Source organism: Lagenorhynchus albirostris, chromosome 12 (assembly GCF_949774975.1).
Source record: "Lagenorhynchus albirostris chromosome 12, mLagAlb1.1, whole genome shotgun sequence".
Classification (NCBI taxonomy): Eukaryota; Metazoa; Chordata; class Mammalia; order Artiodactyla; family Delphinidae; genus Lagenorhynchus; species Lagenorhynchus albirostris.
In genome coordinates this window covers 38,104,083-38,248,261 of record NC_083106.1, presented here as the reverse complement: position 1 = coordinate 38,248,261, position 144,179 = coordinate 38,104,083, and the positions used below count along the sequence as shown (strand labels likewise).

At 38.0% G+C, this 144,179-nt stretch overlaps 1 protein-coding gene and 1 long non-coding RNA gene across 2 annotated transcripts; one reads left to right on the top strand and one right to left on the bottom strand.

Moving 5' to 3' along the window:
* Nucleotides 1-79,949: 79,949 nt before the first annotated feature.
* Nucleotides 79,950-143,805, top strand: CLVS2 (clavesin 2). The gene is made up of 5 exons (XM_060168155.1): nucleotides 79,950-80,338; nucleotides 91,996-92,170; nucleotides 130,539-130,649; nucleotides 136,506-136,726; nucleotides 143,718-143,805. Exons 1-5 carry the CDS (start codon nucleotides 79,950-79,952, stop codon nucleotides 143,803-143,805), a joined length of 984 nt encoding a protein of 327 aa, XP_060024138.1.
* On the bottom strand, nucleotides 91,674-101,315 carry LOC132530768 (uncharacterized). Its single transcript, XR_009543886.1, has 5 exons — nucleotides 101,178-101,315; nucleotides 97,076-97,158; nucleotides 95,952-96,044; nucleotides 95,424-95,528; nucleotides 91,674-91,729 (listed from the first exon to the last, which is right to left on the bottom strand). It is a non-coding gene; the product is annotated as an uncharacterized LOC132530768 (long non-coding RNA).
* Nucleotides 143,806-144,179: the final 374 nt, after the last annotated feature.

Genomic DNA, 144,179 nt, shown 5'->3' with positions numbered 1-144,179 from the left:
AAGTCAGAAAGAGAAAAATATCGTATATTAATGCATATATGTGGAATCTAGAAAAATAGTACAGATCATCAGTTTGCAAGGCAGAAATAGAGACACAGATGTAGAGAACAAACGTATGGACACCAACGGGGGAAAGTGGGGTGGTGGTGGTGGTGGGATGAATTGGGAGATTGGGATTGACATATATACACTAATATGTGTAAAATAGATAACTAATAAGAACCTGCTGTATAAAAAAATAAAATTCAAAAGAAAATAAAACCTTAAAAAAAGAATATAAATATATATCTCTGAATCATTTTGCTGTACACTTGAAACAAACACAACCTTTTAAATCAACTATACTTCAATTAAAAAAAAAACCCTTGGCTAGATTAAAACATAAAAAGAAATTCTGAAATCCAGTATTCTAATTAGCAAAGAGTAACAGCTTCCTGATTAGAACTTGCATTGACCACTCTCAGGCCTTTCATTCTCGATAGTAAGTGAGTTGAACACCCAGCACATGAACTTTTAAGTATAACAATGGACTGGCCAGGGAGCTGAAGCTTACACTCACTTGCACATACATAAAACAGTTATCTCTGACGGGGTATTTTTAAGTAAGTCACAGACAGTGAAACACTGAGTTTTAGTCATTATGTTCTTAGACCTCAAGTTGGATGTGTATTGCTGTTTACCTCATAGGCTAATGTAAGTAAATGCCAGACACAATAAATGAGGGGATCTGCTTGACTTGAGCTGATATCTTATTTTGTCTCTACTGTTTGGTACTCTGAGATGCTAAAACATCAGAATCACGGCAAAACCCATATTTTCCCACATGCAGTAGTATTTGGGTTCATCTTACCTCCATTCTTACATAAAATTTTATCTATGGAGCTCCCCTGGTGACGCAGTGGTTGAGAGTCCGCCTGCCGATGCAGGGGACACGGGGTCGTGCCCCGGTCCGGGAAGATCCCACATGCCGCGGAGTGACTGGGCCCGTGAGCCATGGCCGCTGAGCCTGCGCGTCCGGAGCCTGTGCTCCGCAACGGGAGAGGCCACAACAGCGAGAGACCCGTGTACCGCAAAAAAAAAAAAAAAAAAAAAAAGGATGTACCTACGAACCTTCAAATTGCGAATTTTCAAAGATGTGAATGTGCATTCATATGTCCAATCACGTAAGTTAGTTCACGTGTCTGGCATACATTGTCACGTGCGTGCATCCTCTACAAGTGGTTGTGCTTTTGTGTACTTTACTGTATAGCACTGTATAGAGTACAGTAGTACAGTATCTTTATTTCAAGCCCGAGATGTCCAGAAGCAAGAGTAAAAACAGTGGTGATGTAGCTGGTACTACTGTACTTTTCAAGGTACTGTACTGTAAGATTTAAAATGTTTTCTTTATTTTTTGTTTTTTTTTCTGTGTATTCTTTGTGTGAAAAGTATTATAAATCTATTATAGTACAGTACTATATAGCCAGTTGTGTTAGTTGGGTACCTAGGCTAACTTTGTTGGACTTACAAACAAACTAGGCTTACAAACGTGCTCTCAGAATGGAACTTGTTCTTATGTAGGGGACTTACGGGGGACTTCCCTGGCAGTGTGATGCGGCCAAAAAAAAAAAAGATGTTACTTGTTACTGTGGAAGTCTCTTTAGAAGAGGAGAGTGATGATATGACAAAGATGTAAATACAGCCACAAGCAATATGTGAGCCGCTTGGTAAGTGTTGGATGCATGAAAGTATGCATAGGTAGGGATAGGCAGACAAATGTGTAGGTAACGTAGATAGATAAGTAGATGACGTATCCCGTAAGCAGAAGTAGTGCAGATCTCAGGACCAGAGTAAGTGAGAGCTGGTGCATTTCTTCTGGTTCAACTCATTTCTAAGCTCACCAGTACCATGACTGTAAATAATTTATAGAGTATTAACTAAGAGTCTCTGCTCAGGAAGAACAGACTTACTATATTTAGACTGTTTTAGATGTCATTTGTTGATCTTTGGTCGGTGTTACGATTTTTCAAAGTGTTTCTTGCAAAAAACATTTGCACTTTCAAGAAATGACTCTCTTCTCAATGTTTACATTAGAAAGTAAATGACATGCAAAGTGTATGCAATTCACAAAATGTCCACTTATGAATAATTAATGGAGTTCACTGGAAGCTTAAGATGCAACAGACATCATCAGCTCTGGGTGTCACCACACAACACTGCATTCCCTTCTTATTCTTTTCTCCCCCTCTTCTTATTTATTTGTTTATCCTATATCTTGACACTTTCCCCTCATTCCTGATGTTGAACTTGTGGCTTTTTCCAAGTGTGAACTTCAGATGGTATTCCATCGGTCAAGCTCCCTCTGGAGTGCGCACAATGCCTGACAGGGTGGGGATTAATGTTGGAAGCCTCTCCCTCCAGCAGCCTCAGTGTCTCCTTTTCTTTCACGCTTTAGGGATGTTTTGTCAGCCTTTGAATGCTGCCTCTTTGGCTGCCTTTGTGGAGACAGCTTGTGCTCAGAGGTGATTTACTTGTAAGCTGATTGCCGCTCCATGTGTGAAGAAAGCATGACCAGTTCTCAGTCAGCCCGTCAGGGCGCCCCCAGCTCGTTACATCAGCATCGTATGATGGGGAACTGGGCAGCGCCAAGCAGTCTCCTTGTTGCCTCTTTTCTTTTTCTTTCTTTCAAGGAAAGAGAAGAAAGCCTGGGAAAAGAGAAATAGATGCCTGTTTTTCCTTGAGAATCACTGAATGCTCTTCACTGTAACACCAAGGAAAAAAGATTTTAATTGATGTTCTATAACAGGAGGGGGGAAGCAAAGGGACACAGAAGACGGAGGGAAAAAAATTACAGTTTAATGAGACTTGGGTCCAGTATATCAGCTTTATCTGTTTGGGCACTTTATTGAACCTTCCCCTATAACTCCCTCCCCATTTTTCTAGTGGTTATATTAATGTTTATCTAGAAACTTGTATGTGCATTAGCAGAGCAGAGACAAAGAAAATAACACTTCTGTTTGTTTTGGTTTTGATCAAATTAAGTAGATTGTTTCTTCCTGTTTCGTACTGTTCTGGATTGTATTACATTGCTTACAGCGGACTGTATGCTTTAAATAAAAAGTGAGCTAGTCCCCATTCCCTCACCTGTGTCATTTCTCATCAATGTCAAGTACTGGTCAGGGGAGGCATGGCACATGAAAGTCCTGTGACGCACTGGTTACCGATCCTGTCATCCGAGGACTGTAACATTCATGGTAGTTCCTCCTTCCCAGATACGTGCAGCAAGAATATGCCTTATGTCCTGCTGAGTTGTAGTCAATGTTGATGACTCATGTCCACAGTTGGTTTTGTGGCAATCAACAACGTTTTCAACCTGAGTTTGAACATTTGACCAAGAAGGTTTTTTAAAAAACAAGAGCTTGGTTCTGCTGAGGTTTACTAACATCCCCATAATATGTGAACCAAACTCCCGAAAAGTGCTTCTTGCTCCTTATCTACGATAAAATCACAGAATTCTCTCTACGATCACATGGAACTAACAATGGTATCCCTGCTGATAACACTCTTCATAAATTAAAGAAGGAAGCATTTGTGTTAAAAATAGTGAAGTATGCTGTCTTATACTTCTGGGAATAGAGATTACTGTTTCCGAGAAAACTTGTTCCAGTTATGCAGCAGAGGCACCAAACACGGACCTTTTAATAAAGGTCACTTTTAATAAAGTTCATTTCTGTCACTTTTAATAAAGTTCATTTATAATATTACTTTATGTCTGTCTCCTTTCCCTTGGCAAAGGAAACTCCTAATTTTATCTTTAGCAGCTGAAACTTTAATGAGAATGTTTTCATGTATTATTTAATAAATTTTGTCAATTTGATTACGTAAATCAAATAACATCCTCATTGCAAAAAATTAGAAAATGTAGAAAACATAAAGGAGAAAACCATTTCATCATTCCATGACTTAAAGGAAACCTCTCCTAATGTTTGCTATACTCGTTGGCTGACATGATTTGTGAAGGGGACCCGGGAAGACATCTGACCACCCAAGTTGATCTTGGCATTTTTCCTTTGTTGCACTTGTCACAGCTGAAATGATCTTGTCCTTTGTGTAATTTTTAGTTTTTGGCTATCTCCCCCTCAATAATATAGATGAACTCCATGAAGACAGGTGCTTTTTCTGTTTTGTTCACGGTTGTATCCCCACCACCAAGAATGATGCCTGACATTCGAGGCACTCACTTATTATTTGTTAAATAATGCCTTCATGAATGAACACGAATATTGTCTTATTCCCTTGAATAGTCCTTGCTTAGTTGAATTTATCCTGTCTAAGCAATTTGGAATCTTGATATTTAAATTAACGTTATATACATAGTATCTCCCCAAGCTTTTATGAGGGAATCTTCTTGTAATGCTGCAAAATTGGATGCTGAGTGTTGAACACCAAGACTTTGAGTGAGTAGGACAGGATTTCTTTGTATTCATTCTTAGATGGTTGTTCTGTTACTGAAACCAAGCACAGAAGACTTTCAACCAGTTGCTAAACAGGGAAGGGAGGGGATGCAGAGACAAGGGAGAAGCCGCCAAGAAACAATAGTGCAGCCTCGGGGCAGGGTCCTGGGTCCACCTCAAGGGATACACATAATAATATCTTTAAGGTCTTCTGCAGAATTAAAAGCCCCGCCAAATGGAAGATGTTCCAGAGAGAAGGTAACAGTTTGATAACCTCGAAGCTCATCAGGAAACCATCTGAGGCCAGATTAAAGGAGTGCAGGCCCTACATACACCCTGATCCTTATCAGAACCCTGCCCTTGAACCATCCTATAAAACTCCTCATCAAATCTCCCCGGGTTGAGGCACACAGTTTTTGAGGCATGACCCTGCTGTGTCTGCCTTTGCCTGGCAAAGCAATAAAGCTATTCTTTTCTATTTCACCAAAAACTCTGTCTCTGAAATTCGATTCGGCACTGGTGCATGGAGGCCGAGTTTTCAGCATCATTACAGCATTCCTTGTGTCACTCTTCAAGCTACTTTTCTTCAGTCTCCAGCACAGAGAATGGTATAGGTGGATGGCTATGCCTTCCTTCTGCAACTCCTGGCCTCACTGACCTTTTGAACCTGCCAAATTCCTGTGCAGGGTCTTTGCACAAGCGATTCCCTTGCCTAGGAGACTCTTCTGTGCTTTTCAGAGGACGGTCAGCAATTTTGGCTCTGCATTTGGCTGTCAGTGACTTTCCTGTGGTGCTACAGGAGTCTACCTACACTGATCACTGTCTGATATTTGAATTATTCATGCATATGTATCTGTTACCTCTGTTGTCCCACCTCCTACTAGAATGTTTCCATGAGGGCATGAAACTTGTTTTGTTCACTATGGTACCTGGTAAAGAGAATAAATACAGTAGACAACAGTTTATCTAAAAAATATTTACTAAATTTACATGCTCTACCATGCTATGGGCTAAATACTAGGAATCTGAAGCTGACTATGAGACCATCCTTGTCCTTGGGGCTTATAATCTAGAAGAATTTATGGAACCCCCGCCATATGAACAGGCCTATGCACATTGCCAGGAACACAACCCTGAATGAAGAGAGATTTGCTGGGGTGAGTTTGGGGAGTGGTACCGGTCTAGGTGGTGAAGATAGAAAATAAAAACCACTAGATAATTACAAGCCATTAGATAATTACATTTTTCATAAATGCTACATAGGAAAGTAGAGAACATAGCCAGGATTTAGCTTGGATTGTTTGATTCTTTCCAGATAACCTTATTAACAATTCTGTCAGAAAATTACACAGAAAATCAGATGTGTTTATTTAGCACTCTTGTGGCATGGATTTTTTTTTTTTCTCCTCATTTCTTTAGCAGCCCAGTATATTTCCAACCAAAGCCACCCACGTAAGTCAATGGAGTTAGGCCAAAGAAATCAAGCTCTATGTTGATTTTGCTTTAACATAGTAACCGGCACTAAGAAGTCCAACCTGTGTGTCTCTTTATGTCCTCTTATTTTTTGGATGAGAAAATAAACTTCTGTGAAGCATAAATGTAGATTAGACATTCTGAAATAAGTCAAATGCCAGGACTAAGAGAACAATTACGCTAAAATAGAATTTAATGCATTTAATCCCATAAAAGGGATGGCTTTCATTAAAGCCACTTAAATACCAGATCATGAAAAAATGATTTCTCCTGCCTGTGGTAGTGGGCTCCATATTCAATGGTAACATGCAATTCAGGGAGTTTTTTGTTCTGAGGTGCTATGCTAACTCAGTGACCGAACTCATCTCCACAAATCCTTTGATGACACTTTAAGTTCTTCAAACCAAGAAAATGGTGAGTGAATTTTATTAGGGGCCAGTAAAACTTAAAAATAAATTAGTTTAAAATATAATTCTTCTCTTGTATAAATACTTTATTGACTAGCAGCCGTATGTAACTCTTTACTGCCCTCCCCTGATCAGTTTTAGAAATGTTGATTCTTTCAAAGAAAATTAAACTCTTCCACCATTAAGAAAATAAATTTAGTCATTTCCTCTAATGGATAAGTTTAAATGGCCTCTTTTCCAGGAGACAATATCTTCCAGTCTCAAATTTCTCTACATTAGCATATTCCCAAAAGTAATAACCAGAAAAGAAACCATAGCTTTTAATTGACACTATCTCAAAGCCCTGGGATCTCCAGAGTGGTGCTAACTTCTTTCATTTCAGTATTACTCCCTCTCATTCAAAAACTAGAGGTGGGAATAAAGAAATCGAGTCGAGCTCACTCTTTGATATAGTTTTTCTATTGAACTTGTGGGTAATTACTGAATCCCAGTAGCTTGAATACAACTTTACGCAAAATGCATTGCACTATATTCTAGCCTGAATGTGAAATTTAAAAAGGTGAGGTGGACACATGGGGGCTTGTTTGATTTCGAATGGTGAACCGCTAGGGCCAGAAGTGAATCAGAGTTAAACAAATCTAGTGAATTGAATTAAAGTATGAGGAAACTGAGGCCCAGAGAGTGAAGTGATTCTCAAAGTCACACATAAAAAAAACAGAGGTTTATTCAACTACCCCTGATTTCCTCTTCTATGCAACCTCCACCACAGGATCGGGTTTGGAAAAACCTCTCCTCATCTCCCACGTGTGAACCTAGGTTTTAGTGTCTCTTCAGAGTCCATCATTAAAACCTTAATGCTCTTGTGCTGCCCTCTGGTGACAAAGGATATGTACTACAGCTGCCGGGCTTGGTCAAGCACACCCCTCTTTACTCATTAATTCAACAAATATTTATGGAGGTCTACTAAATGCCTGCCATTTCTCTAGACACTGGACTTCCAGCAGTAAAAATGAACGACAATATTCCCGCCTTCGTGGAACTTATGTTCTAGTGGAGACACGACAGTGAACACATTATATAAAACAGGAGGACTATAGAGATCAAGTTATCAGGGAAGGGGGTAGCTCTGTGTGGGCAGGAAGTTGCAATTTTAAATAGTGTGTTCAGGGAAGGCCGCAGTGAATAGATGACATTTTAGAAAAGACTTGAAGGAAGTGAGAGAGAATAAACCACGTCAGTATATGGTGGAGGGCCAGAGAGGCGCAAAGATGGAGACAGGAAGGCGCTATGGGGCCTGTCGGCTGTAACAAGAGCTTGGCTTTTCTCTGGGGAGATGGGAGCTACTGGAGCTTGGTGAGTAGAGGTGTGACGGGAAGTGTCATATGTTTTTGCAGGATTACTATGACTGCTGCGTTGTGAATACACTGCTGTGGTAGCAGAGAAGCCAATTAGAAGGCTGAGGCAAAATGATGGAGCTAAGCACCTAAGAGATAGCCACGGAGGTGAGATTCTGAACATGTTCTGAAGTTAAAGCTACGAGCACGTGCTGATGCTTTGATGTAGGGTGTGCGCAAAAAAGACAAGTCGATGTTGACCACAAAATTTTTGACCTTAGGATGGAAGGATGGAGCTGTCATTAAACGAGATAAGGAAAGACTAAGCAAGAAGCAGATGTTGAGGAAAAATTCAAGAGTTCAGTTTGGGTATCTCAATTTTTATATTTACCTACATACTTATCACTTGCGGTGTACTTCATTCCCTTATGTGGAGTGAAATGAACATTTGTCTGGTATAATTTTCCTTCTATCAGAGAACTTCCTCTAATATTTCTTTTCATGCACATCTGTTGGTGATTAATCTCCTCCACTTTTTTTTTTTTTTTTGGCATGAAACAGTATTTCATTTTTGTTTTTTGTTTTTGCAGTACGTGGGCCTCTCACTGTTGTGGCCTCTCCTGCTGCGGAGCACAGGCTCCGGACACGCAGGCTCAGCGGCCATGGCTCACGGGCCTAGCCGCTCCGCGGCATGTGCGATCTTCCCAGACCGGGGCACGAACCTGCGTCCCCTGCATCAGCAGGCGGACTCTCAACCACTGCGCCACCAGGGAAGCTCTAGTTTTGAACTTTAAGTTCATAAGAAGTGGGGCTATATTTTATTAGTACGAATAAAGTACTATATCCACACAGTTGCTTAATAAATATATGCAATTTTATTTCTTTTCCCCCTTTTCTCATATTATGCTTATCAGGGTCGATGGTTCATGGAAGAAACTACCAAGGGATAAGGAGCGTTTATAAGTCAGTTTATTTTTCCCACCCTCTGCTTCGAAACAAGTGGAATTGGTAGTAGGGAAATCTGAATAACTTGTCACCTAACTTTTAAAAAGTATGAAACTCAGGCTCTGATTAATTCATCATTCAACTTCTAAAAAACGCAAAAATTGATTTACTATTTGAATAAACAGTAAGGAAAACAACTACCCAATCTATAAATTGCTCAGCTGGAATGAAGTGTTACTAGACACATTGTAAATATGAAATGGACTAGTACAGGTTCTATCCATTTATTATAGATTTTATGCCTCAAATATATTCATAATGGATTACATTGCTGAAGTTCATTCCTCACATGTTTATATATTTAATATTTCTCCCTCAGAAGATTTGAACATGGCTAAAGGCAAAGTTATATTTCTCCTTGATAATAATGTAATATTAAAGTGTTACACATAAAGGAAGTTTACTCTGAATTTATGGCTGAAACTACCCTGTATTGCAAGTTACAATAATGATTCTCTTACTCACCTGACATAGTGACTTCTTTCAGCCGCATCATTCTTCTGTCTTGGGACCTTGTGCTAAAAAGTCATCTTTTCAAACTTGGCTCTTTCAGATCCTGATAATTCAAGATGATGTACTTTCAGAAAAACAGATACCCTGAAGAATACCTTAAGAAAACCAAATGTCTCTAATCACTATCTTTGATTTAACGCCAAATGGGTAATAACATGACTAAAATAAAATGACAGAGTTATTTCCATTTAAAAGTGCATTAGCAAAGCTGTTCTATGGCATTAGAAGGTAGAACAGTTACACCAATTACATCTGAGAGGAAGTTAGTCCCTTGAAAAGGGCATGAGGAGTCTCTTGAGGCGCTGGGAATATTCTGTTTCTCAGTCTCAGTGCTTGTTTCATGAATGTGTTTATTTTGTGAAAATTCATCAAACTATAGGCTTATGAACTGGGTCCTTGATGTATGTTAAACTTTAACAAAAATATTTATTAAATAGGAAAAAAGACAATAGACAAGGGTGACAGAAAATCAATTCTGCTTTTTATTATAGATGAAATTTTCATGTGTAAAAATCCTATGTACAGCTTAGTTAGCTTTTTTAAAAAAATTAATTTATTATTTATTTATTTTTGGCTGTGTTGGGTCTTCGTTTCTGTGCGAGGGCTTTCTCCAGTTGCGGCAAGCGGGGGCCACTCTACATCGCAGTGGGCGGGCCTCTCCCGTTGCGGAGCACAGGCTCCAGACGCGCAGGCTCAGTAGTTGTGGCTCACGGGCTTAGTTGCTCCACGGCATGTGGGATCTTCCCAGACCAGGGCTCTAACCCGTGTCCCCTGCATTGGCAGGCAGATTCCCAACCACTGTGCCACCAGGGAAGCCCGCCTAGTTAGCTTTTAATTCAGAAAATATGCTTAAAATTTTGTGTGTGTGTTGCTCAACCAACATGATTTTTTGTGCCTGGGCATCCCCTTCTTCTATCCATTGCCTCTGAGATTAGAATATTCCCTCTTGTTGCTGACATGACTTTACTGAGACATGCCCAGTTAGGGCAGCTGCCCATGAAAACACAGGAAGGGATTTTTTTCCTCTTTATTAAATTTATTATAATTTGAAGTTTCTCAGGGATAACACTGGAAAGAAAGCTGCTGATGGTGTCTATCCCTCCAGCTTACTTCTGTTACTTGAAATAACACATTAGGAACAGAACACTACATACACATGTATCTATTATATATCTTCATTCCATAATATATATTCCATAATAAGGCATATAGGCCTGGGAAGGATAAGAGTATTATCTATTAGCATTTCTGTGTAAGCGTTTATCAGATCCTGTCCTATGATCGGATAGCCAGCTGATCACAGCTCACTGCAGGAGTTACATAATTGGTTGTTTGGGCTGGAGATAGGAAAGTCCAATATGGGAAGGGTCACTGAGTATTTTGGTAAGGAGCCTGCGTCATATTTTAACTGAACACCACAAAACTTGATACTGGTTGTCTGTAAGCACACTTTGGCAATCCCTTCAGGAGGGAGATCCTGCAGATGTGGGGAAGGGAGATGGGTGGAGGGGTGAGGTTGGGCTCTGGGGTTGGCTCTCGAAGGTGCTTTGTCAGCACTGATGTATGAGTAGCATCAACTGCTCCTTTCCAACATGCACAATTGGCCATTCCAGATGCCCTGCCCTGCTGGACAGACAAATGATGAAACGATTCAGCCCATAAAGTTAATAAAACCATCCGATAATAAATTACATCTACTGCTCTAGATTGGATTTCTACAAATGAGTGTATCTGTTTGCTTTGAAGGCACTTATGCTTGAATTCATGTCATTACGCTTATAATGCTAAAATAAACATTTCCACAATTTTCAATATAAAAATCAAGTAGCCAAGGCATACATATGAAAACATTATATTAGCATAATGTTTCTTTATTTGGCAAGACTGAAATTTCTAAGCGTCATAACTACAGTTCACATCAGGTCCGTCTACTTCCTCCATTATCTCCATTCTAAAAATTCTTGAGTGAAACAAACACCTGCAGAAGATTTTTATTAGCTTTCCTCAGAAAGTAATTTATTTCTGAATAATCTCGCAGAGAATAGTGTCTCTGATATAAACGCATAGATAACATTTTTTAATTTCTAGAAGCTAAAAATAATTTTTTTAAAACCCAGGGGGTCAATAAATCTTTCAGTCTGTTGCTGAATTGAACAGAGATTGCACTGGTTATCTCTTCGTGAAGAGTGCTTCTTGTTTATAATTCACTGATGAACTTTGCAAACGAAAAATAAAGCCCAGAGTATCCTAATTTAACCTGTGGAAGCAAAGAATAGCCCATCTGCTGGGCTAAGGGGAGAATGATGTGATGGTGAAGATGGACCAGTTCCTTGGAACTGGTTAAAAGTCTTGGTTTTTAACCTCTTTTCAAAGACCAGGAGTTTCTATAGATAAAAAGAAGAAGAATGCTTTGGTTATATCAGGAAAAAGAAAAAAACATTAGGAATCAGAATATCTGAATCCAGACCCTGCCATTTTCTAGTTCTATGACTAAGCTCATAACCAATCTGAGCACTAGTTTTTCCATCTTTAAAATTACCATAAAGCTGCTCTGCTGACATGAGCCGTGTAAATGCAGTTTAAAAAAAATTTTTAGAAACTATGATTGTGATGGATACAGAAATACCAAGCACCTACTACGCTTTGTGCCCTTGGACAACCCTAGGACTCACGCTGGGTGTTTGAGCAATTTGCTGTATGACTCAGCTTCCTTCATTTGAGAATGGATGGACTCGATAAACTGTTTTTACGGAGGCATGTACAGCAAGGCTGGGCTTATTTCAGAAGTTTCAACAAGGGGAGGGAATGAGGCATTCTTCAGCCCTAACATCTGGCTCTGCATCTTGTTTGCTAATTTGTCTTGATTAGAAAGCAGAGGATGTCTGCCACTCAGTGCCCCATGAGGAGGGAAAAGTATGACTACATGTTATTTGCGTTGGTCACTTGGGGCACAAATGAGGAAATCAAATCTCTTATCAGGGAGGAAAAACAGAAAAAGAACTTGATTGTGGGTGGTGGTGGGTTAGGAGTGGGACTTCTTCTTTTTTTTTTTTTTTGCGGTACGCGGGCCTCTCACTGTTGTGGCCTCTCCCGTTGTGGAGCACAGGCTCTGGACGCGCAGGCCCAGTGGCCATGGCTCACGGACCCAGCCGATCCGCGGCGTGTGGGATCCTCCTGGACCGGGGCACGAACCCATGTCCCCTGCATCGGCAGGTGGATTGCCAACAACTGCACCACCAGGGAAGCCCTGTTTGCTAGTATTTTGTTGAGGATTTTTGCATCTATGTTCATCAGTGATATTGGCCTGTAGTTTTCTTTCTTTGTGACACCTTTGTCTGTTTGGTATCAGGGTGATGGTGGCCTTGTAGAATGAATTTGGGAGTGTTCTTCCCTCTGCTATATTTTGGAAGAATCTGAGAAGGATAGGGGTTAGCTCTTCTCTAAATGTTTGATAGAATTCGCCTGTGAAGTCATCTGGTGGTGGACTTTTGTTTGTTGGAAGATTTTTAATCACAGTTTCAATTTCAGTGCTTGTGATTTGTCTGTTTATATTTTTCTATTTCTTCCTGGTTCAGTCTCCGAAGGTTGTGGTTTTCTAAGAATGTATGCATTTCTTCCAGGTCATCTATTTTATTGGCATATAGTTGCTTGTAGTAATCTCATGATCCTTTGTATTTCTGCAGGGTCAGTTGTTACTTCTCGTTTTTCTAATTCTATTGATTTGAGTCTTCTTCCTTTTTTCTTGATGAGTCTGGCTAATGGTTTATCAATTTTGTTTATCTTCTCAAAGAACGAGCTTTTAGTTTTATTGACCTTTGCTATCGTTTCCTTCATTTCTTTTTCATTTATTTCTGTTCTGATCTTTATGATTTCTTTCCTTCTGCTAACTTTGGGTTTTTTTGTTCTTCTTTCTCTAATTGCTTTAGGTGTCAGGTTAGGTTGTTTATTTGAGATTTTTCTTGTTTCTTGAGGTAGGATTTTATTGCTATAAACTTCCTTCTTAGAACTACTTTTGCTTCATCCCATAAGTTTTGGGTCATTGTATTTTCATTGCCATTTGTTTCTAGGTATTTTTTGATTTCCTCTTTGATTTCTTCAGTGATCTCTTGGTTTAGTAGTGTATTGTTTAGCCTCCACTTGTTTGTATTTTTTACAGATTTTTTTCCTGTAATTGATATCTAGTCTCATAGCATTGTGCTCAGAAAAGATACTTGATATGATTTCAATTGTCTTAAATTTACCAAGGCTTGATTTGTGACCCAAGATATGATCTATCATGGAGAATGTTCCATGAGCACTTGAGAAGAAAGTGTATTCTGTTGTTTTTGGATGGATTGACCTATAAATATCAATTAACTCCATCTTGTTTAATGTATCATTTAAAGCTTGTGTTTCCTTATTTATTTTCTTTTTGGATGATCTGTCCATTGGTGAAAGTGGGATGTTAAAATTCCCTACTATGATTGTGTTACTGTCGATTTCCCCTTTTATGGCTGTTAGCATTTGCCTTATGTATTGATGTGCTCCTATGTTGGGTGCATAAATATTTACAATAGTTATATCTTCTTCTTGGATTGATCCCTTGATCATTATATATTGTCCTTCTTTGTCTCTTGTAGTAGTCTTTGTTTTAAAGTCTATTTTGTCTGATATGAGAATTGCTACTCCAGCTTTCTTTTGTTTTCCATTTGCATGGAATATCTTTTCCATCCCCTCACTTTCAGTCTGTATGTGTCCCTAGGTCTGAAGTGGGTCTCTTGTAGACAGCATATACATAGGTCTTGTTTATGTATCCATTCAGCCGATCTATGTCTTTTGGTTGGAGCATTTAATCCATTTGCATTTAAGGTAATTGTCGATATATATGTTCCCATGACCATTTTCTTAATTGTTTTGGGTTTGTTATTGTAGGTCTTTTCCTTCTCTTCTGTTTCCTGCATAGAGAAGATCCTTTAGCATTTGTTGTAAAGCTGGTTTGGTGGTGCTGAATTCTCTTAACTTTTGCTTCTCTGTAAAGGTTTTAATTTCTCCATCGAATCTGAATGAGGTCCTTGCTGGGTAGAGTAATCTTGTTGTAGTTTTTTCCTTTCATCACTTTAAATATGTCCTGACACTCCCTTCTGGCTTGCAGAGTTTCTGCTGAAAGATCAGCTGTTAACCTTATGGGGATCCCCTTGTGTGTTATTTGTTGTTTTTCCCTTGCTGCTTTTAATATTTTTTCTTTGTATTTAATTTTTGATAGTTTGATTAATATGTGTCTTGGCATGTTTCTCCTTGAATTTATCCTGTATGGGACTCTCTGTGCTTCCTGGACTTGACTGATTATTTCCTTTCCCATATTAGGGAAATTTTCAACTATAATCTCTTCAAATATTTTCTCAGTCCCTTTCTTTATCTCTTCTTCTTCTGGGACCCCTATAATTCAAATATTGGTGTGTTTAATGTTGTCCCAGAGGTCTCTGAGGCTGTCCTCAGTTCTTTGCATTCTTTTTTCTTTATTGTGCTCTACGGTAATTATTTCCACTATTTTATCTTCTAGGTCACTTATCCGTTCTTCTGCCTCAGTTTTTCTGCTATTGATTCCTTCTAGAGAATTTTTGGTTTTGTTTATTGTATTGTTCATCATTGTATGTTTGCTCTTTAGTTCTTCTAGGTCCTTGTTAAACAGTTCTTGTATTTTCTCCATTCTATTTCCAAGATTTTGGATCATCTTTTCTGTTATTACCTGAATTCTTTTTCAGGTAGATGGCCCTTTTCCTCTTCATTCATTTTGTCCAGTGGGTTTTTACCCACCAGTAATGGGTAAATGGGTAGATGCTCCTTCATCTGCTGGGTATTTCTCTGTCTTCTCATTTTGCTTTACTTACTGTGTTTGGAGTCTCCTTTTCGCAAGCTGCAGGTTTGTAGTTCCCGTTGTTTTTGGTGTCTGTCCCCAGTGGGTAAGGTTGGTTCAGTGGGTTGTGTAGGCCTCCTGATGGCAGGGACTGGTGCCTGTGTTCTGTTGGATGAAGCGGGATCTTTTCTTTCTGGTGTGTAGGACCGTGTCCGGAGGTGTGTTCTGGGGTGTCTGTGAACTTATTAGGATTTTAGGCAACCTCTCTGCTAATGGGTGGGGTTGTGTTCCTGTCTTGCTAGTTGTTTGGCGTGGGGTGTCCAGCACTGGAGCTTGCTGATCATTGAGTGGGTCTAGCATTGAGATGGAGATCTCTGGGAGAGCTCTTGCCATTTGATATCTGGCTTCTGTTCTTCACCCAGACAGGAGGGGGTTAAAGGAGCGGCTGATTAGGGGGCTCTGGCTCACTCAGGCTGGGGGGTGGGAGGGGTATAGATGTGGGGTGAGACTGTGGCAGCAGAGGGCAGTGTGACTTTCCACCAACCTGAGACGCACCGTGTGAGCCTGAGGCGCGCCGTGTGTTCTCCCAGAGAAGTTGTCCCTGGATCACGGGACCCTGGCAGTGGCGGGCTGCACAGGCTCCTGGGAGGGAAGGTGTGGATAGTGCCCTGTGCTTGCACACAGGCTTCTTGCTGGCTGCAGTAGCAGCCTTAGCGTCTCATGCCAGTCTCTGGGGTCCGCGCTGATAGCCGCGGCTTGCGCCCGTCTCTGGAGCTCGTTTAGGCAGTGCTCTGACTCCCCTCTCCTCGCGCACCCCAAAACAATGGTCTCTTGCCTCTTAGGCAGGTCCAGAGTTTTTCCCGGACTCCTTCCCAGAGAGCTGTGGTGCACTAGCACCCTTCAGGTTTTGTTCATGCAGCCAACCCTTGTCCTGTCCCTCGGGTCTGACCTCTGAAGCCCGAGCCTCAGCTCCCAGCCACGCCCGCCCCGGCGGGTGAGCAGACAAGCCTCTCGGGCTGGTGAGTGCTGGTCGGCACTGATCCTCTGTGCGGGAATCTCTCCACTTTGCCCTCCGCACCCCTGTTGCTGCGCTCTCCTTCATGGCTCCGAAGTTCCCCCGCCCCCGCCAACCCCCATCTCTGCCAGAGAAGGGGCTTCCTATTGTGTAGAAACTTTTCCTCTTTCACAGCTCCCTCCCAGAGGTGCAGGTCTCATCCCTATTCTTTTGTATCTGTTTTTTCTTTTTTTCTTTTGCCCTACCCAGGTACGTGGGGAGTTTCTTGCCTTTTGGGAGGTCTAAGGTCTTCTGCCAGTGTTCAGTAGGTGTTCTGTAGGAGTTGTTCCACATGTAGATGTATTTTTGATGTATTTGTGGGGAGGAAGGTGATCTCCACATCTTACTCCTCCACCATCTTGAAGGTCCCTCCCCCCCAGTCTACCTAGTTTTAATTCCCCACTGTTCTCATGCATTTGTCAAACTTGCTGAAGTACTTTCTGTTGCCAAACATGTCCTGTGTTCTTCCATTCAGGCCTAGTCTACCAGTTAATATCTCTTTGCTGGACATGCTTCTCGTCTTTCCCTGACCACAGCAGGTCAGGTGTAAAGTCCTGTCAATACAGTGATTTTAGGGAGAGGAAGGGACCCAGGGATGACCGAATATCTCTTTCCAGGGTGAAGTGAGAGACAGGAAGAAATCTTACTGCAGAGAAGAAATCAGGCAGCCCTGGCACAACGAAGGCCACAACAGTGTCCAATTTTGAGAGTTTGAACCTGACACCAATGCTTCATCTTGCCCTATATTCCACGAGTCCCTCATATCTATCCTACTTTCCATCTAAAAGAGGACAACTCATAGTTTCCTCTCCTCTTTCTCCTTCTTATTTAATTTTATTTTGAAATTATCATATAAAAATGAACTTTGTGGATATACAGTTCTATGAATTTAATACATGCATAGATGCATATAATCACACTACAATCAGAACACAAAGAAGCTCCATCAGCCCTAAAATGCCCTCATGCTATTCCTATAAAGTCACATCCTTATCTCATCCATAGCCTCTAGCAATCTGATATATTCTTCATCATTATAGTTTTATCATTTCAAGAATAGCACATAAAAGGAATCATATGCATGCTACCTTTGTGTCTGACTTTTTTCACTCAGCAAAATGCCTTTGAGATTCATCTAAGTTGTTCAATTTTTATTCTTTTTATCGCTGGGTCGTGTTCTATGGTATGATGTACCATGTTTTGTTTATCTATTCACCTACTGAAAGACATTTAGCCTATTTTTAGTTTTGGGAGATTATTAATAGAACTGCTATAAACATTCCTATACAGGTTTGTGTAAGAACATAAATTTTCATTTCTCTAAGGAAAATACTAATGTCTTTAGTCAGGTCAGGCTGCTATAACAAAACACTGTAGACTGGGTGGCTTAGAAACAATAGAAATTTATGTCTCACAGTCTAAAGGCTAGAAGTCCGAGATCAGTGTTGCAGCATGGCTGGGCTCTGGTGATGACCCTCTGCAGACTGCAGACTTCTCACTGTATCCTCCCATGGCAGAAAGAGAGCTAGGGAGTGGTCAGGGGTCTTTTTCATAAGGACACTAATTCCATTCATGAGGGCTCTACCTTCATGACCTAATTATATCCCAAAGACACCATTTCTAATACCATCACACTGGGGGGTTAGGATTTCAACATAAAAATTTGGGGGGAACACATCCAATCCATAACAACCCATAAAATGAATTGCTGGGTCATATGGTAAGCGTGTCATAAGAAACTGACAAACTATTTTCCAGAGTGGCTGTATAATTTTGCATTCCCACCAACAATGTATCAGTGTTCCTCTTGCTCTGCATCCTCACCAGCAGTTGGCATTGTCAGTGTTTTTAAGTTTAGCCATTCTGAGAAGTGTTTAGTGGTATCTCAATGTGGCTTCAATTTGCTTTCCCTAATGGCTAATAATGTTGAACATCTTTTTATATGCTTATTTGCTATCTGTATATTCTATTGGGTAAAGTGTTCAATTCTTTTGTCCATTTTCTAATTGAATTGTTTCTAGTCTATTGTTGAGTTTAGAGAGTTTTTATATTTTCTGGATATAAGACCTTTGCTAAATATTTGATTTGCAAATATTATCTGAAGTTTGTCTTTTTCATTTTCTTGACAGTGTCTTTAACAGAATAAAGTTGTTTTTTTTTTAAATGAACTCCAACTTATCAAGGTTTTTCTTTTTTAAAATTTCTTTTATTTATTTATTTATTTTTGGCTGTGCTGGGTCTTCTTTTCTGTGCGTGGGCTTTCTCTAGTTGGCAGCGAGCGGGGGCCACTCTTCATCGCGGTGCGCGGGGCTCTCACTGTTGCGGCCTCTCTTGTTGCGGAGCACAAGCTCTAGACGCACAGGCTCAGTAGTTGTGGCTCACGGGCCTAGTTGCTCCGCGGCATGTGGGATCTTCCCAGACCAGGGCTCGAACCCGTGTCCCCTGCATTGGCAGGTGGACTCTCAACCACTGCACCACCAGGGAAGCCCCTATCAAGGTTTTTCTTTCATGGATCTTTTTTTGGTGTCATGTCTAAGAATTCTTTGCCTAGCTCTAGGTTATGGAGATTTTCTGTTTTCCTCTAAGAATACTGTATTTTTATGTATTTACATTTAGATATGATACATTTTGAATTAATTTTTGTGTAAGACGTGAAGTTTAGGTAAAAATTTTTTCTTGCATATGGATATCCAATAACAACAATCGTTATTTGTTGAAAAGAGTATCCTTCTATCATGGAATTGCTTTTGAACGTTTTTCAAAAATGTATTGGCCACATGGGTCAATTTCTGGCTTCTCTGTTCTGGTCCACTGTCTCTCTGCTATTTTGCACTATTTTGATTACTGTACTTTTATAGTATATCTTAAAATCTGGTAGAGTGATTCCTCCAAATTCACTCCTCTTTTTCAAAGTTATTTTATCAGTTCTAGTTCCTTTGTCCATATAAGTTTTAGAATTATCTCGTCTATATACACAAAAATCCTGCTGGAATTTTTATTGGAATGCATTAAATCTGCAGAAAAATTTGGGGAGAATTGCCATGTTTGCCATGTTGAATCTTCAGATCCTTGAGCATGGCATGTCCTTCCATTTATTTAGATATTTGATTTATTTCATTAGCATATTGTACTTTTCAGTATATAGCTTTGGAAGATTTGTTAGATTTATACCTATTTCATTTTGTGGGGAGGTACTGTAAATGATATTGTTTCTAAATTCAATTTCAAACATACTTCGATAGTACATAGAAATGTCATTGGTATCTGTGTGTTTACTGTGTATCCTGTGTTCATGTTAAAGCCACTTGTTAGTTTTACGAATGTGTTTGCAGACCTGTTTCATTTTTCCCCAGATGAGCCTGTTGGAAATCTTAACCTTTCTCCAAGGCCTGTCTTCTTTTTCTTGTACAAAATATTCTATTGTGGTTGATTTACAGTATTATACTAGTTTCAGGTGTACAACATAGTGGTTCAATATTTTTATAGAGTATACTCCATTTAAAGTTATCATAAAATATTGGTTATATTCCCTGTGCTGTACAATATATCCTTGTACATTATTTATTTTATACATAGTAGTTTGTGCCTATTAATCTCCTACCCCATCTCGCCCTTTTCCCCTCTCCAAGACCTTTATTAAACACAATTCCTTTCTGAAATCTTTCCAGTTTCCCTTACCAGATGTGATTTATCCATCTCTTAAATACACAAACCTTTTTGTCACAATATGTTAATTGTCTATTTCCCCCTATGTTAGGATGAATTGACTACTTCTTTTGTTCCTCCAGTATAATATGGGGATTATTATGGTGTTAAATACTTTCAATAATGATTCTATTTCTTCTCATTCTGGGATATTGGACAAATTTCCTAATCTTTCTGACCTTCTGACTTTTTTATTTGTAAAATGGGAGTAATAATAACAATTTCATAGGTTTATTTTGAAGATAATGTGTTAGGAGCTCAATAAATATCAGTTTCTTTTCACCCTTTCCCTGGAGTTATACAGTTGACTTTTGAACAACACAGGTCCTCTTACACATGGATTTTTTCAATAAATAATTTTATCTTCATTTTAGAGATCTTTAAGTTAAGTAAGTGTGGGGAAAAGTTTTTATTCGATTAGAGATTATAATATGTGGAATCAACAGAACTGGGATTTAGGTCCTGATTCTAACCAAACTGTTTCAACTTCCTGCCCTTGGCTGAGTCATTTATCAACTCCTTTGTTTTCAAGGCAGAGATAGAATTTCGAAGATTTTCAACCGCACTATTGTCGGTGACCCTAACCCTGTTGGCGTTCAAGTGTCAACTGTACATTCTTGAGAACCTATTGTAACGTACTTGCTTGAGTTCTCTGCCATGTCCAGGATGGAGTAGGCCTTCTGTGGATGTATGTTTCATTGTATTAACAGAACTTGGCACAGGGCAGGGCACACCATCTGTGCTTAGTAAACTCTTGTTTTACAACTTTTCATTGTTTTTATGACAAATCTCAATATTAAATATTAGTGAAGGAAATTAGCAAACCTGCAGCATTAACTTAAGCAAGGCATGTGGAGAAAATAAATTACCCCAGGTTCTCTTAGCAGCTATTTCATAAACTAAAGGGAGGTCACCATGTACCAGATGGGAGATTAAGAGTAGAGGAGGCAAGAGAAACAGAAAGGAACAATCAAAAGAGCAAACTTAACAGTAATTGAATAATAGATGGGGTATGAGAAGGATAATCATCTTGAAAGAGATTACTTTGGGATTTCTGGTGGAAAAGGCAAGCAGGGACACATCATAGCTGTTGGATCAAGAGGAGATAAAGAATAGAATTTCACCACCACCACCAGTCACTATGGAGTTCCCTGGTGGGGCTACAATTTTTTGATTGCTATCCCAGTGCCACTAGGCTACCTCCCAGGTAGAATCTAGGCATGGCTATTTGTGCACTACAAGATAAACAAAAATAATTTTAACATTCAGAAACTTGCTTTCAGTCCCTTGATACTCACTTCTGGCTGCTATCACAAAAATACCATAGACTGGTTGGCTTAAGCAACAAACATTTATTTCTCACAGTTCTGGAGGCTGGACGTCCAAGACCACCAAGCAGATCTGGTGTCTGGTGAGAGCCCACTTCCTGGCTTGTACACAGCTGCTTTCTCACTGTGTGCTCACATGGTCATGACAGAGATGTCTTTCTCCTGTCTCTCCTTGTAAGGGCACTAATCCCATTCATGAGGGCTCCTCTCTCATGACCTAATTACTTCCTAAAGGTCCCACCTCTAAATACCATCACATTGGTGATTAGGTTTCAACATACAAATTTGGGGGGTGGACTCAAACATTTAGTCCATTGCACTGGGACAAGCACAAACTTTTGCAAAAACTGTTAATAATCTAAATCTTTATTAGATGGGTCAGTCTGGGAACCAAGGAAAAGGAGGAAGAAGTTTGGGGATCATAGCACTAGAGACTAGGTTTCATCCATTAATGTATATAGGAAGCTTGTCTAAGAGAAGATGGCATTCCCGAGGGAGCCCAGCAGGGTGCACTATGAGGCCAGGGGAAGGGAACACACTGGAGAACTGCAACCTCACATTTGCTAAGTGAAAGGTACACAATATTAAATTTATCATGACAATCATTGCAGAATTATCTGGATGAGGGCAGGGGAATATTGGGATAGAAAAAGGTGAGAGATAGCAAGCAGGTCAAACATCATAGATTCAAGGATTTCTGGAATATTATTAAATGATACAATTTAAACATTTAGTCTTTGTACCTAGATTGAAAAATACCCTGCAAAGATTCACAGACTTTGTCCCTAAAACAAGCTACAGTAATTTTATTCTTTACCATATGAGCCTGGTGTATACTAGGCAAGATGTTGTCCAGAGCTCTTAGAAATATTTTTGCTTTTGCTTTGTTTCATCACATACACGAAAGCATGTGAGGATAGTATGTCAAAAGTGACACCATCGATCTTTCTTCCTGGGATTCATTACAACCCAAAAGGGGCTATAGTAATGTTGTCTTTGGCAATGAATATGTGTAGTAATTTTCTAAATGCAATGCAGCAGCCTCAAGAGTTACTAATAGATAGACCAGTGTATTAACTGGACCTCCTTCCCTGCTTCTCTGACTACTGAATATCACGACTGAGAAATATATAGCCTCCTCTTGGCTTGGGGTGGATGCTCTCAGGGGACCATTAATCCTGCTTTACCTGTGGCTCCTGAAGATGTGGCTAGTTTAAACGTCTCCGTGAACAGCTTAATCTGCTCTACACTGGAAAAGCAAGGCTGTATAAGGAAGAGTGTTTTCTGCTTACACTAAAAATCTAAACATTAAACATGCTAAAAGCATCTAGGCCAGGAATATATGATACACAGCTCTAGGATTTTTTTTTTGTTTTTTGCGGTACGCGGGCCTCTCACTGTTGTGGCCTCTCCCGTTGCGGAGCACAGGCTCTGGACGCATAGGCTCAGCGGCCATGGCTCACGGGCCCAGCCGCTCCGCAGCATGTGGGATCCTCCCAGACCGGGGCACGAACCTGTGTCCCCTGCATCGGCAGGCGGACTCTCAACCACTGCGCCACCAGGGAAGCCCCAGCTCTAGGTTTTGATGTAGTTATATGTTCATTATGTCTAAAGCGGTTTCCAATTCTGAAGATAGAGTTAAAGGCAAATATACAAAAGAATACAATGGAAAGAGCTGAGGGCTTTAACAATCTCAGTTTGGGGGCTGAGAGATTACAGTCCATACATTGAATTATATCTATAAATTATTTAGCTAGGTCAGTGCTTGAGAGGACAAAGTGAGGTCAACCTGAGCTTAGTGTCTTCTTTTCACAGCTTTGGTGCACCAAGAAATGGCAAGAAACATCAGAAGGAACTGTGATCCCAACACCACTTACTGAATACTCCATTCTTTCCTCACTGAGGAGAAATGTGATCTTCATCACATACTGACTGATTACATATCCAAGTCTGTGTGTACATTTGAATTTGTACCATTGATTTATCTGCCTAGTCCTCTGCCAGCACCACATTGTTTTAACTATCCTCTGTTATTTAGCTCAACTCGTTTTTTTTGTTTTAAGTTTTTAAAAATATTTATTTATTTGTTAATTTATTCAGGCTGCACTAGGTCTCAGTTGTGGCATGTGGACTCAGCTGTGGCGTGTGAACTCAGTTGCAGCATGCAAACTCTTAGTTGCGGCACGCTGCGAGATCTAGCTCCCGGACCCGGATCCCCTGCATTGGGAGCACAGAGTCTTACCCACTGGACCACCAGGGAAGTCCTTCATTTATTTTTTTAAGTAATAAACATTTATATAGTACCACGTGCCCAATGTTATTTTTAGTGATTTATAACTATTAAATTATTTCATCTACAAGTAATCCTATGAAGTGATTTCCGTTATTGAATCCATCTTACAGATCAGCAAACTGGAGTACCAAGAGGCATGACATAAGTTCTAGCTCCCTCAATCCATATTCAGTGGGAATGCTAGTGGCCCCCCTTCCCCCCACGATTTCTGGAATTCCAAAAGACTTAATTTCTCATGGTAATTTTTTGTTTCAATTTTATGTGTCTTGCAAACTCTAAATTTTAATAGCGTTTCCTTTCACAGAGCTGTTTTCTGCTCTCTGCCTTGTGCCTAGTAAGCTAAGAAAAACAACCATCGTTTTTTCCATCTTGATGTCCCTAAAACACTCCTATATTTCCACAAGACTTTTTATGTAATAGTCAATTTTACAGAATGTTTTGCAAAATAGACAGTTATTATTACATCTCAGCATTGACATGTCCTTCAGTTCATTATCAAGGCTATGTCATTGTCTATCTAGTTTTCAGTCTTTCTCTTACTTTCATATATATATATATATTTAATAGAGAGAATTCTTTTGCTTTTCTCTTTCCTCTTCTCCTTCTCTGTCCCCACCATACCGACACACATTTACCTCTGTTCTGTACAGAGACAGAACACCTTTTGTTCTGTTTTCTACCCTCGATGAAGTCATAAACACAGAAGATTAACTCTTACGTGCAAACTCTCCTATTAAGGCGGTTGCTGAAATAATAAAATGGGCATGTCCTCTGGATTGAAATGATGCCAACTCAGTTAGGGACCGACAGAGCTATAGTGAATTGTAGCTTTAAATGATAATTGACCCCCTTTTCCTCCTCATCATTGAAATATTGAGTGTTAATTTATGTTTGTTAAAGAAAAACTCATAGACTGTTACAACTGGAAGAGGATTTTGATGTCGTATAGCCTGAGTGCTCTTTTATAGACCAGTAGTTCCCAACTTGGTTGCACGTTGGAATCACCTGGGAACCTTAAAAATTACTGATGGCTGGGTGCACCCTCAGATATTCCGGTTAAATTAGTCTGGGTATTGTTTGGATATCTGAATTTTTTTTTAAGTTCCCGTAAGATTCTAATGTGCAGCCAAGTTGAGAATCACTGTTATAGATCCAGAAAAAGAAACCTGCCAAAGGCCATATGATTAGTTAGGGGCAGAGCTGGATTTAAATTCAGCTTGACATTTAAGTCCAAGTTCTATTGTTTGCTGTGGTACCTTGGATGAGTTTCTTAATGCTTCTCTGAGCCACTGTACACAACACTTGTACTCTGTCCAGGTTCAAAGTTGGGAGGTAATGGGGACTGACATGGTGGAGACCAGGGAGATATGTGCATGTCCATGGAAATTCTATTGCCTTTTTAGGGGTCACTCCTGGCATCTTTAAAATAAATTTACTAATAAGTAAGATTATTTACTCTCAATCAATATGATGAAAACAAGGGTGCGCGAAGGGAAGAGAAAAACATTAAGAAAGGGATGACAGAGAACAGTTGTTTTCAATATATTGAAAAGCTCTTTGTATTATTTTTCTCTGGCTGTGTAATGAATTATGAAACTCAGTGGCTTAAAACAGCACCCGTTTATTAGCTCAGAGTTCTCTAGGTCAGAAGTCTGCCTGTCATGGCTGGATTCCCTCCTCAGGGTATCTCAAGATTGAAACCAAGATGTCAGCTAGATAGAGTTTTCATCTGAAGGCTCTGGGGAAAAATCTTCCAACTTTATTCTTAACCATTGGCAAAATTCAGTTCCTTTTAGCTCTAAGACTGAGATCTCCATCTCCATGCTGGCTATTAGCCAGGGACTGCTCTGAGCTCTGATATGCCACCTGCATTCTTTGCTACATGACCCCCTCCGTCTTCAAGCTAGTGGTGGTATGCTGGTCAAATCATTCTTGTGCTTTAATCTTCGGCTTCTTCCTCTGCCACGTGGCAAAGAAAATGCTCTGCTTTCAAAAGGCTCACATGATTAGATCAGGCCCATCTAACACTCTCCTTATTTTAAGGTTGACTGACTTGGGATCTTAATTACATGTACAAAATCCCTTCACAGCAGCACCTAGATTAATGTTTGATTGAATAACTGGGAGAAGATGTGTGTACACCAGGGGCTGGGAATCTTGGGGCCATCTTAAACTTTTGTCTACCACATCCTATTCAAGTTTCATATTTGGTTGGAAAGCTTTTCATTCCATATTCCATCATCAATTCTAAGAGCAGCGTGGCAGTATTTTTAAAAGGCTGTATGATATGCTGAATAAAGAGCAAATCTGCTTAATACAATAATTAAGCATCCAATCAACTTAATTCCTAAAATATAAAAAGTAATCAACCTCCATCCCCCACAAATATTAAAGTAAGAAATCGGTTTCTCTTCACCAAAATTTTTCTCATGGATAATGGTAGGAAGTATATTCTGGGACAGAGGAAACTACAAAAAAGCCATAAAGGGTGAAACTGAATGCTGCTTTCCAGAAACTTGAAGTAAAGATTTTAAGCTATGGAGAGACTAGAGCAGATTTATAATTTAGGAATATCACCCTGAGGCCAGAGGATTGGCTGGTCTGGGGGAAGGTTTGGAGGCTGGTTTCCAAATGGGAAGTGATGAGGGCTGCTGCAGAGGGGAGGGGGAGAATGTTAAGGAAGAGAAATGGGCAGGATTTACAGACAGATCAGAAACGTGAGGCATAGAGGGCAAGATGTGTCCCGTTTGTGTCAGGTTTTACTTGGCTGAATCCAGAAGGGGCTGTAAAGGGCAATCTGAAGCCTTGGTTGCTGTGTTTTGCGGTTGGGGAAATGCAGGGGAAGTCAGAAGGGGGAAATGCATTAGAGCAACTGCTTTGAGGAAGAACACTTACTTTTCCACAATTCAGGAGAGGGCCCTTAACTGCCCGGATTTGTGGCAGTAGAAAGAGAGCTTGCTTTTGGCTTCAGGCTTGGTCGGAAGGCTACATTTATTTTCAGTCACCAACATCTTTCTCTCTTCTGCCTTTCATCTGTGCACCTCAGCCACCTCCTATCTTGTGCCAAGAGGAATAATACCTAATAAAAAATGATTACTTACACTTAGAACATTAATGAGTACCAAGCACTTATCCATAGGCATTGATTTGTTTGATCCTCATCACAGCATCGTGAGGTTGCAGGGCAGATGTCCTGCCCATTTGATAGATAAAGAAATAAAATTTGAGATTAAATGATTTGGCCCCATATTTGCTAAGTGGCAGAGTCCTGTCCGGCGCTCAAGTCTTCTGATCAGTAATATGGCATCCTTTGCACTAGGTCATTTTTCAGTGTACTAGTGGATGAGTACCTTTAAAGAGCATTGCATTTTATTTAAGGATCTAGAACAGCGGTTCTTTTAGTATTTCACAAATGCTGTCTTGACCCAGTTTTGATGTCATGACTAAAAACTCTCAATTCTCCTTGGCAGGCAGTTTGCTAAGCCCCTACTCCAGCTACTGAACTTGTCTCATCAGTCTCCAACACCACTGGGTTACAATACACACATACCCAGCTAGAGAGAGCCCCAGATACCTAACTTCCAGGGACGACCCCTTCTTCCTTGAGCCCAAGGAATTATTCAAATATATCCAATCTCCAGGAAGCCCATGAAACCTAGCTAAACCCACCCCACTTGCCAAACATACACCTCCTTCTACAATTCCAGTTTACACTGTAACCCTGTCCCTGGTACAACACACTATGTGGCCCTGCGTGGCAGCCTTCTGTTATTTGGAGAAGTAAGTGAAAAGGAGTTTTGCTTTTCATCTATCTGTGTGTCCAGCCATTCAAAGAATCTGTAATCACTCCTAATATCTAAACTCACAGTTAGATCATACCTAACAGTTCTCACCTTTGGCTGCCCACTGGAAACCCAGAGAGCTTTACAAACTACTGATGCCTGGGTCCCAACTCAGAGATTCCAATTTAATTATAGTGACGACTAGGAAATTAAACGTTCCCCAGATGATTCTTCATGAAACCAAGGTAGAGACTCTGCTATTGATCTAAACATTGTGGGTGTGAAGAAGTGCAGGAGTCAACAAACCTCTAGAAAGTCTGGTATTTATAAAACCCCTTAGATTTTACCAAGTATTCTCGATTTGGTTCCAACCACATGTAAAATCTAGTAATGAAAAACTCTGAGCATAGAAATATTGGAAGAGTACTAAAGAATCATTTGGTCACAGCTCTGTAATCAGAAGTTGTCTGCGTCAACAACAGTTATAGCTGATATTTACTGTTTATTGTCAGGTACTTTAAGGGCTATATCTAGTTTATCTCATTCTATCCTCAGAGTAAAGCCATGAGGGAGTTATTATTATTACCCACATTTTACAAATAAGAAAACTGAGGCACAATTAAAATGCAGAGTCAGCATTCAAGACTGGAGTATTGATCTGTTTGATTTCAAAGCCGATGCTCTTAGCTACTGAATTGTACCTATTGATAACTTTGAAACATATAATATACCAGAAGCCAGCTAAGAAGTTCATCTTGTCATTAACAGCTATCAAGAAACGCCACATACAGACCTATGTACACTTGCACTTAGGCACGCACACGCACATAAACAGAACCAGTAATAGGTAGATCCTATTTACTAGATATATTACTATTGCAAGTTAACTTATATCTCTTGAAAGCTGAGTTTACCATAGTTAACCTATAGCATCAGAGTTATAAAGGGGTTTAGTGTTATGGGGTAGAAATGGACTAGGAATTAGGAAACTTGAGTCAGTTGCCTCTCCCAATCTGCCTCCATAGCACAGACCAGCCCCAGGACGCTGGGCTACCACTTCTCCCGTTGAATCTGGTGTTCACAGTTGTGCAATATGGCATTTGCACTGAATAATTTCTAAGATCTTTTCTAGTTTAAAAGACAATAATTTATTTTTGATTACTTGAAACAATTGTGTATCTAATTCCTTTTCTCTAGTATTTATTTATTTAACTTTTTGGTCTTCAATTAGTTATTTTATTTTTGAAATCCAATTTTATATCAAATAGTTCAATAATAGTAAAATAATGGTAATGATAATTATGATGATAATAGCTAACATTTATGAAACACTAAATTCTAGGTATATTTATGAATTATATATATTAAATCATTTTTATTTTTGGAATCCAATTTTATACCAAATGGTTCAATAATAGTAAAATAATGGTGATGATAATTATGAGAATAGCTAATACTCATGAAATACTAAATTCTAGGTATATTTATGAATTATATACATTAAATCATTTAATCCTCATAAGTGTCCAAAGAAATAGAAGCTATTATTACCCCCATTTTAGAGATGATGATCCTGAGGCACAGGAGAGGTAAGTAGGTGGCACAGCCAGTATGTGGAAGAAGACTGAGGTAGTCTGACTCCGGAATTTGTTATTTAAACTACTACGCTCTATCTTTCAATTTTTTTTAGGTGCTGTGAATGGAGGGTTTACATACTAATTAGTGGAGTTTATTTAATGACACATTAAAAAACTGTGGAGCCCCGTAATAATAAAGCTGCTACATTTCATGGCCTTTAATAAAATTCTAGGTTTTTACCACCTTCCTCACCATATACACACACACCATATCCTGAAGCCTATTCTTTATTTTATTTACAGCCCTTGAGACAGATAATCTCTGGGATATTCCTTTATGAGAAAAATATACATGTCATATTTAGAACAAACAAGAGCATCTGTTTTTATGTTCAGGACATTACATCTCCTCACTTTTCTCTGCCTCCTGGGGATTTAATTAAAATAATAAAATGGAGAGAGCTACCATAGTTTGTCACATAATGATGATAGCAAAAAAAGAACAGCACAAAACTAATCTCTTCTTTCTACAATGTTGCCTTATGTGCACATTCATCCAGAAACTAATCATTCCAGTCATATCAATAAAGGGCAGTGAGCTCACTGCAAATCTGTGCGATTGGTTGATTGTAAACAGTGTTTCAAGTGTCAGCTAAAAAGATCTAGAAAATACACAGCGCCATAGGAAGTTGCCTTTGCAGTGGCCGTCGGTTACCATGGTTTCTGGGTCTGAAGGTAGAGCTGCTGTAGCCTTAGAGGCTTCTGAGTCCAAACCCTTATTCCCAGGGCAAAAAAAACTGAATTGGAGCAATAATCCAGATCATTATCACAATGAGAAGCGAAAGGGCCTCCCCCACTCCCCTAGGAATTATCTGTCTGAATGATAATTGAAAATCATTTCCCACCCCCTTGTCTGGGTGATAACGCTACTTGCTCCTCATGGCACGTGTGGATTAGCAGGAGGTGGGCAGGGCTATGCTTTTAGGTGAAAGTGAACTCTTGCAGAAATGTTTGAGAATTTTGTTTTTTGAATAGCACCTATAGAACTGTACATATTATTTATTGTATATTACTTATATATTATGATGTTATATATTACATAATATATGTATGTTTTTTAGATACTAAGACAGCAGAAGCATATTAGAACAAAAATGAAATATTGTAGGTAGTCTCCAACTCAGCAATGTGTTTCCCAAAGTCTATGTATAAATTAATTGTTTAGGAAACCCTAGGGTATTTTTCTACAGAAAATAACAGTCTGGCTAATTTCTTATCTCACTTTCCCTCTATGAAAATATATTTAGTGTTGCATGTAGTTAAAGTATACCTTGATTTCTCTGGTTTGTGGAGTCAGGAGTCTTTTGTTGTTATAAAAAGGCGCTGGGGCGTCCCTGGTGGCGCAGTGGTTGAGAGTCCGCCTGCCGATGCAGGGGACACGGGGTCGTGCCCCGGTCCGGGAAGATCCCACATGCCGCGGTGCGGCTGGGCCCGTGAGCCATGGCCGCTGAGCCTGCGCGTCCGGAGCCTGTGCTCCGCAACGGGAGAGGCCACAACAGTGAGAGGCCCGCGTACCGCAAAAAAAAAAAAAAAAAAAAAAAAAAAAAGGCGCAGCAGAAGACACCGGAAATATCAGGGATGGGTCTGTGGGCAATTCCAAGTTTCCTCCTACCTCCTTTTGCCCTTCGTCACTCAGCTGAGTCCCTGGGCTCCTCTGCTAAGCACTATGAGATGCCCCTAAGAAGTGTTACCATGGGTTGGGAAATGGATCCCATTCAAATTACTTTCAATTACGTGAGCTATTAGGGGGATTTCTTTGAATTATAAACAATATCAAGAGCCTTGAGATGTCCCGCCACATATTTAGAGCACATGCACATTTACCTTTCGCTTGGATTAAACTGATTATGGATGCAAATTTGCACAACTGTATTGTATTTGATTATAAGTTATTGAAAGTCAGACCTAAGTAATAATGTGTGTATTTGAATCATTATCCTAACTTTAAAAAATTATCAAGGAAATAAAAAAAATTATAAAAAAATTTAAAACATACAGATGAAAGCAGTCAAATGATACAAACTTCTAGTTATGATAAACAAGCACTAGGGATGCAATGTAGAACATGATAAATCTAGTGAACACTGCTGTGTGTTATACATGAAAGCTGTGACCAGAGTAAATTCTACGGGTTCTTGTCACAAGGAAAAGTGTTTTTCTATTTCTTTAATTTTGTATCTATACGAGATGATGGATGTTCACTAAATTTACTGTGAAATTCATTCCATGATGTATGTAAGTTAAATCTTCGTGCTGTACACCTTAAACTTATACAGTGCTGTATGTCAGTAAAGCTGAAGAAAAAAAAAACCCATATAGAACTCCAAGAATAGAATCATTCCCGAAATTGTAGATGCCCTTTAGTTTTTTTCAGAGAACACAGGGTTACCAGCTGAAAGAGAGCTCTCTGCCTTCCTCAAGGGGGATCAGGGGAGACCACCCTGTTCTCCAAAGACCTAAGTCCAACTTTGTTCTGTTGTTAAAGTAGCCTTTTCCAATGGAGTTAAGCTTCTAGACACTCTGAACTCTCTGTAATACCTCCTGCAAAGATCTAATCCTACACCTCATACCAGGCCCAGATGGAGCATGTGTACACTCTGAGCAAGTGAGTAATTCACTCAATAAAGCACTTCTCTGAGTATTGTACATGGCTTAGAAAGTTCCCTAACCTTAACTTTCTGAAGTTAAATTCAGGCGTATTTGCTAGACTAGCATTCCAAGTAAAATGAATGATAGTAGAACTAGATCTATTATGATGATGTGGTACAATCTCAAGAATTAACCTTAACACAAGCTAACGATGTGACTTTCTGGGTGGCAAGCATTAATGGTGGCAGTACTGACAGAAGCCTCACCATCACAGAAATTGTTGCTAACCTCATTGCCTCCTCAGCCCATCTGTTCTTTTGGCTCCTGCACCCTCCAATTCCCTAGTTGCATTTGGCTCTTTGTACTAAGGTTTCAACTTGCCGTGTCTCACATTTTCTTAGGGGTAAACTTGCTAATGTCCAACTGTCACACTTATATTACTCAGGCCTCTGGTAATACATGTAACTGTCTCAAGATAATTGGCAATTCAGAAATCTTAGGTAGCACACATTAGACATATATTCATCAGCTGTGTCACTAATGCAACTCTAATTTCATAAGCATCCTCATAGAAAATCTCACATTGATTAGAAATGACAGTAGATTTTTCCTGTGTTTTTATCCTTTTATTTCCATATGGAACATATACTTTTATTTTTATATTTATATTTACTTTTACACAAAGTCAGAGCCACTACCAACCTAAAAGAGGTATTGTGAATATAAAATAAGTATCAACTACAGGCAAAAACACATTTTAGTACATGTACCATATGACTTGGTATAATAGAATTTAGAGATGAAGAAATCCCAAAGGATTTTTCGACCCAACCATTTATTTCATTATAGAATTTCCTCTGCTTAGAACACTATTCCTGATGGATGACCACTTTCCCATTGAATGAATAATTCTAATGAATTATTCTCTTGTAAGGCAGTTCTTTCTACCTCTAAAGAGCACTGTTTGAAAGTCTTTCCTAACATAAACTTAGATCTACTTCATCGTAATTTCTAGTGACTAGTTCCTGCAAATTCTTCCCCATGAGCTACTCCTAATAATTTGAATTTCTTGATCACATAATCACCCTTCAAGTATTTAAGGATAATTCACATTCCTAGATAAAGCAAAGGAATTATCATGAAATGAAACAAGGAGGTATCTTATTAATTGGTGGAAAGAAACAAAGGCATGAATTGACAGAACCAAAAGAAAAGAAGGGAATGAGACTCAGAGCAAGAATAAAGGCAGGCAGAAGTTACCCTAATGCACTGGAACCAAAGAATACGTGAGAGTCCTTAAATTCAGAGAAGGACACTTGACCTTCAGGAAGAGAAGCAGTATGAAGCTCTGCAGACCTAATTGGGAGTCTAAAGGAAAGCAAAATCATTCTTGGTGGTGGTGGTGACCAGGGAAGAATGACCATATACAGGGTGAGATGCTTTGTCAATGAAAGGTAGATTTGTCCAACAGGAAGAGGTGTGCCGTGATGGTTATGGCTCCCAACAGGTAGAGGCAACTCTATGATTACCTAATGAGACCATCGGGAAGTGTTTCTTCTTCTTAAAACTTGTATATGGGATAAAAAAATGTCCTCATGTGTAAAATAAAGATATACTTTGATTAGGACTATGTTGTCTTATATTGATACTCATAGTTGCCAAATGTATATATTATATACATAATAATATGAAACATATGTATTATAAAATATTATATATAAATATAATATAAAATATTATATATATATCTGACTGACAGAAGATTGAATAGAATTTTCCCCTTTGCCTGGAACCTGTGGGCATGCATATTTTGGTGATGTACACGCTGAGTTATGACCAAGCTAGGCAGGGAATGAGACAGATCACACCACTCTATGTGTGACTTTTTTTCTCCCTCTAGCTTCTTCTCAAGAACACTTTCTCTGTTTCCTTGAATCTGGCAGCCAGCATCTTTATACCACTTATATCTGGAAGTAAGCTGAGAGCTGTAGGAGACCGAGGACTTTTTCGAATATAAAGGGGGTCAGAGGCCCCTGGAGGACCTGCGATTACTTAATTTAGGCTATACTTAGTAATAAGTGGTCTAGATGTCTGTGGTAGTGAATAATGGTCCCTCAGAGATGTCCACATTCCTAATTCCTGAAACCTGTAAATGTCACCTTACGTGGCAAAAGGGACTTTGCAAATATGATTAAGTTAAGAATCTTGAGATGGGGAAATTATTCTGGATTATCCTAGTGGGCCCGAAATGTAATCACAAGGGTCCTTGTAAGAGGAATGTCAAATATTAGTCAGTAGTAGGAAATGTGATGGAAGAAGCAAGAGATCCCAGTGGTGTGGACAGGAGACAGGGATGCAGGCAGCCTCTAGAAGTTAGAAGAGGCAAGGAACAGATTCTCCCCTGGAGCTTCTAGAAGAAAAACACCCTTCCAACACCTTGACTTTGACCCTGTTAAGACTTATTTTAGATTTCTGACCTCCAGAATTCTAATAGAATAAATTTGTTTTCTTTTAAGTCACTGAATTTATGATAATTTGTTACAGCAGTGATAGGAAACTAACAATATTTTGTATGTTTTCTATTAATTTAACTTCTTTCTATAACTCTAGTAAAGAACATTTGTTTCTATATCAGATATTCCCAGGGAGCTGAAAGAGGAAGGCTGATTGAGGGAGTATACATTCAACTATGCCATAGTACATGAAACTGAATTGTATCAGTCAAGGTCTGTTAGTTGTAAGGTTCAGAAAACAACTCTGACAGATTTAAGCAGAAAATGAATTTACTTAGAGGATATTGGGAACATTACTGAGTGTAGGATTTGGAAAATAGGAACGAGGGAGCAAGGCATCAGCTAGGCCCAGGCTGAGAGTATGCCCCGAATGAGTGCTGTGGAGACGCAGCTGCTAGTGCCACTGACTCTGACCATCAAAGCTCACGGCAGTTCATCAAGGCACCAGACCCCAAGCACTACCCTGCCTGGCTGTCCCTGAGGTCTCTGGACACCTAATGGTTTTGCTGCCAGTTGCAAAAACATATATGCCAAGAAAATGTAGTTTGCGTGGCCCCTGCATCTTTGAATCACTGACCCTTGTTCATAGTCTAAGTTGGGTACATCTGATTGATCAATTCTGGATCATATTTGGAACACCCAAGCTGCAAAGGAAGCTGGGAAATTAGCATCTGGTGGGTTTAGCTCCATCAGGGAGAGTTTGCTCTTTTTCTCATGAGTGGTAAGGTGTGAATTCCCAAAATGCAGGGAAGAGTTTCAGATGATGGGTGGCTTAAAAAAGTACAGATGCTCATGACCTTAGTGTTAAGGGAGGCTGGTATAAAATGCACTGATACATGAGCAGGAAAATGAACATAACAATGTAGTAAAATATACATAATAAACATGGCATTTTGAAACTTGGGAAGACTGAGCTTAAAATTTAAAAAAACCCTCACAAATGGAAAAGTATCACTTTTCAAAGAACTAATAGTAATAGTTAATATTTATTAAGTGCTTGTTATATACCAAGTGCTCTTTTAATATTTAACCTATGTTAACTCTATTAAGTCTTGTAGGAAAGCATTTGCCTCATTTGTAGGTAAATAAATGAAGGCATCAGATGGTTAAATAACACACCCAAGGTCACACATCTAGAAGAAGCAGATCCAGGCTATAAACCCAGCAGTCTGATCCAGAGATGTAATCATTAGACTTTATTGACTCCTGAGAAAAAGACCTGCTTCTTTAAAAGAAACAAATAAGCAACAAACCTTTACTGGCTTTTTAATTTAAAAAGTTAGGCACACTTACTGTTGGAAGAGCAATCACTACAGAAGTTTATTTGGAATGGAAAGTGGTAGCGTTCTTCCCCTTTTCCCCATAGATCGCACACCGCTCAGATGGACATTTATTCATGTAGTGCAAGTTCCCATGGTCTCCATGGGATACCATGTGTTAGGCTGGCGCTTTTATTATATAAAATCCTGTGAAACTGAGCCTTGTTAACTTCAGGAGACTATATGAATGAGGATAAAAGGGTGGAGACACTTTAGTATTTCTAACGTGGGAAGGTTCTGTTGGGCTTTTATCCACTTTTTTCCTGAGCCCCATCTTACACACCTGGGTTTTGGATAGTCTTTACATAATATTTGAGCTCAGGTAATGAGCCAGTGACAATGATACAGTGAAATTAACTTACACTCGCACAGTTTTTGTTTATAGGGGTGGGGGGCTTCAAGGTGGTCTACTGAATTTGGTAACTCTAGCCTACGAATTAAATTACAATTGAAGACTCTCAGAATAAGACTACAAATCTTACCCCCAAATCTTAGGGTAAAGGAATGGGGTTGATGAGCTCTCAGTCCACACTACCATGTTGGAACCATTAATCCTCCTCCTTCATGTAAGTCTCCTACTTCTTTGAAGATTTTGTAATAAGCTGTGCTTTTTTTCTTTTTTTACGTCTTTATTGGAGTATAATTGCTTTACAATGGTGTGTTAGTTTCTGCTTTATAACAAAGTGAATCAGTTATACATATACATATGTTCCCATATGCATTTTGTATTATCTGTAGCTGTTGTCAACTTTCTTTTTCTTTCAACCTCTGCTTTCATCCCCTTCCAGGATCCAGGGTGAGGTCAACATCTCTGGATGAAGAGCCGACATCTGGGCTGCCCCATCTTTCAGGTGCCTCACCTGTACTGACATCTACAGCTTCTCAGTAACCCATTTCCATTGCCATATTGTGGACCAGATCAGCACTCAGAACTGGTCCAATCTATCACCCCTCCGCCTACCTCACTCAGTGTATCAGTCAGCGTTCTTTATTGCAAACAAAATAAACTAATCTGGATTTTTTATGAAAAACAGAAGTTAGCTCAAGGAAGCCAGAGAACCATGTCTAAATAAATGCCAGAAAGTAGGAAAGGGGTTTGACCCTATTAGGGACTGTTGTAGTGAAAATACCCCTGCTGCCAATATTCAGTACCATTGGTGTTGCTGGTACCAGTGATGACACTGGTGTCACTGGATGCTCAAAACTCTCCACCAGTTGTCCTGAAGAGCCAGGCATCTTTTTTTTTTTTTTTTTTTTTTTTTACGGAAAGGGTTAGGGTTCCCTAACCCTTTCCTTTTACGGAAGGGTTAGGGTTAGCTCCTCGCTCCATCTTTCAGGGCCATGAGGTCTCTCTCAGTGGTTTTCTCAAGCAGGTCAGCTTCGTCCTTGCCCCCAGTGGATTGCCTTTTTCTGCTTCTCAGTGCATGTGGACAGCTGACGTTGGATTTACATTCTACATAGACAGTGTTCTCAATACAACACTAGAAATATTTCTCAGAGATCTCATGGTTTCCAAGGAAGTACTGCCCAAGTCCTAGTATCATCCATTCATCCTAGTTAAGAACTGTTTTCAGGTCTGAAATCAGTGTTTTACTTGTATTTTACTCTGGATTTAGAAATCTTTTTCACTTGGCCCCTCTTTTTCTTCCTGCTCTAAAGTTATCATACCGTATCCTGGCTGATGAATGCATTCAGGTGTTTTTGTGACCTTGAGCAAGCTATCTTATTTCCTTTCCAATTTCTTCCAGTGTTCTGCTCTTCATTTCTCTAAAACATCCTCTTCTTTACCCATCACGTATTTTTCACTATAATTTTTAAACAACTCTCAAATTGTCTTTTTTTTAAAAATCCTCCTATAATCTTCTTAACAAAATGTATAAACTCTTAACCCAGGAACCATAGTTTTAAAAATGAAACCATCATCTATATAGTCAATAAACATCTTTAAATGCATACCATGTATTGTATGATATGTATGGCTCTGAGTATGTAGAATGCATAAAATTTACTTCTAGTCCTCCATCTTCTGGCATCATGACTTTTGGCTCAAACGTTAGTAATATTATCACTCTTATTTCAAAAATGAAACATTGAGACTTGGAGAGCTTAAGTAATATTTGCCCAAGGTCTCATGGTTATAAATGTAGAGGCAGTATTCAAACTCATGTCTGAATCCTCAGAATCTGTGTCAAATTCTTGTGGAAATCTTCAGTGGTGGCAAATCTCCACCCCTTTTGTTTGGTGGAGAATTGCGTTCAATGGAGGCTTCCAAAAGTAATAAAAAAGTTATTTTACTAGATTGATATGTATGATAATCACAATATGAAAGTAAAGTTATATATATATTTATATTGGTCTCAGAACTTGAATAAAGGTCATTGTAAAACAAGTTCACAAAATATTTAGACTACTGACAGCCTCCCTGGAATGAGTATATGTTAGACTCTGAAGGATAACGTTCAATTATATGTACATGTTCTTAGGTTTCAAAAAAGAAATCCTATTAATTTACCACTAGTCCTAGAAGGCTTTTATTTATTTTATTTACTTTTTTTTTTTTTTTGGTCACCAGCCTGTCGGGTTCCCTGACCAGGAATTGAACTTGCACCACCTGCAGTGGAAGCGCCGAGTCTTAACCACTGGACCGCGATGGAAGTACCCTGGAAGGCTTTTAAAGGAGAAATAACTTACTTCAACATCCACCATTTACCACCATAGGCCAGTTACTTTGTCATATTAATTTCTGTTACTTAGGCAACCCACGGGGAATAAGAGAACAAAGACTATTCAAATACTAAGCAAAAGGTATTCTGAAACATAGCAGGCTCTACCATAAAGTTGACTTAAATGTATTTATGTAGCTGGGCTAGTAAAAAGATGAAGATCTATAGCATCTCAAAATATGTATTTCTTATATTTTGATTTAGGCTATGAGTCAACCTTCTTTGGATTATAGTGTTTTTAATTGAAAGAAAATGTGCTCTTTCTTTTCATAGCACATGAAATCTACTTATCCTTATTGTTTGCTCATCATGTTATTCTTAAGGCAGTTTTCTGTTCTTTCATATCTTTCTGGATATCACTTCAAATAAAATAAATAAGCATCTCTTCATTCTTGTTCAAAAACAAAGACAAATACCATCTGTTCCTTGAACTGTTCCAGGTACAGTGACCACCTAGTGCTCTCCATCTGTCAGATGTTCATTTATCCACCTCAGCTGTGCTGCCAATAGATTCTATGCTTTAACACAGTGAAAATAGTTTTTTACATCTCATTTTATGTTTGGTACAATGTGGAATTTTGATTTAAAATAAAATATGAAACTATAAAACAGTGAATACTGTTTTCTAAGTTGACTTGGAAGGACATTTCAAGGAAGGATTTTCAAAAATGGTTGCAGCAGCATTGGAGTATGTGTTTAGCCTTTCAAGTGAATAGTTTGGATGTTAGCACTCATTTGGATGTATACCGTTCAGTAAGTTAAATTTTTAAAAGTAAGTCTTTCTATTTTATCGTTATAACTCATACAAGTAAATACTACAAGAGCAACTATATTAAATAAACTTAAATAAAGTAGGCATCTAAGTAGCAAAATATTAGCATTGTCCACCCCCACTTTTAAGAAGCTTTTATTGTAACAAAAAATTGTAATTTTAGCAACATTCATATTAAAACTTTTTGCCTAAAAATTTAAATTAAATGAAGATAAAGGGGGAGAACCCCCCAAATCATAGGGCATTTGACCACAATTACTAGGCTTTTAACTATATATTAAAGTAATTCTATCTATTTGTCTTTAGAGTTGAAGAAGTTAGCTAGGAATGTTAAAAAAAATTACAAAATACACATTCATAGAAGGAGTTCCACAAAAATGGCAGAATAAGAACTCCTGGCCCTCATTACCCAACAGAAGCGCCAATTTAAAAATAATATATGGATCAAAATAACTTTATGAGAAGTCTAGAATCTAGTTTAAAAATTGTTATAATTCAGGGCTTCCCTGGTGGTGCAGTGGTTGAGAGTCCTCCTGCCGATGCGGGGGATACGGGTTCGAGCCCCGGTCCGGGAAGATCCCACATGCCGCGGAGCGGCTGGGCCCGTGAGCCATGGCCGCTGAGCCTGCACGTCCGGAGCCTGTGCTCCGCAACGGGAGAGGCCACAACAGTGAGAGGCCCGCGTACGGCAAAAAAAAAAAAAAAAAAAAAAAATGTTATACTTCAGATGAGCATAAAACCAAGAACAGCCACACTGAAATGAATAAGAACAGCAATCTCACTTTACCTCCATCAGCCCCTCCCCAAGACAGCACCTGTGAGGAAAGAGAGAATGGAATAAGTCTTTTGGTGCACTGCCCTATGGGCCAGTTTCCTGTCTCACCTCACATGAAGGACTGTTGGAATTGACATAGTTCAGAGGCCTAGATTCAGTTAAGAACAAAGCAAAAAGAGCAGGTGACTTATTGTGGCTGACATGGCTCTATGAGATGGAGGTGAGGCACAGAACCTGAGGCTTCTTCCCCAGGAGAGAGGGAGAGTCATGGAGCATGTCTCCACCATCCCAATCTTTCACTTCATTGTCTGAGGGGCTCGCTTCTGTCTTGCCTCACCAAGAGCACTGACAGACCCTGCATAGTTTGGTGGAGACAGCTAAGAACAAAGGGAAAGGGACAGGAGACTGGTGACTGGGAGGATTGTGCCACTGGGTCCCTTAGGACATCTTCTACCTAAGGCTACTCTTTTAAGACAGGAGACATAGCTGATATGCCTAATACATAGAAATAAATACAGAGAGTTAGGCATAATATGGACACAAAGGAATACTTTCCAAATGAAAGAACAAGACAAAACCTCAGAAAAAGAAATAAACAGACCAACCATTAGTAATGAAATTAAATTAGTATTAAAAAACCTCCCAATAAACAAATGTCCAGGACCAGACAGCTTTACAAGTGAATTCCACCAAAAATTTAAAGAAGAGTTAATACTTATCCTTCTCAAACTATTCCAAAAAAATCAAAAAGAAAGGAATGCTTCCAACTCATTCTACAAGGCCAACATAACCCTGATAACAATACCAAACAAAGAACTACAAAAAAAGAAAATTACAGGCCAATATCCCTGATAAACAAGAGATTTAAAAATCTTCAACAAAATATTAGCCAACTAAATTCAGCAATAACATTAAAAGGATCATACACTATGATCAAATGGGATTTATTCCAGGAATGCAAGGGTGGTTTAATATCTGCAAATAAAAGTGATACACCACATTAACAAAACAAAAGATGAAAATCATATAATTATTTCAACAGATGCAGAAAAAATTTGACAAAATTCAACATCCATTTATGATAAAAACTGTCAACAAAGTGGATACAGATGAAGCATAGCTCAACTTAATGTAGGCCATATATGACAAACCCACAGCTAACGTCACACTCAACTGTGAAAACTTGTTCCCAAGATCAGGAACAACAAAGAGTACCCACTATCACCACTTCAACTCAACATAATATTGGAAGTCCTAGCCACAGTAATCAGACAAGAAAAAGAGATAAAACCATCCAAATAGGAAAGGAAGAAGCAAAACTGTCACTGTTTGCAGATGACATGACTATATATATAAAACCCTAAAGACCCCACCAAAAAACTATTAGAACTGATAAATGAATTCAGTAACATTGCAGGATACACCATCAATGTACAAACATCTGTTCTATTTTTGTACACTAATAACAAACTATCAGAAAGAGAAACTAAAACAAAAAAAAATCCCATTTACAATTGCATCAAAAAGAATAAAATACTTAGGAATAAATTTAACCAAGGTGGTGAAAGACCTGTACTCTGAAAACTATAAGACACTGATGAAAGAAACTGAAGATGACACAAATATATGGAAAATTATACCATGTTCATGGATTGGAAGAATGAATATTGTTAAAATGTCCATACTTCCCCAAGCAATCTACCAATTTGATGCGGTTCCTATCAAAATACCAATGATATTTTTCACAGAACTAGAGCAAATAATCATAAATTTTGTATGGAAACACAAAAGACCCCAAATAGTCAAAATAATCTTGAGAAAGAAGGTGGAAGTACTACACTCTCTGATTACAAACTATGCTACAAAGCTATACTAATCAAAATAGTATGGTTCTGGCACAAAAACAGGCACATATATCAATGGCAAAGGATAGAGAGCCCAGAAATGAACCTTCATAAATATGGTCAAGTAATTTATGACATAAAAGCCAAGAATATACAGTGGGAGAAAAGAGAGTCTTTTCAATAACCGTTGGGAAAAGTGGACAGCTACACGTAAAAGAATCAAACTGGACCACTTTCTTATACCGTATACAAAAATAAACTCAAAAAGGATAAAGACTCAAATTTAAGGCCTGAAACTGTAAAACTCCTGGAAGAAAACCTAAAGAGTATTATCTTTGATATCTGTCTTAACAATAATGTTTTTGATTTGTCTCCTCAGGCACTGGCAGCAAAAGCAAAAATAAACAAATGGTACTACACCAAACTAAAAAGCTTTTGCAGAGTGAGGGAAACAAGCAACAAAATGAAAAGACAATCTATTGAATGGGAGAAGATATTTGCAAATGATGTATCTGATAAGGGGTTAATATCCAAAATATATAAAGAACTGACACAGCTCAATCTAAAAAATAAACAATCTGATTAAAATATGAGCAGAGGACCCGTAAATTGGTGAAGCCACTATGGAAAACAGTATGGAGGTTCCTCAAAAAATTGAAAATTGAACTACCATATGATCTAGCAATACTACTTCTGGGTATTTACTTGGCAAAAATGAAAACACTAATCTAAAAAGATACATATACCCTTATGTTCATTGTAGTATTATTTACAATAGTCAAGATATAGAAGCAACCTAAGTGTCCATTGATAGATGAATGGATAAAAATATATAGACTGGAAAGAAAAAACAAAGAAACAAACAAATGAAACAGAAACAGATTCATAGATACAGAGAACAACCTGGTGGTCACCAGAGGGGAGGGTGGCAGAGGGTTAGGCAAAATAGATGAAGAGGTTAAGAGGTACAAACTTCAAGTTCTAAATAAATGACTCACAAGGATGTAATGTACATCATAGGGAGTATAGTCAGTAATATTTTAATAACTTTGTATGGTGACAGATGATTGATAGACTTATCACGGTGATCAATTCATAATGAATTTAAATCACTAGGTTTACTCCTGAAACTAATATAATATTGTATGTAAAGTATACTTCAATAAAAAAATAAAAAGGAAATAAAAAACAGGGAAAATGACTGAAAACAGTGAAGTAAGTCAGAGAAAGACAAATATCATATGATATTGCTTATATGTGGAATCTAAAACAATGGTATAAATGAACTTACAAAACAGAGTCACAGATAAAGAAAACAATCCTATGCTTACCAAGGGGGAAGGGGCAGAGGGATAAATTAGGAAACTGGGATTGACATATACACACTACTATATATAAAATAGATAACTAATAAAGACCTACTGTATAGCACAGGGAACTCTGCTCAATTCTCTGTGATGATCTATATGGGAAAAGAATCTAAAAAAGAGTGGAGATATATCTATATCTATATCTATATCTATATATCTGATTCACTCTGCTGTACACCTGAAACTAACACAACATTGTAAATCAACTATACTCCAATAAAAATTTTAAAAAAGACTCAAAACTGTAAAAAGGGCAAAGGTTATTATATAATAATAAAGGAGTCAATTTACCAGGAAGATATAACAATTATAAGTACATATGCATCCAACATCAAAGTACCCAAATATATGAAGCACATTGTCAGAACTGAAGGGAGAAATAGACAGTAACACAATAATAGAAGATTTCAATACCAAACTTTCAATAATGGATAGAACATCTAGACAGAAAATCAGTAAGGAAACAGAACTCGGACAACTTGCAATTAACTATTCTGTATAGATTTTGCTGGAAATTTTAAAGCTTGAAATTACTTCATTTATATTTCTCCTTTGTTTACTGTCATATTCCATACTTCTCTCCATGAAATCTACTTTAGTCTTATACAATAAAAGTTGTTTCTCACTATTGTTGGTGAAAGTAAATAGTATTATTAAGAACAGCAAGTCAGAGTACACATAGTTCATCAAGGAATTTTCTTCCACTAGTCATGTACTCTATTCAGAGTCAAATCAAAGAATTCATATCAAACACTTCAATGTTAGGCCACAGGTTATCCAATTTGATAGGAGACTCTATTGATCTCATAACAGCAGGAGTTGCAATATAAGAGACATTAGGAGTAAGCAGGCATTAATGTTATACTGAAAAATATCTTAAGTCTGCCTATAATACAGAATTAAAAAGAAATTCCATTATATTTCTTTTAGGCCTAGGATGAAATTAAAACCCCAGGGAATATCAATTTGGTTTCAGTATCCTTCAAGAATTACTTTTTTAATTAAAAAATATATATTTCCTTCAGGTCTTATCTTTAAACACTAAGTGAATCCTTGTTACTTCTCCCAGAAATATTAAATTCAAATAAAACCATTATCTTTTTATTATGAAATCTACAAAACAAATTCTCTATGGATAGGTAAGGGACAATGGTATACCTATAAACAAATGTCTTTTTCTTTAAATTTCCTGTTTTCTGTAATGTTTAAAGTCAAAATCAACAGTAGGTCAACGTTTCAGTAGATGAGTCTGTTTCAGACTTCTGTCCTTAAGCCCTTGGAAAATGTTTTAAAGACATAAAACATTATAAGGGCATTGCCTGCAGGATGATGATTCATCCAAGTATTACATTCATTTGTCTAAGACATGATGTTGCTGCACCATCTTCCTCAATTTATGATCTTCAATCTCAGCATGGGAGGACTAGGAAGACAAGTGTAAGAGGTTAAAAAAAGGGATTGAGGGGCTTCCCTGGTGGCGCAGTGGTTGAGAGTCCACCTGCCGATGCAGGGGACACGGGTTCGTGCCCCGGTCCGGGAAGATCCCACATGCCACGGAGCGGCTGAGCCCGTGAGCCATGGCCGCTGAGCCTGCGTGTCCGGAGCCTGTGCTCCGCAATGGGAGAGGCCACAACAGTGAGAGGCCCGCGTACAAAAATGGATTGAGGATATTAAATGTCATCACAAAGAAAACATAAGATATTATAAATATAGTCTGAAACAGTATATATAGAAAGTTCCTATTGGACTATTAATAATGCTTTCCAAGAGGCAACTTAACCACTTTTAAATCTTTTAACTATTTCTTCTCTGGTTGTCTTTATATCTCTAAATAATATCCTCACATTGACATGTTTTATGTTATCAATTTTATGCCTCATATTTTGATTTCATGTTATGCTGGCTTATTTACACTATCTCATCCCCTTCTTCATTTATTCATTTAAGAAATAGTCACTGTGTGGATACTGTGAGCCAGGTTGTGGGGATACAACAATTAATGAGACAGATAAGGTCCCTGCTCTCAAAGAGCATGTGGTCTTGTGAGGAGAGAGATCAGCATGTAAATGAATTAATGAGAACGTTCAAATGTTAATGGAGTGAAATGACAATAAAGCATCGTAATGTTAGGAAAAAACGTGCTTGGAACCACGGTACCGCTTTACATGGACTGTCAGGGAATGCTCTCTGGGGAACAGATCTTGAGTTGGGACCTGGGTAGAGGGATACCCCTTATGGAAATGGGCAGTACATTCCAGATAGTAAGTAAAGCAAAAACAAAGGCCCTAAGGTGGGAATTTTCTATCGCGATTATAGTTACCTACTACATAAATTTTAACACATTTATATACTTAAGCAATTGGTTTTTTCCATTTATATTAGACTGCATATCTTCGTTTTTCAATATATAAGATAAGGATTTCATTGTTTTCAAATCTCCTTTTCATCTTTTCCATTTTAGGGTTTTGTCATCTAAACTTTTGAATTGTTAATGTTAATAATATCTAAATTATGCTCTATATCCAAAACTAGTTGTTCAATTTTTCCATAAGTTCATTCTAAAAATTCAAAAGGAAAACAACGTTTACATTATTGTGAGTAGTAAAATCTTGCTCTTTAAAGAACCAGTGGTTTGCCATGAGCTTTCTTCCTTTTGTGTACAGTATTTTACTTTTCCTCAAGTTTCCCTTGCTTTTTTCTTTTCCTTGTATTATTTAGTTTATCATATTTTCATTTTTTAATCTACCAATCAAGCATTATATTAACTTCCCTTTTGCTCTTGAGGCTCGCTTCTGAATTTTTTTGGCCTTGTTTGCCATCTAGACCTTTTATATCAATGTAACTATTATCTTGAGACTTTCTCTATTTTTCATATTTTATCCCAAAGTTTCCTGAATCCAATGCCTTTTTCTTTGTATCACTAGAATAGTTTGGACTACAAGTAACAAATCCATACCCAGATGACCTAAGTAATTACAAAAATAATCACCTCACACAAAAGAAGGCCTCAGATGGAATGATTCTAGGGTTGTTTAATTCAGTAACTAAGTGGAAACAAGGATGTAATTACTTTCCGTCTTTTTGCTCTGCCAGCTTCAGTGCATCGTTTTTGTCTAACTGTCTTGCTGCTGTCAGGATGGCAACATGGAAGCCACAATTCTAAGTGTCATACATAGGCATGGAAATATGCAGTCTCTTCTTTATTTCTCTATTTCAGGCTTAGGAAAACTTCCTTAGAAGCCATTACGTAGACTTCTGCTCTTGTCTCACTCCTAAACAAATTATTGGCAAGGATAATGGAATTAGTATGATTAGTTTAAATAATCAAAATTTACTTAGATAGGAGCTAGGATCACCATTCCAAGATCATCTGGGAGAAAGGTAGGCACCTACCCACTCCTTTCCCCAACCTCAAAGTAAGAAGAATGGAAAGATTGGCTATTGAAATGTATCTGCTGCACGTTGGTTTTTTTTTTTTTTTTGCGGTACGCGGGCCTCTCACTGCTGTGGCCTCTCCCGTTGCAGAGCACAGGCTCCGGACGCGCAGGCTCAGCGGCCATGGCTCACGGGCCCAGCCGCTCCACGGCATGTGGAATCTTCCCGGACCAGGGCACGAACCCGTGTCCCCTGCATCGGCAGGCGGACTCTCAACCACTGCGCCACCAGGGAAGTCCTGCTGCACGTTTTTTTGACTGAGACCTTTTATGTTGGGGCCCACATTGCCTTAAAGAGTGCCCTAAGGAAAAGTGTGTGGAGGTAAATTTTTGGGGCCCCTGCATGTGTGAAAAAGCTCAATTTTACCTTCAAAAAGATTGGTAATTCCTTACTTTTGGACTCCTAGAATGAAAAAGTGCTTCTTCAGGACTTTGAAGGGATTGGTCTATGTCAAGCAGGTTCCGGTGATGAGACTTTCATACAGAACTTTGTAAGTGATCAGCTTAATCCTCTGTAGGTTTTTAAGATATGCTCTTTATTCTTGGTGTGCTAGTTTCATAATGTAGTGTTGTGCTTTGTTTTTTCATTCAGTGCCGTTCACCTTTGAATCTAGGGTCTTATGACCTACTTCCACTCTGGGATATTTGGTTTTATTGCTTAAATGACAAGTTCCTCCCACTTCTTTTCTTCATTCTCTCTTTCTGGAATTTCTATTAATTACGTGTTTGATGGCATGAATCGGTCTTCTAAGATTTTGTATTTTTTATCTTTGCTCTTTCATTTTTGCCTCTTTTCAATTGTTATGATTTCTGGGAGGCTATCTTCATTTTATCATCTAATTCTCAGCTGAATTTTTATTTCAGTAATCATATTCTTAATTTTCACGATCTTTTTAATTCACTCATATGATTACTTTCTTATTGCAGAGTATTCTGTTTCAGGTATAGACATAATATCTCCTCCAGGCTAAACTGCGTTTATACTAAAGTCTACTTGTCTCATTATTTACTATTAACAGACAGATAATGTATTTTTTGCATTTCAGAATTAACAAAAGGATCAAGGGGAAACTTTAATGGCTCTGTTTCTATACAGAGATATTGACTTTATAAAGCCATTACTCCTTAGCTGACAAGACTAATTCAGGCAGAGTGGAGGATGATATACACAAGGACCAACAACATAGGACGGCTGGGATGTTGGTTTCAGCAGTGTGATCTTGGGGACACCATCAAGATTTGCCATTGTCAAAATTGCAAAGATGCTGGATTTGTGTTGAGTGTTCACCTAGTTCTCTTTCTCTTTCCTATTCTGTATTGACATTTTCCCAATTTTCTCCAAACACAAATTGGTCACTGCTCTCACATTGCCTACACTGAGACTCTATTCCAGCCTTTCTTTCTTCAGAGTATGTCTAGTTTACTTATACTCTTCATCTATTAAATCTGCAAATCTGTAACATTTCAAAATTACTTGATTAATTCATGTTTAGATGTGAATGATTAATGGTCCAAAGAGAGATCTTGAAAACTCAATAAACTTTAATTGGCATAACTGAGAAGGAAGAATATTTTTGAGAGTGTTTCCAGGGCCTCTTGTTTCCTCTAGGCAGAGTCTCAGAAGCTCCATCCCAGGCACATTAAAACAGTAATCAGCAAGTTAATGTCTTAATTCTGAAGGAGCTTTAGTATACCTAAAATGATTTGCAAATGTATTCACTTGATATAAATCTACATATACATTATATAGATAATCATAACCATCCTCTGTTTTTAGGCAGAAGAGTATTTCTGTCTTTCCATATTTTTCAAGATCCAGATACAAATTTTAGCCAATCTCTACACAATAGTCTTCAGAGACAAAAAGTTAACAGAATTGTTATACCTCATATGTTCCTTCCTTCTCAGAAATATCTAATGTCATTTTGACTGCAACTTGAAGTCCTTTCTCATACTGACTAAAGAAATTAGCTACACACAAATGAGGGTGTTGGACTTGTTATATATTGATTACTGATTTAAGAATGCACTTAGAAGCATATACCTGGTTTTTCAGTCTGATTATTGTAAACAAATTTGCAATATATGAGCCACAGCTGCAATCTGTGTCTATCAGTTCAAGGCTTCTGCTCTGTTTATGCTGGACATGCTGCTTAACTTGTCATATCTTTTGCTAATCATCAGTAAAGCCTAGTACTGGATAAGACTTGTGTTTTGGGATATCTATTTAATGTTCTCAGCCTTTATGATCATGCTGTCTGTTTAGGTACAAACATCTACTATTCATGATGTCTTTTGAAGAAAAATATGTTCAGGCAAACACACACATCCCATACTCTATTTGAATACAAGCACAGAAAAGGAGCTATTGTATAATTTAAAGAATAAGCACTTTGGAGTTGGACGTAGGCTTGAATTTCATTTTTGTAATTAACCAGTGTGTACATTTTAGCGAGTTTCTTACCTCTCTGAATTTCAGTTTCCTCATTAGCAAGAAGAGGGTATATTAGTAATCTTAATAGACTATGGCAATTAAATGAGATAATTTATTGATGATACTTTAGTCTTGTCAGATAGTAGATTCTTAAAATACCTAATTTTCTCCTTCTCTTCATTTCTCACAGGTCCCGCTTGGAAGTCTTTTCTGGCATAGCTGTTACACTGCTGCACATGCATGTATACATAAATGTACGCAATTATGCACATACCCAATTATGCACTTACATTTATTGAGGGGGGTTGGTGAGTATAAATAATGATGCCTGAATAGGTAAGAAGACAGAAAAGAAAATTTTCTTTAAAATGTTAGAATCAGTGACAAGCAGTAAAATCAAGGCTGAATATTAAATAAAAAACCAAGCTTTTCTCTTACAATACAGATGTCACAGGTTTGTGCTTTGCAAAAATATCTAGGTTTTTGTCTTGGAATAATTTTTAACCTTGCACTCTATTTCCATACATAACCCATTTGTAGTTAGATGTTAATTTCATGCTTTAGTCCCTCTCTGTATAACCTGGGACAGCCCATTGCCTGTAATGGCTTTTAAATGCCTATCATACAACTATAGCATGGGAGGTTTTGATGAAGAAATCTGTTGGTTTTTAGTTACAAGAACCAGGAAATATCAACAAAAGGTGGAAAGAGTATTTGTTGTTAGTGTTATTGAAATAATATCAGTGTTATTGATGTTTTTTGAAAAGGTTGTCTTAATATCACTTCCAGAAAGATAGAAATCTAAAAATTATAATTATATATGGTATATAGTCTAGTGCTATGATATTTATAATTTTACATGTATGTGTGTATTTAAATAATTATTTCCAGCTATAATTTTATCCATAATGTGTGTGTGGAACTATTTTCTGGTAACTCTTTTATTAAAAAAAAAACAGATTAAATAACTTAATGAGGTATTGATTTTGACTGACATAGTGGGAATTCCAGCTTAAGTTCAAACAATACTCGTATCTGGGAATCAGACATATATGGACATCTCTGGAGAACTGGTGGGACAATCATATGGAAATCCATTTTTATGGATAGTAATTCATCCTAAGAAGATGGAATAGTGCATAAAATATTTGACTTAGTAAGAAAACTTAAAGTGAGGGTGAATTCTTCTTTGTGTAACAGCAGATTACTATGGAAGGTTGGCATTTTGAAGACTGCAGTGCAGCTCCTTTGGTGGAGACAAAGTGGAGATTAGATACCTTAAGACTGTAGGAAAGACCTTTAAAGCTCAAGTCAACTTAGAAGCACTGGTGAAACAAAAACCTGCATGGAGCACAGTGAGCACGACATGGAGTGGACTGATAATTAGGAATGAATTTTAATTGATTCATTACGTAGATTGAATTCAGTAGGGTATGACCAGGAAACAGGGATTTTCTCCTAACACCACCATGCAAACATAGTCTCCAGGATCAATCTTTCCTACCCCTTCTTGATATTTTGGAAAGATTTTGTAGTTTTCAGTCATTTTCATTTCAAAATGAAATCTAATATAAATCAAAATTCTAATTTTACTTATGATTTAAGGTTTATCTCCTTTTCTTAACTCAAGCCTAACCAAAGACTTAAGAACAGGGATGGAAAGGAGAACCAGAGAGAAAGAGAGAGAGAGAGAGGGAAAGAGAGAGAGAAAGAGAGAGAGAGAAAACGCCTAGGCAAGCACCTGAGGTGAGGTGACTATTTAAGAAACAATCACAGATTCATGCAGAAAATCTTCCTTTAGAATGACAATAGACTGGCATTTACAGCATACTTAAAAAAAATGTCCAGACATTTTCTGGTTAAATCATAAAATGTAACAACCAAAGTGCATTTTATTTTTTCTCAAACCATTTCTCCTGTGGCATTGTGCAAAATGATTTAAATGAGTGATAATGAGAGCCAGGGGTTTTTTAACCCAGATGTTTAGAATGTATGTGTGAAAACATAAATAATATACCCTCATCCCTGCAAAATTGAGGTGTGGAATCTGAGAGGTTGGAGTGTTGATATAGACTGATGTTACCCTGGAGGGAAATAAGATATGCTAATGAATATTTATGTTCTCAATAAATACATGAAGGATTTCTACTATGGATATATAGCTAAAATTGCAGTACTGAACTCAGGTTAGAGGCAAAAAGGAATTGAAACATCTGAATATGTTCAAAATTCAGTTGGAAATAGCTGTTTTACAAGCACTCTATGAGCAATTCCTTTAGAAAAATCTTAATGTTAAAAAAAAGGTTAATGTTGATGTCATGATGCAAATATATTTAAACTTTTGCTGTTTATTGGTAAAACTTTGAATTAAAACTATTTATTTTTCTGCTTTTAAAAATTATACATAATGATGTATGTTATATTAAATTAGAAAACATTTTTAAGAAAAAAATTTAAAAACCCTGAAATTCTACCATTTAGAAATAATAATTATTGATAAATGTTTGATGTGTTTTAGTTTGTTTTTCTATGCAAATATAAATTTATATATATATTTTATAAACATGGCATATAAAATGTATTTTTAATTTGAACTTTTTAATCACATGATTTTTTAATAAGAGAATGTCATAATTTTTTTGTTACTATAAATAGTGTCACAATAAAAATCTTTGCACATTTATCTTAGGTACTGCTATGATCTGAATGTTTGTGTCAAACTCCCCACACAACAGATTCATATTTTGAAATCCTAACACCCGATGTGATGGTATTAGGAGGTGGCACCTTTGGGAGGTGCTTCAGTCATGAGGGTGGAGCCCTCATGAATGGAATTTGTGCCCTTATGAAAGAGGTTCTACTAAGCTCCCTAGCTCCATCTGCCACGTGAAGATACAAGAAATCTGCACCCTGGAAGAGGGCTCTCATCCAATCACACTGGCACTCTGATCTCAGACTTCTATCTTCCAGAACTGTGATAAATAAATGTTTGGTGTTCATAAGTCATCCAGGCTATGATATTCTCTTATAACAACCTGAACAGATTAAGATAGGTACGTACAAGTTCATCATTTGTATATATCTCTCTGATACAGGTGTATTTTTATTTTTATGTGTCTCTTTATCTTATAATGAATTTTTCCATAACATATTTTGTCTAAAATTAACATGCTACCTTGGCTTTCTTTTGATTAGTTTTTGCAAAATATATCTTCTCCCATCATTTTAAGTTCAATATGTGTATGTGTGTATGTGTACATATGTTTGTGTGTGCGTTTGAGTGTTTTGGATGTTTTCCTTGTCAGCAGTGTAGAGCTGGATTTTGTTAAAAAAATCTAACCCAACAATCTGTTTTTTTAATAGCTGGATTTAATCCATTTACCTATATTGGAGCTAATGATTATAGTTAACAATTAATACAATGGCTTTATTTTTGCAACTTATCTTGTGTTTTCTGCTTTTTATTTTTTTTTCCTTTTCTTATTCTTCTCCTTCCCTGCCTTCTGCTGGATAGTATCTTTTTATTCCTCTGTTATTTTAGAAATTTTATTCAGTTCAGTATTAATTTGGCATTTTATGTACATTAAATGAATTATATATTAACTAATTCAAACAGCTCCATGAATTATATACTGTTAGTATGTTAATTTTATAGGTAAAGGAAAATGAGCCCTAGAGAGATAAAATAATTAGCCTAAAGTTACACAGTCAGTAAGTAAAAGAACCAGAATTCAACTCAAACATTTTTGCTCCAGAGTCTATGCTTTTCTCAACCACTGGGCTAAATCAGAGCCATGGAGCAAAATACAGAGTTTTGGACAAGGCTACAGGATATTTTGTGACAATACTACATACTAAGGTAGTAAATAGCATACTAAGAAAGGCTTTATTAGAAGGTGATATTTGAGCAAAGACTTGAAGGGGGAGGAGAAAAAATTTATACAGATATCTGAAGAAAGAGAATTCCAGGGAGAAACGAATACTAAGCCCTGTGGTGACAGCCACAAACCAGGAGTCCTTGTGTCTGTGAGCAAACAAGTGTTGAATGATGACAGCGAGCAAACAAGAGGCTAGGTCATGTAGAGCCTTGTAGGTTATAGGAGAAGCTTTTGTTTTATTGGAACACAGGCACACCCATTCATTTGTGCATCATAGAACTGCAGAATAGAATGGTTCCAACCGAGACTATATGGATTGCAAGGCCTAAAATATATACTATCTGGCTCCTTATAGAAAAATTTGCCAACCTCTGTTCTACTCCAAAAATGTTTGAATGAATGAAAATAAAAGCTCAATTTTGATACTTTATCATAAAATTATATTGTTATAGACCACATAATGTATATTATATAATATATACTGTATGTATATTAAATACATAAATGTAATGTATATATACACACATAAAAATGTATATTGTAAATATAATATTCATTTCATGTATATTAAATGCATATTAAAATCATGTTGTATAATATATAAATGATATATAATAGCATAACTATCTACACTATATAATTATATATAACTGTTTAACAATATGTAATTATAGCTCTGTATAGCTCTTATATAATACATACATATATGTGTGTATATTAAAAATATATATGTCTGTACAACTTTTATTCTCCTTTCTCAACTAAATTCTAAAATAGGAACTGTGCCTTATAATTGCTTTATTACTTTGTTCCCAATTTAGCCTGGTGCTAAAGCGTTTAATAAATACTTGAGTTGGCATAAAATTGTTTCAGTTATAGTAATTCTTAACCTACTGACCTATTATAACCATTTGCTCTTAAGTTGGAGGCTTATGTCAGAGATCCAGAAGAAAGATAGGAAATGGAGTAACATAGTGATTCAAATATAAATCAGTAAATTATTGCTGGAATTATATGTTTGCAGGATAAATAAACTGTCCTTTATGAGGTGTGATTAAGCAGTCTCACAGAGTTAATGAACTTCTTAAAGTGCCTTGTTAGCAACAAATAGTTACACATAGGGAGTATCTAGCTTGATGTACTATTGAGTCAGAACTTTCTGTGTTAGATTTGTATGCTTCTTTTCCACAGGGGTTTTGGTCCATTTTAAAAGCTATGGACATTGATGGATTAAAAAGTACCATGGCCAATATTGCATGAAACCATGTAGTCCCAAACTATATGCTTCACTGAAGCTGCTTAAGGATGTGTAACTCTTGTTTAAAAAGAAAATGTAAGTGAGAGAAGTGAAAACAACTTGGAGGAAGCTAAATCCACAAGTGAAGGGCAGTGATGTGTGTTTGGAAAAAATGTCTTTGATAATGTGTTCTGAGAGCAAAAATCTATAGTAGAGTTATTTTAGAGCTAGCTGTCTCTTCAATTATAATTTGTCACTAGCTGTGTGGACGTTTTAAGGTATCATAAACATTGCCTGACAACACACAAAATTTAAAATCTCTACGTTACACAATGGACACTATTTGTATCAGTGTCACTTATCCAATGACTCCACAAACCATATAAATGATATAGTTCATAAATGCACAAATATTTCACAAGGGAACATGAAATACTAAATTTTTATTGTATCAGTTTAAATCTGTTCTAGCTTATTATGTGGCATGGTGTCCACCTGATTGATACTCCAAGGTCGCTACGAAAAAAGATGGAAGTTTAAATCACAACTTATAGGTTAGAAGTTACTGATCCAATTGTTTCCTTGAACTACAAATGGTTATATGCAGGATCTTAGGTCTCCCACTCCTTTGGCATATGCATTTATGTATTTTGGGTTGAGTAAAACCCAGTGGTCTCCTCCAGTGCCTACAGTACTGGTACATTTTCTCCTTTGCTTTTATGTAAAAAATACTGCCTGAACATAGTCTGTACAGTTTGGTGAGAGAACACTCTTTCTGGTCTTAGACTTCAAACATGAGCTTTCAGCTCTGGATACTATGTTCCTATATTCCAATTTTTATTAACAGTGCTGTCAGGCATGTAAATTTAAAATTTTGTAGAAAAATTGGGGCTGGGAGGGTGGGAATTGACAAGGAATTTGTAATAATCTTGTTACTGGGAACAAAAGACAAAAACCATTTTTCTTGTTGAGGAATTGTACCCTTTTCTTCTGGAAACAGATGTGAGATTTATTTTTTTTTATCTGTGAAACAAAAAATAGAAAGCACTTTCTTTAATAAGTCTAGGGGTATGTAGGGAAAGAAAAGCTGAGCCTCATTATACAAGAAAGAAGAGGGAACTAATACGTATTGAGAACTGAATGTGCATGACACTGATAGAAGCTTTAAACATATTATCATACCTTAAAATTTTTTTTTATTGAGTACAGTTGCTTTACAATGTGGTGTTAGTTTCTGCTGTACAACAAAGTGAATCAATTATATGTATACATATATCCACTCTTTTTTAGATTTCCTTCCCATTTAGGTCACCACAGATCATTGAGTAGAGTTCCCTGTGCTATATAGTAGGTTCTCACTAGTTATCTATTTTATACATAGCAGTATATATAAAACATTATCATATTTAATCATTACAAAGACTTTACAGATCCAAGAACTGAGCTTTAGCTATATTAATGACATTCTCCAATTCATCCCATTATGCTTTGGTCTGCAAAACTATTAGAATTTATGATTCAAACTTACACAATAAAAATTCACATTGCATGAAATTCAAAGCTAAGGGTGGGCTTCAGTGTTGACAGATTCACTGAACCAAATATGTTATCAAGGACTCAGGCTTCTTTGGTCTCTCTGTGCAGCCACACACAGTTTGGGTTTCAACCTAAGGCCAGTTCTCTCATGGTCATAAGATGCCTGCCAATAGCAATTGAGCATACTTCCTTGTTCACATGCAAGGGGAGTGACAGACAACATTGTTTTTGGAGGCTCTCCCAGAAGGGGAAGGCAGACTTTCCCAGAACCTTCCAACGGGACAGCAGTCCTTTCCTTGAATTACATTAACTCTGGTAAAATCTCATCATCATGGAACCCAATAAATCTCATCACTAGCCAAAGAGATGAGATGATCTTTAGTGGGGTCAGGCCCACCTCCAGGAGCTGGTGGTAGAGTCAGTTCTCTTGAAAGTCAGGGACTGAATGGGATGGAGTGCATAAAGTTAAGTTCTGTTAGAGCCAGATGGCAGAATAGGAAGCCCCAAAACTTCCTTCCCCCACAGAGACACAACATTAACAGAACAAAGGATAAAGTCACATGGTCAATAGAGGAAGAAAAAGCATTTGACGAAATTCAACACACTTTCTTAAAGACACTCAACAAACTGTGAATAGAAAAATTTATGTCAGTATAGTAAAGGCCATAATATGAAGAAACCACAGCTAGCATAATCTCAATGGTGAAAACGTGAAAGCTTTTCCTCTAAGATCAGGAATAAGGCAGTGATGCCCACTGTTACCACTTCTATTCAACATAGTACTGAAGGTCCTAGTTAGAGCAATTAGGGAAGAAAAAGAAATAAAATCATCAAAATTGGAAAGTAAGAATTCAGATTATTTCTGTTCACAGATGACATGATTTTATATGTAGAAAACCCTAAAGACTAGCAACAACAACAAAAACCTGTTAGATCCAATAAGTTAATTCAGTAAAACTGCAAGATATAAAATCAACACATAAAAATCAATTGCATTTCTATATAATAAAAATGAATAATCCTCAAAGGAAATTAAGAAAACAGTCCTATTTATAATAGCATCTAAAAGCACAAAATAGGTATAGACTTAACCAGGAGGTGAAAGATTTGTACACTGAAAACTTCAAAAATTATAAAAGAAATTAAAGACAAATAAATGGAAAGACATTCCATGTTCACAGATTGGAAGAATTAATATTGCTAAAATTTCCATGCTACCCAAAGTGATCTACATATTCAATGCAATCTCTATCAAAATTCTAATGGCATATTTCATAGAAAGAGAAAAAACAAGCCTAAAATTCATATGGAATGAAAAAGGATCCTGAATAGCCAAAAGAATCTTGATAAAGAATAAAGCTGGAGACCTCACACTTTCTGACTTCAAAACACATGACAATACCGTAGTATTCAAAACAGTGTAGTACTGGCATAAAGATGGACATATAAACTAATGGAATAGAATAGAGAGACTAGAAATAAATTTAGGTATATACAATCAAATAATAGTCAACAAGTGCCAAGGCTACACAATGGGGAAAAGACAATCTCTTCAACAAATTGTGCTGGGAAAGCTGGATATCCACATGTAAAAGAATAAAACTGAACTCTTATCTTATACCACACACAAAATCAACTCAGCATGGATTAAAGACTTAAAAGTAAGGCCTGAAACTATAAAAATCCTAAAAGAAAACACTGTGGCAAAGCTTCACAACATTGGTCTTGGCAATGATTTATTAGATATGACACCAAAAGTGCAGGCAACAAAAGCAAAAATATATAAGTAGGACTACTTCAAACTAAAATGTTTTGCACAGCAAAGGAAACAATCAACAAAATGAAAAGGTAACATACTGAATAAGGGAAAATATTGGCAAACTATATATATATATATATATATATATATATATGATAAGAGGTTAATATCCAAAATATATAAGAAACTCCTACAACTTAATAGTGCAAAAACAAATAACCCAATTAAAAATTAGGTAAAGGACTTGGATAGACATTTCTCCAAAGAGGACATACAAATGGCCAAAAGGTATATAAAAAGATGCTCAATAACATTAATTATCAGGTAAATGAAAATCAAAACCATACGGAGATACCACCTCATATCTGTTAGGCTGGCCATTATAAATAAAAGCAAAATAACAAGCCATGACGTGGGGAAATTGGAACTCTTGTGCACTCCTAGTGGCAACATAAAATGGTACAGCCACTATGGCAAACTGTGTGAAGTTTCTTCAAAAAATTAAAAATAAAATTACCATATGATCCAGCCCCATATCTCATTTCTGGGTATATTCCCAAAGAAACTGAAAGAGATATTTGCCTTCTCATGTTCATTGCAGCATTATTCACAATAGCCAAAATGTGGAAACAAATTAAATATTCATTGATAGATGAGTGGATAAAGAAAATGTGATATGCACATGCAACAGAATATTACTGATCCTCAAAAATAAGAAAATCCTATCATATGCTACAATATAGATGAAACTTGAGGACAGTATGCTAAGCAAAGTAACCCAGTCAAAGAATAAACACTGTGTTATTCCAGTTATATGAGGTATCTAAAGTAGTCAAACTCATAGAAGCAGGAAGTAGATTGATGGTTGCCTGGGGCTAAGGGGAAGGGGAGATGGGGAGTTGCGGGTTCGATGGGTATAGTTTCATTCATGCAAGATAAAAAAGTTCTAGGGATTTGCTGTACAACAATGTGTATATAGTTAACAATACTGTACCGTACACTTAAAAATTTGTTAAGAGGGTAGATTTCATGTTATATGTTTTTTACCACAATAAAAACAAATAAAAAAACAATTGAGTTCTGTTAAAAGGAAGAACAGAGTTAGATTCTGGGTAAGTTAAACAATCTACTCTGCTAAAACAAGATCTTTGAGTCCTGAGGAAACAAGACTATTTCAGCATCAGAGGCTGGGATGTGTTGGCCTATGACAACTAGTTTTCATTTAAAATAGAAAACTTACTTTAGGAAAAAGGAATGTATGTTATATAGAGCATAATATTATTAACTACCATTTCTTAAGTACATGTCAAATACTTATCTAAGCTCTTTGTTACCTAAAATGACCCTCACAACAATCTTATTAAAGTAGGTACAATTATGTTCATTTCCTGATATGAAAATTAAGAGCAGAAAATTTAAGCAACTTGCTCCAGCCAGGGTGTGGAAGAATTCAAACACAGCAGCGTAATTGCAGAGTCCGCTCTCTAAAAATACGTGAGAGAAAAATCCAAAGAGGGCTCCACTATGAGAAAAATCTATGTTAGAGTTAGCCTGCCTTACATGATTGACAAAATCACTATAGCATCTCAAAAGCAATAAAAATATTAGCATTGATTCACAGCATCTTGTGCTATTGCTTGAAGATAAAGGGAGCAACTAGAATCATTAATAATGTTCTTTTTTTTTTTTTTCTGTACGCTTGCCTCTCACCGCCGTGGCCTCTCCCATTTCAGAGCACAGGCTCTGGAAGCATAGGCTCAGCAGCCATGGCTCACGGGCCCAGCCGCTCCGCGACACATGGGATCTTCCCGGACCGGGGCACGAACCCGTGTCCCCTGCATCGGCAGGCGGACTCTCAACCACTGCGCCACCAGGGAAGCCCAATAATGTTCATATTTTGTCTCTCCTGATGTGACTCAAACATACGCTCTTCTTCTTAACTGTTTGTGTGGTATACTCTTGACTTCCTGACAGAAAAATGTGAATTCTATTGTCCTTAGTTAATGCAGAAACAATTAGACACCTAATGTTCGCACTCTTTTCTTTTAACTTCTGCCTACTTTGACAGACACAAAGTATTATTAAATACTTGAAGAGGTGGCCATAAATCATTTAAGGTAATTAGCTACTCTCCACAGAAAGTTCAGCTCTGTATCTTTTTAGAAGAAACTGGGAAAATTGTCTTGATTGACTAGTACTAGCAGATTCTCCAGGGGACATTTAATCTCTTGGGTTAAATATTTCTTTTGTGCACTATGAGTAGCAGCAAGCCTGATGTTTTTCATCTCCATTTTTACTTGTATATTTTTACTTTATATTCCTTCCCTTGACATGTGACATGCTAAGGGCTGTCACACCTACACTGTGGTACAATCATAAAGAATCTGTAGTCATTTTCTTGTGTCACCCTTCACCTGTATTATCACGTAAGGGTCTCAGAGTAAAGTAGTTGTGCAACATCATGATTTTCAAGGTCAAACTCTTCATTTTTCTCCTCAACACTATATTAAATTTTAACATATTCTTGGTTTTATTCTTGAACTATTTAAAACAATATATTCTAAGTTCCATTGAAGTCTTAAATTTCGAGTGTGCCAAGTCATGGTGTCAAAGAATTTGAAAGTAATATATTCAAATTGTATTTTCTTATCATTTCCCTTTTCCACATAGTTCTTCTTACCCATTGTCCTGAGAAGAAATTTTAATGTTTCCTTTTTTATGCATAATTTTCCCTTAGGCTGTTTTTTTGTTAGTCCATGGAATAATTTGAATAATCAGTAACATTCTGAAAAGTGAAAGTTTTGTCTATTGAAAGGGGATGAATTTAAATGGACTATCCAGGTCTAAAACTCTAAGAACTGTAATTTGGACTTTCTCCAAAATTATCCTCTTGTCAGCATCGCAAGGAACCATTTACTTGACTAATTTACCATCTATGCTCCCAAGTGTGAGTTTCAAAATCCTCTTTATTTTCTTTAACTTTTCATTATGGGGATTTTCAAACATATACAAAATTAAAGAGAATAGCAAAACAAAGTCCCTTATATCCATTACCCAGTTTCAACAATTATCAACATTATCCCAAATGTTTTTAAACTTTCCACTAATCTCCATTTTTTTCCTAGCACATGCTTTAAAGTAAATCCCAAACATTCTGTCATTTCGCCTGTAAATAATTTCATTTACATAAAGCTCTTGTTAAAAAGTAAGAATTGTGCAAGAAAAACATTCAAATGAATATGAAAATCACAGCTGGGACTTCCCTGGTGGCTCAGTGGTTAAGAATCCTCCAACGCAGGGAACATGGGTTCGATCCCTGGTCCGGGAAGATCCCACATGCTGCGGAGCAACTAAGCCCGGGCGCCACAACTACTGAGCTCACGTGCCACAACTACTGAAACCTGCACGCCTAGAGCCCGTGCTACCCAACAAGAGAAGCCACCACAATGAGAAGCCCGCGCACCGCAACAAAGAGTAGCCCCCGTTCGCAGCAACAAAGACCCAACACAACCAAAAATAAATAAAAATTAAAATAAAATCACAGTTATCCCTCTAGATATGCTCAAGTAGTAGAGAGTGAAAAGGAGCCTTGGCAAACTTCTAGTTCCCTTGAGTTACAATCCTGACTCAGACACATATTAACAATGGGATTTCAGTCATGCACCTTCACCTCTGTGTCCTCAGTTCTCATTTCTTTTTTAAAAAAATTAATTAATTTTATTTTTGGCTGCATTGGGTCTTCTTTGCTGCCTGCGGGCTTTCCCTAGTTGCCGTGAACAGAGGCTACTCTTCGTTGCAGTGCATGGGCTTCTCATTTGCGGTGGTTTCTCTTGTGGCAGAGCTCGGGCTCTAGGCTCATGGGCTTCAGTAGTTGTGGCGCACGGGCTCTAGAGCGCAGGCTCAGTAGGGTGGCACATGGGATTAGTTGCTCTGCAGCACGTGGGATCTTCCTGGACCAGGGTTCGAACCCGTGTCCCCTGCATTGGTAGGCGGATTCTTAACCACTGCGCCACCATGGAAGTCCCTTAGTTCTCATTTCTAAAGTGGAAATTTTAAAATGTCTTTTACCTCAGAGACAAATACTGGGTTGTTATAAGGATGCAACATACAGAGAATGCAAACTGACTTTGTAGACCTCAAATAGAATGGCACCTTTTATAGAAAGTTAGCATAAAAGCACTGAATAAATATGTGTCACATGGAAGAAAAAGTCTGTAAAACATGAATTAAAGACATTATCTGTACAATGTCAGATTGTTGTATGAAATGTATAGAGTTGAGTCACTTCACCAAGTGTTTTGCTCAACTAATGTTGAGCAGGTAGCTATTTAGCGATAGCAATTGAATATATAAGTGTATATAAAGTATACATTTAGACCATTTGACATTTTAGTATTTTGCCAATAAAGCACCATATAATTGACAGACATTTTCTTTCTTCATTTAGAGGCTTTATCATTATGTAGTGATAGTAAGAAAAATACTCTATTTTCACACTACTGCTTAGGTTAAATGTCAGATTTTTTTTTTGCGGTACGTGGGCCTCTCACTGTTGTGGCCTCTCCCGTTGCGGAGCATAGGCTCCGGATGCGCAGGCTCAGCGGCCATGGCTCACGGGCCCAGCCGCTCCGCGGCATGTGGGATCTTCCCGGACTGGGGCACGAACCCGTGTCTCCTGCATCGGCAGGTGGACTCTCAACCACTGCGCCACCAGGGAAGCCCTAAATGTCAGATCTTTGCCTCTCATCTGCAACCTGTGTGCTTAGGGCATTTTCGCTGCCTAACATGGTGACTAAATGGATCTCCTCACATGAACTTTTGTTGATCACTTGTCGTTCATGGTGACTGCAGTGATTTACTGTTTGCAAGAAATTATATTTTTCCCTAAATAATTTTTTTAAAGTAAGAATATTTTGGACTGGTTAAGTTAAACTTGCTTCAATTAGACACACAAAAACCTGAATTTTGTCTTTGGAGAGTACCATATCTTGTGGCTGCGAGGGATGCAAAGATGAAAAAGCCATGGGCACAGCCCTTTAAAAGCTTGAAATTCCGTCACAGAGAAAAACATGCAAAAAAAAAAAAAAAAGATCTGCTGCTAGACAGAATAAAATACATACTTTAATAGAGGAACAAATAAGCAAGGACAGAGGAAGGAGCTATTGAGACCAGAGGAAAAGAAGAGCGGGAGAGAAACAAAATGTTAGGCTAGTAGGCGGCAGTTCGTGTCAAGAGCTTAAAAAAAATCAAATATCACACCCTTGACCCGAGATACCACTAAAAAAATGCATGAAATAAGTATGAAGTCTAAAGAGAAATCAACATAGGTTTTTCCTTTCTTCTTTTTATCTACAACCTCAAAAGGAGGTTGATAATATGTAGCATATTTGTAATTGACAATAGAAAAAAATCTACAAATAAAAAGAAAAAAGAGGGTTTTAATCAGCAGTTTTGCTAAATGCACTATATAACATTGTAGAAGTAAACAGTTTTTGTGGGGGAAAAATGGCATAGAAATACAGTAAGCTTTTTAGTCAAAGCAGCTGCTCTCGTGGTTTGTTGTGAGGGTTCCTGAATTCACACAACCCGGAGAGCTTACTCTGACACCACAGTGGTCACTCTTGTCTCATCACACTGCAATGTTCAATTGTCTGTACAAACCATAAAAGGTTTACAGCAACTAATAAATGGAGCTGATCAGATTTAATGCCATTGCTCTCACACTCTAGTGCTATGTAACAAACTGTGAAGAACCTCAGAATTTATTTTTTCCGTTGTAAAAATGCTTTTGGGGAATCTTTGAGTGTATCACAGCAGCATAGGGAGGATGTGTTGTGGAATTCCCATTGCTGTGAGGGCTGGTGAGAGATACATCTGCACCCAACACTTTAAAGGCGTGTACTTTATGCTTCTGTTCTTGTAATGCACACCCCCTGGCTAATGGGAGAAGGGGCCTCCTTCGCCCTTCACTCAGATGCTCCCCTAAGCGCAAGCTTCTTCCATGGAGAAGCTCTGGATCTCCCTGGGGCCAGCACGTTAGAGAGTTTCCTCTACAGTACCCTCCTCAGGCCAGCTGGTACCTAAGTGGAGTGGGGCATGAATGGTGTGCTGTGTCTGTTTTTTCCTTGGCCACACATTCTTTGGGACAATCCTCAGCTTTCTGGAACTTCACTACAGTGCTGTGCGACATACAGATGAAGCACATCTCTCTCCCCAGCCACCTTCATAGCTCCATTGTCCTAGACAGCAAAGGGAGGATCATGCTTATCATACAGAGAGTCAATTGATTTCCATTCAGTGTGAGTCATGTTTGCTTTAATTGGGACATAATCAATGTCCATTCTACTAAGACAGTCAGTATGCTCTTTGATGAATTGCTTTTAATTTTGCTCTGACAGTTTGTGGTAGATTCTCAAAGGTGATATTACCTTTTTCATTTAAAACTGGAAATTCTATATCTATAGCCACATAACAACATACTGACATTAAATCATACTCATTTGAAAGAGTATAATACTAACTTTTTGAATTCTCCATGCCAGCTTCTATATTGCTCTAATCAAAGAAGTTAATGTATAAAAAGTTACTAATAAAAGATACAGAGTCAGAGAAAAAAGGCCATTCAACTGAAAAGTGAATTTCTATCTAAGATTGAATTCTGGTAATTAAAATGGAATTACTAAGAGCTGATTTAAGAGTGGGTTTCAAGACATCATTTAGAGTTGAGACAAACTTGTTTTCCACTTCAATTTTATTTAAGAATTAAATTTTTCATTCAGTAGCAAAATCACAAAAACAAACCACTTTATAAAGAGAGTATGAAAGATATTTAATCAAATCATAGTGACCAATAATATAGCCATTATATATTATAGCTAATAATATATACATTATTTCATTTACTCTCATTTTACACAACTGAAAAGAAGTAAGCAAACCATATTGCTAGTTAAATAATCTGGGAAACATTCGTACTTTACATAGATGCTACCTCCATTTGTTATTATCTGAGTAGAGGATTTTAAATTTGAAAGAAGTGTGAGAAATCATCTAAGTGAACACCTTTACTTTACAAGTGAAGAAAAAGTGGTTAAGAGGTCTTAAATAACCTAACCTAATAACATAGCAAGTAAGAAAGACATAATTGATATCTGGTTTCTTGACTCAGACATTACTCATCTAATTTCTACCATATAATTCACAACTCTTTTTCTTATCTGTTTTAAATTACTGTGATTATATTATTTTCTTTGATATATTTATTTGAGTTTTTTAATTCATTGAGAAACCTGGTATATTCTTTAAACCAGAAAACCAAATGATGTTTCATTAATTCAACATGTATTTATCACATCCCTACAAGACAAAGCCCTAACTTTACAGAACTTATGCGTACTAGGGAACAGGATAAACAAGGAGAAAGCAGACAATTACACTGGAGCATGATATATGATACAGTAAGGTTATCATACATTGTTATGAGTACAGAGTAGGAGCACAGCTCAATGGTGGACAGAGGTGGGTGGGTCGTATAATGAGGTTGATTTCAAACTGAGCCCTGAATGATTAGTGGTTGTTACCCCCGCAGTGAAGAAGAATAGAAAAAGCATGTACCAGGATTAGGGAGCAGAGTGTGGAAAGGCTCAGAAGCGAGACTGTGCCGTACTTTTACTTTCAAGGATGTGCTAGGAGATTGATTTTACTGAAGCTGAGTGAATGACAAGAGAATTGAGTAGAGAAGTATGAAAGGGTCAGATAATATTTGGACTTTAAACTGAGGGAAAAAGAGATCTGTTTAAGGGGCTTCAGGAGGAGATACAAAGTTCACTCTGATTGAAGGGCAGAGACTGGCACCACCGTGGTTAGGGCAGTCATCTTGCTATGTGACATCCTGCTTTCAATTGTGTGATGGCTTCCATTTCCTTAGGACAGAGTCTAATCTCCTTACACAGTTTACAGGGATTTGCTTCTGTTTCTTCTACCTTGGTTCCAAATTTCAGCTGCACTGGAACAGAATGACTCATGCTAAGAAGTCTGGCTTCTGCGACATTGAAAATTCTCAGTATGTCAGTATGCTACAATGAGGCTTCTTACCTGGGACACTTCTCCTCTTCTTCTTTGTCCAGGCAGCACCTACTCATAATTTAAATTTCAGCCCAACTGTTACTTCCTCCAGGAAGCTTTTCCTGAAATCACACAGTCCTACTCTAAGCTGGGTTTCATCTACTCTGTGTCTTCAAGACCAACCATACTATCACTGTCATATCAGTGTCATCCATAATATGATTGCACGAAAATGCTTGTGTTCTTAATAAAACATCAAATGTGAATAATATATGTGTGATATTATACGAAATAAGAATAATGAAGCCGACATTGTTGGAAACAGAAGTTGTGACTGCAAATTTTCTTATCTTTTTCCTCGCTGGCTATAACCTCTGCTCAGTAAATGCTTGTTGAATAAATAAATTGGTATAAAGCTGGGACAATGAGACTAACATGAGGTGGTTACATGTGTGATGTAACCAAGGGAATGACAATGGCATTGGAAGGAAGTGGATGGTCCCTAGAGCTACTAAAGAGATACAGGGGGGTGGGGGGGGGAAATTCCCTGGTGGCAAAGTAGTTAAGAATCCGCCTGCCAATGCAGGGCACATGGGTTCTATTCCTGGTCCGGGAAGATCCCACATGCCGTGGAGCAACTAAGCCCATGTGCCACAACTACTGAGCCCACGTGCCTAGAGCCTGTGCTCCACAACAAGAGAAGCCACCACAATGAGAAGCCGGTGCACGACAACGAAGAGTAGCCCCTGCTCACCGCAACTAGAGAAAGCCCGCGCGCAGCAACGAAGACCAAACGCAGCCAAAATAAAATAAATAAATAAATTTTTTTTTTTAAAGAGAGATACAGGGGAAGAATTGACTGAACCAAGGGATCGGTAGTGAAGGATGATGGCAGAACAGTGGTTGACGTTCAGGTTTGGCTTACACAATGGCTTGATGGGGTTACCAATCACTGAAATAGGGAACCCAGAGGCAGAGTACTTATGGAAGGTCAACGTGAAGACTACAGTGTTATGCATGTTGCAGTTTTAGGCTGAAGGATCTACAAGTAGAAATAAGCTCAAGACTGTGGTAGGTGTGTCTGGAGCTCCTCAGGGAAATTTGGATAGAGAGGTGTAAGTCATTGGCATAAGAATGGCAGGGGAAGTGTGTAGAGTGATAGGAAAGAGCTGAAAATGCAACCTTGAGGAACAGAAATGTTTTAGAATTGGGAAAAGAGTAATGAAACTACAAAGGTGCAGAGAGATAATAATAATAATAATGGTTAACATTTGTTGTGGGCTTACAGTATACCATAGATAGTGCCAAGTGCTGTATCATTTAATTAATTCAACAATACAATGAAGTATATTACATCCCTATTTCTCACCTTGTCTTTCACATTTTACAACTATCAAAATAATGTATGCTTTTACAAAATTCACAATGATATAAATACAGAATTAGAAGGTAACTGTATTATATAATCCATTCTGCAAAATAACTTTCAGTAAAGTTTAGCGCCTATCTCTCTAATTTTTCCTTCTCTCTGCATATTTATGTTGTGATTGATAATTCTTTTTTTTTTTAAGACTGTGTTACTTTTGTGCAACTTAATTTTTCCAGATGATCACAACTGGTTTACTTTATATTTTAAAACAGCTGCCGGTATTTCATCGTATGGATACAATAAGCAGTCCAAGTAATGCTGCAATGAGTAATCTTTACAGTGAAGAAAATTAGGCTTATAGGTAAAAATAGGCTTAGAGTAAAATTGTCAAGGGAAATGGCTAATAAGCAGTGGAAGCAGGACTCAGAAGAGAGAAGCCAAATAAATATCAGATCACAGAAGCCCAAAGATGTCTGGAGAATATGTCAAGAAATGTGGGGATGGGCTTCCCTGGTGGTGCAGTGGTTGAGAGTCCACCTGCCGATGCAGGGGACCCGGGTTCGTGCCCTGGTCCGGGGGGATCCCACATGCCACGGAGCGACTGGGCCCGTGAGCCATGGCTGCTGAGCCTGCGCGTCCGCAGCCTGTGCTCCGCAACGGGAGAGGCCACAACAGTGAGAGGCCCGCATACCGCAAAAAAAAAAAAAAAAGAAATGTGGGGATATTAACAGTGCAAATGTTACAGAGATTAAGTAATATTTAGCAAGAATTTGTTTGTGACAACCACTAATGCATGGTGAGCACAACTTTAATGGAGCAAGTCAGAGGACAGGGTTGAGGGTGAGTGGAGGATGACCAAGAGGAGACGGTGACTCTAAACAGCCTTGTCAACAAGTTTAAAGGAGAGGAGATAGGGTGGTAGTCAGAGGTTTATGAGGTTGTAGAACCCCATAAGCAATAACTTTTTTTTTTTTTTTCCCGGTACGCGGGCCTCTCACTGTTGTGGCCTCTCCCGTTGCGGAGCACAGCCTCCGGACACGCAGGCTCAGCGGCCATGGCTCACGGGCCCAGCCGCTCCGCGGCATGTGGGATCTTCCCGGACCGGGGCACGAACCCGTGTCCCCTGCATCTGCAGGCGGACTCTCAACCACTGCACCACCAGGGAAGCCCAACAATAACATTTTTTTAAAAAATATAAAGCCATTTTGATAGCTCATCAAAATATTTTTCTTTGATTTGTAGTTGGATGAATATGGAAACATCAGAGAAGATGCGTGATTATGTGCCTAAAAGCAAAAATCATACTAAACAAATGTGCATCACATGCCTTGACCTGTATATACGAGCCACCAAAGTATGTGCATGATTGAAGCGACTGAGTTCTTCTTTCTTAAAAGCTTATTGAGAAACATTTAAGACATAGAAATAGAAAGCACATTATGAGGTAACCCTTATATCCACTGATATACTAAAAAATAAATAGTGCCAAATTACTTAAAGCCCCATGATACCCCTCTTTGATTTTATCTCCCTGCCTTCACCTGAACAGTTACCAATGTCATGAATTTGGTGACTCCTCTGCAGGAGATAAACTGAGAATACATTCTCGTTGTGTCATTTTCACGGAAAATGATGGCTAATAGGGATTAGTATAATGTTGATCTATTATTTGACATTATGAGAAACTCTCAAGTTTGAGGAAGTTTAAAATATACTTTTATACAAACAGTAAAGTGAATTTTAGAAGGTGCTTTAAGGCATACAAGCTAAGTAAGTTTTCATGTAAACCAGACAGCCTGAGCACTATCATAAAAGATAAAGCTTATGAGCTAACCTAAGGTTCTTGCTTTGACTGATGTTCCTAATTTCATGCCATTTCCTTATTCTCATGGTGTCTAATATGGTATTTTATGCTCAAAATGATTTTTTTTCCGGGGTGAAGCGTCGTAGGCTGAAACACCAGTCTTCCTTGTGAATGCTGCATTCACTTGGTGGAAAGGCAGTGCTGTTTATACAGGTGAGGGTCTCAGTAGTACAAGTCAAGGCACTGGGTAGTGGTGTGAGATGAGAAGGGGACAGGATGGTACATAATTCCAGAAGCACATCACCAGATGGTAATAAAGTTCATTGCTTCTCCACGTGGCACTCCTTACGCATCCAATGACTTAAATCCTGGTCACGTTAAAATCACTCTGTCACCAGAGTATAGCTAACCATTTCCTATAGGACAGGAGTATTTGGTCTTGCAAAGATTTAGCTTCAATAGTTTTTAGTGTTCAAAGTGAAATATTTCAGCTTTATATTAATAAAGAGATGCAATTATTTTTACCAGTTTACTTTCCCCCCTCTTTTTAAAAGTCTCAATTACATTTTGATTCATTGATTGTTTTTGAAACAAATATACAGTTCTTGAAGCTCTGAAAGTCCCATTTCTTGTCTTTGGAGAAAAATAATTTTCAGTCTCATAATCACAAAACATCAAATCAACATAAACATCCACGACAGCTCCTTTGAGACATGATTGTATCAGCGGTTGGGACGTCAATACAAATGAGATTTAACCCTTTTCTTCAGGAAGCCCAAACATCTCACGTGGATGCAAGTGGACACAGTTGTGCCTGCCGTTTCCAGGTCCTTTAAACCACAGCACACTCCAAAGGCTGGGATTATACTCAAAAACACGTTTAACTCAAACATCCACTGAGTTTCTCTGAGCTTTTTTTTTTTTTTTGCTCTATGCGGACCTCTCACTGTTGTGGCCTCTTCCGTTGCAGAGCACAGGCTCCGGACACACAGGCTCAGCGGCCATGGCTCACGGACCCTGCCGCTCTGTCATGTGGGATCTTCCCGGGCCGGGGCACGAACCCATGTCCCCCGCATCGGCAGGTGGACTCTCAACCACTGCGCCACCAGGGAAGCCCTCTTTGAGCTTCTAATTCTCCAACCTCTCGATTCCCTTGCATGAGAAAGAGCAATATCCTAGAGCCTCTGCCTTCCCTACAAGAGTCAAGGCAATCACAAAAGATAGACCAGATAAATCAAACGACGGGCTTCCCAGGCTGCAGACATGCATAGTGAATTCCAGCGGAAAATGCCTCCTGAATCCACTGCTCCTATTAGCCACACAGCTACCCCACAGTCCTGCAGCCCACTCTCCTGCAGACATTGGATCACATGACCTGACGGGTACAGTGCCATCGGTATGAGCCTGGTCTTACCAGCTCCTTCCCTTAATTCTTCCCTGCTTCCATTTCTGGTATTGATAAAATAGGCCCTGTCTTTTACTGTTAAAGTTTCTTTCTTCCCCTCTGTAGGCAACAGACTTTTCAACTAAGCCTACCAGATAAAATATAGGCTATCTGGTTAGATTTGGATTTAATTTTTTTTAGTATAAATATATATCAATTATTTCATGGGACATATTTATGCTAAAAATGTTATTTGTTATTTATCTGAAAATCAAATTTATCTGAGTGTATTTTGTTTTGTCTTTTTCTTAATCAGGCAACCCTACTTTCAACTGGCTTTAGATAGCCCAGACCCCACGTGACCACTGTGCTTTTGGTCCCTGATGTTAGTCAAGCTCTAGCGAGTTTGTAGCTCCCTCTGCTGGCAAGCCAGACCACATCTTTGACTTGAGCTCCACTATGAAGTTGTGAGCAGGAAATAATGGATGGCAATGGAAGAAAGTATAAAACGATTATGGGGGATGGTGAGTAAATCTATTCATTTGAAACAGGGGGTATCTTGAAGATTTGAGCCATATATTTTTTCCTTCAGTTTTTTCATATTTTAGGAATTCTTACAGCCATATGAAGTCACTTATTGTTTAATTTTGAAATCATGACATCAGTGTTTTATTTCTTCTGTTCCACAATGAATATACATCAAACTATTTTAATATTCCATTGTAACTTGGATCCCAGAAAACTTGCAACTATCTTTAGAGTCCTGTCTTGTAGCTTCTGGAGGGTTACAGGATCAGAAGATAGAAGTAGGATATTATTTTCAGTGATTAGTGTTCTAGCAATAGACAATTTGAAAATTCTAATTGGAGAAAATTGCTACTAACAGTTTTTTTTCTCATTATGATGTTAGTTTCTTATGTTTTGCCTCATTGTGAGAGTTGTTCAAATCTTTTTGCATAGTAACTTGACAGGTACATGCAGCAAAGTTGCTGAGGTGTGGGGAAGTATTTATAGTAAACATGTCTTTTAACCTTTGCAACCAAGTAGTATGAAACTGGACAGCTAGCAGGTTGACTGGGCCAAATCCCAGTTTTACAGGGCAGCACATCTTGGCCTGTGTATTACAGATGGCTTTCCATCTGGTGGCCAACACCAAGCTCCCCATCAGTTTCTTGAAATATGAGGAGAAACTTGCATAATCCAGTGAGTGGAAAACAGAAGGCCTATTCTGGCCTATTCAGGGTATATTTTGCCTTGAATTGTAATTTTGGTAGACTCCGGAACAATGTTGGCTGGATAAAGAAGAAAGATGGAGTCAGAAAATCTGTTTTCTGAGATGCTGCTGGGCTCCGGCTGCTTCTCCAGAAGGGCCTATATCTTTTCCACACAGTGTTGGCGTAGAGATGTGCCCTTAGGTCCTGGCGCCTGGCTGCATGTCCAGGCAGTCAAGGTGCAGCCTCCAGTGCTTAGACTGGTGGGAGAACATTCAGAAGTCAGAGAGTTCCTGGTCAACTTCTGGAGAAGTTTTTTTATTGAGGACTGATGCTTGGTTTCAGATACAAGGCAATGTTCTAGCCACAAGGACAGCAACCAGAACCAGCAAAGCGGAATAACAGATGGCTAGTCAGCGTGGAGGTGTCTGGGGCATGCTTTGCAGTTCAACCCCATGGACTGGGTCCACCTGTGGGTCAAATATGAGGGAGTTCTGAGGTGCTGTGACTTAGGGAGTGTATGGGAGTGAGCTTCCGGCACACCATGTCCCAGGGAGTTTGGCTGCTAAAGCAGGGGAGGTCAGTGGGGCAGCACAACTTGAGGGTCTGGGAGTTGCAGTGAATGGTCCACAGAATCTCATGTTTGAAGCATGACAGAGGAATAGCTTAGGCAGAAAATATTAGCTTATGTCAAGGGATGCAAACTGGCAGCCCAGCAGATGTTCTGGTGGCTTGCATAGTGTGGAAACAAACCAGAAGGTCTGAACGTTGAGTATGCTTTCAAAATTTGCCACAGTTACCAACACTCCCTGTGGCCTTACACAGGCTGCTTCACAGTTTAAGATACCGGCTGCTGGGTCCCTAATGCCATTTGAATTTGGAAACTCTGGCTGACACTTTACTTTTGTTCTGATTGATCTGGGAGGCTGAGAAGGACCAGAATCTTCAGAAGCAGCTAACACTGGATTCAGCTGTGAGAAGCTGGGTCAACAAGAGCCAGAGAAAGTAAGGTAGCTGCTGACATCGCTAAAGAGAAAACTGTCATCAAAAGTACTATCAAAGATGTCTAATTATTCAGATACAGAAACCAGCTAAACTTCACTTCAATTGATGAAGCCAAGACCAGTCACTCTTAATTACAGGGAGCCAACAGACACACTTTGTAAGGATCCCAGGTTGTATTCTTATAACTCACTCCTCTTTTATAATATACTTATTTGAGTAGCAGTATACTAGATAAGCAAGCTTTCCAGGGATTGCACAATACCCAAAGTTCTATCATATTTATTGGTTCATGGGACAATATCTAAAATAGCTTGAGAAAACCTGTTTTGGATGGTTGAGAAAAATTTAGCTGCTCCTAAAGAGATGCTAAAAGGATGCTCTTTAGGTTAAGGCACCAATTTGAAAATCCACAGTATCCCTGATAGTGGTCATTATCCCAAAGGATTCTGTTTGAATTTACAGACCTGTGTCCATCTGAAACTAGAAAAATGACCTTTGCAATATAACCCTAAAAATGACGCTTTTGCAAAATAATCGTCTAATAGTTCAGAAAATTTAGTTCCAGTATATTCTACAGTGGTGAGCTAAAAAGGAAGCAGAAAGTTGCCTAGCGCAGGGCCTATATTGGTTCTCAATAAATATTTAGTGAAGAATAAATGAATTTGCAAAGAACTGAAACTCCACTCCCATCTTTAAACATTTTTTTTCCAAACTTCATGTGAGGATCGGTCCATGACTTACTAGAATGATTTTTTAAAGCACTCTTTGTATCAGTAAGAGTGTCATCTTAATAAGCCATCAACACGTATCCAGCTGGACAGTTTCAAGACTTTCTTCTACTATATAAATCCTCTTTAGTAAGCCAGAAGATAAACAGTTTGGAAAAGTCCCAGGAATGTTTGTAACTGTAGCCTGAGAGGACTTGAACCAATGGAAATCTAAGGAAAGTACTTTCGAAGGATGATTTAACTGGACTGCAGAAGAAATCCTAGAAAACCACTTAATAACATTCAGGCAAATGTCAGAGACAACTGGTTTCAAAAATCTAAAATATTTCACTTGTATATTATGTGCACTATTCCCACTTTAAAAAATTCGCCTACAGTTGGAACATGTAGGGATTTTTTTAACTCCACAAGTTTTACTTTTCTTCCACTTGGGGCCTTTGGAGTATTTGATGTGTGCTGAGTACTGGGACTATAGGCAGGGCAAACATACATATGGTTTCCATGTGCTTGTTGTATAAAATTTACTTCAAACTTTCATGAAGTTTAGCTAATTATGTTCCATTAGAACAAACCCAGGTCCTATTAGATGATTATTAACAGATATGGTGCAATAACAGCATTCTCAATATTTTGGAGAACAAAAATGAAAGAAATCCAAGTTTGAGCAGTTGGTATGAAAATATGTTAGAACTGAAATTACATGCCTCAAAATAAGAGCAAATGAAGCAGAACTGAATTTGTTCTTATCTACTGATGAGACACTAGCAACAGGAGGACATTTAGTCACAGGCACGTTCACTGCCATTGACAAGCCTGGATACACTGCCTTTATTTAAGAAGTGACAACTCTGGGAAATTCAGCAAAATAGTAGTTTTCTACATTTTTTTAATTGAAGTATCTTCACCCTGATAGACTCTTTAGTATTCATATTCAGGGGACTCATTTTAGGGGTGTTAGTGTTGCTTATAGTAAACTGCTGCCCAGGGAGTGAGTGCCCAGCTGCTGATTGTATTAAAAATAGCTGAGGTTCATATACATCCAATCAGACCTTCACACACACACACACACACACACACACACACACACACACACACACCCTTAAACCTTTTATGGAGTGTTTTTCCTTGAGGTGGTCCTTAATGATTATTTTAATCTAGTTTCACCTGCCCAGCTATATTGGAACTATTGACACATAGAATTAAGTGATCCAGGCAAATCCCTTTATGAAAACCTTATTTAAAAGTAGAGAGCAACTTTGCAAAATAAAATAAAATAACTAACAATTAATTTAATATAGATCTGTGATATGAAATAATTTAAATAGTTATATATAATATGTATTATAAATTTAATAAAACCTGTCAGGCTAATAAGATTTAATGTAATCACCTCCTTGAGTATATTTACTTCTCTGAAAGAAGGGAGAGCAGTACAATCACCCTCGCTGTATCAAATGGGGTCTTTGGGAAGCATTTGTATCTTCAGGAGGATAGCTGGATCAATTTCCCATTACTGGTTTCTGTGAAGGTGTGATATCACTGGTAATACAACACTAAGATGAAATGAGAATTTGTCAACTACGTCTGCAACACCTAGTCTATGCAATGCTATTAAAGGCCATACTCTTATCTGTAGTACTACCTATATGTGAGAAAAAGAGAGAGAGAGAAAACAAAACAAGATAAATCTCTGGAGGAAAGAATCTTGCCTATTAACTACCACAATAGAGATCATTGTGACAATGACATTGGAATGAAGAACAACAAAATGAATAAATATGTCTGTAAATATAAAGCAACAATTGTCAAGCTTTAGTGTAAATTATGAATGCCTGAAAGGCTGGCCAGAAGACATTTTGAGCTCCCTCACCAGGATTTCTGATTCAGTATGTCAGGGGTGGGAATTTACATTTCTAACAAGTTCCCAGGTGATGATAATGCTACTGGCCTGGGGCCCACACTTTGAGAACCACTGAGAAATATTAGTTATATAAAACAATGATGTCTTGTGGGGCTTATAGTTTATATAGAGTTAAAATCCATGCATATATGGACAGTTATTTTGTAACAATGGTAGCCCTTCTGCTCAGCAGGAAAAACAGATAGTCTTTTCAATAAATAGTCTCAGTAAATGGTGCTGAGTCAATTGGATATTCATATAGGAAAAAAAAACAATGGTTGATCCTTTTCTTACACCGTGCACTAAACCCAGTCTCAAGTGATTGCAGGTCTAAATGTGAAAGGCAAAAGCAGCAAAACTTCTAGAAGGTAGTATGAGAGAATATCTCGGTGACCTGTTTAAGATATTCTTGAACAGGACACAAAAAACACTATTCATAGGAGAAAATTTAAATTACATTAAAATTCTTAATTATGTTAATCAAAAGACACTATTAAGAGTAAAAATGCAAGTTACAGACTGGAAGAAGATAGTTGTAACATGTGTAAATGACAAGGAGCTCATATTCCAAATCTATAAAGAACTCCAACAATAATAAACAATCCACTATAAAAATGGGCAAAATTCTTCAAATGACACTTCACAAAAAAGGTTATACAAATGGCCAAATATATAAAAACTAGCTAACCTCAGTAGTAATCATAGAAATGCATTTGAAAGTCACCATGCAATTCACCTATTCAAAATCAGATCATGGATGCAATTAAAATACAGTTAAAATGATGGACACTAGTAAGAACTTATGAGAACCGTGGCACAGTGAGAAACCTCATACACTGCTGGGGGGAAGGTGAAATGGCGCAATCATTTGGATATAAATAATTTGGCATTGTTTACTGAATTTGAAGATGCATATCCCACAAGACCCAGCAATTTCATTCCTAGGTATGTCCACGTGCACTAAGAGACTTGTACCAACATGTTTATACATCATGAGTCCTAAGAGCCCCAAGTACAGAACAACCCAAATTTCCATCAACAGGAGAATCGATAAGTATGTTGTTTATACAATGAAATTCCATGCATCATCACTGACTATGGATGAACTAACTACATGCAACAAGATAGGTGAATCATAATATTGAATGAAAGTGGCCAATCACAAAATTACATATGAATGATTACATTTATTTAACTTAAAGAACAAAAAACTAATTTGTAGTGCATCGCTCCTTAGTTTGTAAATTTTTAAAGAAAAACTAGGAAGTGATTACTATCAAAATGAAGATAGAATGGCTTTCTTTGTTGGGAAGAGAGGCCAGTAGTTATGAGGGGAGGAGATGGGGTTTTTTTGGGTACCTGCAATGTTCTGTTCCTTTACCTGGGTGGGTATTTACACAGGTGTTTGTTTTGTAATATATCATTGAACTATACACCTTGTTTTTGCCCCTTTTCGTCTGTATACTGTATTGAACAGCAAATGGGATAAAATGCTTTAAAGCATAAATCACTCACTCTATCCATTTTTAAATACCGCAGTAAAACAAATTGTCCTTTCAGGTTGCTTGAAAACAGCTGAAGTCCTTGATTTAATTATTTTCTGATTACAATTTAATTAATCTTTTTGTTTAACTTATTTTCATATTCTAGTTTCAACATTACTTGTATTAATTTGGCAAAGTGAGTTAATATTGAATGAGAATCACATGCTCTGGTGTCATCTGGATAAACACCTTATTTAATTCTTAGATGGCTTTACATATTTAATTTGATTTCAAATGTACAAGGGAGACAGAATAAAAGTAGGATCATTGCAGGACTGAATAGTTTGTAAATATAACTGACCAACTCCAATGATGCTACTGCATAACAGAAGCTATTTAGATCATATACTGATATGTTAAAATGAACCTTATTTGAGGCAATTCTATTATTGATATATAATGAAAATATCATCACTAAATATAGGTCACACCATACCAATGACCAACAAGTTTAATTTTATTTTATAAACTCCTTTCTAAAGATTTAGTCTAGTATTTCCATCTCAGAGAACAAAATTAAGCAATTGCATTTTAAGCACCTTGAAGGATTTGAGATTTAACCCTATTTGTAAGCTAACAAGTTAGCTGGCCACAGTTCCATGGATGCATATCTCCTGAGTTAGAGATGAAAGAGTCAGATGCAGAAAAGCACTCTGAGCATCAGCTTATTTGGGGCTGGTTTCCTGAGCCCCAATTCCCACAAGCCTAAGAGAAGTCAGGTTATAGTTGCATACACCGTGGGTGGCGTTACAGGAGAGTAGCTCTGAGTTGAAGGAAACCAAATAAGCCTGCTTGCCCTTTGCTCAGGAAAGAGAGAGAGAGATACTATCTTCTAAAGCTCTAAGCAAACCTACCCTTCGTTCAGATGGAGGTACTATCTCCAGCTGCCAAGGCTCTTCCAAGGCTGTTCACTATGCATACAGCCTTGAAAGGATAGTCTCGAAAAAAGGATAGCTAGTGCCTTGCTCATAAGACATGCAGAAACACAAGACCCTGGGAGAACTGTCTCTCCATATTGGTGATGGCTAAAACCTGTTTATACAGTTGATATAAGACATTTTCTTCAGTTAGAAACTGAATACTGAATACTGGTCTAAACTGAATTTTTCCATTTTTTTTTAAAATGGGAACCAAAAATTTTTAACAGTTCATATTGCATTCAGAATGCTTTTGAGAGTCATAATCACATGAAGTCCTAGAAGGACCTTGAATACATATAGTGCATATATATGTAATACACATACATCTATATGGTTTGTTTTCCACCTCCCCCATTTAAACTGTAAATTCCCTGAGGATAATGACTTCGTGTGTGTGTATAATTTATTTTCTTATTCTGGTTCCTACATTACTTTGCACTACTTTAATTAATAAAGTGGTATAGGTCTGCCGTCCCTCTTCTTTCTCTTTGTCAACACCATCACCTTAAGAACAATAACTAAAAGTGTGTGCCTGTAATCTGAAGGTACTAATAGTCATCAAATATGACAATGTTTTCTTATCTTCAAGACCACCTATCCATAGAATCTAGGACAATGGCTCACACACAGTGGAGCTCAGTAAATATTTGTTGTTGCATTGAGTTAACCTGAACTCAGGACCCCATTCGACAGTCTGTAAGCCAAAAGTTGCTCTTGGTGACATGCTTGCTCAGTAACATGCTGTCCTTTGAAAATAGAAAACATTGCTTTTTCTCAAACCCGTAGACAGTCATCTCAAGCTCAAAGACTTCTGCTCATTTATGATGATTCTTGTGTACAGATGTATAAAACGGAGGGAACCATCATATGCATCTCCAGAAATGTGTGTTTTATTATGAGATGAGAAGGAAGTCAAGGAGCGCCTGTTTTTCCTTCCTCTGAGAACTGGTCCCACCCACGCCCCCACCCCACCCCGTGCTCATTTCCATCCTCTTCAACAGGAATTTAGCAGCCAGAGCTTATGGTCGAAATTCTATCCTTATAAGTTCCTCCGGGGACTGAATCATCAGCACTATGCTTTGGAACCACTCTGGTCTTCTTTACCAAATTCAACCTTTCTGCCAACAACAAAATGTGGAAAGGACACAATGTTTCCGTACTCCTTCCACATCAAAAAATTACCTCCTACCGGAACTAGAAAATGTATGTCACTGTGAATTACCATCTGCTACAGCTCCTCGCCGCCGGGCAGCGCCGGGGTCTCGCACACAAAGGGTGAGAGCGGGGCGTGGGGAGGCTGCAAGGCGTCGCTGCTCCGCCCGGCCAGGCCATGTCCGCCCGAGCGGCCATCCCGGCAGTGGGGACCAGGAGCCGGCTCAGCTTGGGGCTCGGGATATCTGAATGCCACGGAAACTGCGATCCTACCCAAACGAGTCAGGGAGAGAGCAGCCGAGGGCGTGCGCGAGCTGAGTGAGTGCTTACGTCGCAGCGAGATCTGTGCTGGGATAATTAGAGAGGAGTTGGGCTGAGCCGCGTCCTCTTTGAGCAGCGGCAGCCGCAGCCGCCGCCGCCGCCGCAGCAGCAGCCCGGAGGGGCGCGCCCGACTGCGGCCGCTGGGCAGCGCCCAGGGTGAGGCCCGCGCCCCGCAGCCGCCGCCCCGCCGCGCCCACGGTCCCGGCGGCTCCGGGCGCACAAAGGCGGCGGCTACCCGCGTGGCCTTCTCCATCCAGGCGTTCGATTCTCGCTCCCTTCCTTCTCCTCTCCCGAAGGCGAGAATGGCAGGGCCGGGCGAGAACCTGGGGCAACGGTGGCCCTAGCTCTGCTCCCCCCACCCCTCCTGCGGGGAGAGGAAGCGGGCTGCTCGCGGACGATGTGGTCAGGGCTGCTCCCCAGAGCGTCTTCTGCCCGGGTCCCAGCTGCCGTCCCTCTTCTCTGCTCGCTCCAACCCACCGAGAGGGGCTGATGCTGCTATCGCCGCCGCCGCCGCCTCCGAAGCCGCGGCCGATGGATGCCAGGGAGGGCCGCCTTGCTTAGCGTCCCCGCCTCCGGGTTTGCTGGTAGGAGCCGGCTGCTCTTTCTTCTCTCTCGCTTTGGGGTATTATAGAAAAGGTTTTATCCTCCACTCCTTTTTCCCACCCTCTCCTCCCCCAACCCTGCCTTTGCAATGTACCTTCCCGGCGAGATCCCTCCCCCCAACCTCTCCGCAGCAAGTCCGTTGAAATAAAGGGCTAGAGGAAGACAGAAGTTGGGGGTGGGGTTGAGGGGGGAGCCCACGCTGGTGCCAACGCCACCAAAACCCCTTCTGGTGCCTTATGAGATCACGGTGCATCCAGGAGGGGAGGAGGGAAGGTGCGCTATCTGCAGAGCCTCCGCCTAACTGGATCCCAGTCATTTTAAATGGAATCCCACAAATGTCTTAGAAATAGCATCTTTGAATAAGTAGGAGAAATAAGCTCCTTCCCCCCTCTTTCTCTTTCTCTCTTTTTCCTTCTGGCAAAGACGCTCTCTCCCCCGCCCTGAGCTCCGCGCTGAAGAGCCGCCTTATTATTAATCAGAATTTCCATCGTTATCCCTGGCAGGAGCATCCTTCAGTAGGGACCGCAGAAGCATCACAGTGCTGGGGCTGAGATGTGCATGGGGGCTGTTTCTGTTACATCTCGGAAGAGAAGAGGACAGCACCAAGATCAGCACCACCTGTGCGGGGTGCAGTTAGGGGTGTTTTGTTAGGAGAGAGAAAGGACAAGAAGAGGAGTGCTGGGCCGCCAGAGGTCCACATCTCTTTAAAGGAAAGGGACAAGGGAACTAAAGTGGGACATTGTTTTTAGGGGGTGGGCAAAGAAGTTTATATCCTCCATAGAAAAGGTGTGGGGAAGCAGGAGCAACAGGGTACTTGACTGGACACCAAGACAAATCGTTTCCTGTAAAGAAGAGGAAGCAGGCAGCAGCGAGGTCTGGAGGCCGGTGTGTGGTAGTGACCAGGGCCAGCCGTGCAGTGGGACAGCCAGCAAGAGAAAGGCAGGGCTCAGGAACAAGCAGAACAATGACTCATTTACAGGCTGGTCTCTCTCCTGAGACCCTGGAGAAAGCCCGCCTGGAGCTCAATGAGAACCCAGACACACTGCACCAGGACATCCAGGAGGTGAGGGATATGGTCATCACCAGGCCGGACATTGGCTTTCTCCGCACAGATGATGCCTTCATCTTACGCTTCTTACGGGCCAGGAAGTTTCATCACTTCGAGGCTTTCCGCCTCCTGGCCCAGTACTTTGAGTACCGGCAGCAGAACCTGGACATGTTCAAAAGCTTCAAGGCCACTGATCCAGGCATCAAGCAGGCACTGAAGGATGGCTTCCCTGGGGGCCTAGCCAATCTGGACCACTATGGCAGGAAGATTCTAGTCCTTTTCGCTGCCAACTGGGATCAGAGCAGGTAAGTCCTAAATCCGAACTTGTACTAGGGCTTCTTTTACTCTCCCATTTTCCAGAATTTATCTTGAGTAGTGTCATAGTTTTACAGCTTTGACGTTACTGTTTATTTGGCTCGGGGTGGGTGGGTGGGGTGGGTGGGAAGAGAAACTGGAACGAAGAAATGCGTTTTTGGTGGGCACCCTGGGGAGGTGGTGGGACTTTTATCTTTACCTTTGAAACTCTTACTTCACTAGCACCCGTTTTCTACTGCAGCGTTAGGTGCTTCATGAACCATATTATTGTGCTGTATAATCTCAATCATTCAGCTTCTAAATAAAGTTGCTAATTTTTTCAACTCCTAAATAAGTTTACTGTTCTGTGGAGAAATGAGTATGAGAATGGAGACAACTTTCCCTCCTTCCTCCTAAAGAAATTCTTTTTTTTTTTTTCCTGAAGAAATTCTTAAACTGGATTCATCACCATCATCGTCCTCCACCACTTCCCCCTCCTCTCTCTCTTTAGTACTGCGGTTTTATTTTTTTAAGACTACCCTGGCATTCAAGCAAGATCAAGTAGTTTTATTGCTTGGAAACTTTTCTGCTTGGTGATGTGTAGATGAAGGAATAATATGATGTGTGTCACTTCAATAAAAAGGAAGAGTTGTCCCCTCTGTTGCTGAGCATGCCACCGACCCTGAAAATAAAGGCTGACTTGTGTGCTTGTTCTACACCTGTCACTAATCTAAAGAATGTGTTTCTTGTCTGATGTGATTTTTCATCATTTGGAAGGAAGTGACAAATGTTCAGATCTGTCAGTTGGTAGACTTTTTGAGCTCTCTGGCTTTTTAATGGAGGAGAACTAATATTCTTCCTTCATCTACATTACAATAGAAAAAAACAGACAATGACTCTTCTACTTCCTCAGTTGGAGGAATTATTTTCTCAGATTGAAAGATATAAGAAATTATAAAAGACCTTTGTGTAAGCTAGTTTCAATTAAGTTTGAAGTTAAATAAATGTTATGGAACTTAAAAGCATTACCAGAATTATGAATCATAAGAAGCTTGTTGTTAAAACATCGTTGTCTTTTTAGTGCGGTGAATGGTGATTTTTGATGCATCTGGTTAGTTTAAACCATCTCTGGAGCAACTTTAAAAGACTTTTACAGTTACTGAGAAATCTTATGGATCTTATAGGTCTCCAGATAGGCTTCTCAGAGTCTTGGGATTTTAGAATGCAAATTAATATTTTTAACAGGCGTTTAACCCTTCAGTTGGTCTCCTTTTCCCTGTAATTCTACGTTGAGAACTACAATTATTTTTTAGGTAAATATAAAGATAAACCACTACCTGAAGAATCATAAAGCTAAGAAACTCATAGAGTTAGCCATTGAGGGGAATGGAGCTCTCTTTCTGTCTCTTATTTTGGTTAATTATAGAGATTTTACTGTACTCTTTATCAGGTAGCAAAGTTTAAAGGCTCATGAAATGCCATCCTTTGACCACAATTTCTCTTTTAAAAGTTTTTATTTCATCTAAGAAGTACATTGTAGGGTTATGCAAACCAATTATTGTGTATATCAAAGCAGAAAAATTTTATTCAAGAAAGAACCTAGTATTTCATGAGTTAGACTGGAACTTAGTTTATTGAGTTGCCATGAAATGAGTGCTATGGAAATTGTATATTTAAATATGTCTCAAAGTCTGTTAAAGATATCATTAGGGAAGCAGATTGCCCTTAGGGAGACATGAACATACATCAAACCTATTTTCATTTATTTCTATAAGTGAGCTAATATTGACATTGATTTATAAACCTAATTAAGATGAAAGCCTCTTGTAGTTCTCATGTATGTGGAAAGGTGATTATTTTGGACTTACTAAAGAAACTGTGTTTTAGTTGTCTATCTCATGTTTTCATGTAAAGGCTAAGTTACTAGTAATCAAAATATATTTCCCTGGAAATCTACAATGGGAGGGGACTTATTAATTGATATGTAGAACTATTTCTTTAAATCTACACAAAATCTTAAATATTAAAACTTTGTACATGTGACATTACAAATGAAAAGCCATGTCCTGTAAAAATACCTTACAGGGCCTATAGACTAATAATTGTGAATTCAATTTCTGTGGTTGGAAATGAACAGGTATGATCAAGAAGTTTTAGTACTTCAAAATCAAAAGGTATACAATTTATTTGGAGCTTATCTAAAATTCAGTTGAGTTTCCTCCTCCTATATATTTTTAAAAAAGTCCCTCCCTCCTTTTCCCTGCCTGCACCCCCCTATCCCATATCTACATGTACATATACAAGGACTAGTGGATAAGCAGGTCCCCCCTCTTGGCATCCTCTGTAAACCTTTATCCTTGGGAGCTATGCCTAAGAACTGTCTCTGCCCTGCTCTGAAACCAGCAGGACAACTGCCTTTCTGACAGTGCCCAGAGTGTCACCAGCTCTTTTCCTGCCTTTGGCCTGAATCCCCTTCCTTCCTCCACTGTACATTTTCAAGGCTTATCTGACTTGACTCCTACAGAAGTCTCTGCCACCTTCCCTAGGTGTTTACCTTACGATTGCTCTGTTAGCTGGATATGCCACGTGCCAAATTCTTTTACTCCTCATCCCTCCCCTGTTCTGTGAGTGAGGTGTTCTCACCTTCCTGCTCTGATCCCACCAGTCCAAACAACCTGGGTCCCTGCAGAAGACTGCACATCTGAACATAATTCTAACCACCTTCTAGAGCTGTTCAGTGAATTACCTGGCTTTCAACAACTAAAAAAAAAAAAAAAAAAACAAAACACTATTAAAAGAGACAAAATAGGGCTTCCCTGGTGACGCAGTGGTTGAGAGTCCGCCTGCCGATGCAGGGAACACGGGGTCGTGCCTCGGTCCGGGAAGATCCCACCTGCCGCGGAGCGGCTGGGCCCATGAGCCATGGCCACTGAGCCTGCGTGTCCGGAGCCTGTGCTCCGCAGCGGGAGAGGCCACAACGGTGAGAGGCCCGCGTACCGCAAAAAAAAAAAAAAAAAAAACAGAGACACAATAACATTGTTTTAAAGAAAGAATAGGTGGGAATTGTCCAGGATTGCACAGGGAAATTCCAGAAATGAGGTAGAAGAAAATGTCCCCCTTTATTTGGATAACAGGTTATTTCCAACTTCCCAAAGGGAATATCAAGATTTTTTGTGAATTTTGAAAAACTTTGTAAAGAGTTTTGTATAACAAAAAAATACTAAGCCTCATGTTATTATAACAGCACCTGAACTAGAGGTAATGTTCAGTAAATGTTTGTTGAGTTGAATTGAGTTATGCATTTTTTTAAAAAAGAATTCTAAGCAGGAAGTTATCTATATATACTTTCTCCTATATTGAATTTTTAGGACAGTTTTCTGTGCTTCTCAGGAGACTGGAAACAGTAAATGTGTGTGAGATGGTGACTATAAATAAAACAGTGTCTCTTCCTATTGCAGTATAGTGCAGGTCAGTTTCAGGTTATTGCAAGTAACTGGACCGTTTCCAAAGCCTTTACAAGAAATATGGAATCTTCAGGAGACTGAGGTATAATATTTACAGTGTACCCACCTTGTAATACAGCTAAAAAAATATTTGAAATACTGAAATGTCAAAATGACTTTCAGTGTGGTCTGTGGTTCTTTTATAAAAAAACAGAACAGGTTTCAGATGATTTGTTACGTTTATTGAGCAGGCTATCCTTGGCAAAGATTCACACAATTTTATCTTTTTTTTTTTTTCAAATCGTCTAACATAATTTCTGAAAACAAAAGTAAATTCCACAAAATTAAAAACAAACGGATTGTTACCCTGCAGCACTGTGATGCAGCAGTCCTCCATATATTACATGCTATCTTGCTTTCCTGAGTGACAGTGCCCTGCTTAGGACTCAGCAGATACCTTCAAATTGTCCACCTGATTTCATCAGCAGAGTGTGATGATAATGTACCGAGAAGCTAGAATAGATTATACTACCTTAAGAAAAGGAAGTTTGGAACGGAAGTAGATTGTGGTCTAGACCCTAGGGCGTGAGAGCAGGTATCTGAGAAGTCGAAATTCACTGGCATGTAATTATTGGGAATATTCATGAGTAAACTGTGTTACCTGAAACATAATGATGACATGTATTCTGATACGTGGCCTGTAATTTGTCAGTTAGCCTGCAAGTAATATTTTACCTTCTTAGACTTATAAATGACTCCTCTCTACTTAGTACCACAAACAACCAATTGTAAACAAACAATTTATCTGGAATCTGATTAACAGCCATTAGAAAACAATTAAATACAGCCAAGTTAAAATGATTCTACTATAGTGGCAATTCAGAAAGCACTGACCGTCTTGTACCATGTTTGGCTTGTCATAATGGACATTGATTATCACTTATAGTACTGAAACTCTGAAAGGGCTCAAAGACTGATTGGTGAGACAATGCTATGATCCTCTAACTTATCCTGGAATTTGCCTAAAACATGTACTGTTGTCAGTTTGTTCGTTCCTATTTTGTGGCTTTTTCATACAAAGGAAAATATTATACAAATGGCCAGCTATTTGAAGCTTCAGTTTTAATTATGACTATGCTCTCGTTTATTAAAATAATGTAGCCAGTCTTCAAATGAAAGAAGGTTATGATGATGGTAGTTTAAAAGTTTTAAATGATAGCCATATACTATACATATTTGCTTTATTCTCAGCCACAAAGCTTTACTCTTCTGTGGAAGTGCACTAAAATAAAATAACATAAAATATAAAATAAAATAAAATGATTAGAAATAGATTAAAACAGACAAGGGCAATTAACTAGTTAATTAGGGAGAAACACTCTTACTTGATAATTTTAAAAACAAAAAAAAACAAGCCAAAAAAGAGGCTTAATTTTTTTGGACTGATTTTTCAAGTCCTCTTGGCTCTGTTTATTAAAATATTTAAATATTTCTCAACTTTTTGTTTCTTGGTGTCATATATCCTGGCAGGGTCAGGAATCCTTACCTTCAAAAGCCTAGAGGCACTGCTATGCCGTATTACGGCTGATTTTGAGATTAGGTCAATACTAGGAATGCAGGTGTGGGTTCCATGAGGTTTCTGTCCCAGCAGGGCTTCTGTATTGCTTCCTTATAGGGCTGCTTTTTAAACAAATACTCTGGGAACTGCAGCTTACTTCAAAATATGCCCTTGGTTCATACCATGGAAAATGGGAGAGAAAAAAAATTGTCCTGAGAAATGTTAGCGAAATATTGGGACAAATCTCTGAAAAAAAATAGGACAGTCTCTAAAAATTAGGGTAATTATGCAGTAATTAGTGAAATAATCCTGAAATAACAGCAATGACCAAGAGTTCCAAACTTCAGCAGGATGTTGATTGGGTCTGGCCCAAACCAGGCTATTTTCATGTTTCAAATATGCAACTTTAAACAAAGTTGAAAAGAAGCAACAGATTTGATGTTACTAAAGTGCTCTGAAAGGATGTCTCAAAAAATGTGTAAAGATATTTTAAAACATGAGCCAACAATTAATAAATTATTAAATTATACTTAGTAAATTACTATATTTCCTCAATTCTGGGAAAAAGATTGAATTCTTTTACATCATTGAAAGCAGGTACATACATTTCATTAACATAGTAAGTGGCACTATTGACATGAGGGAAAAGATGTCCCCGTACGTTGGTTGGGTCCTTACAACATCGAGAAAATGAGTGAATAGAATAGTACTTGATTCAAATCAGTGTTTTAAAAAGTATACTTTTTTCCAGCATTTGCTACATACGTGGACATTTAATAGGTGCTAGGTGCAAAAAATGACACATTCTTTGTACCATCAAGGAACATACAACCTCTCCGGGAAGAAAAAACACAAAAAGCTAAATAACTCCAGAGAGGTCATTAAGTGCTAAATGAGGGTATTGCTTGTCAGTACTGGAAGTTCAGGGCAGGGGCAGCAGGCTGCTCAGTGTTGTATAGAAAGAAAATCACCTGCTCGGGTAATGTAATTCAACCTTTTATTTTTTCATTTTAATTAATTATTTAATTCATTCATTCATGTTGAAACACTTTTATAGCATATGCTATGTGTCAGGCACTATTCTAAGCACTTTATAAACATTAATTTATTAAATCTTTATCACATACATACAAGATAGGTTCTGTTAATACCCACATTTTGCAGATGCGGAAACTGAGGCACAGAGCAATTATTCCACCCATAACCTCACAGCTAGTAAGTGAATTGGTCAAACTTGTTTTGTGTGTACAGGTAGTTAACCAACATAAATCTAGGAAAAGACAATTAAATATAATTATAAAAAAAGCAAGCTCTGATAATTAAAAAATTCATCTATGTTTTAGAAAATCTTGATTAAACATCAGAATGTAGACCATTAGGCACAGAAATTTAAGTTGGTAGAATAAATATTCTGAAGGCAAAGACTGTATTAAGCAGCTAAGCAGACACTTATTCTGCTCTGAGGAAGAGTTGCCTTTTCAATGTTTGTATTTTTCCAGCACAACTTTGTTTTATTTCATTTCATTTTATTTTGGCGGCAGCCCGTGCACAATTTTTAACCTTTTTTTTCCCCAAAGAATTACATTTTTCCTCTAGATTTTTCATTTACAAGGATTCTTTTGTCCTTACGCACCTACATTTCCACAGCAGTAAAATTAAAGCAACGCTGAGACAACTAATCTGTGCCTAGTGATACAAACCAGACACTTAATTATTTTGGATTTCACATTTCCTCCAAGGTTTGTAGACTTAGCCTTTTCCCATCCTGACTTTTACAAATGTCTTGTTACTTTTCTTCCGCCAAAGCCCCTTGCTGGGACCAGGTTGGAGCTAACCTGGTAACTGGCCTGGCGCCATGTTGGTATCGACTTTCTGATCCATCTTCTGACACACAGTATGCCACTGAGACATGAGAAAGCAGAACAGCTATTCATCAAACTCGGTTCTAGGTCTAGGCACCATAAGGAGTGGAGAGCACTGGGGTGTCAGAAAGACCCAGCTTCTCATCTAGGCTTCCAGTTTTACTCCCATAGTGATTTTGGACAAACTGTCTAAATTCTCTGAGACCTCATCTGTGTCCTCATCTCCAAAATAATAGGAACTAAGTCAGGCACAGAGACTTTGGGCTTATTTTGAGATTAAGATAATGCGTTTGAAATTGCTTTGGAAATCTTAAACGATTACACAGATAGAGATATTATTATTACCACTCAGTAATATAAAATACCTTGGTGAATTCATTGACTTTAGCACTAATGATACTCTGAGGCATTAATAAAAGTAATTCTTCTCCTTTGTCTCTTCCCCTGGCACCTTTCTAACACAAAGTGCTTCAGACATTCGAAAATGTGGCATAATGAAAACTGAGGGTTGGGGGCAGCCTTAATGAAGAATTTAATAATGGCTGATTGATTTAGTGACAGAGGGGAAGCTGCTTGCTCTTGTGCTGCTCAGTGTGATGCCAAGATGCCAGTTTTTCCTTGTCAGGCTGAAAGAAAGGGCTGGAGAGTAGGAAGGAAATGGCCTGTTTGTGATTTAAGTCGCTCTTTGCACTGATTGTAAGCTCTAGTAGGGGATAAGATGTTGTGAGCCCCAGGAGAGAAGCATAGGCTAGGTAGCTCCCCAAAACCTTGTAAGGCCAGAGGCAGGAGAAGAAGCTTCCCTGCTCTTGATCACACTGGTACTAAATAGGAGAATTTTTTGTTTGTTTGTTTTACATATTATAGCAGCTTTGACTTCCTTCAAGAGCAGTGGTCTACTAGTCCCAGGTGTACTGGTGTCATTATTTCATCCTCTCCAAGTTGATTTCAGGTTCACGCTTTACCTAATGCTGCTTTGGGAAGCACAGTCAGGAGCCAAGAGCTCCATTAATGGGCTGCTTTATTGTTTATGGCTTTCTTTCAACATAGAAGGGAAGAATAGCAATGGTAGAGCTACTATAATTGGGGTGTAAACCCCAAACATGAGCTTGTGAAATACTTATTGTAGTGACGTCTAATTTGTAAAATACAACAGTTCAGAAATAGTTTCAAAGAGAATAATGAAAGGATTCCTGAAGACAGAAAATTCATAAAATGCTCCATTTCTTTGGAAGATACTTTGCAGACTTTGGCAAGGTCTCATGTAATAATGTTCTGCTTACGAATAACCTGCTGAGCTGCTAATGGTAGTAATGTGACATGTTTGACAACAGAGGATTGGAGTGTCAAGAGTGGGTTTTTTTGTTTTTTGCGGTACGCGGGCCTCTCACTGTTGTGGCCTCACCCGTTGCAGAACAACAGGCTCCGGACGCGCAGGCTCAGCAGCCATGGCTCACGGGCCCAGCCACTCCGCAGCATGTGGGATCTTCCCGGACCGGGGCACGAACCCGTGTCCCCTGCATCGGCAGGCGGACTCTCAACCACTGAGCCACCAGGGAAGCCCTTTTAAAAAAAAAAAAAAAATATTTATTTATTTATTTTTGGCTGAGTTGGGTCTTCGCTGCTGCATGCGGGCTTTCTCTAGCCGCGGCGAGCGGGGGCCACTTTTCGCTGCAGTGCGCGGGTTTCTTTATGCGGTGACTTCTCCGCTGCAGGGCACAGGCTCCAGGTGCGCGGGCTTCAGCAGTTGTGGCTTGTGGGCTCTAGAGTGCAGGCTCAGTACTTGCGGCGCATGGGCTCAGCCGCTCCGCGGCACGTGGAATCCTCCCAGACCAGGGCTCGAACCCGTGTCCTCCACACCGGCAGGTGGAATCCCAACCACTGCGCCACCAGGGAAGCCCTCAAGAGTGGTTTTAACCTGCCCTTTGAATTCAGTTAGCTAGGATTTTTTATGTTTCTTTTATTAAACTTATACATTAGTATAATTTATATAAAAATCACTTAATTCTCTTTTTGGAAGAAGGTATTAAATTAAAAAAAACATTGTTAGATTTACCCTTGAAAACTTTGCAAACCTGCTTTTCTCTATTGATGATCCTGGGATTTGCCTTATTTTCTTTCCTTTGGAATAATGATATGTATATAAGTTTCTCTCTTGATTTGACACAGTTTTGGAAAAGCCAAACTTAAAATGTGTTACTTAAAACAAATTGCCTCTTGTTTTCAGCCCTACTGGTGCCATGGTTTATTCTTCATACATACAGTGCATCATTCTTCCAAAGCTGATTTCAGATTCCACTTTTACTTAAGGCTGTTTGGTATTAATGCTATTTGTCATTCTTATAGGAAATGTAAGAATGATCATAATGGGGGGAAGTTCTAAACTGGATTGTTCTAATTTTTAATTTTCTTAACTGTGATATTATTATGAACTTCAGGAATTAAAGTGAATACTTTTTTAGAGGGGGTAGCTCTAAATTTTAACCAGAACTAAAGCCTTCCTGCTCCAACTTTCCAGTCTGTGTAGGCTTATAGGCTTCTGGTCACAATACTGTGTTAGGCCATTATGTTTAAAAAGGAGATGAGCTAGCCATGAAGTGACAGATAAAGGTATTCAGTCATTCATATTTCACAGATTTAAAGACAGCTAACAGAGCTCTACAAAAAAATTTATCTCATGTGCTTATGTAGTATTTTGGGATGCCATAGCCTTAGGCCTATAAATACCCTGTATACTTTCCAGAGATTTAAAAATAATCTCTTGATCCTTGCCTTTCACAGTAGTAATAAGCTATGTAAAGATTATTGTTAATTTTTAAGTAAAATTTACAAGCAAATATTCTTTAGTTCTGATCATACCCTGCCTATGTCTGTGGTTACCATTACAGTAAAAAGGGTGCTATGTGTGTATTCCAACCAACATTTACTGAACACATGATACATACCTAGCATTGTGCAAATGGTTTCACCTGAATCATGTCTTTGACTTCCCTTCCCATACCCCCTCCTCCCACCTTGCCACTGCCAGTGAGCTGCAGTGAGATAATCATAGATACTCTCATTTAAGGGAACTAAACCTCAGAATGATAAATCATTGACATGTCCAGGGCCACACAGCTAATGAGGGACAGGAAGAGATTCCGTCTTGAAGTCTTCTGACACCACACCCTTTGCTTAATTAATGCTGGGACCCTAAAGAGATTCTATTCCAAGCTACTGATTTTACAGATGAGGAAATGAGGCCCAGAGAAAGTGAGAAATTGCCTGAGGTTTCACTGTTAATTATTCCTTCCTTTCTGAACTACTACACTTTCTCCATTCGCCTCCAAATGTTTTTAGAAGTCAAAATAGAACTACTCCCTCACATGTGCTCACTGTCTCATGCATCTTCCTGGTGAGCCCATTGCTTCCACTGAATCCCAATGATTTCCACTCCTAATCCACCCCCCTCCCCACACCACCTCTCCCCTGAGGTCAGGATTTCTTTCTCTCGCTTTTCCCAGATACCTCCACCTGAATGTCTGAGCAGAAAAGTAAACTTGAAATGCAGGCTGCTAAAAACGGAAAATTGTTAACATCTTCCATAAATTTACTAATCCCTCTTGAAATGCTGGGATTCCCTCTTAGAGTAATTATCTCATTTTCTTCTCAGCTCAGATTGCATTACCTCATCCACTTCCTTGAACGTAGGATTGGTGTGCTTTTGATTCTGGAATTTTCAATCTTGAGCTCTCTCCTGAGTTAGGAATTTACTTTTTCAGATGTTTACTTGATATATCTTTCTGGGTATACTACATGTTTCTCAAGTACAACGGATACTATTCCAAATTCCACATTTCCAGCCATCCTCAACTGTATCCTCTTTTTGCATTCTTGATTTTGATGAAAGATTTTTACCATCTAATCCGACTGAAGCTAGAATCTATGTGTCTTCTTATACTCTTCCCTCAATCTTAGCCCTCACGTTTAATTAAGTATTAAATTTTAAAAAGTTTACCTCTAAAATACTTCTCAAATTTGGCTTCTTTTCTTCTTACTTCCACTGCCTTTGTTGAGGCAGTGTCTTAATGCACAATTAGTGTCTTTGCACTCTAGTCTAGTTCCATTTTAGAAGAAAGTAAAGAGCATTTATGGAGTTTTTACAGTGTGCAAGGCACTGTGCTAAGTTGCAAGGTAGAAAGAGATAAAGTCTTGACCCCTAAATTTGGATGGCCTATGTAATAACAGAAAGGTACATTTTCCCTTTTATTTTCATTGATCTCCCTTCCTTTCTGTCCATCCCACCTTTCCTTTTTGTCTTTTCTTTTCTTTTACCTTTATGATATAAACTCAGTACAATTAAAATCTGTTGACACTTTCAATCATAACTGTTTATGTGTAGTGTTGTTTATTGATGAAACTCCTTCAAATCTCATTCTCAAATTTTCCACATGTGAAGATATGAAATGTCAGTACTGCTGAGAGCATTCTTGAGCTATTTAAAAGTACCATGCCTAGTTTTTAGGGTTGTTGAAATGAGATTTTATAAACTCATAGCAAGGCCTAGAAGGAAAGGAAAAGGAAACAAATTGTAGTATTTTCAAAAGCATTGGAATTTGTTTTGGTAGAATACATGTTAAATTCTAGTATGTCCCCTGAGTATAGCGAATAAAGTAAACTTCATCTTAAAAGAGGATTTTTAAACAAAATCATTTCCTTAAGATTCCTGATGTAGTTTAAGAGGGAATTTTTAGTACGCTTCACAACTTTCTATAGCTTCTACACAAGTGGTTGTCAGATTTAATGCAACCCTTTTCTGTTGCCGATAGGTACACACTGGTGGATATTTTGCGTGCCATCTTACTTTCTTTAGAAGCCATGATTGAAGATCCTGAGCTTCAAGTGAATGGATTTGTTTTGATCATAGACTGGAGTAACTTCACCTTCAAGCAAGCCTCTAAACTTACACCAAGCATGCTGCGCTTGGCTATCGAAGGCCTTCAGGTAATGATTTACAAATTACCCAGTTTCTCAGTCTCCCATGTTTGGCTTATCTGTGGTAGAACAACAGAAGATCTTACTTAAGGAATAATAAAAGCACATTTAAAAAACTAGTTTTCAAGCACAAACACTAACTGGACAAAGGATCATAGAAGAAAAGCTAGAAGATGTGGGCCTTTTAATGAATGGAAGCTTGTGACACTTGGCACTAAGCCCTCACTATGTCTATAAGTGCCAGTGATGATCTGGGATTTTTAGCTTGATAATCAGAACAAGCAACATCTTCTGTATTTTAATTTTTAGCTATCTAGGCTTTTGTTTGTTTGTTTTTCTTTCCTTTTCTGTGTATAGTTGTTAATTAGCTAAATGTTTGCTTCATTGTTCCATTTAGTTGCCCAACAACTGTTGGAAAGCCAATCAATCAATATGTTTTTTGGTATCTGAGATATGGAATCACTGTTTTGAATTACTTCTTTATACTTAATTGGGGTTTTTTTTGCTCTTTTTTTTTTTTTTAATTGTGGAAGGGCCATGATGTGGAGTTGACAGAGGAATGGTGCATCTTCCAATGAATGACGTTTAACTGGTTGGGAATTATAAAATGGAAAATCAGTTATTATTTAGTGGCATGTTATAAACCTAATATCGACTATTTCTTTTTAAGTTTTAAGGTGTCTTTTTTCTGCTCTCTGCTTGGCTTTATGCTACTTTATATATACTATTTATGGAATAAAATTTAAATTCTTAAAAAGATTTGCAAATTAATTCTTAAGTGAGCTTATTCAGTATTCTCAGTATGTTCAACATGCTTTTTAGAAGTTTGCAGCAGTTAGTTTTTATAACATTTATCAGTGAAAATATCACAAAATAACTAATTTTATCGTTGTCATTCATTAGTTCAGGATGCTAGGTTTTTTTTTTTTTAAGTAGAACAACCAAAATTATCTAGATCTCTGCTTCACAGTAATTTCTGACTGTGTCTATAGGCACCTAAATTGAAGGATGATGGCCTCCTAAAAAAAGGTCACTTCTCCAAGCAGCAGGACATCTTAACCAAATTGAATTCACAATTTGGGTTTTGCCCCTGGAGTGAATAAGACACACTGATCCTTTTCTCTGATAGGTTTTCCCTGATGCAGGTTTCCTGAGTTGCTCTTGGTGAGTCAGCCTTGCTCCTGCCTTATCTTGAACTACACTTTCTTTTTAACTCCATAGAGACAGTTAATAAGAGTTGGGAGGGCATGGGGAAACACAGTGCTTGGAAATGTGTGTATCATGTAGAATCAGTCCTAATTCTGCCCTCCTGCCATCAGCGTGTAAAGTGTTCCTCACTCTATAGAGAAAATTGGTCACCACCAACCATATTACTTAACACAGAATGGTAACCTAGCCTTTTATAATCGTGATCCCAATTTAACTGGCATGAGGGGTAGTCTAGGCCTTCAGCATATGAAGAACTGGAGAACTCATATTATTTCCAAAAAATTGAAAAAAACAAACAACTCAAGGATAGACTCAATATCTTGCTGTTTGCTAATTTACACACTTTATGGAGTCATTTAATAGTAATATAAGTCCTTGATGGAGGAAAAACCTGACCACTTGGACACATTTGGGAACTTCCCCGTGTCCTTGATGGAGGAAAAACCTGACCACTTGGACACATTTGGGAACTTCCCCGTTACCCATGGCTCTGATCAGGACTCTTTAAGTGCTGAGGGTCAGCCCAACAGGAGCTACAGTCAGATTAAACCTCTGTGCTTGTGTTAGACAGGGAAATGGTCCCCCTCTCTGCAGGGACCTCTGCTGAACTGCCTTATCTCTATTCCCCATCACTGTCCCCATCCCCTTTCCTTGCTCCCAGGACCCAGACTGAGTAAGCAGGGTTGATTCCTCCTGGTTGCCAATTGGGAAGCCACTTAAAAGGAGGGAGATCCTCCTGGGAATAAATTTGACATGTTACTAACTTTTAAACTCATTTTTTCTCTAGTTCAAATTAATTTTTAGATGCTCTATATCTATGTCTATATCTGTGTCTATGTCTATATCGATATCTATAAACAATGGTGATTCTGAATGAGAATATAAGATGTGCTAAAAATGTTCCATTGTGACATGTGTGATTTCATATTTACTTTCATACTGAAGTAACGTTTTCTGACTTTTCTAATTAAGACTCTGTTTTATTTTGTACTTACTATGTGAGAAATATTATTGTGTATTGATATGTTTCACGCAGAGCATGAATAAACTGTTTTTTTTGAGATTAGCGTGAAACCGTAAAGTGTTTGAAGTAAAGACACATATGCACAATTTTAGATTGTTAAACACAACTACTGCCATCACTAAGACCACCACCAAAACCACAATAATAAACCCCTTCCAATTAACCCAGTCAGGGAAATTAAGAGGTGAGAATATTTTTAATAACTCAGTGATAATTTGTATCACGCTATCATTCTGCTATAATAGGCAAACAAAAAAATATCCTAGGGAATTAAACCAAAAGTAAGAAAAGCTACCAGTGGGTCTAGTGCCAAGGAGGAAACATTTAATGATGTGTATTATTAAGGGATGTAACTGTGTTTTGAAGAGGGCCCATCTCTCTTCCTTTATACAGAGGTGACTGTATAACCTCTCTACCTGCATACACCAATCCTCTTTTTCCTCAGGTATTTTGAGTGACCCAACTAGAGATAGCACCTTATACTTTGGATAAAAACACAGAGACCATTGCTGTAAGATCCACCTGTGATCACAGTGGAAGGCCAATAGAGAGACACTGTTGAAGGATGGAAACGGGCTATAGAGGCAGACAGACCTGGGTTTGGATGGCAGCCCTGCCACATATCAAATATTTGGGCAAATTACTTAACTTGTTTGGATGTCAGTCTATTCATTTATACCAATTTTAAAGTATTACATTAGAAATAATACACCTCGCAGGTGATATTAATGATCAAAGTAATTGATGTGGGTAAGCTCATTTTTCAAGTGGCTTATTTTCCTGGATGTGTGCTGTTTTTCTCACAATTCAGTGACTACCTAGGCTGTGAAGACTTAAAGATGATTGACTTTGGGAATCTGAAAAATATCGTATTTTGCTTTTAGTGCTCAGATTATAGATACACAGATTCCATTTTTTAAAAATCACTTACTTTGTGGTTAAATAGCATCTAGATATTTTCATGTTAGCTGCCAAATAATATATTTTTTTCTCATTGGAAGCCAAACAAAACATGAGATTTTTTTTTACCTGGTGAAAATTAGTCTTCGTTTCTTTTGGGAGAAACTCCTGGCACAGTTGGAAAGGTGGTGATTGTGGAGATAGCTTTGGCCTTGAGGGAAGAGCAAGAGTTTGCTAAGGGAATAAGGACAGGAAGAGCATTTGGGGCAGGGAAACTTTGGGGGAGGTGCCTTGAACAGACAGCTACAAAGCATTGAAAGTATGTGATAAATCAGTTTCGATATGGCTAGAGTGAGAAATGAATTGAAACAAATGACCAGAGGTGATCTGGGAAGGGCAGGCTGAGACCTGGCCCTGTGGGCTGGAGGAAGGCATGCTGTGTGGTTTGACCTGTGTACTCCAGACATGGGGACATTTGGGACAGGAAAGTGACCTGGTCACTCTTCTTCTTTGGAAAGATCTGTTGGGTAGAAGAATTGACTTGGATCAAAGGAGAGGGCTTAGATATAGAGAACACCCAGACTACCCTAGAGGTACTTATATTGATCCCATTTTGTAGGACAGATAATGAAACTTCAGGGAGTTTAAGATGCTTACCTGAATTTTCTCAGCTGACCTCAAGGCTTGAGTCCAGGTTGTCTGATTCCAAAGAATGAATGTCTTTCCTAAATCTTGTTTTTTTCTGGTTTTCTGTTAATTAAAAAAATGATACAATTTTAAAGGTTACTTTCCATTTACAGTTATTACAAAATATTGGCTATACTCCTCGTGTTGTACAATACATCCTTGAGCTTATTTTACATCCAATAGTTTGTGCCTCCCACGCCCCCTTGTTTCTGTTGTTTCCAGGGCTGTGCCTAAGAAAAAATGGGTAGCCTCAGGTTAAAGTAACTTTCCTCCCCCAATGCCAAAATTCCTCACATTTCAGTACAGGTGAAGTTTCTTTGTTGGGATAGTACAGTACTAAAATAGTCACAAATGGCTGACCTTGCACTTTTTTGGACACCAAGTGGCAGAACCATTTTCTTCTTCCCAGTGAGTGGTCTCTTTGAGTGACTACCAACCTCCCAGTTCCCTGTGATGAAGGGCAAAGGCAAGGCACTTTTCTGCTAGCCAAAGAGAACTTTTATCCTCACAACCACAAATTGGTAAGCCACTCATTATACCAATCCAAGGCAATTCTGTAGGCTTTCTCTTTGCAGAATCTTCAAACATTTTTTTTAAAGGAAAGGCATGAAAGATTTTTTTACCAACACAATGCGGCTCCTTGATAGATAAGAGGCAACATCAGATATATTTTGTGGAAATAAAGTATTCATTCTTAGCCGGAAGGAAAAGAGAAAATTGTCTTGTACCTTACAAGAATTTAATTGATTAGGGTAGTCATAGTAACAGGAAGCATCTTAGAAAATCAATACAAGATTAAGTGGATGTGACTTGTTGACTCTAAGATATCTGCTGGGGAAGCCAATTAAAACATGAAATGTTTGGAAATACCTAGAACAGCTTAGACTGAATTTATAATGAAGCAGTATGCTTTTAATATTTTTTGGTTTCTGTTGCTCTATTTTAATATTTTTCTTATAAAATATTACCATTCTTAAAACTCTTTGGTAGTGAAAAACTCAAACTCTCTTATGAATCCAGAATCTCTTATTTGTGATGTTTTTAAACATATCCTGACCCTACCTTTGTTGTTTGTTGCCCTTTGGATTATTTACCTGTTATTCCCCCTTAGCTCTGCTCTGCTGAGTCTCTGTGCTGTTGCTTTCACAATTTCACAGGAATCCCCAAACTCCATCTGCTGAAAAGTACATAATGAAGTCAAGAGGTTGCTTGCTGACAAGGGGTTTGGCTGTAACAAAGAATTGAATAGCTCTTTGAATTGCTACCTAAGACTCAGATGTAGGGCCATCACGAAGTACCTAAATCAGTGCCAGATATTGTAAGAGCCCTTAATAAATAGGACTTGTGAAAGAATCAAGAATATGTAATCAATTCACAGTACTTAATGCTGGCCCTTTCTTTTGACTCAAGGGTCCAGTGTTACTAGCAGCCACCAATCTGCTAGCTCTGAGAGCTCTGGTCATTCATGTGGAAGGCAGAAAGTGCTGCCAACTACAAATTCTGGCTCTGACTGTTTGGAAGCCCAGTCCTACCTAGGGGATCTTGCCAAAAACAGAGGCTATGCTAATGACTTGGAACATCCTTGTCCAGGGCTAGCGGGTGAGGAGTGCCATTAACTTCAGTCTAGCGTTAGCTTGTTCAGTCTTCCCGATCTTACCCACAGCTCCTGCTAGCTTTGAAATTGCACATGTGTGTGTGTGCACGCGTGCGCGCGTGTGTGTGTGTGTGTGTGTGTGTATGGAGGACAGTTATGGGAGAATATTAAAGAGGAAGTCAATGAGATATTGAGTAAATTAGGCTTTCATAATAAGACGAAAGGACTCTGTCTTGCAACAGTGTTTTTTGCAATGGTTTTTAACCTGCCAATAGTTTTCAGGCTTATAATGCTTCTGACAACAGCAGAAACCTCTTGCATGCAAGCTGCCTTGTAAATTTAAGGCAGCATGATGGTGCATTGCTGGTAGAGGTCTGAAACAATACCTGTCTTTTTGAAAATGAACACACGGACTCATGAACTGTATTTATTCAGACAGCCTGGAGGGTGGGAGCGTTTATTTCCACATTTTGTATGCACCGTCAGAACCATGTTGAGAAACAGTGACAAGGGCAGTGTATAAAAAAAAGTGACATTTTGTTCATCACATGCATAGCTGTCTGAACTAAGTGTGCTTCCTTTCAGTTGTTTCTTAACCTAAAACAAAATGAGTGAAAACCCTAAAGCTGCTTGATTTCATGGTATGAGAATGTGGCTTGGCTGCGAGGTTTAGTCCCCAGAAGTAGGACGTTGGAAGTCTTTTTAAAATCTGACTATAGACATGTAAAAGCTATATATAATATTCAGTTCAGCAAGCAGGCTAAGGATTATATAAACTTTGCTAACAGGCCAGGTTAATTCTGCATATCTATGTACATATATACACATAAACATAACACATACATGTACCTACATACATGTGTATGTGCATATATCTCACTATTTTTTCTTGCATTAAAATTGCTGAGTTTGTTTTTTTTTTGATTAGCAGCTAAATCCATTTAAAATGTCTAGTTAGAGGAAGTAGTTGTCAACCTTGAAAAAAAAAATAAAGAGATGAGTGCTCTAGACTTACTTAACATACACTTACTGAATTAAAGGAAGGAGTATCAGTAACTATCCATAACATTTAATACCTGTACACTTTCAACCACTGAAAAGGAGACTAGCTATCATTTTTCTTCTAACAGCCAAATAATTTAAGCAACAAAAGGGAAGGAAGGGGCTTCCCTGGTGGCACAGCGGTTGAGAGTCCACCTGCCGATGCAGGGGACACGGGTTCATGCCCCGGTCCGGGAAGATCCCACATGCTGTGGAGTGACTGGGCCCATGAGCCATGGCCACTGAGCCTGCGTGTCTGGAGCCTGTGCTCCGCAATGGGAGAGGCCACAACAGTGAGAGGCCCGCGTACCGCAAAAAAAAAGGGAAGGAAGCAAATAATCTTTCTGTTTGAGTCATTGAGATAATGATAAATGGATAGAAAGTAACCACCTATAATGAAAAACTGAACAAACCATACGAGCTATTCTCCATTTCATTTTATTGGCTATGTTAAGACAAGTCCTTAACTGGAGAACAAAAAAGATGAGTAACTGCAAGTTCTCTCTTATTCTTTTTATTATCAATGTAAATGCATCTTGATATATTCTTCTATCCCAGTAGAACTTCATTTTTTTCACTCTCTTCAAATCAAAATGGCAAAATGTGAACATTCATTTATCTTAAAAAAATTAGTTTAGATACAAACTTAAAAAAGAAAGGAATCCTGCTGTTTGCAACAATACGGGTGAACCTTGAGGACATTATGCTAAGTGAAGTAAGCCAGGCACTGAAAGACAAGTACTGCATGATCTCACTTACACGTGGGATCTACAAAGTTAAATTCATAGTAACAGGGAGGAGAATGGTGGTTACCAGGGGTCGGGAGGTTGGGGAAATGGGGAGATGCTGGTCAAAGGGTACAACATTTCAGTTATAAGATGAAAAAATCCTGGAGACCTAATGGACAGAATGGTGACTATAGTTAATAATAATGTGTTGTATACTTGAAATTTGCTAAGAGAGTAGATCTCAACTGTTTTTACCACACACATAAAAAAAGGTAATTATGTGAGGTGATAGATATTGCCTGATTGTGGCAATTATTTTACAGTGTGTGTGTATACCAAAATATCATGCTGTCTGTATACCTTAAGTTTATCCAATTTTTGTCAATCATGCCTTGATAAAACTGGAAAAAATTAGTTTAAGACCCCAGTGCTATCAGATTTTCCTACAGATGTTGATAAAACTGACATGCTTATCTTTCAAATGTTTAGTCATTTCACCTTCATAAATGTACCCTCCTGGACATCTAAATCAAAATCTTTTGAAATCTCAAATTAAGGTGTCATTTTTGTTTTCTTAAGTTTAAAAATTCTGGTACCGTATTGCCAGAATCTTGGAGGTAAGTGATTCTTCTGTCCCATCCATGAGTAGCACTCTTGTTATATTCTCTTAAGATTGATCTGGAAATTAAAATACTCTTTATTCTTCATTTTAACTATTCTGAGGATTTGTTTTTAATGGGCTTCATTTTCTTCATATCAGCAATCGGAGAAGTCACAATAAACTCATAAGAGGAATGCCTCCTTGTATTAATCCTGGGCTTCTATTTGATGCACAATTAAAAATAGTGTGTTTCTATGGCTTGAGGTCAACTGCATTTTGAAAGGCCTCAGTCAGTTGGAATTTTAAGATATGGGGGAGTGTGAGGTAGTTATATAAGGTACTGATAGCTGCTGTAACAAACAAACGAAAATGTGTGCATTTGCTCAACCATCTCACGGTGAAATCAAATAGGGTGCTTTGATCAAGGTATGGTGCTTCTCCTAGTGAGTCAGTAACCCATGTTCCTTCCGCTTCGTTGCCCTGCCGTTTTCTGTGTGTGGTTTCCCAGGTCACTTTGGTCAGTTTCATTGCATTTCCCTATAAGGTGAAAAAGCATGGAAAATCACGTATGATACATGTCTATGGGCCAAACCTGAAAACAGTGTACATTGTTTATTTGAACTTGAATTCTGTTGACTAGAAAACTCAGTCAGGTCGACACCCATAACTATAAAGGAGATGAAGAAATGTAGTCTGTGATTCTAGGAAGAAAAGAAATGGTGGACACCTCGTCCTCTCCTTCACAATGCTGATTCCCTAAAATACCTATGATGACTCTTCTATCAGCTCTTTATAGTATGTTTGCTTATGTTCTCTGAAAGGAAGAGGTGATAATTAGACAGTGTTTCAAGAAAGTTTTATTCCAACCTTTAAGCACAAAGAAATAAATGCAGTTTTCCTACAATCCATTCTGTGTACTTACTGCAATCTCTGTACCCGACTGGCTTTGCGTAGGTAGGGGTGCTGGCCATTTCTATGTACGTGGGTCCCTATAGCTATATCCCCATAACAAAGGTAACACAGCTGCGATTCAGTCAGTTCAGCACTCCTAAGATCCCGATTTTAAAAGGAGAAAAATAGTAAATCATTCTTCTAGCGTCTTAAGACTACATGTAAGACAGCTATAGTGATATTTTTGTTGCTTTACCTTGAAGGTTAGAAATCCTCTGAATTGAGGATTTAATTTTCATAAAATGAGAATATGACTTTTTAAAAAATTCGAGATTACCTACCTTGAGAAACTCCCCAAAAAAGAATACTAGCTGCTGAAACACTGAAAGGATTTCACTGTAGAGTCTTGTTGCATAGGCTTAAAGACTGAAATCAATGTCAAATTTTAGGATGCAGAGTCCACCAGCTTTCACCATTTTGTCAATATCTATCAAGTGCTTTAAAAACCAGTTGAAGTTTTACTTATTGTTTAGTCATCTAGAGAAAACATGCAAAAAGTCAATATAATTTTAATACATAAATTAATAAAGTAAAAGTTATACTATCAGTACCTAGTTTTTCAATCATGTTGTGTACCATAAGGAATCCACTTTCCTCTTGAAGGTATTCTAGGAGCTCTTTATTTCCTGTTATGACTTTTTCCTCTTGTTTATTAGGTCTGTATTAGAGCTGTCATTCTAGAAGACTTTCAAATTTCATTCTTTTGTAATATTTGCTGTATCTTAGATTTCCTTCCTCAAGTCCTTGAATTCTTTTCTCTCTTTTTTGTTTTGTTTACATATATATATATATATATATTTATTTATTTATTTATTTATTTATTTTTCCACCTGAAGGAGTATGAGGGAGGTAAAGTTGCAGAGCACTTGCATTCTCTATAGTGTGTTTATTTTTTCACATCGGTTAATAGTTTTGTCTAGATATATAGATTCAAAATAATTTCCCTCAAGTACTTTGAAATCATTATTTTATAGTTGTCAGGCATCCATTATTTCTGATAAGAAGCCTGGATTCAGACAAATTTTTGATATTTTGTAGGTATCTGTAAAAGGTTTTAGGATCTTTTTTCCGTCTTTGGCATTTACAAGCATGCATTTGGGAACAGATCTTCTTGTGTCTACCACACCTTAATGAATCCTTCAGACAGAAACAGAAACATTTTTGTTATTCTTTCCTTTCAATTTTTCTCTGATCCCTTTTCTGGTATTACTATTGCGTGGACATTGTATCTGTGGTCTTAATCCTCTGTGTATCATAATGTTTCTGGATCACATGTTTTTTAATTAAACTTTTCATTTTTATATTAATGTAGATTCACATGCAGTTGTAAGAAATAGTGCAGAGAGATCTCGTATATGTTTTCCTCAATGGTAACATCTTGCAAAAATATTGTGCAATCTCACAACCAGGATATTAACATCGATGTAATAGGGATGAAAGTCCTGGCTGTGTACTCAGTCTTCTCTTACATGACCCTGGTGGGAGCTGGGATACCTCATCACAGCTTGATGAGGGTGCTTTCATCCTTTGCTGGTGTGGGTGGGAGTGAGGTCACATGATTTTGTTTTTGTTTTTTTCTTTTCCTCTAGTGCTTGGCTGGAGTAGAGTAGTTATTGCCTAAAACTTTTGTGTGTTTCTAGTATGCGTCTTTCCTGGTCCTTTGGCCAGTGAGAGCAAGCTTTAGTTAGGGCTTTTTTGTCTGTGCCTGTTTCCAGTTGCCAGTTTCCTGAGCTATAAATCTGGGATATCTGAGGCAAAATCAAGCCCGGGGAATGTGCTAGTATTTCATTCTTTGGGTCCCAAAGTCTCTAGCTGGTCTGCCTTTTTCTTTTCACCATTTATAGTCTTCTTATGTTTGTTTTATGGATGCTGCCCAGGTTTTTTAGTTATACTTAATGAGAAGAATAGGGAAAAGTATGATTTGATTATTCTGTCTTTCTGGAAGTGGAAGTTAGAACCACATGTATTTTTAATCTTCTAAAATTTTATCAAATATCTGATTTAATAAAGTTACTTTGCCTCATTTAGTTTTCAGTGTTGTAAATTTATTATAGTTTGTACCGTTTACTGTCATTTAAATTTGTGGAAGGAGGTGAGGAGAGTGTGCTTATTCAGTCAGCCTTATTGACTTGGAAGCTCCTTAACTCCTTAAAGCAACATTTTCTTTTCTTTTTCTTTCTTTCTTTTTTTTTTTTTTTGTGGTACGCGGGCCTCTCACTGTTGTGGCCTCTCCCGTTGCAGAGCACAGGCTCCGGACGCACAGGCTCAGCGGCCATGGCTCACAGGCCCAGCTGCTCCGCGGCATGTGGGATCTTCCCGGACCGGGGCACGAACCCGTGTCTCCTGCATCGGCAGGTGGACTCTCAACCACTGTGCTACCAGGGAAGCCCAAAGCAACCATTTTCTAGTTTAGGACCACAAGACGTTAGAAATGAAGGTCATGAGCCATCATTTTTATATATAGATAATGATCTAAGGGAGAAATTCTTCTTCTTCTATGTAGTAATAGCTTTTATTATTATGTTCTTTAAATCCCCAGAGATATTTTTCTAGGATTAAATATGGAGTAAATTTATTTCCAAAAATCCAAAAATATTCCAAGAGATATACCCATAATTATTTGCAAATTATTATGAACTACGACGTTAAAGCTTAGAAAACCAGGTTTATTTTCAAGTAAGATGAAATTCAGGCAGATAGGCAATTTTATCACTTGGTTTTAAAAGAAAACCTCCAAAAGATGCTACCAGTCAGAGCATTGTCTCTCCTAAGATGGCTAAGAAAAGCACATTCTACCCCACGCAAGACCACGATGGGCCACAACAGAACTGGTAAACAAGCTACATTTAGTGGTGTTTGAGGCCTACTGTCTCAACAGGGGGTAGATAATCAGCATCATAATGGATTACTACTATATGCTAAACTTAGAGCTATAATTTAGTCAGTGAAAGGAGGGTAAACGCCCTCTGCTGTAAATCATAACAGGCTGTTTTCTAGTTTCATAGATATTTGGATCTGGAAAGTGCCTTAACTCAGAAAAGAGCTAATGTGACCTCAATGCTGCATAGAAACCATCAAAGTAGGCTTAGGCCGAATTGAAATCAGCCTAAGTGCAGGTGATTGAGTAAGGTGCAGCCTTAAGCAGCACCACGGAGAGCTCCCAGAAATTCCATTGCTGAGGTTTGTCTTTTCCGCTTTGCAGTTCTGGTTTTCTCTTGTCATCACTGCCCTTAAAGTTAGCCCCTCTACCTCTTAGAATAGGTCACAGTACTCACAGAAGTGGAGGTTTCCTTCATTTTCCCTGAGTCTCATACTTTCTATGTTTGGGTCAAGGCTACATTTTTCACGTCGTCCAAGGTTTTCCTTTTAAGGCTTTCCCTTTATTATTTAGCTCCTGTTTTTTTGGAATTGTTTACTGGAAACTCATGTATCGGCATTGGAATTAGAACTATCGCCTCTCTTTCCTCTATTCTTGGAATCTTCCCATAAGTTATTTATGTCCTAATTTTAAAAACACAAAAACATTCCTAAGTTGGATATAGGGTAAGAGAAATGACACTGTGATTTGTGTTTCATCATAAGGCCATGTAAGGAAGAAAGGGATTGTCTTCTTTCACCCACGAAAACTGCTAGGAAAGTCATGGTTTGATTATATGCTGTCTTCATAAAGAGGTACTTGGACAAAAATTATATAGGATATAGTTGAAAGCAGAATTGTCTCTCCCCTGACAAGTGCTAGAATAGGTCAGACTTTAGAAGCAAGCATTCCTGGGCTTAAGTCTTGTCTCAGCCACATCCAGATTTCAACTTTAGATAGACTACTTAACTGATCGCGGTCATTGTTACCACATATAAAATGGGAGTGATACCTTCCACCTGGTGTTATTTTGAGGATTAAACAAGATAACATATATGAAAGAGATTGGCATGATACCTAGTCAGAGAAGTCACTTGGTTACAGTCAGTCCTGACCATGCCCTTCTTCCCTGCCCCATGCTGGAGAAGATAATATAAATAAACTATGTAACAAGAAGATTATGTCTTTAGAACAAAATACAGTGGTTATATAATATAATTAATCAACCTAACTTGGCAGATCATGCAAAACTCACCAACTAAAATTAGGTGGGAAGAAAGTCTCCCACCCCCTTTTTCTGAAAATAATGCATCTTTTAAGAAATTAAGTGGGTAATTTTCTCTTTGAAGTTTATAGTCACTACATTTGTTCTTCCAAGTTGTAAGATAATGGTTAAATGTGATAATAAAAAGTATTGTGATTTATAACATGTGGAACTCGTTGGTTTGTTCTTAGGACTTTGGGGATTTTCACTCTTGGGAATATCACAAACATTTTCTGTTGAAATACATGAAGAGACTTGTATTTACATGATTAATGTACATATCTCTCCTCACTGTTTTCAACTAGATGAAGACTTCCTAAATGGCAAGATAACAGTTCCGCTAAATAACTCACCAGTTGGCTGGCAAGGAGGATCATATCATTGGTCCTGGGTGGACTAAAAGCATGTTATAGACCTGCAATTCTTAAAACTTTCATAGTGATGAAATAGGGTGGGATACTCATGGGAGAACATACACTGGAGAGTGCAATATCTAAGACATGTGAAAGCTGCAGGGGAATTAGTAATCAAAAGGACTATGGTAAAGAAACTCAGTGAAAGGATTTCCTGAACAATGGGGATGACAGGATTCAGAAATACTGCTGGCTAGGTGATGGCATTTAAACACCAGAAGTATGTTGGGTGCAGTTATTATAATGAGTGGCAAGGTTGGAGTGGCAATCGTAAGGGCCTGGCCCTAAGGGAGCTATGGATATGGTTATTAAACATGGTGTTCCTGTGGGAAAGAAAGATAGGAAGACAATAAATGTTGCTTAAAATATTAAAAAGAGAAAAGGAATGAAGGCAACTATCCGAATATAAAGTTAGAATATTATGCCTAGTTTCCTGACCTGAGATAGTTCTCAGACTCAGAATCCATGAGCTGAAGGAGAATGTAGATCCTTGGGAGGAAGAACCCTGCAGCACCAAGATGTTTCTATGATGGATGATCTTTCAACTGCTAGGAGTAATGTTTGCAAAGAGTTTGTGATAATATGGGCAATGATTATTAATAATCTTAAGTGTGTGTGACAGAAATGAATGTATGAAAATATGATCACATTTATGTTAATAATATGTTAAACAGAGAGGAGAATAAAATGCATTGGAATGTAAGCAATGACTATATGAGAGTGGTAGGACTGTGGAGAAATTTTCCTTTTCCTACTTTCTGCATTTTACACATTTTACCATTGGGAACATAGTATTTTTATCATAAAAATTTTATTTCAAGTAGTCATGATATACAGTAGAAAATAAAGCAAATTATTTAACAAATAAGTATACAATGTGCCATGTTAAAAAGGTTAGCTCCTATTTTAAAGTGATATTAACATAGTCTGATGAGAAAATTAATAGAATCAGGCAGCTGCAGCTGCTCATCTTAAGAAAATTATGCAGTGCTAACTCATATAGCTGTGATGGGTCACATTTGGGAACCACAAAGGAAATTTACAGCAAGACCTAGGAAAACAGAGTCAGTGGAAATGTAAATATGCTTCAGAGTTAAAGATCAGACATGCTTAAAAAAGCATGTTTTATGAAGCTACCAGGCTGATATATAAACCAAAATATTATGCTAATATACCTGATATGAACTAACCAGTGTTTGGTAGGAGGGAAGAAGGAAGTTGAATTTTTAAACAGCCATCAATAAGCCCCATTTAAAAACATTTTTATGCAAATCTGAATAAGATAGCCATCGATGAATTAAGTAAAAGACAAAAAGTGGACATAAATTACACCTTATAAGGACAATCATGCTTTTAAACAGTACATCTTATTTCTGCCTACCAGTCATATCCTTATATTATTAAAATTGGTTCTATAAATGGCAAAATAAATTTTTACAGACAGATATTGTTTAATAGTTCAGAAGAGGGAGTTGTGGTGTGTGGACTAAAATGCTATAAATGTTTTATGTAAGAGTTAAAGATTGAGCATATCTTCAAGGATGACATGATTTGGTATATAGAGATGCATAGGGAGGGAAACAGTGCAGCTAAGTATAGAGTGAAAATTCATACATTGCATTTTGGATATGTTATAAGTCTAGGCAGTCTCATGTGACGAGTTGATGTAAGGTAGGCAAGAAAGATACACTGGAGAAATCTGATAGGTTGGGGTCCAAGTGGGATGGACTTTGAATTTTAACTGTATTTTATGAAGACTGGAGAATCAATGAGTATTTTAAGTGAGAAAACAAATCATGGAAAATGGCCAACTGAAAAACTAATGTGATATAATTCATTTGTTCATGACTTCAGCCCACCAATATCTATGGAGTGGGATAATCTTAAAGAAAGAAGTTGGAAAAGTGGGAAATTAGGGGACAATTTTATAGCAATCCAGCCCAGAGATGCTGAATGTCTGCATTAGTTCAGGCCAAGTGATATGAAAAAGAGGGGGAGGGTACTTTTTGTCTGTGTCCTTTCTGATTCATATTTTTTCCCTATCCTCCTTTAAATCTTTGTTACCTCTCACCTTTGTTATCTCCAAATATAAATCAGTGGCCCTGCCTCCAACTGGACTCTGTCCAGTTCCTCCTCAACATGGACGTGGTAATCACAGTTGTCTTTCTAAAACATGATCTAGTCACCAGACACTCTCCCCCAGCCCATGTCTTTGCTCACATTGGTCTCTTTGAACAGACGAGAAGTAAGGGTTCTGGCATGCTCCATAGACCCAGAGCTTGTAAGGCTTACCTTAAATGAAACAAACCAGAGGTTTTGGCGAGGCAGCGGTTTGGGACCCAAATTAGAATGCCATCCGGTTTGCAAGGCAGAAATAGAGACACAGATGTAGAGAATGAATGTATGGACACCAAGGGGGGAAAGTGGTAGGGGTGGGGGGGTGGGGGGATGAACTGGGAGACTGGGATTGACATGTATACACTAATATGTATAAAATGGATAACTAATAAGAACCTGCTGTATAAAAAATAAATAAAATAAAATTCAAAAAAAGATACTCTTAAAAAATTAAATTAGTTGTTACTCATGGTAAAGCCTTTTGTGGAAAAGATTTTCTTGAAAAGGTTTATACTTTCATTTGCTCAAGATCTGATGATAAATTGTATTTATGATATTGAATGTACAAAAAAGTGCATTCTGTCTTATAAGACTTTTTAATGAATTAATTTTCTTCTAAAATCTGATCAAATGTTGGTAAATTATAAACAACTATTCACATATTTAAATATTTAAGGGTTACAGATTCATGACTAGATTCTTCTTTTTCCTGTTGACTTTCTAGACTAATACTAAGTACAAGTGAATGGAAAACCAAGTATTAAAATAACAGAGTGCAACCTAATGTGAGCTTTCTTATCTAATTAGGATGCTATTTCTTGGCATTTTATGTCATTCTGTATTGGGCTCTTGACCATTCTATATAGATCTAAATTAGTTTCAGCAGGTACACAACACAGGAGCACATTCTATGTCAGATGCTGTCATGAAAAGCTTAGCGTAGACATGGCTAGAATCTTTAGAATCTTAGCATTTGAAGGAAACGTAGAAGTCACACAGGCCATCTTATGTAAGAATTACTTCTGTGGTAGTCTTAAGAGATGATTCTTCAGCTTCCGTTTATACACAATCTGAGCCAGCTAGTGCAGCACCTCAAAAGGCAGTCCTTTCCATCTCTGAGTTTGGCAACAAAACTCTTTCTTAAATTCAGCTAAAATCTGCTTCTGAATCTTGCACCCATTGGTCCTTATACCAACTCATGAAGACAGGATCAATGCTACTGCACCTAGTACCTGGCCCTTTACATAACAATATTTCAAAAACATAGAGTGTTGTTCCTTTGAACATTTGGAGCTATCTGATATTTTTTATTTTATGATTTTCTTCTCCAAATACCAATGGCCTGTTCCTCCATCCTTTCTCTCATGACAAAGTTTTTAAATAGTGTATCATTCTAGTTTCCTTCTTCTAAATTCAAAACTTTTGTTTTTCAGTTTATCCCCAAGTAAAAAAATAATTACTCCACATGTGTTTGGATCAGTGTGGCAAATATTTGCCACGATTAGTAAAGTATATTATTAAATAGCCAAAGATGATGTTAACTTAAAATCGCAAATGCTCTGTAAAAGTGCAAATAACATACTAAAGAGGGAGAAAGGAAAGGGCGGTTATATTTTACTTAAGGAAAGGATTAAGAAAAAAGATATCCATAGAAGGCCCTGGAAGGATTTTGAGAGAAGGGAAATGCATCGTTAAAAGCATTACATGCTGAGGGACAGTTAGGGGAAAAAACAGAGATGAATATGTACATGATGTACATGATGGGTATTAGCAAGTAGATTAATTTAGTTGTATATTAGCATTCATGAAAAAGTAAAGTAGGAAATAAGGTTGCAAAAGTTAATTGATACCAATAGTATAAGGTCATGAATGCAACTCTAGAGTTCAAATTTTTTTCTGTGGGTGATCAGTCAAGTTTTTGACTTGACAGGGAAAGTGTATTTTAATAGAAAATCTGGTGGACCTGTTATAAAGGATGGGTTAAACAGAAGGAAACACTGTAACAGTCGCAACATGCTGTTGGTTCACTTAAGCATATCATCAACTGTACTTATAGCAAATACTGTCTGATGATGGAATTCACAGGTAGCAAGGAACCTGTGTATTAAAACACAGATTGATGAGGCAGTTTCTGTTAAAACTACTGTGAGAATAGTTCTCATGAATCATCTTACATGGAGAAGGCTATTGGACTTGGAGATGCATCATCCTCACTTAGCAAAATGCTCATAACCTCTGTTATCACCAGACCTTTAGCGAGCTGTACAGAGAGCCGAGTCAAAGCTCTATCACAGCTCTGCAATACCGACTGGAAAAAGGCAGGAAGTTACAGTTTATCACCATCACACTGTTGCCTTATAATATCCCAATGTCTCCTTTTATGTCATTTTTTTCTTATTTCTTTGAAATAGTCTTTTAAATAGGCTGTTAATAAAGGTGTGTACATTTTGTTCTTTTCTTGTTCAATTCTATCTGTGTCTGATCTTTGATCTCTCTCTGGTGTTTGATCTCATCTCTGGTCTTATGGAGCTATTATAAGAGACGGATAAGAGACTGGATTCTTGAATTCTTTGTGTAATATTTAATCTCCAGTGGAGTCCCAGTTATCCAAGAACCTTATCTCAGGTTCTGTTTTAATGTTCTCAGCACTATGGGAGAGAGAAGCAGGAATGAGTCATGTTGAAGTCAAGCTTTATGCCACCTAAACTATATGTTCTTCAGACTCATATATGACTGCTCAGAGAACTGCTCACTCCCCGCTAGCTAAGCATAATGGTCAGCCCTATCTTCAGTAACATTTTCTTTAGATCTCCTTCACTTTGTCGTTTTTTCATAGCTCCAAACTGGACTTTGCTGTCCAGGTAGTGTTGGAGTGGAACCAAGGTGGCAAGATCCAAATGATAGCACATGCTTTCTTCTTCACATTAATATCTGAGACTAAAACTCGCTCTGCCAAGGAAGATGGAATAAATCCTAGGGCCTTAACTGCTACTTTGCTTGCTACGCATTAGGACGGGGTTGAAATCATTTTCTAAGGAGAATCTTAATCCTGTCTGAAAGGTTATCATTCAGCTTATCACAGAGTAGAGGAAGGGTGAATTTCTGTTTTGTTAGGTGTCTCTATTAGGCCACCACTAAAAGTTGCTTGTTTTCACAAGCAAATGCCAATTCTAATTCCAGCTCACATGTCTACTCACAAATCTGATGAACTTCTAAGTGACTATTTCCAGAAGATTTTCAGGGATTATAACTTCAAATGCTGCTGCTAAAACACTCAGGGATATATCTGTACTAACTAGTACTACATATACCTTACTGCATTAGTCTCATTATTGAGAATCTTGGTCTTATTTTTCCTTCTTTTATACTTAACTCCATTTAAAAATATTATATCAAGATATTTACTTCTTCATAAAAAATAAAAGAGCTTATAACTAAAAGTAGAAGACCTTTTCCCATGATTCACTGCCAGTATCTTATAGTCATTTTTTCATATTTACTCATGAAATTCTTTTTATTCCTTTAAAAATCATTTTTCTTTTAGCCCAGTCAGTTTCTCTTCTAATTTGTCTAATCGCTTTCTAGTTTTTCTGCATGACTATCATTCTGTATTGTTTTTCAGTGAATTCCTGGTTTAAATCTACTGTTTCTTGTTTAAAATCCCTTTCTTCTTGTTCTCATACCCGTCTGTATTGCCTCTGTTTTATTCATTAGACTTTTAAATCCTTCAACTATTCTAAAAATGCTTTGAAATAATTTATGTGATCATGTTTTTTTCTCCACTCCGCTCACTATTTATGGTTTCATTTCCTCAAAAAAATTCCTTTCCCATAATTGTAATGAAGTCTCAGGAGTAACGGAGACAAATGCACATGCTCAGTCTGTCATTTTAAATCAGAAACTACTAACTTACTTTAAAATAAAGTTTTGTATCATTGTAAGCCACCAAAATGCTCTCTGGTAAAACATAGAATATAACATTTTTATTTCAACTAAATGGCAAAATCCATGGGGGCAGAGATGGTATCTTACTCACCATCACTAAGGGAATGGCAAAAAGTGGGACTTAACGAATGTCCTTCAATACATATATCATCAATAAAATGTGAAGCTTTTTTGCTTAAACTAAGAAAATGATAAAGGTGTGTGTTGGCTGTAGAGTGACTGAAGCAGTGTCACTGCTACAGGAGTATGTGCAGTATTTTCTTAGTATGATACTTAACTCTAATATTCAAAATTTGGTCTCTTTCTCACTAATAGACAAAAAATTATAGCAGAGTGGACTAAGAAGTAGATTTGAAACTGTGGTAGAGTCCATGCTCACCTTAACTAACAACAGTTTGATTAACTTTAATCCTTTAAATTTTAAACTTTCTGTGTCTCAGTTTTCTCAGTAATAAAATTAAGATTATGTAATGACAGACTTGTCCAAGATGCTATGGGCATTCTGTATATCATAAACACCAAAGGTTTATTTGTTGTCTGTTGTTTCTTTATCTATGTCAGAGTTTTTTAAAAAATTAATTATTTCTTAGTTGTATATTTTTTCCTAGTAATTTTTCTCAATCTTTAGATATGTATTTTTTATTCAGGTTTGGGGTTTATTTTTTTCATGTTGGCATATTAATCTTTTTTTGCTTTAACAGAAACATTTCAAACTAACATTATTTGGCTCATGAAATTGAAAGGTATAAAATGGCAAGTTAATTTTCAGTTTTTTCTAGGGATGGAATTGTTTCCTTAAAAATCAACTTTTATTTATGTTTCAGAGAACAACATAGTGATATATTTGGAAAATAGTTTTAATTTACATCTTGAGAAGAAGTAGATTTTGTTCTTTCTGTGTCAAATTTATATAGCTACAGTAATATTAGATATAAATATTAGAACGTTGAACTGGTAGAGGGATAAACACATAGAAAAATGGAGCAAAATAGAGAACCTAGAAATAGACTTACACAAATATGCCCTGGTTTTTTACAGAAATGTGAGAGCTATTCAGTGGAGGAAGTATAGCTTTTTCAACAAATGATGCAGGAAGTAACTGGACATCCATAGGCAAAAAAATGAATCCCGACTTAAACCTCAAACTTTATGCAAAAATTAACTCAAAATGGATTATGGAATTAAATGTAAGACACAAAACTATAACTTCTAAAAAATCAAAGAAAATCTTTAGGATCTAAGGCTAGGAAAAGGTTTCTTAGACTTGATGTTGAAAGCACAATCTATAAAAGAAAAAAAAATAAATTGAACCTCATCAAAATTAAAGAAATATTTACTCTGTGAAACACCCTGTTTAAAGGATGAAAAGACAAGCTACAAGCAAGGAGAAAATATTTGCAAACCACATAACCAAGAAAGAACTTTTATCTAGGAAACAAACAACTCTTAAAAAGTCAACATTTGAAAAAAACCTCCAATAATAAAATGAGCAAAGTAAATGAACTGATATATCACTGAGGAGGATATACAGATGACAAATAAGCACATGAAAAGATGTTCAACATTTTTGCCTTTAGGGAAATGCAATTAATACCACAATGAGATATCAGTATATACCTACCAGAATTGCTAAAATAAAAACAAATTTAAAAACAGTGAAAATACTAAATGATGGTAAAGATGCAGAGAAACCAGATGTCTCATACATTGCTTGTGGGAATGTAAAATGCTGCAGCAATTCTGAAGATCAATTGGCAGTTTTCTATAAAACTAAATATGCAACCATATCACCCAGCAATTTCACTCTGGAGCACTTATCACAGATAAATGAAAACTTATGTTCACACAAAACGCTACACACAAATATTCTTAATAATAGCCCCAAACTGGAAACAACCCAAATGTTCTAAAATGAGTGAATGGTGGTACATCCATACCATGGCATACTACTTAGTAATAAAAAGGGGAAAAAATGACTATTGCTACATACAACAATTTTGAAGTATATCAAGGGCATTATGTAAATGAGAAAAGCCAGTCTCAAAAGGTTATATACTGTATGATTCTACTTGTATATAAAATTCTCAAAATAACAAAATTATAGAGATGGAAGACAGATTAATGGTTACCAGAGGTGAGGGATTGGGGTCAGGTTGGGTGTGACCCTGGAGGGGTGGCAGGAGGGAGCCCTGTGGTGATAGATCATTTTGGCATCTTGAATGTGGTGAGCTACACAGATGATACAAATTGCATAGAAATACATACAAACACACTCACAAATGAGTACTTGTAAAACTGATGTCATCTGAGTAAACTTTGTGGATTGTACAAATATTCCATTGGGCGAGGAAGGGGGAGTAGTGCAGGGGGTCTCTTTCAGTTTTGCAGCTTCCTGTGAGTCTATTATTAAAAATTTAAAAATCAGTGAGTAAATAGATAAATACAAGTACCTTCTGAATGGTTAAAAAAGTGAAAATATTAGAGTCTGGATCTCACCACCAGCATCGTACTTAAAAATATAAATCCTTGTTGAATGAGAAATAACCTTTTATTACCTCTTTTGAAGAAGACCATAGAATAACATTCAGAATAACATTTTTATTTTGCATCATTGAAAGAAGTAGAATAGTTTTTCCTGTTTTGTTTTGTTTTTGATCAGATCTATATGGCAGAGACTATTGGAGAGATAAAAGCAACACTTTTTAAAGTAAAATTTACTCCTTTGGTAATATTTACTTGTAAAGGAATTTTTTGATGACTTTACCTAAAGGTGGGGGTTATTTTTTTAGAGTTAATACATAGAACTTCATGTGGAGCTTTCCATCAAATACATACATATGTACATACATGAACACAGATAAGACCCATGTTAAAGGAATTGTAAGTAGATGATAGAAAAAAAAGGAATAGGATCAAAACCTGATCCAATGACAAACTACATGTATGGGGTGGGGAGAGTGTTGAAGTTGGAGAAAAGGTGTAGCTGTCTGTGTTTTGTCTCCAAAATCTCTGGAATCCACCTAAATTGTAACTCACGGTTGAGCCATGGACTATTCTAAAGATTAGAGAGTGAGTTTTTAAAAATTACATGAACAAAATATCAGCCTAAATATGTCACATACTTCAATTTTTTAAATGACATGCGTTGCCCCAGTCAGATTTACACGTTATATAAAACGGATAAAACCAGCTTTGTCACTAGTTCAGAATTGTTGTGTTCCCTTCAAGGGCAGGTGAAGGGCAAGGCATGCAATCTCTTCTACTCATGAATTGCAAAGAAGACGTTGAAGCTACGGAGCTTTCTTAAACACATACATCCATGCATACAGCAATCATTGGAAATAACAGTTCTTGTTCAGGAAATCTGTGCTTTCTTGAGGATTTTCTGCAACTTTGTGTGGCTGGGCTAGAATTTTATTTTATTTTTTATGTATATACCATGACTGAGATTAAGGAAAGAAAGATTACAGATGTGTTTGGTTGCCCTGATATGAATGCTTGGACAAATAAAGATGCTTCCATATCTTGTTCATGCAAATTGGCAGACCAAAGACTAATATGAACTCTCCAGTTCTGTGCACTCAAGGAGGCCCTGAGTGCATAGGAATGCTATGCTATGGGGGTGCCAATCTTTGACATCTCCACTCCGAGGAAATGCACCATGGTGCAACAGCTTGTTGACTACAACTTCCCAAGGAGCTTTATTTGTAGGAGGAGTTTGCAGCGATGCGAAGGCAAACTTCCAGGGAATAGCTTTGGATGATTATTACTGCCAATAAAGTCACAGAAGGTAAAGCAAAAGGAAGAAGAATCCTATATAGCGCACATGAATTTCCTGTAGCTTTAATTAGAATCTTCTCAAAGTAACCAAAATGGATAAGTATCTTTGATTTTGTAATAAACACAAGGAAAGCACAGTAAAATATTTGAAGCATTGAATTAGAAGTTCTTTTTTTTAGAGGTACATTCATTACGAGTTTTCAGATTTTGGAGGCGGTGGGGGGGTGACCATCCCAAGCTATACCCTTACTTTCTTCCTGTTGTAAAACTAACAGGTAAGAGAACGTAAATATTCCCAGATTAGCTAAACTGAGGAATCATTCTCCTTACCCCTGGCCTTGCAGGAGACATTCAGAGACCAAATGGGAACTCCTCATTAGCAGTGTCAGGCAGAGGGGCTGCCTACACCGTGAGCCTCGGCCGTGCTGTTTTTCATATGTGCTTCTTTGAAGGACACGTGCCTGAACATCTTTAGAACCTCTCAAGCTATCTTTATAATCCACTGCCTCACAATCCATATGGACACCACATAGTCTTGGAAGGAGTTGGTAGAGCTAAAAATGTCCTGGCAAATGATTGGAAAACATCACACTGGCTTCAGTGACCTCTTCTCTCCAATGCCGGCAACATGATATTGGTCAAGAACTTCAATTAGGGGGACAAATGTGTATTATTATCATTTTAAAATTTACAGGTGTCTGTAGCCTTTTAAAATGTTTTTCAGTGTATTCATGAATCTCCAATTTTTACTCTGTTTCTGCTTTTCTATATCTCTACTCCAGTCTGAGCTATCCAAACTTGGGGACATCTCCACATGGCCTACTGCCACTTGAAATTCAACAGATCACACTTCCTCTCAAATATAATCCTTTTCCTCTTTCAGTTTCTAGTACAAGTAGTGGTCTCTCAACTAACCAAGATTAAAATGTAGCATCCTACTTTCAGCCATTCTCTTGTAGGCTCCCTCTTCTGTCTTCACCATATTTCTGACGAGTGTATCTTGTTTTCCTTTTATACTTAACACCTTAATATGACTCGCATTCGGCTTTTTTACCTGCATAGCGCTAATAGGCTTGACCTCATGTGTCCATCCTCCCTGTCTCCCTACTTGAAATCAAGTAAAGTAGGACATTTTGCAAGGCTTCACCAAACGATTGGGCAGGTGAAAACATAAAAATCAGTTTCATATTCCAAGAAATGTGCATCAGAGACACCCAGGACTCTTATTCCATCCTTATCTCCATTAGTTCCCAAGTCTTACTCCAGCCCCATCCCATCCCTTACCCTCACCACCTTATCCCTGCTGCGGGTGAGCATGTGGTAGGTGAGCATGATGGGAGGACCTGGTGGATGGATGTGTGTGTCACACATCACTTGGTCATTAAAAAACAAAACGACAAAACTAACACTCTAGTTGTTTTTTTATTTTTAACCTGAGACAGAATGTCTCTACATTACAATGGTTGCACTAAAACATAAATATTAAAATGTCAAATTTCCATAACAAACTACACAACCCTGCTAGATTAATGTTCCCACAGCACGACTGCAACATGCCACTCTTCTCAAGGAGACCTAGTGCAAAGTACACACGAGCTCTTTTGTGAGACAGCTTGGATGGTTCAGGTGGCCTGCGAAACCGTCTTGCTGACAGCCATGCTGTCAACACTTCTTCACACTTACCTTCAACTCCAGACAAACAGTCCTGGCAACTGGATCCCAAAGGTGGCCCAGTCTCCCCGTGTCTAGTCCCACTTCTCCTTCGCTCTGAGATGCTCTCTTCCACTCACTCTGTTGCCTCATCTACAGCGACCAGATTCTCATTGACACCCTAAGATTTATTCCAAATACTACCTCTTTTGGGAGTTCTTTCCTCATCATTCCAACTTCTGTTCAATCTGTCATCCTTTCTCTCCTTTAAACGTTATAACATTTTGTGAACATTGTCTTTCCTTGGTTTACATTATATTCTTTTTACCAGAATATAAATTCCTTCAAAGTAAGGACTCTGCTTCATTCATATTCCCCTTATGTTTCCTAGGCTTGAGCAGTTTTCAGTAAATATTTGTTAGCATTAATCAATGCTTAGAGTTCTGTGTTGTCTTTGTATTGATTTTTAAAAAATATTTCTCTAAGTGTGTGTGTGTGTGTGTGTGTGTGTGTGTGTGTGTGTATGGTCATTTCGGAACATTTGAAAAATATAAAATATACAAAGAATAAAATAAAAGTCATCTAGTATTCTATTACACAGAGTTAACCAGGCCAATATTTGATGTATATTTCTAATTCTTTTCTTTTATATTCTTTGTTAAAATAAATTTTTTTCCTGGTTTATTGCCTAATATTATATTTTGATTGTTTTCTGTTATTAAGAATTCTTTGAAAATGCCATTTCAATGGCTCTTTAGTATTATATATTATAAATACACTATTCATTTATTCACTCTTTTGTTAAATTAATTTAAATTGTTTCCAGTGTTTTCCTCATTACAAAATATGTACAAAACATTCAAATACAGAAAATTTTGCCCCAATTAATGATAATTTCTTTATAATTTATTTCTAGAAATAGTATTAGGAGAAATAAAGTATATGCTTTGAGGTTTCTTTCAGGAATGTTTCACCAATTTCTATTTCCTTAACAGAATATGACAGATCCTGTCTTGCCAAACCCTTGCAGCACTGAGTTTCACCATTACAAACAATCTTGGCCAGTTTCACCTGCCTGATGTAGGCAGGAGTGTCCTGAAATATTCACTTAAGGATTTCTGCCTAATTACTTTTATAATTTGCTCTTCTGAATTCCTCTGGTTGAAGTTCTGCTGCTTCATTCCCCTTTGGCAATTTTGAATATGAGAACGTTAGCATTTCTGAATGTGTGTTACTAAAGTAGTTTAAAAGTCAAGTGGGAGACCTAATTCATTATTGATATACTGGCTGGGGGTAAAAGTAAGGCTGTCTTGCTACAGCTAACACATAGATTGAAACCACAAGACTCAAGGTACAGGTCATAGAAAATTACTATATATTCTATTTTGATTAGAAATGGCACAATTAACTGTGACCTTTGCTTTGTGTTCAGTTTTAATAAAAGAACCTAGTGTTTTTATAAGGTGGTAGTTTTTTGTTTTTTTTTTGCGGTACGCGGGCCTGTCACTGTTGTGGCCTCTCCCGTTGCGGAGCACAGGCTCCAGACGTGCAGGCTCAGCGGCCATGGCTCACCGGCCTAGCCGCTCCACGGCATGTGGGATCTTCCCGGACCGGGGCACGAACCCGTGTCCCCTGCATCGGCAGGCAGACTCTCAACCACTGCGCCACCAGGGAAGCCCAAGGTGGTAGCTTTGACTTTGGGTTCTCTCCTGCTGTTATAGTTGATTGAATCTGGTACTTCATGGATGGTGAAGAGGTGTGAGAATGGCTTTGTATCCTGTCCTCTTGGCTGTCTCACCTCCCGCATGTACCAGGCACACACCAGCAGAGACTAACTTAAATAAGTCTTGTGTCTTCGTGTCAAGGCTCTGTTGCTGTGATTCGTTTCAATCTGTTTTCAACCTTCTCTGACAGAAAAAATAGCTGGGGAGAATACCAACTTATTTTGCTCATGAAAGAGAAATCTTCTTGTTCATTCAGTTATGTGATGACTAAACATGGTACAAATTAATTTTCAGTGTTGGTTATACTTTAAGCAACTTTTTTATCTAGGTAGTACTCTTTCGAGGAGGAATATTTTATATACTATCCCACTTTAAGTTGTCTGTATTTTACTGTACTCAAGACTCAGACATACCCTTCCATATGCAAAGTTGATGTCACTGTGTCACCAGTGTAATTTGAGAGTTTTATCTAGGTATAGGGATTTATCCACTGTAATGTACGAACATTGTGTTCCAGGGTTCCTTACGGTATGGGAAGGGTTGTACTTGAACCAAAGTTAACCAACACCAGATGATCAACTATAAGCACAAGAACACAATAATAAAACAGTGATTTGTCTGGAATTAGAATATACCTGAGATTTTGAGAAAGATTAGTCAGTTCTAGGCCACAAATTTCAGAGACCCTGATCATATAGTCATAATGTACTCTCGTAAGCTTTCTCTCCATAGTAATCCCTCTGGTCTATTTAATAATTCTGATTATGTGGCTGAGAGGAAGGGACAGGAATACTTTTGCTGACAGAGACATTTACCTAATAGGTACGTGGATTTATCCCTGGAACCTAGAAGCCAAGAGTGTTATGGATTACCTCAATACATGTGTTCGAAACATAGCAGGAATAGGAAAAAATGGAATAACATTTGTGTTTTTTCCTGTGGAATTAGTGTATAACCATTATTTACAAGTGATAATTTACTGGTGAGAGAGGAAGTGAGGTTATTCTTTGTAGATTTAGGCAAGCGAACTATACTGTATTTAAGATTTTTATAACAAAATTAAAAATTGGGAAATGACGGTCTACATTAAAATTACAACAATAAGAACATTACACAATTCTCATTTTCATGTGAGCAGATGATAATCATGTGCCGTCTTGGATGAGGAAAGGATCACTCCTTCCCTTTCTCTAGGCCTGTAGCTTTGTGAGCTGGAGCAGTCCTTGGCCACCACTGGGTTCTGAGTGACCCAGAGAAGTTTCCTCCTAGACCTCTGGAGTGGAAGTTGGAAGACTCTCTCAGTCCAAGCAATCACCAAAGCAATGCAGTCAAACGCCTCTGCCTTCAAAATGTTGGTGTGAGACCTGCTCTCCCTACAGCTCATGTCCACTCACAGTTTAAAGGACATGATAATTTAATACCTTAGGATCCTATAGCAGTTTTCCTAGTTATTTGCATTGAGAAGATAGAGCCCTCCATTGAGCCCCTCTAAGTTTTCTTTCATGTTCCCCAGAAAGGAGAATATCAGGCAACATCACTGCACTTGCACTTGGGCATCATTTCAAATTAACTTAAAAAACAAAACAGAGAACACCCTCAGACAAAACTGAAAAAGAACAAAGCTAGCATATCTCTATAATGGGAACTGAATTTTATAAAAGGAGAGTGACAGGGCAAAAGAGACATTATTAGGAGTCGTGGCACCATGAAATCTTTAGCCAAGTATCGATGCATATAGGATGAAGGAAAGTGGCTATTTTTAAAAATAGAAGTGTTGTAAATGGTATGCATTTGCCTTTGGGTAGAGCACATTCTGTTGATCACCCTTAATAGAAATTCATGTTGACACACTTGTATTCATGATAGACACTTTAAACAATAGCTGACATTTTGCCAGAGGTCTTAAAACAAACAGATACTGTAAAGTTTGCAAATGCAAATCTAAGAACATCAATTTTCAAATTTAAAAATTAACATAAAAAGTTATCTATATTTTAGTGTGTATTTGGATTTAAGATTTTAACCTTTATAAGGGTAAAATCATTTCAAAATGTATTCATATCTCAAAAATTTTTAATTCTAAAAAGAATATCACTTATTAATGGGAAATTAATGTATCCTATTCATCACTCTTTTAAATGATCCATCATCATTAATCCATGTTTCTTAAAACACTTATTAAAATTAAGACACTGTTTTCTGAGGAATCATAAAAATTTAAATCTGTAATTTACATGCATTTTGTTTCAGAGATTGCTCATCAAACAAAAAGCTTTGCTAAGTGCTTATTTTGGAATACAATGTGATATATGTTTGAAGGCTGACTTGTTTCCTGAAACAGGAATTCACTAGTCATTTTCCAACCATTCGCTTATTTTCTTCTCTTTTCTCTGATGACAAACTCTAAATGTTAAACAAACTGGTTGTAGAAAATGTTAATCATTATTGTTTCCCTACATGTCAGAGCAATTACTTCCTTTTGGTGAAATTTTGTTTCTACACAATTTTTTTCATCTAAGTTCCTTTATTTGATGCCTACCTGGATAGCATGAGGTTTTAATGGACAGTTACAAGTTAAGAGGATGGAGATGAAGCATCCTCCTACATGTGTACGATTTCAATGTAAACTCTCTTATCTCCATACCAGGGTCAAGATCCTTTGTTTTCAATGTCACTTACATTCATTTACATATGGCTTATTACCAGTCATGAGACAGGCACAGAAAAAGACATACCAATTAGCTGATAATTAAATACTTTCCTGCCTGTCTTCTTGCAGTTTGGCAGAAGGCACTAGTTAGAATGTTTTGGTAAAAATTTTTGTTTCCCTTGTGAAAGCAGTTGAATGACTTGCCTGGATCTGTCTGTCCACTATTGATGGCACTAAGTATATGGGATCACAACTATAGTTCCATTCTTTTCAGTTGCAGACTCTGCGCAGGGTGCTAGTGGTAGGGAATGGGAGCAGGGCTTTGGAACTAGAACAAACGTGATTTCTTTCAGGAATCTTAAGCTTCTGAAGATGGGTACAACATGTAGACAAATAGCTAGTACAACATTCTAAAAGACGGATATGAGGACTTCCCTGGTGGCGCAGTGGTTGGGAGTCTGCCTTCCGATGCAGGGGACACGGGTTCGTGCCCCGGTCCGCGAGGATCCCACATGCCGCGGAGCGGCTGGGCCTGTGAGCCACGGCCGCTGAGCCTGCGCGTCCGGAGCCTGTGCTCCACAACGGAAGAGGCCGCAACTGTGAGAGGCCCGCGTACCGCAAATAAGTAAATAAATAAATAAATAAATAAATAAAAGACGGATATGAGGTTAAAATACTATTTTACCATCTAGAAAGAATACCCTCAATATACATATTTAGCAAAACATTCTACGGTTAGCACGTCAAAGCAGACCAATCGTGGTTTGTTTTTTTTTTCAGATACAAGATGAAATTTTACTCATAATGAAATGAATTGCTATAAACTAGACATTTTAAGAAGCTGACACATACCACAAATATCATAAAATCTATACAAATAACATAATATTCTTAATAACTACTTAACACCATCTTTTATATCTTTTTTCTCTTCACCTTTTGATTGCATATTTTTTATGCTTTCTTTTCAAAGGTTTTATTTTTATTTTTTTAACATCTTTATTGGAGTATAATTGCTTTACAATGTTGTGTTAGTTGCTGCTGTATAACAAAGCAAATCGGCTATATGTATACATATATCCCCATATCTCCTCCCTCTTGTGTTTCCCTCCCACCCTCCCTAGCCCACCCCTTTAGGTGGACACAAAGCACCGAGCTGAGCTCCCTGTGCTATGCGGCTGCTTCCCACTAGCTATCAAAGCAGACCGATCTTAAGGAGTTTGAACATATCTGAAGGAAGCTAATGTTGATCCTACCTAAGGAACCAGTAGTACCAACTGCTACAATAATCACCTACTTTCTATACCTACTCATACTTTTAGAGAAAGTGATATCGTGTATGTTGCACACATATGAGCCATTATAAAAAAACTATTATCATAATTTCAGACTGTTAGAGTTTCATGTCATCTATATAAAACATAACTGAAAAGAAATGGAGGCATACCCCAAGATGCTTAGAGTATTGCTTTTGTCTCTAGGTGGTAAAGTTATGAGTGACTTTTTAAAAATTATATTTTGGGCTTCCCTGGTGACGCAGTAGTTGAGAGTCCACCTGCCGATGCAGGGGACACAGGTTCGTGCCCCAGTCTGGGAAGATCCCACATGCCACGGAGTGGCTAGGTCCGTGAGCCATGGCCACTGAGCCTGCGCGTCCAGAGCCTATGCTCCGCAAGAGGAGAGGCCACAACAATGAGAGGGCTGCGTACCGCAAAAAAAAATTATATTTTATTTTGTGTTCAAAATTTCTACAACAAGCATGTTTTATATTTATTCTAAAAGCTTCATAAAAGAATAGTCCAATATTTTTGATCCTAGTATAACTTCAGAGGTAGAGTTGTGGAATTAAAGGTGTAATTTCTAGGTGCTGGTGCTACAATTTATCACTAAATGCATTTTGCCATAGCGCATATAGTAGTTGAAACTAAGTGCTACAAAAAGTGCAAGAAAAGAGGAAAAGAAAAACAAACATTAAAAAAGGCCGAATAGATTTAATTCTGAATGGGTGAGTTACAAATACAATTTTTGCCTATGTTCACATTGAGGACAATTCTTAAACCCAGTTGATAAGTTTAAGAAGAAGTTGAGGAACTGTAGACAGTCTGGTTTAGGAGTCCTAGACAGTCTTACTTGTGAAACAAGACCAGAGCTGTGATGTAATAATAGAAAAGTTCATTTTCCTCACATTTATTACCTCAACCTTTAATTACACCAGAAACTATATTGATTTATGTTCTCAGATCTGACAATTTACTCATAGTAGTGTTAATCTTAATACACAATTTTTATATTTCATCAAAATCAGTTAAAAATTTGAGTTACATGCTAATAGTTCAGATTCTCTAATTTTTTTTTCTTGAATAGCTAGATATTTAGGGCAAACGTATTTTTTTTTTGCTAGAAATATGTGAATAATTCTCTTATGTATATTTGGTAGATATAAATATGTTTACCCCTCTATATGGTGCCCATGATGCCAAAGTCTTTTGTGTTCATAGTGTTTTTATGCCAATGAGGAGAAGATCAAGGCTTTGCTTTGACTGAGCTCATTTTGTAGTTGTTTGCCATGGCAGTCAACTCTTAAGGAAACCCACATATTACATGCTGGAAGTACTTCCAAATCCATCTTCTCCAAAAGAAGGATATTTATTTGAGTTTGTGGTCAGCAGAAGCTTGGAGACATGCCAAGTTCCACTAGAGCTTTGGCGGGTCAAGTTTCCATTAACTGAAGAATTCAGGCCAGACAATCTGTACCTCAAGCACAAAGTGTTCTGCTCAAGGAAAAACGAATGGAAGTAGGTGAATTGGCAAAAGCTTTTGGAAGGTAGAAATTCTATTAACTCTTTTCAGCCCATTTTGGCTATATTCTCACTAATTGCAAAGCACTTATTTCCTTGTCTCCAGTGAAGAGCAGTGTGGCCAGAGCCAATGATCAACATACTGTATATTCTTAATATTTTGATTATTATTTTCTACTATGTAGTGTTATTTAGGGCCAAACAATTGCCCAATAAACTATATTATAAAATTACCACTGCGGTCATTTCCACGTGTGTAAAGTAGGAGTTAATATGGTAGCTCAGCACCAAGAAGGTGGGCTCAATGAGTGGCACCAATGGTGAGCCATTAGCAGTCCTGTTAAATACTGTCCCCATGTTGCAGATAAATTGTAGCTCAGAGAATGTAAATAGTTTACTTAAATAATAAATATCAGAATGTATTTCATTTAATAAATATTCATCTAGCTTACACACACATTCACATACACAGGTTTTCAAAATGCTGGGAGTAGAAGGATGAATCAGGCACAGTCTGGATCAGCATTCAGTGCACAAAACAGAAATCTCTCTGCATAGTTCAAGGAAAAATGGATTTAAATGCAGTGAGTGAGTGCTTAAAACCTCACTGGAAGAGCAGGAGGAATGAAAATTACGGAGGACTGTGACTGCTTTCTTGGTTTTGAGGTCCCAACCCTGCAGATGTGATTCAGAGGTCAAGAAACTGATGTCTTCACCCTCTTACTGCTAATGTCCCAGCAGACTTTTACCTTCCAAAGGTGGTAACTAGAAAGTGGAAGGTGGTGTGCAGATACTACTGTAAACAATTGCTCTTCTAGAGCTTGCTTAGCAGCTGTCATTGCACAGGAAGGTGACTGCTGCCTCCCTTTAGTCCTTTAAATCTTATTCAAGTGCATCTCATTGACAGATCTCACCTAGTCAGAACCCTAGCTAACATAGATTCCTGTTTTAGCCTTCCATCCCCTGCTTTGTTAGGTGGGGCATGAAGTAGGTGGAAATGGATGCCAGGCCCAGCACCAACAGACCATATGGAACACACAACCTCTGCACTCAAAGAGCTCACAATTTAGTAGTGGAGGCAGATAAATAAAGAGACAATTTTAGTATCATGGCAAGTGCAGTGATGGACTTAGGCACTGTGATGGTAGAGATGGGCTTTGATGTGAGAGCAGTGGGATAAGTCAGGAAAAGGATCAAAAAAGCTTCCTGGAAATGGTGTTGCCTGAGCTAATTCTTAAGGGATTAGTAAGAGCAGATGATACAAAAAGGGAGGGATGCATATGGGAAGGAACAGAATCAACAAGTGATAAAACAGCATGTGAACATGAACAGACATGAAGGGGATTGGAGGTAGTGAGTTTCGGATTTTACTGTGATCACATTAGCATCATATGGAAGGTGAATATGAAAATATGAAGCTACACAGAGGTGGGGGTATAAATACTGCAAGACCTGAGGTGTGATCAGAAATAAAGGGGATCAGACTTCTGGTTTCCAGTTCCTAATATAAACAGTTTGGAAGTCACCACTCTGTCCTAACAAGGAAAAAACTGAACAGACTGAAAAATCAACAACTATTCTTAGATCTATAAAAGTGGTGTGAGGACACAGGGCAATCTCCTACCCCCCAGGATTAGAGAAACAGGTGAATACAGGGAGTCTTGGCTTATTGGGGCAGAAAGTCATGATCAAAAACCTACGTGGGAACCAATCTGGGGAAGGACAGCCTGAATTGTTAATGACGAATTGCTGGAGGCTCACTGTATAAAATGCTGAGAGTTAAAGCTCCAGGGAGAGGAGCAGGTATAGGGGGGCCTTCCACACTTTTGTGAGATTTACCTCCAGGACCTTGACCAAGTTCTCACCGTAAATATTTGAGAAAAATCTCCTTGTGTTTGCATCAGGAGGAGGGGAAAATGGACCATTTTTACATATGCCAGAGCACTCTGCTCTACTCATCAAGGCTTGCTCTCAGGAGAAACCAGGTAACCAGAACCTAACCTGCTGGGGTATTATTAGAGCTTAACTGACCTGCGGGGGAGGGAAACTCCCAACTTTAGTCTTCCACATGGGAAAAGGCAAATACCCAACTCCAGGTACTTTAGCCATCCTGCTCCACCCAAGTGGGGAGGAAAAAAATCAAGAAACACTTGTGAGTTAACAGTCCAGAGGCACATGATCATTAAAAGCCCAAGAGCTAATCCATTGGACTATAGAATGCTTTACCTTCCCCCACCTCTTACCATTTTATTCCTGAAGGCCTTTTACAATAGTTCCTTTTACCCTGTACATCATGCCTGGCTATCAAGAAAAAATTATAAGTCGTAACTGAAAAAAGGTAGAAAACAAAATTTGAAGAGACAGGGTAAGCATCTGAATGAGACATGGCAGGGATATTGGAATTATTAGACTGGGAATTTTAAACTATGATTAATATGCTAAGGGCTTTAATGAATAACTAGACAGCATGCTAAAACAGCTGGACAATGTAAGCAGAGAGGAGGAAATCCTAAAAAAGAACCAAAAAGAAATGCTAGCGATCAAAAACTGTGACAGAAATGAAGAATGCTTTTGATAGGCTTTTCAGTAGACTGGACACAGCTAAGGAAAGAATCTCTGAGCTTGAGGATATATCAATAGAAACCTCAAAAACTGAAATGCAAAGAGAACAAAGGGAAAAAAGAACAGAACAGAATATCCAAGGACTGCAGGGCAACTACAAAAGGTGTACCATGTGTATAATGGTAATACCACAAGGAGAAGAAAAAGAGAAAGGAAATGAGTGATATCACACTGAGGAAAGGAAGGAATCAAGTATTATGTCCTTGTTTTGGACTTTGATACTTTGATACCTTTTTAACACAGAGGTACTGTTAAGTCAGAATTTTAACCTAGGTCTACTTGATTGCAAAGTCAGTGCTTTCCTTTCTCTTTCACGCTGCCTTAACTGTGATTTGGTACTGACCAAGTCATTCTGTATTGAAAGATGTGTCCAAGGAATCCATGGCATCATGTGTAAGTTATGTGTTTACATGTGTATATTCTTTGTTCACAGTAGAAGGCATGACCTCAAGTGGTTCTCAAAGTTTAAAAATCACTGAGCTAAGACTTCTGGCTTAAAAACCTGATAGCTGGTGTTCATTCAGTTTTGTTCTAGAGATCAAATGCTCACTCAGGAGTATATTTTAAAAGTGTACTAAGTAGTTCTGCTTTAGGTAGTGCTGTAGGTTAAAAATTCTTAAAGATCTCCCTGCCATGAAGCACCAGGGTGTTGAATAAATCACAATGAATATACGTCTAGGTGCTCTACTGAACTCTGTGAACATAAAACAAGTCCCAACAGAGACAAACACATGGAGTCTATTGGAAAGAAACAGAATAAGGGAAGCTTGAGTGGTTCTGGAGGCCAATGTTGACTGTAGGAACCTAGAGTTTGGGAGAGTAATGATTGCTGGGGGTGCACGGTGGGCAGGAGAAGACGTGAGCCCTGCACACACTGAGGGCAAGTTGGGGACTGGATGTGAGAACCTGCATTCCTCCAGGTGCTGCATCCTTAGGGAAAGGTTGTGCTGGGGAAATCCCTGCTGGCCAGGAAACATTTAAGGAACCTCTCTGCCTCTCCCATATCCAGGGATAGAACCTAGTGGGAGCTAATATAGGTCTTGTCGGGACAAAAGCATCCTCAAACTATCTCTTTCAGGATTCCCAAGGATTAATATTAGCCAAATATGATCCACCATAAACAAGATATCATGAACAAGACCAGCAGAGATAACAAATTCAGGCCCTCAAGGACCCAGAAACAAAACACCTCTGTGTAAAATGGTTATGTTATCAAACAATGTTATTAATGATGGAATTAAAATAAGCAAAGACGAAGCAACTAACAAATTAAAGTGTCACGAGAATCTATTTTACACCCACTAGATTGGCAGAAGTTAGAAAGATGGGTAATACCAAGTGTAGTATGTGGAGCAGCCAGAACTTTCCTGCATTACTGGGGGAAAGAAGAGTATAAATTGGTGCAGTTTGCTCCTAACAATTTTGTAAAGTTGAACTGTATACACTCTATGACTCAACGTTAACACTTTTAGATAAATACCCTGCACATACACCTGAACGTGCACAAGAGACACTTCTGAGAATGAAGTCTGCAGAGCAGCTGTGTTGGTGATAGCAAAACAAACCGAAAATTTGGAAAACAATGTGCAGGGACAGGAGAAAATAAACTGTGGTGTTCCATACAATGGTATGCTATACAACAGTGACAATGAACTATAGCTATGCACAACGTGTTTAAATTTCAGATACAACGAACCGCAAAAACACTGTTACCCGACCACATTGACTATGACATTTTTATAAAGCTTAAGTACTTAAAAAACAGTATGTTTTAAGGGAGATATATATATATAAAATATATAAAATATGCAAAATAAAAATATAATATTTATATATTTATAACATTTATAAAATAAAATATTGATATAAGCAAGAGAAATCCTTATATTTGAAATACAATGTGCAATTTTAAAATGTGGGGGAAATGAAAGAATATATAAATACAGTGATCTTCAAGGTTACCAATTATATTCTATTTCTTAAGTTGAGTGGAGGGCACATATTAGTATTCTCTTTATTGTATATACATTATTTATCTTCATTTTATGTATAAAAATGTCATAATTTTAAAAGACACTATGAATCATATATACATATATGATTCATATATCCCCTCTTTTCTGGATTTCCTTCCCATGTAGGTTACCACAGAGCACTGAGTAGAGTTCCCTGTGCTATACAGTAGGTTCTCATTAGTTATCTATTTTATACGTAGTATCAATAGTGTATGTATGTCAACCTCAATGTCCCAATTCATCCCCCCCCATTTCCCCCTTGGTATCCATATGTTTGTTCTCTATGCCTGTGTACGGTAGAAACTAACACAGCATTGTAAAGCAACTATACTCCAATAAAAATTTTTTAAAAAGTAACCTGCTATGTGGAAGTCAGATGTATTTTTTCATATGAAAATAAAAGCATATTTAGCTGAAAAAATAAAAAAATTAAAAGACACTATGTCTGCATTTCTACCTGATTCATTTCTGTTTTGTAATACTCTTGATGAATGAAAGCTACAAATTTATAAAAGAAGTAAGACATTGACATAAAATAAGACACAGCTTACAAATGTATTTATTATTTGAAGTACTGTGGCTTTTTCGTAGTGTGTTATTCTCAAAGATAGAAATTTTGTTGCAGAAAAAATGTTTGTTGACTCTAAAAATCAATATATAAAATCACTAATGAATTTCTAATGCTCATAAGTGTCCCCTAAAAACAAAATAATTTAATGATGTTACACCATGCATGTTTTTAAATCTTTTGAATATTGTTCAAGAGAAAATTTAAATTAAGAAAATAGATCTACAATTATTTCAGTTTCTTCTCTTTTGTTCCTGTTTATGTTCTCAGTAGAATCTAGATGTATGCCAATTATTATGATGCCACTCAAGAGACACTTCCAGTGGTACAGTTTTTTAAAGGAGACTTTTGTAGTCAGTTCAGCGTGGAATGTTGAACCAGTAGCAAAATCTATGTCCATTTACGTAGAATCCATAGCACTGTCAAATGGTGTAACTTATTTGGCTTAAGGATTCTCTTCAGATTTGGGGGTGGACTTGAGATGCACCTATTTAGTCACAGAAAGGAGGAAAACACCTCTACATCACTTCAGATGCAAACCTTACATGGTTGAGTTCTTGCTGAAGGAGAGGCTGGCTTTGTGATAGCCCCGTTTTCCTCCTGTTGGGTGAGCTCAGAGGGTTTAACTTTCATTTAACTTGGCAAAATGCATGTGCAAATTTCTTACACTACAATTCCAGGTTTTTATTTTGCTTAAGCGTGTTTCCTTTTTTTGTAGTTGGAATAAGGAAAGGAGAGTGTTTATAGTAAAGTTGGTAATAAAATAAAGAGAATAAAGTGAGTTTTGATATCTGACCGTCCTCACATTATAGATAACTACATTGAAATTTAATAAAACATTTTAATTTAAATACATTTTAATAGACACTTATCTAACATAGATTCATTATTTGACAAATTTCTAAAGTCTTTTACTTATATTTCTGGGTCTATAATGACTGTTAGCAGTTTGCAGGCTTAAAACGTGGCACTCCTAAAAATGCTGAAATTCCTATCAACAACCTGTTCTTGAGAAAGATGTGCTTTATTCCATATTGCTTCAGTTTCTGTATGAAAGTTACAATGATTAATTGCAGTAAGGTTCTTCCTAAGGTTCTTCCTTCTTTCTTCTCCTTAGCTATACACATAATCATTTAAGTGTACGGAATAACAAATTTGTATACCATATGGCCTTCCCTAAACCTTCTCAGTGTCTTAAAGCGTGTTTTGATTTTTTTTTCCCCGCCATGTTACTCTAGGATAGTTTCCCAGCACGATTTGGAGGAATTCATTTTGTCAACCAACCATGGTATATCCATGCCCTGTATACCGTGATCCGGCCTTTCCTGAAGGAGAAGACTCGGAAAAGGGTATTTGTTTGCTTCTTTGTTTTTTTTGTTTCCTTTCTGCTCCCCCGTTCAATAAATTATGATGCATACTGTATGTATAACATGTGCTGTGGTAAAATGTGTTTCTGTATTGAATATAACTCTAAAAGATAACATAAAAGATATTTTACAAAATGTAAAAACTTGTGATTAATTCTGAACAGTGTATCTGTGAAAGAAATACTTAAAAACTAGCTCTCTTGCTTTTCCACAAATGGGGAACATTTTAGCACATTCATTATACATTAAAGCCTCAGTTTAAAAGTAAAAAAAATTATACCGTGTTACTATATTGTTATTGGTACACTTAATTTCAAGTAATATGCAGGGAAAAGTTATAATTTTTTATGTTATAAATAGGTGTTAGTTATTTCACAATATGTATTACATTGAATATAGTGAATTTTGTGATCTCTAATATAATTTTGTAGTGATTGTCTTGATCAATCACACATTTCAGAAAGAATACTAATGTGTAGAAATTTTAATATCTCTTTAAATTACAAGTTACTTGAATTCCAAGATTCAGTTTTATCCAACAATGAGGATATTCAAAGTAGGTTCCAAAATAATCATTTTTCTGAGAATAAGAATATTTATATAAATTATTTAATGCAGTGCATGGCACATTGTAAATACCGAACACATTTATCACTATTGATAATATTTTAAAATGCATTTTAATGTACATTATTTCATTTTATCCTCCAAACATCTCTGAAAAGTAAGCTTAGTAAGCATCATCTCCTATTGAAAAGCTAAGGAAAGTAAGTCTTAGGATGGATAAATAACTTGCTTATTCATTTACACAGCTGTAAAGTTGTAGAGTTAACATTTGAATACAAATAGCTCTGCATTTAGAGATATTTTTACCACTGTGCTGTGACCAATTTTCAAATGATTAGTTCCACAGGAAAATATAGTTACTTCTAAATCCATAGGGAAGATAATTTTCCATGTTTCTCATGAATGAGAAGGCACTTCAGGTATCTCAGTGCCATAAAAGCCTTACTGTGAGTGTGAAAGTGAAATCATTGTTAGTATGTGTCGGTGTCAAACATTTGTGAACAGAGAGTTTTCTGTTTGTGAATTTGTTGAATATGTTTTAGTAATTTAGGAGGAAGAATTCTGTAAACAATTATAATTTATATTAGGAATTATTTCTACCACCAAGATTCATAATAATTTACATTTTATAATTTGGAAAAATGTATTGATGTGCCTCAGAAAAAACACTTTCAGCATTGTTTTATGAAGGGATGATCAGGTGATCCAAAATACCTGCTGGGGCTTTTAGCACAAATTGTACTAATGAATGCTTTTGTAGTGTTCACGCTATGCCGCGTGCTGTTCTAAGTACTCTTGGTATGTTAACTCATTTAGTCCCTCCAACAAAGCTTTAGGGTAAGCATTGTTATTTTCCTCCTTTTATAGATGGGAAAATGAGGCATAGAAGGTGAAACCATTTGCTCTAAATCACAGCTAGGAGGTAGTAGAGCTGAAAATGTGGATGTATTGGGAAAACTGTTCCAGGTAGAGGGACTAGCAAAGGCAATGGTCCTTAGGTAGAAACAGGCCTGGAATATTTGACAAACAGCAAGGAGGCCAGAAAAGCTGGAGATGAATAAGCTACTGGGGAGGATATTAGGGGACTGGATGGGCAGGAACATAGTGTGCCCACTCATAGAGGGTCGTAAAGATCTGGGCTTTCAGTCAGAGTGAAATGAGGAGCACTTGAAAGACTTTGAGTGCAGGAGTGACTTGTTGTGACATGATTTTGACATGATTTTGCTCTGTTGAAAAGACTGAAGAGTTTCAAGTCTACAAAACAAGGAAAGTTCTAGGTTTGGGGGTTATTTGACGGAATTTGATGATTTTGACAATGCCTACAAGAATGCATTGCTAGCACTATTCCAGATGGAATTGAGGTATTTGAATTTTACCATTTTAATTAAAACTATATGACTTGGAAATTTTTGTATGAGAAAATAATTATAGATTGAAACACCTTTAATTTTTAAGTATATAATCAATGCACAATGCAACGTTATTATATTTCCTTACTGGAATCCCAAGTGATTCAGCATTACAGTATTACTCAAACAACTTATAACACAGATGCTGTAAATCTATGTTCTGAAAAACTGGTAAAAGGAAACCTAGGAAAGAGTCGTGAATCCTCTTTCACAGTAGACATTTAGCTCTTCATTTTCTTAAATTAAATCAGACTTTGAGTTTCCAGCACACTGGGCTGATGGGAATGTCAACCTTAGGGGTTGACAGGGGTCCCTTCTCAAAATTTCACCAGTGTCTAGAATCTTTCATGTAAAGCCTAACTTCCCATCCATCATGGCCACTTTTGACATGCTCACTGTTCAAGCTAGTATTAGTTCATTGAATTAAGGTCTCCTTCTGCTCCAGCAGAAGGAGATGCTTCAGCATCTTTACTGAAGCCAGAACCCAATGGCGAGGTTTCAATCCACTACCCTAGTGCACTCTTCAGCTGGTCCACAGATGTGGTCCTGCCACACCCCAAGAGCTGACAGGAAACAGGTTTTCCTGCTAGTTGTCACAAATTTCCACTTCTTCCTCAATCGTGGGCTTGCTATTCTATTCCTTGCTAATTCTTAAAAATATTCTACCCTCTTTCTACCATAATTATGGTCAGCTACCATAATCTCTTCAATGGCACGGTTTAGGAAAATAAATTTTTTTTAAATTTAAAAGTTCAGCCTAAGTATAATTGTAAGGTAATCTGAGGCAAAGGAGACCCAAAGAACCAGACTTCTTGCATGAAATGGAGGAACAAAAAATATACACGGGGGAGAACGTAGTAAAACTTCAATAAATGATGAGACAAATGTGTGCATGGCATATTCCAGCAGGGTGTGAGTAGTAGGAGATGTGCTCACAGAAAGAGTTCATAGAGGATCTTATAGGACTTACTCTAAGAGAAAGAAGAAGGCAATGGGGGATTATGAGCAGAATAATGTGACCTGACGGATGTTTTAACATGGTCATTCGGTCTGCTGTGTTGAGAATAGAGTGTTGGTGGCAAGAGTGGAAGTCAGGAGGGCAGTTAGGAGGCAGTAACACAGTGTGAAGGATGATGGGAGTTGTGTTAGGGTTGTAAGGGTGCAGTTGTTCAGATGTTTGAATTCAGGATAGATTTTGGAGGTAGTACCAAAAGAATTTACTGACAACTTAGATTATGAGAGAAGTAAAAGATGAGTCAAATGTTTTGGCCTGAGAAACTAGAAGCATATTTGTACGATTAACTGACATTGAAAATAGGGAGGAGTTGATTTGGGGGAGAGAATTATAAGTTCAATCTTGGATATGTTAAGCTCCAGGTGCCCATTTACCATTTAAGTGGAGGTGTGACATAGAGAGTAGAAATACCAATATGGAGTTCAAAAGAGAGGTCTGGCTTCAAAATATAAATTTTCAGTGTATGGACAATATTTAAAGCCACTAGACTGAATGACATCACCAAGGAGTGAGTATAGTTAGAGAAGAGAATAAATCCGAGAACTGAAGCCTGGAGCTCTCTGATGTTAAGATGCTGGGGAGGTGAGGAATAACCAGCAAAAGAGTCTGAAAAAAGCATCTATCAAATAGAAGGAAACCAAGAGATCCTGGGAGAAAGTGTTTCAATGAGGAGAGCCATCTACTATATCCAGTGCTGCTGAGAGTTTAAGGAAAATAAGGACAGAGAATTATTGGACACTGAATTTAGCAGTGAGAAGGATCTTGACAAGAGCTATTTTCATGCAATGGTGGGAGGCAAAGCCTATTTGGATTCGATTCAGGAAAAATGGGACAAAAGTACTTGGACAATGAATATAGATGACTCCTTTGATGAGTTTTGCAATGAAAGGAAGGAGAAAAATAGGATAATAACTGGAGGTAAGGTCAAGAGAGGTTTTATGCATCTGTATGGTGGGGGAGGGAAGAGTAGAGTTGGCATGTTTGTTCTTTGATGGGAAAGATACAGAAGAGGAGGAAATCTGATGATGTGAGAGAGACAAGAGAGAATTGTTTGGGAAATATAACTGAGTGGAAGAGAGAATGAATTCTAGTGCACAGGTGGAGGGGTTGGCCTTTGTAGAGTTTATTCTTCCATTGTGCTGGGAGCAAAGGCAAAGCATATGGACACAGATGCTAGTGGGTGGGTCTCATCTGGTTGCCCTATTTTTTCAGGGAAAGAGGAAACAAGGCCAAAGCTGAAAGTGATGTTGAGGGAGGAGGGAACAGAGTGTTAGTGAAAAGAGAAGTAGTGTGAATTACATTTACTTTTCTAAGGATTTATTACCTAACTCTTGCATGACTTGAAAGATAAGGTTTCTGACATGAAGTAGTACATCTGATGAAATAAAGGTTGTATACCTAATAAAGTTGGGATTTCAGGTGCTAGAACTTAATTTTCCCAGGAAAATTATAAGAGCGAGAGCGAGAGCGAGAGCGAGAGTGAGAGAGAGAGAGAGAGAGAGAGAGAGAGAGAAAGAGAGAGAGAGAGAGAGAGAGAGAGAGAGAGAGAGAGAGGGAGAGAGTGTGTGTGTTTTCCTGTTGTGCTCTGTAAGTAGGAAGGGGAAGGTGTAAAGTGCAATTAACCTGATTTAACTTGGGGAAGACAGTATCTTCCACCTCTGTAAGCCCCACATTATGTATTCCACCAGCCACTTGCTGTGATCATTTTGACCAGTGACCCAATCTCAGATGCTTTTATACTCTTCCACAATTTGTTGAAATTATTTGTTGACTGGTGACTCCCACTCCTCTCATTTTATTTGATATAGACTAGTCTTTGTTTTCCAGTATATTTACTTCCATGGATTCTAAAAGTATGGAAAGCAAGATGAACCTCTGTTCATCTTGAACCTGAAGTGTGAGATTTCTAAGCCACTTATAAATTATAATCTTTAAATAAATATAAAAGTTTATATGAGGTGACAAGAGTACTTTATCAGAGAAGACTGATCTGAAGTCTTGAGATTGAAATGAAAGAAGAGGAAAGAGGTAGCAATTTATGGAGAAACAAATCTTGAGTATGTAGCTTAAATAATTCTCCAGTTTAACCAAAAGCTCTATGTAGACAGTGATAAGAATAATTAACAGATGCACACAGCTTTACAGTTTCAACTCATTCCATTTCTGATTTGAATGATAACCATGGAAATCTCTAGCAGAGAAGATGCTGGCAACATTATAGAACATTGGTCCTTTGGGATGTGAAACTTCAGTCAACCTTTCATTGTGATGATGCTAATCTACTTTTATTTACATCACATACTTTGTATTATAAAGCAGTAATTTAGTGGTTACAGTATTCTTATTTTTACCGAAGATAAAGAGAAAGCCATACTGGTGACAGCTTTTGGGTTTAATAACGTGAATGGGCTCAGCAGTTGTTGAGTCCTTATGAGAAGAGTCTTTTAACAGCATTCATTATGCACATCATCAGCTTTGTACAGCTAACACCAGGATAATGTGCAGATCAACGTGCACATTAGATTCTGCTCATGTTCCCAGCTATGAAGCAGGAAACGAAATTTCTTGTTCCAGTTCTTTAAACCAATAATGATCTGGCCTTCTAGAAGCTACCTAAAATCCCTGAGCCTCAGGACTTTTATATGAAGTATTAGGATTACAGAACCAGCCTTCCTGTTTCACAGAGTAGATGAAGGGCTTAAATATTTTAACAGACATGGAAAACTCTTGCTTTGGCTTTCCTATCCTCAATCCTCCATCCCCCCCACCCCCCGCCCAGTTCCCAAAATCTGGGTGATATTTATTCTCCTCTGTGTGTTTTCTCCCACCCTCTTCTTGCATTTGTAGATATTTTTGCACGGTAACAACCTGAACAGTCTACACCAACTAATTCATCCTGAGATTTTGCCCTCTGAGTTTGGAGGAATGCTCCCCCCTTATGATATGGGAACCTGGGCAAGAACACTGCTAGACCACGAGTATGATGACGACAGTGAATACAATGTGGACTCCTACAGCATGCCTGTGAAGGAGGTAGAGAAGGAACTCTCCCCCAAGTCCATGAAGAGGTATGCTGGAGGTTGCTGGGAAGCGGGCTAGGCCAGGGTGGGGACACCTGATACAACTCCAGATTTTATATTTTTCTGAAGTAGATATTTGGTGACATTTTAAAGCCTTTCATGCTCCTATGATTGGATGTCTAAGGAGTTTCAAGTCAAAGATAAATTCATTCAAGGTAACCTCAACTCAATGTTGCTCCAAATTCACAATCCAGCTGGCCCCTTAGAAGTCAGCCAATCCAGTGGCTTTTCAAACTGTTCTTTAAGGTTCTGGTTGAGTGCCTCAGGGCAAGCAGGTAGCGGGTGGGGACAGTGCCCATCTCCACTGCGGTGAGACTGACTATCTAAACAAATTTTTGGACTCCTGTGTAAGATTTCATTTGAAGGAAGGGATCCATAGAGCGAACAGACACACACTTCAAACGCTAACATTCAAAGCTTACGTTCTTTTTTCAGCACCTCTGCCAAGTTTCTGTTTAAAACTTTCTGTCTAGCCATTCCTGGGGCAAAACACTGTCTTTCCCTACAGCTTTAATCTTTACAGAATTCACTGTTGAGTCAGAATCTGATTTCCTGCTTTGACTCTCATAGTGTTATTAGGCCTGTTTTCTTTCAGTCAATGGGTATTTATTCAACACATGCTCTGTAATAAAAACTTTCCTAGGCGTTTTGTATCCAATATGGGTAAAACATATGTCCAGCCATGATCTACTGGTGATCGAGGGCAAGGGGGTTGCCAGACACACAAGTGCGTAACTGCCTCTGAGTTTGCATTCTGTAGCAATTAGATGAAGACATCTAATTCTTATGCTACCCCAGGCCACACCAGCCAGGGTTCGTTTGGATCACAAATATTATTTCTTGGTTCATTTCCTATCCTGGAAATATAGGAACCCCAGCTCCTACAAGTCTCTCTTCACCTAATTCAGGGAGGACACAAGGGCATCTCCCATGTCATTGCAAACACTATCTTGCATCCTTCTCTGAGGAAAGCCTTAGGGTCATTCGGTCACCACTGACTCATGCAGTGGCATCTTTGAGACCGGCCTCTTTTATTTGCTGCTGCAGCTGCTGCTGTTCTTGGGGGGCGGGCTGTGATGCCTTTCTCTCCCCAGGCTGCTCCACAACTCCTTGGAGAGAACGGAAAGGCCAGGAACATCTTCAGCTTTAATTTCTCCACTAATGGACAAGCTTATCTTTAAATCAAGTTTGGGCTTTTCAACTCCCTCCTCTTAAAACAAGGCTTCCTAATTTGAGTTATATGCTCTTCTCACCAAAGGGGTTCATTGATGGACTCTCAAAGTGGTCTGTAAAGTGATAAAAGTTGTATTCAAAACTGTGTGTGTATATGTTTGAATGTATGTATGTATATATAGATATATAAATGTATATATAGTGCTTTTTTTTTCTGGAGAGAAGGCATATTTCATCAAATTCTCAAAGTTGTCTAAGACAAAAATGGTTAAAAGCCATTACCTAAGAATAGGTTCCTTCTGATAAAAATTAAAATTCTAACAGTGATAATTGTTACAATCTACCATTTTTAATAAACTTCCTTACTAGGCCCTTACTAGGTACTTTTTTGGTAACATTCACTTATTTAATTCTCACAGCAACCTTGTTAAACAGATATTCGTATCCCCAAAGTCACATAGTCTATATGTGATGGAACAAGGTTCCAATCCATGAGGTACAGAGTCTGTCATGTTGTTGATATACATCTTGTCTACTCTTCTGTGACAGCATGACACAGAGTGCCCTCACTGTAGAACTGAGCTACAGGAGGATTTGGAGACAGCTCTCATAGGTGTCCCTTAGTCTTTTCCTTTGCCAGCTAGCAATGCTCATTTCCTTTAGCCCCTCCTTCTGTGACTTGTTAACTAATGTGGTCCCCTCCTCTGAGCACACCTCTCTCCATATCCTCTACAGCCTTAGCTGCATCCCCATCACCTACACTTCCTCCAAAACTTCCTACCTGCTCTCTTTGCCTCCACCTTTACCCTGCTCCCCTACCTTCCATTTATTTTATTATCCATGTGGCAGTCAAAATAATATTTTAAAAATGTAAATCAGATCATTTCACTTCTCTGCTTTGAATTTCTAAGTGACTGCTGATTATACAATGAATACAATCAACTCCATATCGAGACTTACAATATGCTGCATGATCTGATCCTGCCTACCTCTCTCCTCTAAGTTTATTTACCTTTTCTCTCCTCCCCTACCTTTCAGACACAACATCCTTCTTTATTCTCCTTCAGCCTCCCCAGTTTGTTCCTATCCAAGGGGCTTTATTCTTGTCACCTCTGGCTGGAATATTCTTTTCCTCTGTCTTCCAATGGCTGGCCCCAATCAAAGGTCATCTCCTCAAGAGGGTCTTTTGGTCTTTCTCAGTCACCAGGTCTTAATCAGATCTACTTCCTACTCATTCTAGACACTTCCTATCAATCACCTTCTTTATTTTCTTCATAGTTCATTATTAGTCAGTGAAATGATTGATTTTATTTAGTTATTTATCCCCCTGTCCTGCAATGTAAGCTTCAGGGAGACTTTAGTGGCTTTGTCTATCCTGTTCTCTTCTGAATCCTCAGTGCCTGGAGTGGAGCCTGGCACACAAATCATGCTCACTAGGCACCAGTTAAATGAATGAAGGAGTCCTCTGCTGTCTGTCAGTGGCCCCTTTTAGGTGCAGTGTTTAGAATTGTAGAGGTGACATCTGACGTTATCATTACCTGCATAGAGGTTCCAGAATTCTGGCTTTGCAGTGAGGACCTCACTGGCTTCCTTTAGTTACTGTTGCTGTCACTGTTGCTGCCGTTCAGGCAGCCAAGGCACATTGCTGACTCATATTGAACCCCTTAAAACTGGTCTCTTTACTTATAGATCCTTATCCTCATAATTCTTTATTTCTGTGTTTAGCTTTTTCCTCCAAGCACATTATTTTAATTGACATCATCTTGTTAGATTTGGTTCAGGTGATCCACATTTTGAAGTCTTTTTGGATTCTGATTTTCTTCTCCAATTAATTAGGACATTTTGTCCCCTGAAGACTTGGCTTACAGCACGATGACCTCCCCAACCCTGAGTTTCTTGCTTCTGACATGGGCTGATTGGAATTCCAGACATCCTTTGTTTGGTGTAGCTTTTGTATCATATGAAGCCTATATGGTTCTCTTTGAAAACTCCTGAAGAATGAGATCAAGAAAGTTGTTTCACTTTATTTTTATCTTCTCTCTGGCAGGGGATGGTAGTTCCCCATCAAGGACGGGAGAAAATTGTTTCTAGGTTCCACCCTTCCTCCATCTCCTTTTCCAGTTTTATATCATTCTTAGATTGAGAGGGGAAAAATCATTCCTTCACCAAAGAGTTGTAGATAACTGTTCCTTTGGGTGAATTTAGCTACATGTATAGCTAGAAGATTATGTTCCTCCGTGTAAATCTGTGGAGAGATAGTATAATCATGTGAAAGAATACAAACTTCACTAGAGAATGGGTTCCTTGAACTCGGGGACTGTCTTTTACCTTATGCCTCTAGGACCCAGGATAGTGTCTGGCACACAACAGTTGCAGTGAGCATCAACACTCATGTTGTTAATGGTAATATGCACTTCCATTTTATTAAATAATATTCAATACCTATTGTTACTACGTGCCAAACCCTACCTAATGCTGTGTATACATCAACTCCTTTGCTTTTCTAAACAACTAATAAGGTAATACTATACCCATCTTCTTGATGAGGAGACCAAGATACAGAGAAGGTAAGTAACTTCCGCATTTCACATAGCTCCAAAGCTACAATGCTAATGCTGGAACACAGGTAATAGTGTTCTCTAAGTTATTTCCTTAACCACTACCATATGCTATCTGCCGGAATTAATGCCGGGGGTTATGCATGCATTATTACACTTGATCCTCAATATGTCTGTATGATGTAGGTATTATTTCCCCCATTTTACAGATAAGGGAACAAAATCTTAGGAAGTTTAAATAGCCTTCCCTTGGTCACAGAACTAATAAATAGCAGAAGGTGGAATTGGAATCCATTTGGAATCCAATTCTAATCCATTTCTAAAATCTAGTCTCTTAAACACTAAGGTATAGCACAATATTGTAGATACATAATAAATGAATAAATGATACCTGGATAATTAAAGTTAAACTATAGGTTTTCATGAGGAAAAAAAGTTATTCATTGAAAGACAGTAGAGGCTGGAGACTGCTAAGATGTACTGTGAGTTAATGTTAGGTAACTTCCTCTATTGTAGTTGAAACAGACCAATTTATTAACAGTTATGATCCTGCACAAATAACCCTGTTTTTTTGTATAAGAGAGCACAAAAGAAAATCTAGACTAAAACAACAGTACACTTGGGGCAATTAAATATCAAAAAAATCTTAATCAGAAATTGTTTCTGCCTGGCTTGTTTTATTGAGGAATCATTCTGCGTATTGAGCCAGCAGCATTCATCATCCAACAATTCTGACATCTGTAGTGCATGATAAAAGCAAACTAGGACATATACACACTACCAAACATAAAATAGCTAGCTAGTGGGCAGCAGCCGCATAGCACAGGGAGATCAGCTCGGTGCTTTGTGACCACCTAGAGGGGTGGGATAGGGAGGGTGGGAGGGAGACGCAAGAGGGAGGGGATATGGGGATATATGTATGCATATAGCTGATTCACTTTGTTTTAAAGCAGAAACTAACACACCATTGTAAAGCAATTATACTCCAATAAAGACGTTTTTAAAAAAAGCAAACTAGGAACTTAATCCCAGGCTGGATAGTGCACTGTAATTTAAACTATTTTATTAAAATTGCCATATCCTCTAATATTCTTTTATTTAAAATATTTTTTAACATCTTTATTGGAGTATAATTGCTTTACAATGGTGTGTTAGTTTCTGCTTTATAACAAAGTGAATCAGTTATGCATATACATATGTCCCCATATCTCTTCCCTCTTGTGTCTCCCTCCCTCCCACCCTCCCCATCCCACCCCTCTAGTGTGGTCACAAAGCACCAAGCTGATCTCCCTGTGCTATGCGGCTGCTGCCCACTAGCTATCTATTTTACATTTGATAGTAAAAGTAGTCAAGGAACGTAAGGATTTAAAAGATGTGTGTGCATGTGTATGTGTATTTGTATGATGTGTGTTTTAATAGAACATTATGGCAAATGATTATATTGTAGACTCCGTGCTGTCTGAAGAGCTTTGGTGTGTACTTGAATATATTATTAGGATATGCCTCAACATTTATATATTTAACTTTGTGAGAATTTTAAAATAAATGTTTTTGTTAAGAATTTCTTTCTCCACAGGATAAATTGCTTTATCTTCATCACTCTTCGCTTTGAATGCGTGATAGCCATCTTCTTTCAGTATGGAAACTATTTATTGGATAAAAGTTAATCGAAATCCTACTGTGTAACAGACTCTGTGACATGCATTGTGTTCACAGCAAGGAGAGAAACTGATAAAGTCCCTGCTCATGGAATTTATAGTCTAGTGGGTACTCGTTGTCAAGTAACCCTTTAGTGCAGGACATTAAATGAACCCCTGTATATTTTAGCATGGATTCATCTTGGGAAACCAATTATTTCAGTTGAGTCTAAGAAAAACAATGTTACAAGTCTAATTATTAAGTGCTTTGTGCAATTGTCAATTGTGTTAAAATGTATTTTATTCATGTACTTTTTTCTAAGATAAATTATCATTTCTCCTTCTCCTTCCCTCTCTCTCTGTCCCTTTCTCTCTCCTGCACACCCACAGACACACACACACACACACACACACACACACACACACACACCCCACATTCAACTGCAGCCAGTCTCCATTCTGACATATGCATCTAATACCTATTATTGAGGTAAAATAGTGAAAGTGACTTAGGAAATAAACCTCCTTATTTTAAAGTTCTCACCTTCCTTTTCATTCTCTCTTTAGAAATGAATTTAAGTTTATTTAAATGAAGGAATCAATTTATCAGTTAATTCTGTAATTATTTTTGCTTTGATAATTAGTTCCATTGCTATTCTTCTTCATTAGCATGTGTGGTTGTATTTTAGCTTATAGTCTTTCTTTTCGATAATTAATGAGGTCTGTGAAGAGGCATATTGCCACAGCAATAGCCAAATGGTTGGAATGCAGCAGCAGGGGAAATGTTCATTATGGAGGAGAATTTAAAAGGGCAGCTGCTTCTTTAATGCCATAGCCATTAAGATGACAGCTTCCTGCCACCACAGTAGCACTTTTCATTGACTTTCCTCCTTCCCAGTTTTATGTTGTTTCCTAGTGAGGAACTGAGATATAATTCCCACCTGCTATCAAAGGCATGTGCAAGGGGTTTTCACATTATTTGCTTCCCTAATCATAAAGTACTCCTGACTAAACAAGAGGGGTTTCTACTTTTCTTAAAGTTTTCAAGAGTAAGATTGATTTTATTCAGATGCCCTAGTGGAAAATTGAACAAAACTCATATTGAAATATTGATTTTTTTCCTAAAGTTCTCATTAAATATAAAAAAAGATGGTTAAAAATGCACATTCCTTTTGAAGTCGTTTCATAGAGCCCTTTCAGACAGGAATCAAGACTCCTTTTATTTCTACTTCTTTTCTTATAACAATAAGTTCACTGTAATAATTCCCCCATTTGGTGATCTCTTGGAATGCATCAGTCCTGTACTAGAAATTCTCAGACTCAAAGAAAAGTCTGTTCCTTGACTGTAAAGAAGAAAACTTAAGCCTATTATTACGTATTTAGAATCCTCTGCTGTGCATTATTCTATTCAGAGGCCAGAGGGGATTGTTTCCTTTGATGCAAAACATCACCATAAATGTATCTCTTTAAATGTGCAGCATTCTCAGTTCATAAGTCTCTTGTAGAAAAAGTTAATCCGCATCCATGAGAGAAGTAATAAAGGAGAAAAGACAGAGAACAGAAGGTGATTGTTTGGCAGTAACGCACTGACATTGGCTTTATCATTTCTAGATCCCAATCAGTTGTGGATCCTACAGTGTTAAAACGCATGGATAAAAATGAGGAAGAAAACATGCAACCTTTGCTCTCTCTGGACTGATAACTTCTCTACCCTCCCCATGGATTAGAAATGGAAGGTACTTGTTTTCAGCACCAGGGCCAGCGCTGTGGAGGAATTACCAGCTGGAAATTTATTTATTCACGTTAATGTAGCATAATATATAAGACATCAGGCTTTCCCGTTTGCCTGAGCCATGGGTGCCCTGGTCTGAATTTTTTTTAAAAGGTCAATAATTTATTCTGTAAGTGCCAAGTTCTTTGTAAATACAATGTACTCTTCACGTCAAGTTTGTAAATTTTGGTAGTAACTTAAATTGGAAGATTGGCTTATGAGTCTATGCCAGTGATATGAACTATAACAAGAACAGAAAAGACACATAAGCAATTAAAGCTAATTAAATGTAGCCCTGTTTC

Excerpts from the sequence above, each read along its gene's own strand:
- CLVS2 (XM_060168155.1), top strand. The coding sequence starts at position 79,950 with ATGACTCATTTACAGGCTGGTCTCTCTCCTGAGACCCTGGAGAAAGCC. Across the intron at positions 80,339-91,995 it reads GCCAACTGGGATCAGAGCAG|GTACACACTGGTGGATATTT; the intron begins GTAAGTCCTAAA and ends TGTTGCCGATAG. Across the intron at positions 92,171-130,538 it reads TGGCTATCGAAGGCCTTCAG|GATAGTTTCCCAGCACGATT; the intron begins GTAATGATTTAC and ends ATGTTACTCTAG.